The sequence below is a fragment of the Hyperoodon ampullatus genome, assembly GCF_949752795.1.
Source record: "Hyperoodon ampullatus genome assembly, chromosome: 2".
Classification (NCBI taxonomy): domain Eukaryota; kingdom Metazoa; phylum Chordata; class Mammalia; order Artiodactyla; family Ziphiidae; genus Hyperoodon; species Hyperoodon ampullatus.
In genome coordinates this window covers 165,724,699-165,849,279 of record NC_136915.1, presented here as the reverse complement: position 1 = coordinate 165,849,279, position 124,581 = coordinate 165,724,699, and the positions used below count along the sequence as shown (strand labels likewise).

Sequence of the window (124,581 nt, the reverse complement as noted above, 5' to 3'; positions counted from 1 at the left end):
ATATGTTTGGGGAATTTGCTTTGTCCTTAGGCATCTCGAAGCATAAATGATGGAATTTAAGGGAACATATTATGTACTTTGCAATACCATAGATAGTGAGGAACTAAGTCCTTATTCTCCAGGAGCTCATATTGAAGTTACGGAGCCTCTGCATAAACACATGGAAAAACCAACCAGCACTACGGGTCTCGATATGAGGGCTACTGAGAAGAAATCCTGTAACTCAGGTTCCAGCTGAAGTCACCTTTCTTAGAGAGTTAACTAAAATCAGCTCCAACGTCCCCCTAACAACCTGTGGCAAATCCAGAGTACCCTCTGCCCCTGTTCCCATCACCCATCTCTGTGAATTCTGTCTTGGATAGGGTGAAGGAGCTTATGGCCTGTGGTCACATCTGGCTCTGGATTCTTGCTTCCTCTGAACTCTATTGCACTGTGTCTTACATCTTATGGCTGTTTCCTTCTCTTTGTGCAATGCTGACCTGATGAAGGACCCAACTCCTCTCCTTTGATTTTTTTTCTTCCCTTCAGGCCAGTGAGGGAAAAAAAAAAATCCTTTTCAGGTTCTTTTCCGTTATAGGTTATTACAAGATATTGGGGTTTTGTTTGTTTGTTTGTTTTTTGGCCACACCGCGCGGCACACAGGATCTTAGTTCCCCGACCAGGGATTGAACCTGCACCCCCTGTATTGGAAGGGCAGAGTCTTAAACACCGGACCACCAGGAAAGTCCCTATTACAAGATATTGAATAAAGTTCCCTGTGCTGTACAGTAGGTCCTTGTTATTTATTTTATATATAGTAGTATGTATCTGTTAATCCCAAATTCTTAATTTATCCCTCCCCCACCCCGAAACTAATGTTTATTGAACCATCATTGTGTCCCTGGGACTAGTCAAAATTCTTTACATGTATCAACTCATTTAATCCTCACCATAATCATATTATTTCTCTTTTAGAGAGATGTAAAAGGAGGCAGGAAGGCGTTAAGTCAAAGGTCATTTGCAAGTAGCAGACACAAGCTTCAGACACAAGCAATCTGGCTCTGGACACACCCTCACACTTCTGGGGGCAACTCCTTGATCCCCCATCTCTCCTGTCCTCTTCCTTCTCCTTCTCTCCCTCCGACAACATTTGATTTCTATGGAGGTGAATGGAAAACACGTGGGCTCCTTCCATCACATTGTAGATCTGCGCTCCAGAATCTGCCTCAGGCAGGGCAGGAGAGGGGTAGAGGGTAGGGCTGTGACCTATTGGAATAGCTCTGGTTCATAGAAAGTGTAAAGGCCTGGTCATCTGATGGCAAAAGGGGAAGGGTGCTGTGAAAGTGTACCTTTATGCTTTCCTGGTGATGGGGGTCTTCTGTGGCTGGTGTGTGGGAGGCCTCTGGGAAGGGGTAGGGGCCAGAATGGGCTGTGGAATGGATTCCCTGGGTCTGCTATTGCTCTCAGGTGTCCTCAGAACCCTGCCACTCCCAGCTGTGAGATGATGGAGGGAGGAGGTGGGGGAATCACAGGAGGTTCTGTCTCTGAGGGTCTCTGCTCATTTCTTTCTGTGATGAAGGTCTCTTCCTATTTTAAAAATGGTAGGTAATAGGGCTTCCCTGGTGGCGCAGTGGTTGAGAGTCCGCCTGCCGATGCAGGGGACACGGGTTTGTGCCCCGGTCCGGGAGGATCCCACATGCCGCGGAGCGGCTGGGCCCGTGAGCCATGGCCGCTGGGCCTGCGCGTCAGGAGCCTGTGCTCCTCAACGGGAGAGGCCACAACAGTGAGAGGCCCACGTACCCCCCCCAAAAAAAAAAATGGTAGGCAATAAATTCCAGAGTGGCTGAAACAGAAAAAGAGAGAAAGAGACTTTATGAACGCACTTTCAAACCAAGCTCTCGGCCAGGAGACATGCAAACTCTTTCAATAACCTTACTCTGGACCTACTTAAATGGAAACAGCCTCCTGTATTTTAGCTGCTGTGTAATTGGAGTAAAAATGAAGGGGGAAATGTGTATGTACTTTTTTCCTTTCCTAGTTAGAGTAAGAAAGAGTTGTTCATTATTTCTTAATAGAATTTTTGCCTGGAAGAGAAGGGAAGACCCAAGAGTCCTTGTTGGCTCCTCCCCTTGTCTGGATGGGATTTAAACCCAGAGAGGGAAGCCGAGGAGAGGAGAGAACGAGGGACAGACAAGCACCAAGGTCTGCAGCCCCAGGGGCCTGGCTCCCGGGTGGCAGAATTGTTGGAAGTGGTGCCCAGCAGCCTCCGAGGTAAGAGCACCAATCTCTGAAGATTTTACCTGTGCGAGGGAGGATGGTGGCCAGGTGGGATGAAATTCACGTGCCTCAGTTCCTGAGCCTGAACATCCAGGCAGTGTAACTGGTCTCCTATCACCTCCATAAGGAGTGAAAACCAAATTACGAAATATTTCCCAGGACCTGAGTTATGTGTCCTTAGACAGTAGTATACTTGGTGCCACGCCTGGGCTAAGTACAATATTCTTCTTACCTGGCCAGATGCAGTCTGTGTTGTAGGAAAATTTCTACCTGGAGTAATAGATTTTTATGTTAAATGTTTCTTTTAAGTCTAGCGTGTTCTCATCTCTATTTTTTTTTGTTGTTGTTCGCTTCTTTACAATGTCAAAGATCTCTCTTTTTGTAATTTATCTGTTATAGCTCACTTTTTAAATCCTAAAATGGCACTTTTATTTCAGTTGTGATCAGGAAACTATTATAACTTTTCCTTTTTCTGGATTTTGTATATACCAATTAAGATGATGTTTGTGAATGTACTTGAAGAGCTTTGAAGTTTATTCAAATATTTAGTTTCATCAGTTTTGATTCTTATTTGTAAGAGGACAACTTCTCAACATTCTCATGCTATTACCCTCACAATACCACAAAGAAAACATTTTGAAACATTTCAAGAAACGATATGGTGGGCTAATTTTTGGAGGTCTTTTTATTTATTTATCTATTTATTTATTTTTATGTTTGAGAGAGAGCTGGGGGAAGGAGAGAGAAAGAATGAGTCAGAACAATCACTTAAAAGCACAAAACTGAGTTGCTTATATAAGCATTAAAAAAAGAACAAGTCCTAACATAAAAATGAGAAAGTGCCCACATCTGGACGTAGGTTAACCACAGTGCCCAAAGTCCATTGGTTCTTGGAGAAGCCAAAGTATCACTAAAGTATCAGGTGACACCTGCTCAGCCAGGACTATAGATTGGTAGCTGGCAGAACACAGGATCTTCATGGAAAAAAAATCAGTGATTTTTGGTCTTTGGGCATTTGTTGGAGACTCAGAGGTAAGGAGTTGGGAGAAGGGACTCAGGAAGGAATAGAGAGTACCAACATCAGTATCATTTTCCCAGGGAGGAGGGAAAAAAACCACCTGACATTCTTTTATGAAATTCTGAATCCTGCTATGTCCCCAAGTATGTGGGCTGCAACTGACTCCTAGAAGAGGGAAAATAGGACAGCATGACTTCAAATCATCTTGTGGCTTCTGTTTCCATTCTAGCCCTGCTCTGTGGTTTGAAATGAAGGGTAGACTGAGGTCTGTTCCTGAGAAGATGCCTGAGGAAATTGGGCCCAGACCCAGTGGAAACTCTTGTCCACCCAGTGCTCATTCCAGCGCCTTTGTTCTTATAGGGTCTGGAAACAGACATGAGATCATGGTTTAGGTTCTGCAGCAGCATCTGGAGCTGCCAGTCTGTGAGCTGATGATGCTAAGATCTCAGACCCAATCCCTGGATGGGCGGGGGCTTTGCCGGGTTTCACCGCAGTAGACTCACTGCTAATGCCACCCAGCCGCCATCTGAATATGTGCTGTTGGCTTCAGAGAGGCCCAGGGAGAGTGGGTGGAGCAGTGCAAGTCTCAGAAATTAACAAGGAAAAGCCTCTCCTCTTTGATAGAAGGCTGGAACTTTAAAGTTATTTCAATATGTGGAAAACCACACACTAAACTAAAGAAAGGAATTGCAACTTTTTCATCATGTGCCTCTCTTCATCATCAATAAGTTGAAGTAGAGTTTGTCATCAGATGCCCTAAGGGCCATGGGGGATAAGGCTAATTGTATATAAGGTAATACTTAGTCATTTTGGATACTGGGTATTTGGTTTGATGTTGTTTGAGGTCCCTGAATTCTTGCCCTTGTGTCCATTTTATCTCTTCCTCGTGCATGATCCTGTGCATTCCCATGAAAGCAAAGGGTCTTTTTGTGACCTTCCTGTGGGATAAATGAACACCTTTGCCTGATGTTCAGGAATAGCTTTTAAAAGTGCTTGGCACAGAGGTTGGCACATGATGAGTGCTTAGAAAATGGTAGCCACCATTCTCATCACCTATTTGAGCCTTTGCAAGGTGGATCAAGATTCAGCTGAGAGAACAAAACAATCACACAAGCCTGTGGCCACCTGTGAAAAAGTGATTGAGTGCTGAGGCTGAGTCGGCAAATGCCACCCTTTATCTTTTCTAGCCTATGGCATACGGCAGACTTGATGGAAAGAGTTCTTTTGGGAGAAGGGGTATTGCATGGCGGTGTGAGGTCTCCACAGAGGTTTCTTGGGCATTCATTGGGTGTATTCTACTGAACTAGAAGAGTGGCCGGGGTGGCGGCAGGGGGAGAAATGATGCCTGCAATATGACCATATTAAGCCTTATCACATGAAATCAATTTTTCATTCTCACCCACACCCAGCTGCCTCGTGTCCTATAGGGCAGGGGTCCCCAGCCCCCAGGCCGTGGACCGGTAGAGCCATCCCCCTCATCGCTCGCATTCCTGCCTGAACTCACCTCCTCCCCCCCCCACCCTCCCTGTCCATGGGAAAACTGTCTTCCACAAAACTGGTCCCTGGTGCCAAAAAGGTTGGGGACTGCTGTTATAGGGAATGCCTATGTAGAGAGTTCAATGTTGCAGAGACTAGAAATAAAAGTGTTGGGCTTCCCTGGTGGCGCAGTGGTTGAGAGTCCACCTGCCAATGCAGGGTACACGGGTTCATGCCCCAGTCTGGGAAGATCCCACATGCCGCGGAGCAGCTAGGCCCATGAGCCATGGCCGCTGAGCCTGCGTGCTCGGAGCCTGTGCTCCACAACGGGAGAGGCCACAACAGTGAGAGGCCCACGTACCGCAAAAAAAAAAAAAAAAAAAAAAGTGTTGTATATAATTGGTCTGTCTGGAGTTGGACCCAACAGAAACAGCACGGGTACCTTGTGCATCATATGTGCTTGCAAACTGAAGGAGAAGAGACACAGAGGTGAAACCCATTACCTAAGGTCTTCCAGTCCAGGTTGAGTTGAACCAGGGCAAGTTCTCAGTTGCACGAGAACTTGCTCTCCTAGACTGAGTATTTGGGTCAAAAGACCCTAGATTCACTCAGTGTCCAGGCTGTAGATCACTGGTAGAATACGCCCAAGGGAGTTTGGGGAAGGAGTAAATTTTCCAGGGGACTTTTGTGACATCAATGTATCCCTAGCTACCCACCTCCCTCACTTTTCCTTCATAGTTCAAGGATGTCCACCCTGTCATTTGGGGATAGAGTATCTTCTTTTTAAGTGATTCCACTAGAAACCCAAGATAATACAGTTTTTCTAAAACCCAAAGTAGTGCTCTTATTTGCTTGTGGTTAACTGTAAGGGCAAGATGAAGTCATAAGTGAACCAGAGAAAGCCCCAAATTTAAGTAGAAAGATCTATAATGGTGGCTAAATAATTGGCTGCCACTCTCTTTGGTGTAAGTAGTATATTTTATTCCTGCCCTTCTTTGGATTGAGGTGACACGAAGATCATCAGCCCTAAGATTGGAGAGGACCCTCTGGGATCAGAGTCCATCCTTCTCCTCTGGCCAAAGGCTTGGTTGGTAACTGACCCTACGGACAGAAGTCTTCATCTGCTTTGTGTTTCCTAGGAAGGGAATTTTCCAGCCTCTCATGAGAAGTGACTAGAATTTAACCTCTCTATGGGACAAACACTAATTTATCTTTCCAGGGGATCATGCTTTGTACTGCGCAGAGAAAAGTACAGACATAGGATTTAGTTACTGAGCAGCTAATGTTTACCTGAGCACTCAGTATGCCTTGGGTTTCCTTTATTTCCAGGAGAACCCCTCTCTTAAATATCCAGGAAGGAGGACATTTGGTCTCTTTTTCACATGTAGTAATCTTCTCATTGGATTTTTTTTCATTTGAGGCAGTACATATAGCAAAGAGATAAAGAACACAGATGTAGGGAATGGACTGACCTGGTGTTGATCCCAGCTTTGCTGCTTATTAGCTGTGTGTCCTTAGGCAACTTAACCTCTCTGAGCACCTATAACAAAGAATGACATCAATGGACTCCCAGGATTTTGAGGATTAAATGAGAATAATGTCTATAAACTGTCCGGCATAGTACTTGTCATCTAATAAAGACACATGCAGAAAACCCAGTGGCTATTATTATTTACACAAAATATTACTTAGGCCGGGACTGTGCTGTGAGGCTGTGAATATGGAGGGGATCAACACAGTCATGGCCACTGTCAGCCCTGAGCTTATAGGGACGTCTGGGCTAGGAACTCACACACAGATTTGGGAGCTGTCAGTGTTTGGCTGGAAGTTAAAGCCACAGGGGTAGATGTGGCCGCCAAGAGAGAATGAATAGGGCATAGATGTAGAGGCCGGTGACATCAGTGTGCCTTCAGGGCCGAACCAGGAGGGCCGTCCACCCTTTTCATGGTGCTTCCAGTTCATCGTCACCAGGACACACCTCAAAGAGCCTTTCTCGAAATAGCAATAGCAGGCAGCATTCGTCCTGAGTCTTAATGTGCCCCGGCTCCCATTTCCCACATCACCTACCACCTGTCCTGCAGTCAGAATTAAAGACACGTTCAGTCAATGAGACTGATTCTTTTTTTTGTATATATCTTTTTTTTACATCTTTATTGGAGTATAATTGCTTTACAATGGTGTGTTAGTTTCTGCTTTATAACAAAATGAATCAGTTATGCATATACATATGTTCCCATATCTCTTGATTCTTGTGGACGTCTGCTTTCCTGCGTGCACATTCCCAGGATGCAAATGCCCTTCAGTACATTCCTTTAGCAGTTACCTCTCTTTCCGTGGGAAACTATTCCTCAACAGAATAATCATCCCCATTCAGAAACTTATTATTCCGCACTTGTCTGAGGGACATTAGCTGCCCTCACCACCCCTCCCCATCCTTGCAGAGCTTGGTCTGTGGTCGCTGTGCACAGAAGAGTCGGGGAAGTCATCCCTTCCTTCTGCTTCTGCTGATCCCCCTGCCATGTGTCGAAGGGAGAGAGCCAGAAGGCTTCTCCTGCTGCTCATTACCCTTGACAGAAGTGCTAGTTGAGGGCTTCCCTGCTCTCATCTTCTTTCGAGCAATCACCCTGCCCAGGAAAATCTGAGCTCAATGTGTGGCAGCCGAGAGGCTGTAATTAACGAGAACATCTTGCTATAGCTCAGAAAGATGGGTGACAGCAAACGCTCCTACAAGGGCTTCTGGGGTTACTCCTATTCCAGGCTTCAAACACAAGCACTGTGAGACGGCTATGTGCAGCCCTGCTGTGGCTTGTGGCAAGAGTCCATGGCTTTTTTGCATGCGTTCAGAACTGCTGAAAACCATCTGCACTCCATTTATATCTTGGAGAATAGTGAGCCACAGGCTGGGGTTGAGGGGTTGGATGCTAACAGTGGACAGAGAGGTCTGAAGCCTGCCTTTTTAGCTCTATCGTTGCCTGGGAAGGGGGGTTTTGACAGTGCAAACTCGCGTGCAGCCCATCCATCGTAGGTGCTTTTCACATCCATCGGTGTGGTTATTGATGATGGCAGAGCGCTCAAGTGTCAACAGCTCAGTCAGTGGACACCATGTGTCTGGGCTCCAATCTGAGATTTGCACTCTCATTGCATAATCAGGGGCACATTGCTTGTTGCCTCTGAGCCTCAGTTTCCATCCTAGGGAGTAAGCAGAGAATGAGTGTGTGTGACTGACTTATCATCAGGCTGAACTTTTGAAGACAGCAATGGTGAAATATCATGATTTTTATCCTATACCTGCCTTCCAATCACTCTACTGGTGTTCTTCACCTCCCCATCCTCTGACAAAAGTCTCAAGCAGATTCCAGAGCTTTTCTGGTTCTTTTGGGGGTTGGAAGAGAGCCCTTTTGTGAAAGCCAGGTCCATTCCCCATATCAGAGCCTCGGTGTCCTATCCAGACCACGTCTTTTCTTTTCCCCCAGTTTAGGCCGATGCCGGAATCCACAGATGAGCGGGAGGGCAGGGGACCGCGGTTGGCCCGGTGTTTTCTTTCCTGCATCGCCCCAGTCCAACTGGCACGTTGCTGACTGAGGCAGGGAGGGATGTCAGAAGAGAAGGGAAAAGGTATCTTTATTTAGCGGGGGCTGGTGCAGTTCCCTCTGGTGATCCAAAGCCCTTGTTATGGCAGCTGCTCCCACTGCTGGCTCCACCTGCCCCCTCTTTTATTCAGACAGTCCGCATTCTACCTTCTGTCACCTCCTCTGGTAGTTTGCCCACTGGGGTGAGCTGTGGGGCTGCGCCGTAACTCTGGCCCCAGCGGCATTGTTTCTGTGACATGGACTTGACCTATGGCAGGACTTAGATATCCTTGTCTCCCCACACTCTGGGGTGCAAGCCCCTCCCTCTGTGGCCTCCCTCCATTGTCTGCTATGCAGCCTGTTCCAGGCAAAATCCCATCTCTGAATTCCTCCAGGCACAGGGCAGGCACTGGTCTCTTACCCTCCACCTCCTGTTTACCTCAACCTCCCAGCCCCAGAAAAACCTTCAGTAGAGCAGCTTTCTTTAAACTGTGTGGACACTTATTACCCACTGTCCAAATCACCTGACAACAAGAAAAGTCTCACTGACCATTCCATTACCTCTGCAAGGTGTTGCATCCAGTTTCTGGGATGTAGTAAGTGCTCAGAAAAGGTGAGCTATTACTATTATCAATAATACACGCTTCAGGTAATAGAAAGAGCCAAGGAGGAGCGTGGGGCAAAGGGATAACATGAAGAAGAACTTTCCTTTGGAGTCATTCTGTTTAGTTCGCAGTGGTGGCATGACCTTTGAGTACAACATACAGGACGTTTTTCCAAAGGAGGGGATTGCATAGAAATGGTATACATTGAACTCATTTGTTCTTTGTATCAGAATGTCAGTTGTATCGATGCAGAACAAGCACAGGCTTGCAACCAACTGCACTTAAATTAGAATCCTGACTGTGCCGTTTACTAGGTGAGCAACTCCTGGTAAGTGAGTTTACTTTCAACACCTGGTTCCTCACCCAGGGTAAGGAGAGTAGCACCAATCTTACATGAGGATTAAGTATGAGGATTAACGCACGTAGCCAGTGCCTGGCACGTAGCAGCAACCTGACAAATAACAGTTAATATTATTGTAATATTATTATTATTTCTTTACATAACAATTCTGCCAGGGTCCTTCAGCCTCTATTTCCTCCACTTTCTGATACTGAATAAATGATGACTATTAAGAATTAAAGATTTTACACAGTATTAGAATTTGGTTTCATAACTAGGAAGTTTTCTTCCTTTTCTGAAGTTATCTGCCCAGGTCAATTCTTTTGATGGTGTTTTGCTGACTTCAACTACGTATTTGGAGAAGAGGCAGCATCATAGGAGGGCATGTGGGGGACTTCTAGGAGCTAGCAATATTCTAGTTTTAAAAAAATTTTTAACTGAAGTGTAGTTGACTTACTACATTATATTAGTTTCAGGTGTACAACGTAGTCAAGCAGGCACTGTCATTCCCACTGTACGGCTGAGGAGACTAAAGCTTAGGATAAGGTAGCCTTCACAAGGCTAGACACCTAGGACCTGTCCGATTTGCCCTTTCAGTACGTCGCAGTTGCCTTGCACAATGGGGAAGGAGAGCCCAGGTTTGCATGGGACACCAGGAAAGGAGTAGGCTTCCTGACATCTTCAATCTCTGGTCCAAATGCTTACGAGTCTCGAGTTGGTCATAGAAGTCCATTGTCAAGAGGCAGCTCTGCAGATTGGTTTCTGGATGACAGCCTGACTGAGAGATGTCCTGGTGACTGAGTGCCTGTAAGTTAATGGGAGGCACAAACCCAGTTCCTGTGGTCTGCCCTGACTCGGCTTGTTAGTGGTCAAGAATGTGCCATCCCAGAGGGGGGCCGGGGGCACCAGGGGAGAGGGGTCCTCTTACACACTGATGGTGCTGGAGGCCCTCACCTCCTGCTGGCGGTAGAGGTGGCAGAACCTAACAGCCAGCTCTGGTCTGGGTGATCTGACTTACTAACCACCTGAGCGCTGGAGGAGTGGAGGTTGACTGAACCCCTCAGCACATGGGCCTCTGTGCTCCTGCCTTGGGGGGTCCCCGAGAGGAATTGGCCTTGGGTCCTATCCTTAAGAGGTTTACAGCCTCGCATGGACATGAGCTGCATACAAGAGTGATAACAACACAAGAATAACCGCCAAGAGATGCACAGAGGGACCAATACATTTTTCTGAATGCTTAGCAGAAGGAGAGCTAGTTTCCAGCTGGGGTGAGGCAGGGGGCGTGAGAGAAGGCTTAGTGCAGAAGGTATTTTTATTAGAAATTCTCTTCTTTTGCTGGCTTGTGGGCAGAGGTGGTGAGCAGCACACTGGCCCGGGGACTGAGTACAGGCTCTGCCCTTTCCTACCGTGGTACCCAGGTGAACATGCTCTATCCCTTGAGCCTTTGCCTCCTCATCTGTGTGAGGCAGTATGATGTTATCGTGACCAGAACAGACTCTGGAGCCAGATTTCCTGGGTTCAAATTCTGCCACTCTCGGCCATGTGCCTGCGGGCAAGTCATTTGGGGTAGCTGTGCCTCAGTTCCCTATCTCTAAAATGGGGGTAACAGTATATTCCATGAAGGGTTGTTGTGACGATTGAATGAACTTATAAATGTAGAACATTTAGAATAGTGCCTGGCACACAGCTTGTGCTCTATGTGCAGCTATGATTGTTGGTGTTGTTAGTGTGGGGGTGGTATTAGGGTCAATGTATAGATCAGGGATTAGGGCGAGAAAAGCCTGGCACACAGTATGCCCTGACCACAAGACGTTGTTCTTGTTATTACTGAAGTGCAGGTGAAATACTGGATTAGAAATGAAGAGGAGGGCCTCGAGGGAGTAGGAACAGTGTCAGCAAAGACAGGAGGCAAGAATGCGCGATGTGTGAAGAAAGAACAAAAACTAATCTAGTTCAGGTCCTCCATACAGGAGGAAATCTCTCTTCTGGTTTCTCAGCTTCCTGTGGACTCTTAGAATCCGTTACAAAGGCCAATTTCCATCAGCTAATCTCCATGGCTTGCTTTTGCATGTTTTTCTGGATGCAGGCCTCCTGGAGCATCTGCTCCCCGTCACTCCAAGGATGGGTCTCCAGGGGATGTTCTGCTTCCCCCTGGGGCTCCTGTTTGGCTCTGTGCTCTTGGTGGCCTCAGCCCCGGCCACTCTCGAGTCTTCTGTCTGCAGCGAGAAGGAGCAACAGGTCACTGTCAGCCACACCTACAAGATTGATGTGCCCAAGTCCGCCCTGGTCCAGGTGGAGGCTGACCCTCAGCCCCTCCGTGATGATGGAGCCTCACTCCTGGCCCCAGGGGAGGTTGAGGAACAGAACATCATCTTCAGGCACAACATCCGCCTGCAGACGCCCCAGAAGGACTGCGAGTTAGCAGGCAGCATCCAGGACCTCCTGGCTCGGGTGAAGAAGCTGGAAGAAGAGATGGCAGAGGTGAAGGAGTGGTGTAGTGCCCAGCGCTGCTGCCCGGAAGGTGCTGGTGAGCTCACCATCTGGTATCCATTCAACAAACACTGAATGAGCACCTTCATGTCTTCCGCCAGCCTCATGAGCACCCCGACTCTCACTCTGGGTTTTCTCTAGGGGGTGCCACCATTGGCGCTTAGCTTCCAGGGGTTATCTTCAAGCCTGAGCAGGGAGGGACCAGCAACTCTTAAAGAGAGTCTGGACTCTTGGGTCAGTGCTTCTGGATGAGAATGATTTTGGGTGCAGTTATACCTGGGGATCCAGTCTCTATTGTAAGGGAAAGCAACAGGTTAGAGAGGAAAGCTCAATGGCCTTGGAGCTAGACAGGATTGGGTACAAATCCCAGTTCAAGATTCCTGGCCATTAGCCAGAAAATTGTGAACTCTTTTATCAGTAATAAAGTACTACAATTTTTTTTTTTTTTTTTTTTTTTTTTTGTGGTACACGGGCCTCTCACTGTTGTGGCCTCTCCCGTTGCGGAGCACAGGCTCTGGACGCGCAGGCTCACGGGCCCAACCGCTCCACAGCATGTGGGATCTTCCCGGACCAGGGCACAAACCCGTGTCCGCTACATCGGCAGGCGGACTCTCAACCACTGCGCCACCGGGAAGCCCCTAGTACTACAATTTGATTTTACAAATAGTGAGTCCCCTCATCACCACATTTTTTTTTCAGCATAAACTGCCAGGCTGATCCAAATGATACTAACCAGTGATACTTTGGCATGTATTTTAATGTCTGAAGAAATTGCTACCGTTAAGAGCGCCTCTTATAAGTCAGACACAGAACTAGGCACAGAGGATGCTGTCATGAATAAAACAGCACGGAACTGCCCCTGAGAGACCTCGATGTCAAAAGTTTTTAGGAAGGAAAGAGGGTGTTCTGAGACAGGAGCTGGGGCTGGTGAAGAGACAGGGCTGACTGGCCCACCCTCCAACTGCCTCTTGCTGTCTGGGGTTAGAGAGGGGAGCCTGGTTAATCCTTCTCCCGTCTGCCACCCCCATAATGAGACTGGGCTATTTTATAGCTTCTGCAGGTCCACTTTTCCAGGCTTCAATTTGGGATCATTTCCCAAGGACCCAGCCTTGCTAGGTCCAGCTGCCTCCAACCAAGGCAAGCTCCCACCCAGCCTGGAGCTCTCCTGCCTGGCCCAGGAGCCCTGTCCCTTAGTGTAAGCTGGCCCTCTGACATCCAGGTTGGAGCATTTAAGGCGGCTTCACAGAAAGGTACTAAACAATTAGCACCATTCACAGGGGAGGGAACCAAGAGAAGTCAAAGGAGCGCTCGGGATGAAAAGGGAAAGGCAAATGTGGTCCCTGTGGCTATGCAGGCATAAAATATATCAGTAGATTGCGCAAGTCCTCCTCTGGCCCAGGTTGGAAAGGGCAGACTCCTTGTCTTCCCCATAGGCCCTACCCTCCTCCACAGAAAGAGCCGTGCAGGACCCTGAAATCACCACCCTGCTCTTAGGGTCCCCAGGGAAGGAAATTCCTCACTCACAAGCCCTCAAGTCTCAGCTGATTGTTTTCCTCTCTCGGGCAGGTCTGAGCCGCCACTGCAGCGGCCACGGGACCTTCTCCCCGGACACCTGCAAATGCCACTGCGAGCAGGGCTGGGAGGGCGCCGACTGCGAGCGGCCCACCTGCCCCGGCGCGTGCAGCGGCCACGGGCGCTGCATGGACGGCCGCTGCCTGTGCGAGCAGCCCTACGTGGGGGCCGACTGCGCCTACCCCGCCTGCGCGGAGAACTGCAGCGGGCACGGCGTGTGCGTGCGCGGCGTCTGCCAGTGCCACGAGGACTTCATGTCTGAGGACTGCAGCGAGCGGCGCTGCCCCGGCGACTGCAGCGGCCAAGGCTTCTGCGACGCAGGCGAGTGCTACTGCGAGGAGGGCTTCACCGGCCTCGACTGCGCCCAGGGTGAGAGCAGAGATGCGCCTTGGCCCGCCTCTCTTCTTAACTTGCCTCAGCGGTCCCCACGGCACCGTTTAACCATCAATTACATTTTGTCCTAAGAAGGGCACCCTCCCACCTTTCGCCTACATCAGAATCCCCTGGAGGGCCTGTTAAAACACAGATTCCTGGGCCCCTCCCGGAGGTTCTGGTTCAGCAGGTCTGAGGGACGGCCCGAGAACTTGTATTTCTAACAAGTTCCATGCTGATACTGCTGGTTTGAGGACCCTAGTCTTACCTGATGGTGTGTGCCTGTGTTAGGTGTTACTGAATGAAGTCTTATGGCCCCTGCTCGGGCCCTAGCCCTGCTGAGGCTCTCTGCCTGGTTAGGGGAGGGTTCTGGTTCCAGCAGCCAGTAACAAAACTTGAGCTGAAATCCACAAAGCACAAGCTGTATTCACTGGCCAAAGAATGGAGAAGTGGGAACTAAGTTCACAGATCAACTTCTCGCACACCTGGCAAGAGAGATTTAATCCTAATGAGTAAAGACAAAGGACGTAGGAGTGAGGCTAATGGTGGGGAGGCATATGCTTTAGTCTACCCGAGAAGGAGCAGTGCTTTTTCGAGGGAGTGGGGAGCCACTCTCTTTTCATCCTTTTTTTGATCCTTAAAGTCCCAGTCATGGCTGCTGGTAGGTGTGTCATTTAATATGCTAATGTAGTAAAATAAGCGTAGAGTGAAACTCAGGGTCTGTCAGAGGTCAGATTCACCATCTTGGTCCCAGCTACTTCCATCTTTTTTGTTTGTTTGTTTGTAGCTTCCTTTCTCATCCCTGGACCATTTAATTTAAAGGTTTATGTTAACTCCTGCTAAAGGTGGAGGTTGGAGGGCTTTGAACAAAGACTTGGAGCAGCTCTGGCAACATAGGGGGTCAATATTAACTCCTAACCAGAATAACTTTTGGGGGTCCACAATGGTGCCTTACACAGGCTCTGTATCCTCCACATCCACCGTCATAGTGTTAAGTATAAAGTAGATGCTCAATGAATACATATTGGCTATGGATTCCCACCCTTCTTTCCTCACCGTCTGCATGCTTGTTCCTGTTCTGTGTGCAGTGGTCACCCCCCAGGGTCTGCAGCTGCTCAAAAGCACAGAGGATTCCTTGCTGGTGAGCTGGGAGCCCTCCAGCCAGGTGGACCACTACCTCCTCAGCTACTACCCCCTGGGGAAGGAGCTCTCTATCAAGCAGATCCAAGTGCCCAAGGATCAGTACAGCTATGAGATCCTTGGCTTGCTGCCTGGAACCAAGTACATAGTCACCCTGCTCAACGTGAAGAAAGAGATTTCCAGCAGCCCACAGCATCTACTTGCCGCCACAGGTGAGGAAGCAGCCAGATGCCCCAGGTTTCCCAGTAGAGGCTCTGTTTTAAGCATTTTCTTCCATTGTCCCCACAAATACCCTTCTACCACCCCAGGCCATTGCCTTGATTTGGGGTTTGGAAAACATAGCTGCTGCAATCCTAGGTTCTGAAGAAAAGTCTCCATTCTTGTTCCTCTCTCTTTGCTCCATGATTATTGGGTCCTCCAAGCCAGTGATGGAGCCTGCTGGTTTGGGGCTCACAGCATCTTCTCCATCCCTGAGATTAGTGAGGTCTGATTGCCCTGCACCCACATACAAGCAGCTGTGGAGTACACCTGCATCCGCAGGCCCTCACTGAGCCACTGCGACCATTCAGCATGATCAAGCTGGTATGGATGGGGGTCTGCTGAAGTCACCTGTATCAATTAGATTCATCTCAGCAGAAAAGAGAGGGTACAAACAGGGTAGCTGAAGAAAGTTTAATGAAGAGGTTATTTATAGAGGTATAGGTAGGGTTTGGATGATGAAACACTCTAGGACTAGCATCAGTGGAGATCCACCCCAGTCTGAAGGGGCAGGGGATGGAAGTTGGTACTGGGACCCAGAAAGGGCTTTAGGAGAGGGCTGCCTGATGGTAGAGGGATGCAGGCAGTCTACTGTGTCCCCACCAGGAGGGAGTGAAGGAGATCAGTTGCCCTCTTCTGGTGACTCTCAATGGCTGAACATGACCAGAAACCAGAGGTCCAGGGAACCAGGCTAATGCATTTCATAGAGGTCATAATCTGGGATACAGAGCAGGAAGGAGGATGGATCTGGAGGGATGGAGTCTCCAGGGCACCACTAAATGCTATCAAAATGCTTGGAAGGACAAGCATCATTGCTTATTCTTTAGAAATTCTTATTTTCTCATGAAAGTACTTGAGGCAGCCTAGATCTTCAAGGGTTTGGAGAAACCTAGTTGTTTGAGTGATTCGGATTCATTCTTTTCTCAGCATACTTTATTGAACATTTACTATGTGCCAGGCACTGTCCTAGATGCTAATAAAAATGAGCTGCCTCCATCTTGCCCTAAACTCTTGAGGAAAATCCAGGGACGTCCAGGTGGATGGGCCTTTGACATTCAGTGTCTTTGGAGAATCATCAGACTGCCTGTCCTTTTTGGTGGCAAGGGTAGAATAGGGTAGGGATAGCTCAGTGTTGGAAAGAGCCACGAAGGACTTGTCATGCTTGGGAGGGCAATTTGTGATTGCCTTTGTCAACGCCCTCCAGCCAAAGACCCCTCAGGGCACCCCTGTAGTTGAACAAGTTGGGTTTATTGATGGTTGCAGCATCGGAGCACACACACCATGGGGGACCATGGGTGTCTCAGTAAGACAGTGTAAGAGGGGACTGGTGTAGGAGTTGGGCTTGTGTTAGGTGATTTGGGGGAAGAGTTAAGGAAGCAGGGATTTGCTTTGGATTGCATGCTGTCAGGAACTGGGGGTAATCCTTTGATTGGTATCTTAGTGAATCTTATGTAGAAAGAGGGCAGACTAGATGGAGGCGAAAGCTGTCATTGGTAAAAAAGGAACAGTCACTCCTACCAGTCAGGAGGGAGGATGTTTAGTCACTTTTGTGAACTGGACAATGTTTCGTTCATGTCTTGCCTGGGTGCAGATGTGATCTTGGAATCGTCTCGTTTGGTCTTAATTTGGCATGGCCACAGAGCACCTTGTCTGCTGTTGATGTCCTGTGGAATTGTTTATGTTCAACAGGAGAGCACCAAGGCCCACCTGTGAGAGCCAGGCCAGCTCCCAGCTGTCGGGCTCCTTTTCTCTTTCCCCATTTTTGTCTGTGGCTGCCTCTGCATTTAGGCAGGACGGTGCTCACAGCCTCTCAATGAAGAGCCGAGACACCTGCTCTGAAAGTCTTAGCAACCCCTCTAGGCTTCTTGCTCTAGGGACTTGTAAAATCCTGTGACTGTGAAGTCATCTTTCTAATCTGATTCAAGTGAAACCCATTCTGGTTTGCTCCTCCGGGGAGCCTCAGCCAGAGAGACACTTATCCCCATAATCATCTTGAACATTTTCATTAAGATCCTGCTTTTTCACTTGTGAGCCATGTAGGGCCCCTTCTGTAATCCTTGAGTCACTTTCATTACTCGTCTCTTGACCTGTTCCCTCTAGGAATTCCCATCTTTGAGGGAAGAACCTGGAGGCGGGCAGGTAGAAGCCAGAGCTTGGGCAGGAGTGCTTCAGAGGAAACGCTCCGTGAGCTTCTTTACCCATAACAGAGGGAATCAGAAACATTCAGAGCCATGGGACCTTGAGAGTGTAGAGTTCACCCCTTGACTGATGCACAAATTCTCTGTCCTACGTCCTTGACAAGGGGTCAGTCAGTCTGGTGGGAACACCTTCAGAACCAAGGCACTGGATGTGAGGAAGGGGCGAGGCTGAAAGTCTGGGGGCTTGTCTTTCCTGTTACAAACTTCAGGCCAGGTGACATCGGCCTGGGATATGGACATTGGAGCTCAAAGTGTTCCCAGACCCCTCTTCCAACACCACCCAACGGTTCTTCCCACAGAGCCACATCAGCGATCCATTCCTTTGTAATAAGCATTATATTTTCATCTTTTTCTGAGTGGAGGGGTGAACATTTAGCCATTAATACTTTACTATGGGAGTTCCCTGGTGGTCTAGTGGTTAGGATTGCAGAGGCCTGGGTTTGATCCCTGGGTTTGGCTCAGCGTGGCCAAAGTACAAATAAAATAAAATAAAACACTGCACTCTCTTAAAAAAATACTTTACTATGAATAAATGTGCTCAGTAACTCTCTTCCTTCACAGGATGGACCGGTGGGGCAGCTGAGGGCACCAGGTACCTGGTGGAAGTGTTAGAATTTGGTAGAAGGTGCAGGAAGAATGCTCAGAAGGACCAACTTAAAATTCTCCTACTTTATAGCTTTGCCTATGTTTAATCCTTATAGGAGAATTTGAGAGAAGGGGAAGGAACTGTCATTTGGGAGACTGAGGAGAGAGCTGGTTGTATGACCAGTGTTATACTCCAGAAAACTGGAAATGCATTTCCCAAACTCTACATGGAGGGGCCTTGAGCTTCTCATCCTGAGCTTGAGTCTCTGTGGGCAGGGGCTCTGCAGCTAAAGGGTGAGTGTTTAGTTCAGAGCTGTGTGAACCCTGGCTGAGTGGGTTGGCTGGCGGGCCTAGGAGGCGAGGTTCAGGGCTTGGCCACAGCAGCGTGGACAGGGCGGACTGCGTGGCATCTGATGGGGTGGGGGATGGGGGAGAGGCTTTTCCCGAAGGACGGTCTATCCTTCATGGACAATGTGAAAACCAACAGTTATTTGCTACTTTGGTCATTCTAGGACACCTTCTAAGGACTGTGTCCTGGGGCTGAAGCCTGCTCTCGGTGTGTCAGGAAAGGGAGCTGACCTGGTAGCCAGTGTCTTGTTACAGACCTGCGGGCCCCTGCTGTTCACTGCTTTCTCTTGCCCTCCCTGACCCATGCCCTAGATCTTGCTGTGCTTGGCACTGCCTGGGTGACGGATGAGACTGAGAACTCCCTCGATGTGGAGTGGGAGAACCCCCCGACCAAGGTGGACTACTACAAGCTGCAGTATGGCCCCCTGACAGGGCAAGAGGTGGCCGAGGTCACTGTGCCCAAGAGCAGTGATCCCAAGAGCCGATATGACATCACGGGTAAGAGCCAACACTGGGGATGTGAGATGTTTGCTGGTGGATGCTGAGGCGGGGACAGTGTGTGCAGAGGGGACCAGCATCTGTAGCACTCAGGTGTGCACAGAGGGTCCTGGGGCCTTGGGAATCACCTGAACCCTGACCCGGGAACTCCCAGAGGTGAGCTCACTCTGGGGGCCCGAGGTCTCTGCTCCAGCATTCCAGCACTGCCTCTGGAAGCTTGGAGCACCTGGATAACAGATTACACATCCAAAATGTTCTCCCAAGTCAGCTAACCCTCTGGAAGCCCCTGTCTGTGTCTCGGGGTGGATTTGGTGGGACACAGATATTCCTTTTGGAAGAACTGTGTGTGTGTGTGTATGTGTGTGTGTGTGTGTGTGTGTGTGTGAGAGAGAGAGAGAAATTGGTTGACTGAGGTTGGTTTGTCCAGTGCCATATGTGGAAGGCGTTGAGCTAGGCGGCCTGGGGTAGGGCGCTCCTATCCCAGGTGACGGAGCTAACTCTGGGAGAGCTGGAAATCAGACGGCTGCAAACAGAATGGGGCCATGTAGGTCTGGGTAATGTTTTGTGACACCTGAAGTTTGTACAGTTTTCAGTGTCCTCTTTAAGAAAAGTAATACACAAGCACGAATACCCAATTCAGCACATGGCCTTGGAAGGGGCTGGTGCAGGTGTGGGGCCCTGAGGCTTTTTAGCTCCACGGTGAGTCCTCCTCTGGGGCCTTGTCCTGCCATCTACTCCCTGCATTCTGTCTTGAGAGGTCATCTTGGGGTTCTCAATGTTTTGTGGGGTGGCAAATCGCGTGTGTGCCTCATACATGCTGCTGTTTGCCTGCAGTTCACCACCAGAGTCTGAATGTTTGTGTCTTGAGGAGCAATCATTCAAGTTGCCGCTACAGAGAAACAACAAACAAAGATAAAGAAAAGAGAAAAAGAAAGGGCAAATTAAAGCAAAGAAAATAAAGAGGGAAAAATTAAGCTAATCATTACAATGGGGAGGAAGGAAACTTTTGAGGGAAAAGGATTGCTGGGAGCAGAAAAACATTTGGGCTGTAAATACAATTGGGAAATAAGTTCTCAGTGGTCCAAGGAAGGAACTGGAACTCCATTAACTTCATCTCATCCACTCTGGCCCGCACTTCATGACCGATAAGCTCCGCAGTGATGCCTCGTATTCCACTGGTACTGCAGCTCTTGAGCTGCCTTATGTAGATGATAGTCTTGAGCAGAGAAGCTTAGCCCTCTCCACACCCTCACAGGAGAAATCCTGGGGAAAGCAGTGCTGGAGCTCGAGGGTTTGGAGCCTGTACTCACACCCAGCACTGGCTGCTTGTTTCTAGGTCTGCAGCCGGGGACAGAATATAAGATCAGAGTCGTCCCCATGAGGGGAGACCTCGAGGGCAAGCCGATTCTCCTGAATGGCAGGACAGGTAAGAACAGCGAGGAGGCACTATGAATGCATCTCATGTTTGTATTCTGATATGTTCTTGGCTGACTCCTCTTTGGATAAAAACTCTGGGATCTGTGTGTAGAGACAGCTTGTCTCTTTGTGTACTGACATCTTTTGGGGGGCAGGAGAGAGGAAGCAAACTTCTTCTATTTCAAATATGTTTTGCCATTGAAAATCTCCTCCAGGATCCTGGAGTCAAGGGGAAAGGCCATTTCCAACACCTTTCTGCTTATTTTAATAGCTTCAATCACTGGGTTATTTTTAAGGCATTTATTATCTTGGACCTAGGCACACAGCTCCACATTACTTAAGGCAGGTGATTTATAATTTTTTTCTTGTCATTCCTGTGGTGTTTTCATGACAAACACACTCAGGGAGTTTGCTTTAAAATGGCAGAAGATATTAAAGACTTTCACATGGGAGTAGCAATAGATTTAGCATCTGCAGATTGAGAAAATATACAATGACAAACGTTGCTATAAATCAGTAACATGCGACAGTAAGTTTGTAATTTATTAATCAGAAAAGAATTTGAAATCCTTGTAGTTATATATGCAAGATATCCTATGTAAGTTTTAGTTTTTAGGCAGTGCTTGAGCCTGTATTGAATTGTGAGCCTCCTGCGGTCACCCTGTGCTCCTGCCAAGTTGAGTCGGGAGGTGGTGATCTAGAGCCTACAGCCACCCGCTAGAGGCTGATCCTTGGAGCTGGCAAAGAAGGTATCTTTGAATTTTGAGACTTCCTTGAAAAGTTTCGTAGTTCTTTTCAGTTCAGTCCTGGCAGTAGCTGGTTAGGGTGGTGAGAATAAGGGTGAGATGGTGCAAGAATTGGATTCACTCTTTCAGCTGCCGAATAGGTTGCATGCATATCTGGAGTGTGAAAGAGTTATAGAGTTGGGCAATTATAAAAGATAAAATATACTTTAATTTTCAACCATACAGTATAGACTGTGCAGCCTGCCTGAATGGTGGACTAGTGAAACACGTTGGTGAATTAGAAAATGGCAAGTCCTTCCTTGCTTCTAGTGCCTTTCTCTTTATCTGTGAGTTAATTGAGAGCCTACCATGCACAAGGCATTATACCACTAAGCACTTCTCATAAATTATCTCATTTAGTTCTCATCATAATCCTGTGTGGTAGTTCCTATTATTATTTCCAAGTCACATATAAGACAACTGAGGCTTGGAGAAATTAAGCTCAAGGTCACCCAGCCAGGAAATGATAGGGCTGGGATTTGAACCCAGGATGTCCACTTTGGTGGACCCAAAACTAAAATGCGACCTACTTTTACTTCTCTGTCCATTATTTCTGGTTAATTTTCATACTGTTTACTCCCTAACTAAAAAAAAAAATTCTGTGAGTCCTCATTGTCTTTGGATAACATAGACTTCTTTTATCTTGGCCTCTGTGGGCCCCTCCAACCTGGGCCATTGTTCTCAAAACTTCCCAACAGGAAGCCTTCCTGCAGCTGGACTGTTCTTGGGGCTCCCTAACACAGAAGGCTTATCTCTACCTCGTGGGTTTGGTCGTGTTATTACCCCTGCCTAGAAAATTCTCCACTGTTATCTCTAGCTATCAATTAATTCAGTTCAACAAACATTAATTGCAGAGTACCATTGGGTCCTAGAGACACAAGCCCTTTAGATACTTCCAAAGATGATGAGCCCTGGTCCCTGCCCTTCAGGTGCTCACAGCAGTAATGTCACTCATCCTTCTGGGTCATCTCCAGTGTTGGCTGCTCCACTGAGGCCTTCTAGGACAATATTAAATGGCAGCCATCTTTGCCTTTGAATTTCTAGAGCATTTAATTACATATGGCCTTAAATTGCTAGTTAACTTTTCAAGCATATTATCCCAACTAGAAGTTGAGCATTCAAGAAATGTTTTTTTATTGTCAATACTATTCTAAAAGCAGGATGGGATATTTTATTGGATTGCAAATAAATTTGTGCTATGTGTCTTACCAACATGAAAATAAAAGACACAATAATTTCTAAGGTCAGGAAGCACTCTCAAACCTGGCTAGACAATTAATGTAAGGGGGAAAAAAAGAATCTCTCTTTTCTCCAGGTGCTTTGCATTCCATGAGATGGAAAAACACACTGGAATATAAGAATGGCATAAGCATGTGCAGGGAGGAAATGGCACAGTTCAGGTATTTTCCATTTAACGAGTCACTCAGTGGAACTAATACCATGAAAGTGAAAGGGTCGATTGCTCATCCTGTTAACATACTCAAAGTGCACTGAAAGGCACTTCTAGAAAGGCAAGGCTTTAGAAACAGATCAGTTTCCGGAGAAGCAAGCACGGGCCAGGCCAGTGTCTCCAGGGAGAAATGTCCCTGAACTCCTCCATCAGACTGTCACAGCCACTTCACATCAAATGACAAGAGAGGCAGGCCCCTAACTAAGAGGTGATGCTATCCCTTTATTCTTCATTTCTCCATCTGTAAAATGAAAGGTTGGACTAAATGCGTTTCAAGTCCCTTCTCTTATTTTTTTTATGATTGTGATTTTTTAATCATGTCTATAAGTCATGCCTTTCCATGGTGAGTCTAAAACAAAGGACCGCTTGCTTTGTTATAATCTCCCACACTCCCACGCACAGCAGAGCATAGAGCCTAGCATATTCACTTGTTAACAATTTTCTCAGAACTTTTCCCCTTAGACTATGTTATGAAATAGAAGTTTTGGCAACTCTTATTATCCTTTTTGCTTTTTATTGCTTCCCAAACACAATGCTTCATTTTGAAATGGCCCAGCCCGAAAACTTTCCTTCTCAAACTCCTTCATGTTTCAAGATGAGCTCCTGTCAACACTCAGAACTCCTGTCTCTCACAGCCTCCCCACACATACACCCAATAGCTGAAAAACAATGAGGATCTCTAGCATTTGTGTGTTCTAGGTACTGTGGGGCTTTATAAACATTATATTCGTTCCTTCTAAAAGCATTGTAAACATTATTATTCCCATTTCACAGGTGAGAAAATTGAAACCTACAAAGTTTAGGAGATTCAGAGTGAACTAGTGAATGGCATTTGAATTTAGGTTCGCTTTCCAGAAGCAAAGCTAGAAGATAGCAGGAAGGTGGGTTGATCTCTTTGCGTACATTCTCTACAAATGGTGCCTTTTGAATAATTTTATTGCCACAGTGAAAAGCAGTAGAGGAGACCTGAGAAAGCATAGCTACTATAGTCCAGAGGCACCTCTTCCGTGAACTCACCTTCAAACCAGTAACATAGGCCCCGTGCCCCATCTCTGCCTTCAAACCCATAATATCCTCATGGATTTCCGACCTTGGTTGTTCCGTTTTCCACTACGCCAACTGGGTGACTCACAAGTGGCGTTGTGAGTGGAGAAGGCTGTCCCTAATGCCTGTGGCCATGGGTTGGAGTGTGGACCCGTGCTGTTGGGTTTGCCAGCATAGACTGAGGACAGCCGTGCCCTACCCAATCCTGTGGTGAATCTTGTTATAAAGTGGAATAATCTTTCCTGATGTGTCTAGAGCTCTTAATAAGCCTTTTCTGTAACCTCAGTTTTGTAAATTAAATCTCTGACATGGGGCTTACCTTTATTCCAATACATGCACTCAAAAGTGAATCCTACCTATCAAGCCTCTTAAATCTTGTTTTAAATCTCCCTAACCTCAGTGGCCCTGAGAAGGGTCCCTCCAGGGCAGCTAATGTCCAGCAGGTGGGAAGTTGCAGCCTGAGGAGGAAGTTGGGGCCGGGGTGGCAGGGCCTGTCTCCCAGTTGAGGCTGCTGCTGGGACTCCTCTAGGATTTGGCCAGCTACCAAATGGGTATGAGGTATGCCCAGCCCCTGTCTCCCCGAGACAACAGCCTGGCACCATTTCCTCTTTCTAGTTGCCACTCCAAGTTCCAATTCACTAGTGCTTCTGGGTTTCAGGTTGCAAGAAATTTTCAGGTCATACTTTATCTATTTTATTTGTAGTTTAGTATTATCATTCTTAGTTGTAGTCGTAGTTCCATAAGAATAGGCCGATGGCAGTGCCGCTTAGCCTATAGTGGTATAAGGTGGAAATGTGTAGTCTTTGGTAGATAGGACTGGGTTCAAACCTTGGCTCTACCAGTTAATATGTCCAAAAGTAAACCCTTGGTCCCATTCCTCTCCCTAGCTTCTACTGCAAACCTTGCCCTCCCTCAGATCTCCCCAACTCTGTAAATGGTCACCACTTTCTGCAAATTGCTAAAGACCCAAACCAACAAGTCATTATAGCCCACATCAAATTCATGAGCAGATTCTGGCAGCTCTATCTTTGAAATCTCCCCAACCCACTTTCATCTGCCACAGTTGTCCACATTCCTGTCATCTCATACATAAACTGTTGTAGCAGCTTCCTAGGTGACCTCCACTCTTGACCTGCAATAGTCTACTCTCTGCAGCAGCCAGAGGGGTCCTTTTATAAAGCAAGTCAGATCATGTCATTCTCCTGTGAAAACCCCCCAGAAGCTTCTCATCTCATTCAGTGCAAAAGCCAAGTTGTTACAATGACTTTCAAAGGCATCTATTTGTCTCCTCACCCCATTGGCCTCACCTCCAGCCACTCGACCTCCTCACTTACTCTGTCCGGATGCACTGGCCTCCTGCTGTTCCCAAATACATGGAGCAGGGTCTTTGAACTTGCTGCTCCCCCTGCCTGGAATGAGGTTGCCCAGATTACACATGGCCCAATGCCTCATTTCATTTCAGTCTTTGCTCAGCTGTTACCTTCTCGCTGACCTTCCTTCTAAAATCATAAATATCTTTTGTTCCTCACTTTCTAATTCCTTTACCTTGCCCTACTGGGCTTCCCAATACTATCCCCACTTGTTTATTGTCTGGCTCTTCCAGGAGAATGTAAGCTCCCTGGTAGAGAGTCTTTATTCTCTTCATTGCTTATATTAGTTTCCTAGGGCTGCTATAACCGAGTACCAAAAACTGGGTGGCTTAAAACAGAAATTGAGTGTCTCACGGTTATAGAGGCTAGAAGTCTGAAATCAAGGTGTCAGCAGGGCCACGCTCTCTCTGACAGCTCAAGGCATTCCTTCTTTGTCTCTTCCAGCCTCTGGTGTTCATTGGCAATCCTTGTGTTCTTTGACTTATAGATGAAGCACTGCAATCACATGGCTGTCTTCTTCCTGCATGTCTTCATCTTGTCTTTCCTTGTATGTGTCTGTCTCTGTGTCCAAATTTCCCCCTTTTATAAGCACAGCAGTCATATTGGATCAGGCCCACCCTAATGACCTCATTTTAACTTGATTATCTCTAGAAAGACCCTATTTCTAAATGAGGTCACATGTTGATGTACTTCGGTTTAGCACTTAGATATACCTTTGCAAAGGGCGGGGGACACAACTCATAACACTGCTGAGTCCCCAGCTCCAAGTAGGCACTCAGTGATTGTTTAAAGAATGAATCAGGGACTACCACTTACTATCTGTGTGACCTTGGGCAAATTATCTAATCTCTCTGAGTCTTGCATATAATTAGTGATCTAAAAATGGTAACCGTTATTAATTTCCCAAATTAGTACATGGGGAATCTGATAAATGCCTCATGTTGTTGCTATGAAGTCTGCTAAAGTAATGTATGAAAAGCACCTGGCACTTAATATGTGGTCAGTAAATGGCAGTTGATTTATTAAATAAAATATGCACTGTCTCTGGTGATGGAATGTATTTCATTTCCCTGCACACAAATAAAACATGGCCACTGTGCTTAAGAAAGGTGCATTGTAGCTGATGTTAAAGAATGTACCTATGTAAAGTTGTAACATCTCTGCTGGAAAACTCTTGGCCAAGAGAACTACAACAAAATGGGGAAGAAGAAAAATGCTTAGGTTTCTGAGAGTAAGAGACTTTTTTGTGTGTCTTTAACTAAAAGGATCCTGATCTATTTGTAAGTAGGGTTCTCAGGGCAAGCATCTTTATTAGGGACCTTGATGGGTGCACTCAGATGCTTTGCAAATGATAAGAAGTTGGAAAGGAAAGTGGCCATGTTGGATGAAAGACTAAATTATAAATGGAATCCATAAGATAAAATATAACAAGAATAATTGGTGGATCCAGGACATGTATTATATGCAAAAAATGGGGGAGATGTAGCTTAATGTGAAGGTTCTTAACCTCTGAGGTACATCAGAATCACCTGTAGAGTTTTGCCTACTTGTTTTTAAAATAGAGATGTCAGGGCGTATTTCAGACATGCCGAAGTAGACCCTCTGGTGGTGGTACTTAGTAGGTGTCCAATGTTGGCAAAGGTTGAGAGCCCCGGGGGTAACTGGGACAAGTATGAAAAACTTAGGGATTTTTCTGAGACTGTGGGATGAGGCTACGTTATTGGGGGGTAAAGTGTCTGGGACATGGAGAGCATTTTGTTCTGGGTTGGTGCTTCTAGAATATAAAGTCTGCATGAGCAGGGATTTCTGACTATTTTGTTAATTGGTGATTCCTGAGTGCCATCACATGGCCATGGCATGGGATGGATGCTCAGTGAATTGTTGAATGAATGAACTAAGTTTTGGGAATTTTTCTCTGAAAAGGGAAAGACAAGAGCATGTTTAGATGAAAGTGCCAGGTCTAGAAACTCTAAGTTGGAAGTTGATAATATAAATTTATAATATAATATAGTATGATATGATATAATATAATTGTTTTTATAAGTTGGAAGTTGGGAAGTTGATAATATAAGTTTATAATATATAATATAATATAATTAATAGTTTTTAACTTATAAGTGCATAAATTAGCAAGGTGAAGCTGTTTGATTAAAGGAGAATTATGAAGGAAAATGAGAATTATTCTTGAATACTTGCTGGATGGTCTCCAGGAAGAGGAATTAGGTGTATTCTATATGCCCACCAAGGATAGACATACTCGAAGGAGTAATACGTTAAGTGGCCATACTTGGAGGAGTTTTCTCTAATGTGCTCAGTGATTATAAAATGAAAGTCCATCAGGAAGACCTTTCTCAGCTTAGGGTTCAAGCAGAGGTCAGTTGTCCACCTGTCACAGATGATGGAGAGGGCCTCTTGCATTGCATAGACTATGGAACCAGGTCACCCAGATGCACTCAATCTTGAAAGATTTGTGATCTTGACCAGCCAGATGCCTTCTCTACTTTTTCTTTCTCATGTATTTTTATGAAGAGATTGATAGTCCAACCAATTTGGTCACTGATCGAGTGACAGAAGACACAGCGATGGTTTCCTGGAACCCAGTCCGGGCTGTCATTGATAAGTATGTGGTGCGCTACATCTCCACTGACGGGGAGATGAAGGACACAGCTGTGCACCGGGAGCAGAGCAGCACTGTCCTGACGGGCCTGAAGCCGGGAGAGGTGTACAAAGTCTACGTGTGGGCTGAGAGGGGCAACCAGGAGAGCAAGAAGGCCGACACCAAGGCCCTCACAGGTAACAGAAGGATGGGAGTCTTCTCTCGTTCTTACTGTCTCCCATCTCTAAAGAAACAGGTTTCCTCATGGCAAGGAGAAGATTGATTTTTCAATCAGGAGGCTGATGCCCACCTAGCATCGACTTTTTTGTTTGCAGGCGTGGGGGTGGGGGTTGCAAAAGCAATCTCAAATTTCATAATTATGAATGTTTTCCTTTTTAACCTCCAGCAAAAGAGACCATCCTTTTTATTTGATACAGAAGGTCATACTTATTTGGGTTGGAATTCCATATGCAACTCCCTTAGAGTAGAGGGACACTTTCTAAGTTTCATTTTTTGGACGTTAAAGCTCAAAACATTTGGCTGACTGAATTTGAATGCTCACCTCAGTTTGCAGTGACTGTACAGGCATGTTGCATGTAATCTGGAGCTCTCTTTCAGACCATGGAAATGGTTTGCCTCCTGAGTCAACATTTACCAATGTACCAATTCTGACTTGAAGCTTTCAGAAACTGTGAGGGCTCCCTTACTCCATCCAGTTGTTCTGCTCGGCTGGGGCCTGCGGGTGTCCTGAGGCTACATGGGGGTGTATCCCAGACATTCCTTCTGCTTAAAACCTCCTCTGGTGCTGTCCCTGAGTTCAGAGAAGCCTAATCCTGGAGTCCACTTGAGGTTCCAAACACTTGACAGGAATCATAGAAAACAATTCACTTATTGATTGGCCTTTGTTGTGGACACTTAGTGTAGAGACTCTCAGAGAAGCTGATAATTGGTTAGGAATATGGTTTCAGAAACTTGACTGTCCAAGTTTTAATCTCAGCTCTACCATTTACTAGCTGAGTGATTTGGGGCAAGCTGCTTCACCTCTGTTCCTCAGATTCTTGTCTGTAAAATGGGGCATATGAATGTCTACATCACTGGGTTAGTGTGAGGGTTACATGAGTTAATTCATGTAAGTGCCTGACATAGAGAGTGCTACATAAATGATAGTCATGCTTATTTCTTAAAATGTGTCTTAATTTGTTTGGGCTGCTATAGCAAAATACTGTAGACTGGGTGGCTTAAATAACAGAAATTTATTTCCAGCAGTTCTGGAGCCTGGAAAGTCCCATGATCTGGGTGCCAGTTGGTTCATTTATTGGTGAGAGCTCTCTTCTTGGCTTACAGATGGCCACCTTCTTCCTTACATGGTGGAGAGAGAAAGTTCTGGTCTCCTCTTCTTCTTAGGAAGGCACTAATCCCATCGTGGGGGCCCCCATCCTCATGACCTCTTCTAAACCTAATTACCTCCCAAAGATTCCACCTCCAAATACCATCAAGTTGGAGGTTAGGGCTTCAACATATAAATTTTTGTGGGGGGACACCAACATTCAGTGTACAGAAATGTTAATCTGCATTTGGCCTTGAAGCACTTTGTGTTGCATAGCCTCCTGGGGCCAGATGGGCCTTGTCTCCTCCAGGGGAAGGAGAAGTTGACAGTAAGGATGGTGAGACCTAGTTTGTTTAAAGTCGAGGTCAGGAAACCTTCTGTAAAAGGCCAGATAGTAAATATTTTCAGCTTTGGGGACCATACAGTCTCTGTTGCAACCGCTCAATCTGCCATTGAAATGAGAAAACAGCCATAGACAGTATGGAAATGAACTAGCATGACTGTGTTCCAATAAAACTTGATTTATAAAAATAGGCAGTGGGTCAGATTTGGCCCATGAGCTCTAGATTACCAGTTCCTGGTTTATATTACACATGGCCCTCCATTCACTAGGATTTTGAGTGCTGTGAAAAGAAAGAGCATGTGGGTCAACCTTTTTAAGACAGTGGAAGTTGGAATGGAGAAGAGGCTTCCCCTTTCGCAGGTGGACATGGTGCAAGTAAAGCACCCCAGATCACGGGGAGCCACTGGGGTGTGGTATTTCTGGGGGTGTCAGGCACAGATGTAGGCTCTGGGGGTACAAAGGTAAAAGCACAGTTTGGGCTCATATGGCATTCACAATCCTGTGGGTAGAGGAGACAACTGAAAAAGACAAAGTGCAGTGAGTTATGTTCCAGAGCAAACAAATAACACTGGAAGTATGGGAACCTGAAAAAAAGTGGGGGTAGGAGGGGTCGTGGCAGCCTATAGGAATAGGTGACCCCTGAACGGAATCTAGAAGGATGTGCGGCTGTTAGCAGTGGGAGCAGCATATGCAGAGACCGAAGGTGTGGGAATATGACAGGTTGGTTTTCTGTCATGTCTTAATATGCACTTATGTTAATAATGTCATCTTTAGTGGTGTTTATGGTGGGTAGGTCTGTGAGAGGGTAGAGTAGGGAAAGATGAGGCTGGGGCGTTGAAGCCAGCATAGAATCCCAGGGTAATTTGTTTGTCCTTTCATGTCAGCTGTCTGTGTGTCTTTCATGTCAGGTGTCCTGTGCTCCTTCTAGCAGGGCCTGCCTTGGCTGTGTATCCCACTGAGCTGGCCTGGCCGAGCTGGCAAGTGATGGTGCACAGGTTTGAAATGCAGCTGCTATCACAGAAAGCTCAGTTTTTCAAGGAGGTGGTTTTTGAAACAAGATCATAAGGGCCTGCTAATCATTGCACCCAATTCCTTGTTTTTCTGACTTTTTAAGAGTTTATATTTTTGAGGATAAAGTGATATTTCATACCTCAAGTGACATTAGTAATAAAAAAGAGCTCATCTTTCAGCACTTACTGTGCAATATCTCATGTACTATTCACCATAACCCAGAAGTAGGTACTGATAGTTCCTTCTTTGTAGAGATGAGGAGACCAAGACTTAAGCTATACAGTTTGTCCAGAGTTAGTAACCAGGAAATAGTGTAGCCCACATTTCAACCCAGTTTAACTGCCTAGAAACCCAGACAGATTCTACAAGTAGGATTATTTTTATCAGCCTAGACCTCAAATACCTTCACTTTAAAAGTCTCCCATTTCTCTGGCCTCAGACATAATGTTTTATATGGAAAGAACTGACAGGTCCTACTTCTGGGATATTTTTCTTCCAAAAGAAAATATTAGAGCAGATGCACAGATTTATTGAAGTATAATTGCTTTCAGATACAAGGAGCCAGGAACTAAAAGAGTATATTATGTAAACCCAGGGTAAAGGAGAAATTTGTATATGAAGATGAATTCTTTTTATCCAAAGGCAACTTGTGGAAAAAGTTTATAGAGTTGAGACTGAATATTGGCTTCGTCTGAATGCAAATAGCTCATTCTTGGAAATTTCAGACCACTTGCTTAATTAAACCCTTAAGTTATCCAAACCATTGGCATATAACAGACTCTGAAATTTGTTGAGGTCATCATTTTGGTTGTTTGTGTGCTGGCCTTCCATGAATTACAGAGTTGGCAAATGATACACTCCTTCTTCTCTCTTAAAGAAATTGACAGCCCCCAAAACCTGGTGACCGATGGGGTGACAGAGAACACGGCCACAGTCTCCTGGGACCCAGTGCAGGCTGTGATTGACAGGTACCTGGTGCGCTACACCTCTGCTGACGGAGACTCTGGGGAGGTTCCGGTGGGGAAGGAGAAGAGCAGCGCCGTCCTGACGGGCCTGAGGCCGGGCGTGGAGTACACGGTGCACGTGTGGGCCCAGAAGGGGGACCAGGAGAGCAGGGAGGCCGAAACCAAGGCCCCGACAGGTAATGGAACATGCATCATCACTGTGTCACTGCTAAGCTGATGTCTGTCTAGGTTGGTTTTCCTTCTCTGACCTTGGCTGAAAGGGAGGCTCAAGGATGAGCAGGCTGGTATCCTTGCATAGTAAATTGTGTACCCCTTTCTTCCATTGAATGGCTTCTCTTAGAATGCATAGCTTGTCCTGTTTGGTTAAAGACCAAAGCTTGGTCTTTAAACATTGACATTATTGCTCATTGTCCTTTGTTCTCTGCCTGTGCACCTGCTTTGTTATTAATGCCTAAAGCCTTCCCCTTCATAAAGGATAAATATGAAGAAAGCACATGCTGAGGGATGGTTGCTCCAAAACCAAATTTTCTTCACTCCTCACTGGTTTAAATCCTTTCTGTGAAAGACCTACGATAACAAACCCAAAACAATTAAGAAAATGGTAATAGGAACATACATATCGATAACTACCTTAAATGTAAATGGATTAAATGCTCCAACCAAACGACATAGATGGGCTGGATGGATACAAAAACAAGACCCATATATATGCCGTCTACAAGAGACCCACTTCAGACCTAGGGACACATACAGACTGAAAGTGAGGGGATGGAAAAAGATATTCCATGCAAATGGAAATCAAGAGAAAGCTGGAGTAGCAATTCTCATATCAGACAAAATAGACTTTAAAATAAAGACTATTCCAAGAGACAAAGAAGGACACTACATAATGATCAAGGGATCAATCCAAGAAGATGATATAACAATTGTAAATGTTTATGCACCCAACATAGGAGCACCTCAACACATAAGGCAAATGCTAACAGCCATAAAAGGGGAAATCAACAGTAACACAATCAGTAGGGGACTTTAACATCCCACTTTCACCAATAAACAGATAATCCAAAATGAAAATAAATAAGGAAACACAAGCTTTAAATGATACATTAAACAAGATGGACTTAATTGATATTTATAGCACATTCCATCCAAAAACAACAGAATACACTTTCTTCTCAAGTGCTCATGGAACATTCTCCAGAATAGATCATATCTTGGGTCACAAATCAAGCCTTGGTAAATTTAAGAAAATTGAAATTGTATCAAGTATCTTTTCCGACCACAACACTATGAGACTAGATATCAATTACAGGAAAAGATCTGTAAAAAATACAAACACATGGAGGCTACACAATACACTACTTAATAACCAAGAGATCACTGAAGAAATCAAAGAGGAAATTAAAAAATACCTAGAAACAAATGACAATGAAAACACGGCAACCCAAAACCTATAGGATGCAGCAAAAGCAGTTCTAAGAGGGAAGTTTATAGCAATACAGTCCTACCTCAAGAAACAAGAAACATCTCAAATAAATATAACCTTACACCTAAAGCAATTAGAAAAAGAAGAAGAAAAAACCCCCAAAGTTAGTAGAAGCAAAGAAATCATAAAGATCAGATTGGAAAAAAAAGAAATGAAGGAAACAATAGCAAAGATGAATAAAACTAAAAGCTGGTTCTTTGAGAAGATAAACAAAATTGATAAATCATTAGCCAGGCTCGTCAAGAAAAAAAGGGAGAAGACTCAAATCAATAAAATTAGAAATGAAAAAGAAGTAACAACTGACACTGAAGAAATACAAAGGATCATGAGAGCTTACTACAAGCACCTAAATCTTACTAAAATGGACAACCTGGAAGAAATGGACAAATCCCTAGAAAAGCACAACCTTCCAAGACTGAACCAGGAAGAAATAGAAAATATAAACAGACCAATCACAAGCACTGAAATTGAAACTGTGATTAAAAATCTTCCAACAAACAAAAACCCAGGACCAGATGGCTTCACAGGTAAATTCTATCAAATATTTAGAGAAGAGCTAACACTTATCCTTCTCAAACTCTTCCAAGATATAGTAGAGGGAGGAACACTCCCAAACTCATTCTATGAGGCCACCACCACCCTGATACCAAAACCAGACAAAGATGTCACAAAGAAAGAAAACTACAGGCCAATATAATTGATGAACATAGATGCAAAAATCCTCAATAGAATACTAGCAAACAGAATCCAACAGCACATTAAAAGGATCATACACCATGATCAAGTGGGGTTTATCCCAGGAATGCAAGGATTCTTCAATATACGCAAATCAATCAATGTGATAAACCATATTAACAAATTGAAGGAGAAAAACCATATGATCATCTCAATAGATGCAGAAAAAGCTTTTGACAAAATTCAACACCCATTTATGATAAAAACCCTCCAGAAAGTAGGCATAGAGGGAACTTACCTCAGCAAAATAAAGGTCATATATGACAAACCCATAGCCAACATCATTTCAGTGGTGAAAAACTGAAACCATTTCCTCTAAGATCAGGAACAAGACAAGATTGTCCACTCTCACCACTAGTATTCAACATAGTTTTGGAAGTTTTAGCCACAGCAATCATAGAAGAAAAAGAAATAAAAGGAATCCAAATAGGAAAAGAAAAAGTAAAGCTGTCATTGTTTGCAGATGACATGATACTATACATAGAGAATCCTAAACATGCTACCAGAAAACTACTGGAGCTAATCAATGAATTTGGTAAAGTAGCAGGATACAAAATTAATGCACAGAAATCTCTTGCAGTCCTATACACATTCATCATTTTTCAATGATGAAAAATCTGAAAGAGAAATTAAGGAAACACTCGCATTTACCATTGCAACAAAAAGAATAAAATACCTAGGAATAAACCTACCTAAGGAGACAAAAGACCTGTGTGCAGAAAACTATAAGACACTGATGAAAGAAATTAAAGATGATACAAACAGATGGAGAGATATACCATGTCCTTGGATTGGAAGAATCAATTTTGTGAAAATGACTATACTACCCAAAGCAATCTAGAGATTCAATGCAATCCCTATCAAACTACCAATGGCATTTTTCACAGAACTAGAACAAAAAATTTCAAAATATATATGGAAACACAAAAGACCCTGAATAGCCAAAGCAATCTTGAGAACGAAAATCGGAGCTGGAGGAATCAGGCTCCCTGACTTCAGACTATACTACAAAGCTACAGTAATCAAGACAGTATGGTACTGGCACAAAAACAGAAATATAGATCAATGGAACAGGATAGAAAGCCCAGAGAAAAACCCACGTACATATGGTCACCTTATCTTTGATAAAGGAGGCAAGAATATACAATGGAGAAAAGACAGCCTCTTCAATAAGTGGTGCTGGGAAAACTGGACAGCTACATGGAAAAGAATGAAATTAGAACATTCCCCAATATCATACACAAAAATAAACTCAAAATGGATTAAAGACCTAAATGTAAGGGCAGACACTGTAAAACTCTTAGAGGAAAACAGGCAGAACACTCTATGACATAAATCACAGCAAGATCCTTTTTGACCTACCTCCTAGAGAAATGGAAATAAAAACAAAAACAAATGGGACCTAATGAAACTTCAAAGCTTTTGCAGAGCAAAAGACACCATAAGATGAAAAGACAACCCTCAGAATGGAAGAAAATATTTGCAAATGAAGCAGTGGACAAAGGATTAATCTCCAAAATATACAAGCAGCTCATGCAGCTCAAATCAAAAAACAAACAAACAAATTCAAAAATGGTCAGAAGACCTAAATAGACATTTCTCCATAGAAGATATACAGATTGCCAAAAAACACATGAAAAGATGCTGAACATCACTAATCATTAGAGAAATGCAAACCAACACTACAATGAGGTATCATCTCACACTGGTCAGAATGGCCATCATCAAAAATCTACAAACAATAAATGCTGGTGAGGGTGTGGAGAAAAGGGCACCTTCTTGCACAGTTGGTGGGAATGTAAATTGATACAGCCACTATGGAGAACAGTATAGAGGTTCCTTAAAAAACTAAAAATAGAACTACCATATGACCCAGCAATCCCACTACTAGGCATATACCCTGAGAAAACCATGATTCAAAAAGAATCATGTACCATAGTGTTCACTGCAGCTCTATTTACAATAGCCAAGACATGGAAGCAACCTAAGTGTCCATTGACAGATGAATGGATCAAGATGTGGCACATATATACAATGGAATATTACTCAGCCATAAAAATAAATGAAATTGAGTTATTTGTAGTGAGGTGGATGGATCTATAGACTGTCATACAGAATGAAGTAAGTCAGAAAGAGAAAAACAAATACCATATGCTAACACATATATATGGAATCTACAAAAAAAAAAAAGATTCTGAAGAACCTCGGGCCAGGACAGGAATAAAGGCGCAGATTTAGAGAATGGACTTGAGGACACGGGGAGAGAGAAGGGTAAACTGGGACGAAGTGAGAGAGTGACATTGATATATATATACACTACCAAATGTAAAATAGATAGCTAGTGGGAAGCAGCCACATAGCACAGAGAGATCAGCTCGGTGCTTTGTGTCCACCTAGAGGGATGGGAAAGGGAGGGTGGGAGGGAGATGCAAGAGGGAGGAGATATGGGGATATATGTATATGTATGGCTGATTCAGTTTGTTATACAGCAGAAACTAACACACCATTGCAAAGCAATTGTACTCCAATAAAGATGTTAAATAAATAAATAAAGCCTTTCTGTGGTGCTTATTTTTGTTTCTGTTCTTTAGATGAGTGTTTTACGTAGAAATAATAATGTTTTATTAGCTCAAACTAAGCAAATGTCTAGTCCCTTTTAGCATCCAATATGTATCATTTTAGTAATTAAGATGTCTACATCCATGTAATCGTACATACTTTATGTAACTTTAAACCTGCTCCTCTCCATCAGCTTGGGCCATTTGTGGGCTAACTGCCTGCTGTTGAAGGGGGCGTGCTCGGCTTCTCTTGTATTTCCAGTCCATTCTTTAAGCACTGTCCTTCCAGAGTGCTAACTCGAGTTCCTGACCCATTTATGTTTGGTACGTGGGAGGTAAGCGGTGTCGGGAGGAGGAGAGGTGAGGGATCTTGCTTGACAGTAATAGTCACAGCTGGCTTGGGTCTGTCATGGGGCCTAACAAGGGTTAAAACTAACTTTTCCTTCACGGAACACTTCCTTGTGTTCTTCAGAGATACCACATCTGTCCTCTTTCACTGTAGTGATTCTGTAGATACATGCATGTCTCCTACTGGTCTCCTACTCCCCTCTGCCCATACATCCGGGGGTGCCCTCCAGTGCCCTTCTCTGGTGAGGGGTGAGGTGACCCCACCTCACCCCTCTGGGTGATCCTCTTGGACAGTTCTAAAACAGTCCCAGGTGGGCTTTCCTTTCTTTGGCCCACATCTGGTCCATGGGGAACAGACATGCATCCTTTGTCCATGCAACCAGATGTATGGGTCTGTTGCAATGCTGCAGCCTCTTGTTGCTCTGCAGCAGCACAGCCAGCTATTTTCTCACCTCTCAGATATTTTAGGCACATGTCAGACACCAGCCCACGGTGTTCCCCAAGCTTTGGGCAGGGTTTCTCAACCTTGGCACTGTTGATAATTCTTTGTTGCAGGGGTCTGTCTTGTGCATTGTAAGATGTTTAGCAGCATCCCTGACCTCCACCCATTTGATGCCATGAGCCTCCCCATTCCACACTGAACTGAGAGAACCAAAAATATCTTCAGACATTGCTGATCACCCCTGGTTGAGAACTTTTGCTCTGGAGTATATATAAGCAGCTCTGTAAGGGATCCCATTGCAACTGCTTATTCGAGGCTTGGCTCTCACCCATGGGACTCACGGTGTAACTCTCTCCAAAGAAATCCACTCTTTTAAGTCCCACCTGTTTGTACTCTCCAGCCTCTTTCGTAGTCTGGAATTGGTTGGTCAATCAAAGGCCACAAAACTGTTGGTCCTGCCTTGGCTGTGGGCCCTCAGGTTGGAAAGTAAATACCAATTTTCTTGGGGGTCACAGCCTAAACCAAGATAAGAATAGTCCCACTTGAACATACCATTGCATATATGTGATAGGACCTTAGGGTAATGGCTTTTGCAATGAACTATAGGCATACCTCAGAGATGTTGTGAGTTCAGTTCCAGACGAACACAATAAAGTGAACATCACAATATAGAAAGTCACATGAATTTTTTGTTTCCCAGTACATATAAAAGTTGCATTTACATTGCACTGTATCTATTAAGTGTGCCATAGTGTTATGTCTAAAAAAGTATATAGCTTAATTTTAAAATATTTTATTGCTAAAAAATGTTAATCATTATGTAAACCTTCAGCAAATTGTAGTAACATCAAAGATCACTGATCACAGATTACCATAACAAATAAAATAATAATGAAAAAGTTTGAAATATGATGAGAATTACCAAAATGTGACACAGAGACACAAAGTGAGCAAACGCTATTGGCACATGCAGAATGGTGCCAGTAGACTTGCTGGATACAGGGTTGCCACAAACTCAATTTGTAAGAAGTGCAACATCTTTGATGCATAATAAAGAGAAGCACAATAAAATGAGGTATGCCTGTATGTGGAACAAAGAAACGCTATTATTTTCTTGGTGAATACATATTCAAACACCTTCCCTGTGTGTAGTATGGAGGAACATAATCCTGTACATTCATAAAATATCAACAAACTGATATCATTTAAAATAGCTTATGGTCATTGGACATCCACTCTGTGCCCGGAGCTGTCGTAAGGGGCATGTTATTAACTCACATAATACCCATCTCTACAGGGTATACAATATTATTATTTCCGCCTGCTTTTTTTCCTATAAGCACTGTGATATTTTAATATTTTCAAGGCCCCTTTCTTCTTATTTATTTGTTTATTTATCTTTGGCTGCATTGGGGCTTCATTGCTGCGCACGGGCTTTCTCTAGTTGCGGCGAGTGGAGGCTACCCTTTGTTGCGATGCGCAGGCTTCTCATTGCAGTGGCTTCTCTTGTAGCAGAGCACGGGCTCTAGGCACGCAGGCTTCAGTAGTTGTGGTATGCGGACTCAGTAGTTGTGGCGCCCAGGCTTAGTTGCTCTGCAGCATGTGGGATCTTCCCGGACCAGGGCTCGAACCCGTGTTCCCTGCATTGGCAGGTGGATTCTTAACCACTGCACCACCAGGGAAGCCCTCAAGGCCCCTTTCTACATGACATTTTTTGTCTCGGTTTTCAGAACTACTCAGAGAGATATGTACAATAACTATTAACAACTCAATGTTACGAATGCAGAGACGTGAAGTGCCTTACCCAAGTTCACAAAACAAGTTAGTAATTTATGAAATAAGATGCACGCATGGAACATTCGTTCTTGAAGGTACCTTGGAGTCCATCCAACCTGAAGTCCAGATTTACAGATCAAGAAACTGAAGCCCAGCCAGAGGCAGCAGAGTTGTCCAGGGCCACAGCTCTTCTGACTCTGGTCCTACTGCTCATTCTGCTGTCGTGTTCTGCCTCCTTGAAAACCCACAAGTCCAGATGTAGAAAGAGGTCTACACCCATGAAACAATTGAAAACTGACATGCGAGATAGGAAGATTCTAAGAAAAGGAAGCTGCCCCAGCCCAAACAGCATGGCCACAAGATCTCACTCTAGTAATAGTGTTTATTGATCCTCATTTTCCTTTCAGACATTGACAGCCCCAAAAACCTGGTGACCGACCAGGTGACAGAGAACACGGCCACCATCTCCTGGGACCCAGTGCAGGCCGTGATTGACAGGTACCTTGTGCGCTACACCTCTGCTGACGGAGACTCCGGGGAGGTTCCGGTGGGGAAGGAGAAGAGCAGCACCGTCCTGACGGGCCTGAGGCCGGGCGTGGAGTACACGGTGCACGTGTGGGCCCAGAAGGGGGACCGGGAGAGCAGGAAGGCTGAAACCACGGCCCCGACAGGTAACAGGAGAGAAGAGAAAAGCAAACTAGGGTTTTTACTGTGGGCTGATCTACTACTGTTGAATTATGGCACTGCTGCTTTTGTGGCCCATGACCTCAAGGACTGTAGACTATTTTAGGAGAGTTTGCTGTAAAAAAAACTCTGTTCACTAAAGAAAGAACAAAGCACAGTAATGGGCTCAGTACTGAGCAGTTCCATGAATGTCTTAAAACTATTTTCCAAAGCCTGTGTTTTTAATCAGTTATAGGAAATCATAGGGAATAAGGTAAAGCCAATATAAAATTCTTAAAAACACTGGGTTAAAGTACTTTCTTGTGGCAAGCTGTTTTAATTTTTACTTAATATATGGTGCTTAGTTTAAAGGAACAAGTGTTACCCTTGGCAGCTGGAGCTCTGTGTTCATTTCAACACGTAGCTAAATTTTTTTTTTTTTTTAATTGCGGTACGTGAGCCTCTCACTGTTTTGGCCTCTCCCGTTGCGGAGCACAGGCTCCGGACGTGCAGGCTCAGTGGCCATGGCTGACGGGCCCAGCCGCTCCGCGGCATGTGGGATCTTCCCTGACCGGGGCACGAACCCATGTCCTCTGCATTGGCAGGCGGACTCTCAACCACTGTGCCACCAGGGAAGCCCCATGTATCTAAATTTTAATGAACATTTATAAGTGCCAGGCCTGGGCTACAGCAGTGAACAAAATAAATATGCTTCCTACTCTCTTGAAGTCCAGTGGGAAAGACAATCAACAAGCAAACACATTTATAAGTATAAATTATAATAAGTTCTATGAACAAGATAAACATGGTGTAGGTGTAGAGAATAACAGGGCAAGGATGGAATGGGGGAGCAATAGTTAAGATACTCATTGACAGAAACACCCAAATAACAGTGGCTTAAATAAGAAAGAAGTTTATTTCTCTCTTGTGGAATGGTCAGAGTGTAAGGGACCAAGGCTGATAGGGTAGCTCCATGGTACAGGAGGCCTATGCTCCTTCTTTATTGTTGCTCAGCCATTCCTAGGGAGTTGCCTGTATCTACATAGTCATCACCTATCCTCACTCCAGCCAGTGGAAAGGGGTAATGGAAAGGGAAGAGCATGACTGCACTGCACACATCACTTCTCACATTCCACCGGCCAGATCCAAGACACAGTGCCAGACCTCAGTACAAGGCGGGCTGGGAAATGAAGTCTTTAGCTGGAGGGCCATGTGCCCAGCTTATAATTCTGTTTTACTATCCCACCCAACACAGTGGCCACTAGCTACATGTGGCTCTTTAAATTTTTTTTTTTTTTTTTTTTTGCGGTACGCAGGTATCTCACTGTTGTGGCCTCTCCCGTTGCGGAGCACAGGCTCCGGACACACAGGCTCAGCGGCCATGGCTCACGGGCCCAGCCGCTCCACGGCATGTGGGATCTTCTCGGACCGGGACACGAACCCGTGTCCCCTGCATCGGCAGGTGGACTCTCAACCACTGCGCCACCAGGGAAGCCCTAAATTTTAATTAATTAACAAAAATTTAAAAATTATTCCCTCAGTCATACTAGCCACATTTCCAATAGTCAGTAGCCACATGTGACTTATTGCTACTGTATTGGGCAATGCAGATTATGGACTATTCCCATCATTGCAGAGAGATCTGTTGGGCAGTGTGCTTGCAGAGGAAGGGGAGAATGTGTATTGGGGAAAACTAGCCATTTTGGGAAGAATATGTGTGATGGCCCTGAGCTGGAACAGCATGAGATGGTTGAAGAACTGAAAGGAGGCTGGTGTCGCTGGAGCATTGAGGATGGGAGAGAAAGTGACATGAGACGATGGGGGAAGGAGGAAGGGTCAGATCACAAAAGACCACACGGTGCTTCAAAGAGGGAGCGTGCTACACTTATTAGAAGAAGAGTGGCATGATGCGATATTCATTGTTAAACAGTTATTCACGCCAGAGTGAGGAGAATAAATGGAAGAGATGATAAGGGTAGAAGGGGGATGTTTAATAAAGTCGGGGGAGAGGTGGTGATGATTTGGACAAGTGTGATGGCAGTAGAGATGAGAAAAGGGGATATCTGGGCACATATTTTGGAGGCATAAATGACAGTATTTGTTGATGGATGAGGTGTGGGACAGGAAGAAAGTGAGGGACCAAGTATGACCTGTGTTTCTGACTTGAGTAACATGGAAGATTGGGGCATCATCTTCTGAGCAATAAATAGGTTTGAGGAGGAACGTTAAGACATTTAGATATTTGAGCTTGAGATACTCATGAGATTCCTTGGTTAATTGAGTGACTTATTTATTGATTCCACAAATATTTATTGAGTGTCTAATACATGCTAGGCACTGTGGTGGTTATGCTGTTGTAGATACAAGTCAAGGGCTCAGAGTTGATACATATTGGGGAGCTGTGAGCATCTGGCTGGTATTGAAAGCTGTGGACATGGGTGAGATCACCTGTAGAGGGAGAGGAAGAGAGGAAACCTTGGGCATTCCGACATTTTCAGGTTGCTGATGAAGGAGGCTGAAGAGGAGGAGTTAGGGGTTAGGAGAAGCCCAGGGGAGTGTGTAGTCATGAAAGCCAAGAGCCGTGAGTGTTTCAAGACAGAGGGAGTGGCTCAGCTCTGACAAATGCTGCTCAAACGTCGAGCAACGCAAGGATGGCAAGTGTCCATAGGATTTGGCAACGTGGAGTTGTTGGTGACCTAGACTAGCAGTTGTAGTGGTGTGCTGAAGAAAATGCCAAACTTCATCGAGCTGAGGAGTGAATGGGAGGAGAGGAGTGAAACTGAGATATGCAGACGGTTCTCCTGAGAAGCCTGTCAGTTATGGGGAGCAGGGGGATGAGAGGTCTAGAGCTTGTTTGTCTGGGAATAATGGTAGAGGAGGAGAGATTGACGCTGCAAGTGAGAGAGGGTAGATGAAAGGGAACAAAGTCCTTGAGAAGGTGGGAGGGCTCAAAATTCAGAGGAAACAGGTCTAGGTTTTAACACAAGAAAACAGTTGGATCTCAGAGTCTTTTCATTTCGCCGGGTCTCCCTTCTCCTCCCCTTTTATACAAGAGAAGAAGCTTGAAAGATGTAACTTCTCAACTCTCAAATTCTGTGAAACAAAGTAGCTAGATACCATGGAGATAACAAAAGAGGTTGTTTCAGTCGCCATTTGGGTGGCTTATCTTGTTGCTCAGGAGATTTTTATTTTCATGGGAACTAGAAGGACAGAAAATTTCCATGTTGACAAATGTGGAGAAGATCTAATTCCTTCCAGTTTTAATATCCAGTGGAGTATTTCCCTGGAAAATGTTTTCAATGGAATTATATTGTTAATAAAGATAACGATAATGATGATGAGGAGGTGGGATGTCCCTGCTTGGCTCTAAAATTCAGCCTTTCCTTTTTAAAAAGAAATTGACAGCCCCCAAAACCTGGTGACCGACCGGGTGACAGAGAACACGGCCACCATCTCCTGGGACCCGGTGCAGGCCGTGATTGACAGGTACCTGGTGCGCTACACCTCTGCTGACGGAGACTCCGGGGAGGTTCCGGTGGGGCAGGAGAAGAGCAGCGCCGTCCTGACGGGCCTGAGGCCGGGCGTGGAGTACACGGTGCATGTGTGGGCCCAGAAGGGGGACCGGGAGAGCAGGAAGGCCGACACCAAGGCCCCGACAGGTAATGGAGCATTGTTCTTTGAAAATGTAAGCCCTGTCACACTGTCTATGGCAGGTCACGTTTTGTTTTTCTGTTCTAAAACTGGCAGAATTGATGATTTATGGAAGAGCAGGATGGTAGACTCCTGTCAAACCACACACCAACCCTCACGCTGTTTTTACACATTATATCATAATGAAGAGCTCATATTTGGCCTCGCACTTTGATCTTGTGAAGGTAAATGGTGATTGGTTTTATCCACCGACTGTTCCTCCAATTGTATATTTCCTTTGTGATCAGTCATTAAATATTTCTTCTTGAAAGGGAAGAAATAAAAAGAAACCACATGTTAGGATCTGTGAGCTAAGTACTTTAGGCAAATGGCTTTTGCTGTAATCTCTTTGGAACAGGGAAGTGTTATTGCTTTCTTAGTGGATAAATCCTCTTTGAGGACTGTGTGCTCTGTTCTGAGGATCCTAAGCTTGCATTTTTATACAGTAACGGTTCATACTTTTTAAAGTTCTTTCATCTCTGTTTCCTCGTTTTTTAAGAACAGACTTATTGAGTTATAATTTACATACTATGAAATCTACCCTTTTAAAGTGTGTAATTCAGTGGTTTTTAGTATGTGCAGAGTAGTGCAACCATCACCACTGTCTAATTCAGAATATTTTCATCACCCCAGAAGCTAACACCATACCATTAGCAGTCTTTCCCACCCCTACTTCCCCCAGCCTTAGGAAACTACTACTTTCTATCTCTAGAGATTTCCTTATTCTGGACATTTCATATAAATAGATTCATATAGTATGTGGCCTTTTGTGACTGGCTGCATTCACTAAGCATAATATTTTCAAGGTTCATCCATGTTGTAGCTTGTGTCAATATTTCACTTTATTGCTGAATAATATTCCATTATATGGATATAATACATTTTGTGTATCCATTTGTCAGTTTATGAGCATTTGGGTTGTTTCCACTTTTTGGCTATTATAAATAATGATGCTATGAGTTTTTGTGTACAAATTTTTGTATGGACATATGTTTTCAGTTCTTTTGGCTATATACTTTGGAGTGGAATTCCTGGGTCATATGGTAATTCTATGTTTAACTTTTTGAGGAGCTGCCAAATTGTTTCCAGAGCGGTGGCACTATTTTACATTCCTACCAGCAAGGAATGAGAATTATATTCCTCATTTAGTTGGTGCTCAGAGGACTTTGTTGAGACGAGTAGAGCAAGAATCAATATGCCCATTTTACAGTTGAGAAACCTCAGATACAGAGAAGTGAATGATTTCTACAATTCACAAAGTTAGCTGATGATTCATGGAGTCAGATTTGTGGAATATTCATGGAATATTATGGTACCTTAACATCTGTTTGGCAAGGCCCACATTTTACAAATGAGGAATGGAGACCCCGCCAGAGGCAGCAGTGCTGTCCAGGGCCACCGCTGGCTGATGGCAGAGCTGGGCCTAGTTCCCCGGCTCCAGCCCAAGGCTCCACCTGCTCCTCCACTCTGCCTCTCAGGCTGGGACTGGATTGTAGCTCCTGTGACTCTGATCTAGTTGCTCATTCTGCTGTCCTGTGCTGCCTCCTTGAGGATCCAAGAGCCCAGCTGTGGTGAGATCTACGTCCATGAAACAACTGAAAATCTACAAAGGAGATGGGAAAACCATTAGAATGGAGGCTACCTCACCCAAGAAACATCGTCTCACTCTTTGGTGCTTATTAATAGTGCACTTTTCCTTTCAGACATTGACAGCCCCAAAAACCTGGTGACCGACCAGGTGACAGAGAACACGGCCACCGTCTCCTGGGACCCAGTGCAGGCCGTGATTGACAGGTACCTGGTGCGCTACACCTCTGCTGACGGAGACTCCGGGGAGGTTCCGGTGGGGCAGGAGAAGAGCAGCGCCGTCCTGACGGGCCTGAGGCCGGGCGTGGAGTACACGGTGCACGTGTGGGCCCAGAAGGGGGACCGGGAGAGCAGGAAGGCCGACACCACGGCCCCGACAGGTAATAAGAAAAAGGTGGTCACTTAGTATTGAGTTTTGAGGGTGTGAATTTGGGTGTACATGGTACCAAAAGATGCGGCTTGAGTTGAGAGAGTTTGCAAAGAGAATCTTAAAGATCAAAAAAGACGGTGAGTTCTAGTGGTGATCTCAAGTGCTGCTCTTCCCTGACACTGACAGCTGCCAATGGAACCACTCAATCAAGCAGAAGACAGAAGTAAAGTTGTGCAGAGGCCGTGTTTTTAGCAGACCCAGCAAAGACACTGATAGGCTCTGGTCATTGCAATGCTCGTGATAATACTTTCAGAATGATTGCTTGGGAAGTAGCCCCTGATAAAGTGATAAGTTAGATACCCTGAAGTCATGGCAGATGTATTGTTTTGATGTGCCATAATGTTGCTAAGAAGACATTGTTCCTCCCACATTTTAGGGAGCTGAAAGCCAGGAAAGCATGTCAAGTTTATAATGAACAGTCCTTTGAGCTGGAGAACCAGGGGTTACTTTCTTCCTCGACTCCCACCGGGCCCTCTGGATGGGGATACCATTGCCTTGTGCCAGAAGGGCTCTAGGAGATAAAAATCGCAGTGATGGGGTGGTGTGTATCTCTTACATGGCTTCAAAGCCTAGGTTTTCCCAAACATTTTCTTAAAGAAATTGACAGCCCCCAAAACCTGGTGACCGACCGGGTGACAGAGAACACGGCCGCCGTCTCCTGGGACCCGGTGCAGGCCGTGATTGACAGGTACCTGGTGCGCTACACCTCTGCTGACGGAGACTCCGGGGAGGTTCCGGTGGGGAAGGAGAAGAACAGCGCCGTCCTGACGGGCCTGAGGCCGGGCGTGGAGTACACGGTGCACGTGTGGGCCCAGAAGGGGGACCGGGAGAGCAGGAAGGCCGACACCACGGCCCCGACAGGTAATGGAGCATATTTCTTCGGGAATGTAAGCCCTGTCCTGTTAAGCCTATGGCTGGTCATGTTTTGTTTTCCTGAACTCACACTGGCAGAGTTGATGATTTATTGAAGAGCATGATGGTGTTCCTTCATAATAGACTGCAAGCCATCTCTTATTTCCCTTTAACTCGTTTCTTTACAAGTCAGGTCCACCTGGCAGTCTCCAAGCTACAAGTCTGCCATGACTGCATGGTATGTCCAGCCACTGTTCCTCTGAGTGTGTGAATCTTTTGTTCAGTATTGAGGGTCTCCTATTGAGTTTGTGATTGGAAACAGGAAATGAATTGAAATGTCATTAATATTAATCATAATATGTTCAAAATTCAACTTCAAAAAAGTAGACTTTATATCCACCAGAGTGAGTAGTTGTATGTGGTTTACTTTACTGTAAATGAATCATATGATAATTCTAGTTTGGAGGATAAGGGTAATTTCTATGTTATGCTCTTTATTTTAATCGAAGTATAGTTGATTTACAATATTGTGTTATTTTCAGGTATAATTTCTAGGTTATATTCTCATTTTATTGTGAAAGAGATGTATGATTATATTTCTGTACCATGATTTAGCCAGCAAACCAGCATTACAAGTGAATCTGTGTATGCTAAAGGATATTAAAACTCGATTTTAATTTTGCTGATTTGTTTGACAACATATATTGAGCATTTTCCATGGGCCCTTTTCCTTACTGGGCAGTGGGAACCCTGAGGGAGTAGAATACAGCCCTCTTCCTCTGGGAGCTTACATTTGCATCTGGCTGGTAGAATCTTCTTGTATGAAATGGGAGGTCTTCATTGACATGATGCTAGAAACAAAATTATCAATATTAGCTGCTTGTGAGCAGAGACCATGTCTTCTTGAACTGGACCCTGCACCCTGCCTGGTCCCATGCCTTACATATAGTGGGTGTTTTGACATATGCTTATTAAACGAAAAAAGAAATTTGTTTTGCTAAATTCTTGGTAGAGGTAATAGTATAGATGCTTAGATTTTGGTCTACTGTGCCTTCTCTTTGAGGAGTCAAAGTCTTTCTGGGGACAGAAGACATATGTCCATGATGCAGTTAGAGCATGCAAGATGGAAAAACCACAAAACATGAAAGGCTGTCACCCCAAGAAGAATGGCTGTGAGCTTCCGCACTCTGTGGCCTATAAATAGTGCATATTGATCAACATTTTTCCTTTCAGACATTGACAGCCCCCAAAACCTGGTGACCGACCAGGTGACAGAGAACACGGCCACCGTCTCCTGGGACCCGGTGCAGGCCGTGATTGACAGGTACCTGGTGCGCTACACCTCTGCTGACGGAGACTCCAGGGAGGTTCCGGTGGGGAAGGAGAAGAGCAGCGCCGTCCTGACGGGCCTGAGGCCGGGCGTGGAGTACACGGTGCACGTGTGGGCCCAGAAGGGGGACCGGGAGAGCAGGAAGGCCGACACCACAGCCCCGACAGGTACTGTCAGGGACGACGGGGACATCAAACTCTTCACTCCTATCAGGAAACAGTCTTCCTCCACATCGGCTGGGGAGGGGAGCAGGGAACACAGTGTTTCACGTGTGGGCATTCTTCAAAGTGCTTCCCCTTTCACCTTTTTAAGGTAATGTATGTTGACAGGACAGTTCAGATGAAGATGAAAGGGTGTAGAGGAAGTGGTGTGAAAGTAAGACTGTGTGACTCTTCAAGATGGCTGTGCAAAAGGTAGCCTCCCTTCCTACCCCCTTCACCCAGCCCAGCTCCTAGGCTCTCTGCCCTGGCTATGAGAACCTGGCTGGGCCTCAGTTTAGGGAGGAGGGAGGCAAGGAGCCTCTTCGGCTTCCATGTCCGGACTGGGGGCAGTGGTGGAGCATCTTCATCCCCTTACTACAGTTGGCGACCAAAGGGGCCTGGGCTGCTTGTCTTTTCTGTGTGTGACGAGGCCCCTGGTGTCACCGAGCATCATGGCGATCAGGCCTCAGAGGAACCTGATGGGATCACTGAGCCCACCCTGACGTCCGTGGGCCTCTTTAGACAGTCTGGGCAGGGCCTGGGCCGTCCCCTGTGTGGCCGAGTATGCCATGCGTGGCCTCTGGCGTTAGAGGTGCCTTGATTCCTTTATTATTTTTGTTAGTTGCAATGAACAGAAGTTTTTAATCAAAAAAGTAATACATGCTTATAGTAAAATTTTTCAAACTAAACAAAGATATGTAGAAAGAAAAACTCTTTTCCACATCCCAGTGCTGATATCCAGTGCTGCTCTCCCGAGGCAACCAGCACTTTCCTCCTTCCTTCTCCCCTACCCCTCTCTCTCTGTCTTCTTTTTTTTTTTTTTTTTTTTTTGCGGTACGCGGGCCTCTCACCGTTGTGGCCTCTCCCATTGCGGAGCACAGGCTCCGGACGCGCAGGCTCAGCGGCCATGGCTCACAGGCCCAGCCGCTCCGCGGCATGTGGGATCTTCCCAGACCGGGGCACGAACCCATATCCCCTGCATCGGCAGGCGGACTCTCAACCACTGCGCCACCAGGGAAGCCCTCTCTCTGTCTTCTTGTCTCTTCTTCTTTCCTTTATTCCTTCCTTCCACTCTTCCTTCTTTATCTTCTCTTTGCTTCACTTTCCCCATTTTTAAAGACAAAAATATTTCCTCTTTCTACTTTGCAGAAATGTGGAAATAACTAAGATGACATCTGAAGTTCATAACCCAGGGATAGGTGGGCAGTCAAAGAGTTGGCAGAAACCAACTTGAGATATTTAAATAGTTAAGGTTTTGCTTTGATTTTGAAAGCAGGAAATTCAGTTTTTCCATGTGATGGATGGAAGAAAATCCATACCAGATATTATGTTTTAGAAAGTCACACTAAGCTGATGTTACAGAAACTCAAAATTTGTCAAAATATCCTAATTCAAAGCAATAGCTGCCTGATTTCTATTAAAATACTGCAATTCAGTTCTCAGCTGAAATGCTACTGGGTAGAAAATAGCTTGGAGACATCTTTTTTGGAAACTTCTAAATTAAAATCACCTCCTATGATAATGACTTTTCAAAATGGAAATTTCCATTCATATCTTGTTTGGTTAAAAAAATGAGTCATCTGACCAATTATTGTGGTGTTGACTAGAATTTTTGCTGAGATTTAGTTTTCCTGGTCTACAGTGTACACACGCACCCACACTTTCCCTCTGGTGTTTGAGTGGGAAAGTGCATAGGAGCCAGAAGAAATCTCTGGTTTTCCTACATCTCTACTACCCTTTCTTCCTTTCTCTCCTCCTTTATACAAGCACCTCCCCCGCTTCCCCATTCTGTACAGGGTATGCATATTAGACTGCATACTTAGTTATATAAGACATAGAACTTTATATTTCTTTTTTTTTTGGCTATGCCACCATGGGGCTTGTGGGATCTTAGTTCCCTGACCAGGGATCAAACCTGGGACCCCTGCTGAGGAAGCATGGAGTTCTAACCCCTGGACTGCCAGGGAATTCCCCAAACTTTATATTTCTATACCAACTTAATTTCCATCATAAGCTCCCATTCTGCTTGTTAGTTGGAAATCTCAGGAAATTTAGGATCATGCTCCTTCCCCAGGGCCGTATGTAAGGTCTTGGGTGGTTTTCCAAGGCCAGGGAGTGCCATCCAGTATTTCGGTCACCCTTCTGGGTAACTGTTTGCTGAGTGCCTCTGTGTGCAGGGACCTTCCAGATCTGCCTTCCCTCATCCTTCCTTGCCACTTTGGGAGCCCTGCCATCTCAGGGAATCTGTCTGCTGATCGAGATTGCTCATACCTACTGCTCTCTGGAGATCTGCTGGGGAAGTGGGAGCCCAGGTTCATTCCCTCTGGGACTCACCCAACTCCCTGTTCCTTAATCCTCTTGTCCTCGGTGGGTTTATACTTTTAGAGACACGGATCCTAAAGGCCTTGTGGCAAGGAAGAATGGAGCCTGCTACCTGCTTGATGGGAGGAAGAAAAATGGGAGAATATATAGGGAGAAAACATAAGCCAACACCTCAAAAATTACCTTTTCTCATTACCTTAGTAATAATAATTACTTGGTGTTTTATATACAGACATTGACCCTCCCCAAAACCTTCATCCGTCTGCTGTAACAGAGTCTGGTGGGGTATTGACCTGGACACGCCCCTCTGCTCAGATCAATGGCTATATTCTGACCTCCCAGTTCCCAGATGGCACTGTCAAGGTATGGATGCTCCTTGTCTTCTCTCTTCTGCCCCTGCCCAGCCTCCCTATGAAGCAACTCACTTGGGCCAACCAGCTTGATAGGTGGCCCCATGGCAACCTGCTGATGAACGTGTTGATCCTTATTGATCACCATCTATGTGCAAGGGACAATGCTAAACTGGGTCATTTGTGAACAATTTATGTGTGGTCTCATTTTTTTTTAAAATAAATAAATTTATTTATTTATTTATTTTATTTATTTATTTTTGGCTGCATTTGGTCTTCGTTGCTGCACATGGGCTTTCTCTAGTCGTGGCAAGTGGGGGCTACTCTTTGTTGCGGTGCACGGGCTTCTCATTGCAGTGTCTTCTCTTGTCGTGGAGCACGGGCTCTAGGTGCGCGGTCCTCAGTAGTTGTGACTCGCAGGCTCTAGAGCACAGGCTCAGTAGTTGTGGCTCATGGGCTTCGTTGCTCCACGGCATGTGGGAGCTTTGTGGACCAGAGCTCGAACCCACATTGGCAGGTGGATTCTTAACCACTGCGCCACCAGAGAAGTCCCGTGTGGTCTCATTTTATAGGACTAACCTTTGTGCCTGCTCCTTCCTAGCTGACCGTCACATATCTGCTGGCCACACAATCTGCTCCATGTTATTTGGTTTAATGTCTGGCTTCCCCAATAAATGTTAGCACCATGAGGACAGGGAATTTTTGTCGTTTAGACTATCCTTGTATCTGAAGTGCTTGGAACTTAGTACATGGTTGGTGTTCAATAAATATTTATTGAATGAATTGATTAACCCTTATTTCAAGAATTATACTTCCCATCTGGAATCTGAAGGCCAGCACATTTTCGTAACTTGTCCAAGTGGAAAGTTATTATTCTCTCTCCTTCACAAGGAAAAAAGAAGGGAGGAAGGAGAAAAGGAAGGGCCCCTTGATTTATTCATTATCTCAGTTAATGCTTATGACAGTCCTGCCAGGAAATTTCACCCTATGTTTACAGAGGGAGTAAGACAGTTTCAGAAGAAAGGTTATTGAAAAACCAACTATCTCCCTGCCTCACAGATAACCATAGCCTGCTTCACCTTCCCCATTAACTTCTCAGCCTGGAGTTGCCAGCCTGTTGCTTCCAGTGGTGGCTGAGGTTGGTGCCCTAGCATGTATTTGGGGGGCAGAAGTTGCCAGGACACCTAGTGGGTGCTCTCCCAGTGGCAGTGCCAGGTTCTGGTTCCCAGCTAGAGCACCCAGAAGTGCTGAATCTCCATGGCACAGCCCTTCAGAGAAGCAGCTAGAACCTACTTGGATTCTGGGTTGCCAGTGAGCCCTCAAAGAGACAAAACTCTACCCTCCCAGGGAGCTTCTGTCATTAGCACCAGGGAATGCTATTGACACCTAGGGTGCTGGGGGTGATAAATGAATGTCTACTGTCTCCTTTGTTTGGTAGGAGGTACAGCTTGGAAGAGAGGACCAGAGGTTTGAGTTGCAAGGCCTTGAGCAGGGTGTCACCCTCCCTGTCTCCTTGGTTGCCTTTAAGGGTGATCGCCGGAGCAGGAGTGTATCCACCACCCTTTCCACAGGTAACGTGAGCTCGTGCGCTCTGAATAAGAATGCAGTGGAGGACAAGCATTGGAGAGGCCAGAAGAGGTGTCCAAGGAAGAGCAAGTGGCTACAGGATTCTGGATTTCTCTAGACAGGGGGAAATGGAAGTGGGGTCATGAGTTCAAAAGAAATCCATCCCATGGTAGAGAGACGAAGGAGGGGAGTGAAATAGAGTGTTATTTGGAGAGAGGGGAGTTGGTCGGAGGAGGAGGAAATGATGTGAACTTGACCTTATTTCTGATACATTTGGAGGGTTTGATGAGAGCAGAATGAGCGAGAAAAAAAAGATGTGAGTGAAGAGTTGGAAGAAGCAAAGTAGTAGGAGGTCCCAAAATAATTTCTAAACATAATAATGTTAAAATAGGGGACAAGCCCCACTCCCCTCCTCCCTCACCCTTCTCCTAACGGCACTGTCCCTCTGCTTGGCTCCCAGTTGGTGCCCGTTTTCCACACCCTTCGGACTGCAGTCAAGTTCAGCAGAATAGCAACGTCGCCAGTGGTCTCTACACCATCTACCTGCACGGGGATGCCAGTCGGCCCCTGCAGGTGTACTGTGACATGGACACGGATGGAGGCGGCTGGATCGTGAGTCACACAGAGCCCTGGGCAGTGTCTTGTTTCTCGGGCCAGGAAGCTCTATTTCTTCTTCATACATGGGAGGGAGGAGCTTTGGTGGCTTGCTGCTGTTTTTAAAGAGATCCCACCCCACTGGAAGAATAGAGCCTGAAGTACTTCACTCCTGGGATAGAGCAGGCTTTGTAAACTAAGGCTGATGATTGGGAAGACTGTGGGTTTATCACTGTCTACTAATGCCCTTTACACATGTGTTAACCGACATTTTACTCTGTGCAAAGCACTCTCATAAACATGACCCTCACACATGAGCTATAGAGTAAGTGAGAGAGATTATTGTTCATATTTTATAGATAGGTAAATTAAAGCCCAAGAGGAGAAGTGCCTTGGCGAAGTCACATGAGTTAATAACAAAGTTGGGACCAGATTTTAGGACTCCAGCCTCTTGGGTCATTGGTCTTCCCAATGGGTCATCTCAGGCCATCCAAGATGGAAACGCATAGCCTCTTTGCGGGCTCAGTCCTCTGAATTGGAGCCATTGTCCAAGTTCTGTATCCTGGCTCCACAGTATGGAAGCAAGGCCTTTGGAACTTGGATACAAAAGGCTAAAACCTGAGAGAAGGAAACTTGGCAATGTTCTGACCGTCCCTCGTCTGTGTGGAGGTTTTACTCTCTGTGGGCCAGTGAACCACATGGTACCTTCTTTGATTGCATCTGCCTGATCCAATTTTATGATGAGCTGCTTTTGAGAGTTTCAATCTGATCTCTCCACCTCCCCCACCCCCTTCTTCCTGTACCCGAACAGAGAGAGGCTCTCACTGCTCCAAACCAGCCTGCAGTCTCACCCACTGTGCTTCCACTGCTCACTGTGGGGGGGAGAAAGCATGATCTCATAGAGCTCCAACTATGTTCATTTACACATTCGCTCAGGGGCCTGCAAAACCAAAGATGCTGGAACAGCCACCGATAAAATGATACCATCTAATAAGCAGCAAAGAAGAAAACTTATTATCCACACAGCTGCATCTGATGGCTGAAAGGCAGTAATGGGATTGGATGGGGGAAATTCCTGATTGATCTATAAAAATAATGGAACAGAATGTAACATGGGAGGCCTTCCACCTGACCAGACTCACAGGGCTGTACCTGCTGCTTCTCATCAGCACCATTGTAACTCTAAGCATTCTGTCCCTTCAGGCTTGAAGCCAGTTCCCTGCATTTGTGCCCATAGATGCCCATTGGCAGGATGTTTGTACTGTCCAGTGTGACCTTTTTGAAAGGCAGCCTCGCACAGGGCAGGAGATGTGTGTCTAGGGCAACCTTTCGAAAGAGACCTGCTCGTCTGTCTGCCTGGGAGTACCCATGATTTTTCCACAAATATTTATTCAGTGCCTACTATGTGTCAAGTGCTGTTTTACATACTCAAGAACCAGCAGTGAACCAAACAGACAGAAGTCCCTGACCTCAAGGATCTTGCCTTCTGCATCTTGCCCATGCAGGTGATCTTTACCAGAACACAGGCATCAGTTCCAGAAATAACAAACTCACTCTGGGTTCTAAACAATGCCAGACCCCCACCGCTCCCAAGTCTTGTTTTCTCACCCAGACTCCTGAAGATAATACATGAACTGAAATTCTATAGGGTTCTCCTCAAAGCTACCACACTCCAGAAAATATATGGAGTCCTGAAAACTTCTCTACCAAATCTTTTATCGATGGTTTCCATGTTTTTGGGGGTTCAGGAGTCTGCTGTCGTTGAAAGATGATCATCATATGAATACATTGCTCTTCTAAATTGAGCTTCTCAAATCCCTTTAAGGAGATTCTTCTCCATCCCAGGCAGCAGAAACCCAATTTGATTAACAGGCCAGAACTCTGCCATGAGGTAACTGAGGCTATGGGTGGGAGGCTGGAATGAAGACCATCAGGGAACACTTAAGTGTCTCAAATATTTCCATCTTTGTTTTCCATCTTGCAAGTCCTAAGGACTACATGAGAGGCTCTTTCCACAGGCATTTAAATGAGATTTTCATTTTTTCCTCTTGGTTTAGTCATTCAGGACTGTGAGTAAGTTCTAGAATGCAGTGAAGCTCTGTTGTGTAGAACCAGGCAGAAAGAGATTTTTTTCTCCTTTGAGACTTAACTTGCTAAGGGGCTTTTGTTACCCCAGATAGTTCATTATAAGGTATTTTCACCTCATAGAAGGGAATAGACTAGATTCTGATTGAGTCAGTTAAGGCTGACTGATCAAGATGTACAAATGATCAAATGGGTCAGTTCATTTGGAATCTGATGTCATAAAGTGCAAGCTAACATTTATTGAGATATAATAATCACTTATTATATCTGTATGTGCCAGACTCTGGCCTCTATACTTTATGATTTATCATGATTGATGACCTTGCTGAAGGCTTGATTTAAGAGAATGGCAAATAGGCTATTAACATCTTGATCTAATAGTTTAGAAAAGTGAGGCTTGTCAAGGTTAACTAACTTGCCCAAGGACACCGCTAGTAAGTATAGAGCTGGGTCTAAACAGTGATACCAAGAGCATCAGAACCATTTTTTTGGAGTTTCCCTAGCCAAGCTGAAGTATTAGTAAAACAAACAAAGAAAAAAACAAAGAAAAAAATGCTTGGGCAGTATGTTCATTGATCAGAGATAGAGACCAAATGCCTTTGTAAAGCCTATGTCCTAGGAGGACAGGATCAGATTTGAGCCTGACCTTATAGTATAACTAATTATATCAGTGGGAAAGGAATTTGATGCAAGGTGGGTGGAACCAAACATTGGTGCCCACATCTGCCCTAGGATTCCACTGTCGGTGATACAGGAGTAATCCCAGGTGCTAGGAAATTAACAGTTAGCCTCAAAATCTTACGACATGCTTTGTGAGCAACAGGGTCAGTAGAGCTGGTTTTTTTCAGACTTTCTCATGGAAAGATGAGAAGGCAGTGTTTTATCTTTGCATCAGCCACTGAATAGTTAGCTGTGTCACTCTGGCTGTTTGCTTTTCTGAACTTTCACATCTGTAAAATGGCATTGTGTATTCTTGCCCTGGAGTCAGCCCTTAACAAACGCTCAACAAGTGATTGTTACACAAGTGAATAAGTGAAAAAAGAAACGAAGGAAGCCAGTAAAGGAAGGGGACGTCTCTAAAAGACGGACACGTGAAAAGATGGGAAAACGAACAGCGGTGTTAGTGCAGTGGGTCGTTGTTCGCCAGGACGATCCCTAAGTTCTGCTCAGAGGCTCTGTATCCTTTTCACGTGTCCTGTCTCATGAGTCCTCCCAGCGCCTCTGAGGTAGACACCTCCTTCCCGCTTCTAACCTGTTGGACAGCAAGCTGACTGAGGCTCAGGAATAGAAATGATGGACTCGCCAACCCCCTGCCAGGACTCCCACCCATTGCCGTCTTCGTTCAGCGCCTCCTGGGCCAGCAGACAGGGATTGGCGCTTCAGGAGCTGGCGGTGAGCTCCCTCTCGGAGCTCTCGGCATTGCTGTGGGCAAGCTGCTCTCTCCTCCCTCCCCGTCTCTTCCCAGAGAAAAGGGTCAAGAATGCTCAAGTATCGGGAGGTTTACCTCATCAGATTCAAGATAAAGTGCTTGACTTCAAGGCACGTGGTGTGAAGCATGGTGGAAAGGGGGTGGGGATTGGATTTTGTGTTGGGCGTCTGCTTTTGAATGAACACGAAGGAAAGTAGGCGGAGAGGAAGATGCTGCTCCAGCCTTGGGGAGTTCCAGCCTCATTTGTGAAGTCAGCTAGGATGGTGTCTAGCGTGGCCCTCAAGGCCAGGAGGCATTAGCATACATGGGTGTGTTTAGCTTTTAGGTACTTTTCAGGTTTACTTCATAGAAAAGAATCCAATGTACCCTGACTGGAACTGCCTCCCTTCCTCAGATATAGGACGTTTTGAAAAGAAAGCAGCCTGTACTCTCATGAAACAGTCCCACCTCCGTTTCCACATTGTCCCTTCTCCCTCACTCTTCAGCCCGGTCCGGTTGGCCTTCTGCTCTTGTCGCTCACTAGCACAGCCTTTGCTCAAGTCACTGGCGATTCCGTGTCCCCAGGTTCTGTGGGCAGTTTGGACCTCATGCTCCCTGACTTCTCACCAGCATTTGACACTACTGGGCACACCTTTCTCCAGCGGCCTTTCTGATCCCACATTTTCTCAGTTGTCCTTCACATCACTAGTTGCTCCTCTTTTGCCTTAATGAACTTATCCTGCTGTGTGTGGCTCTTATATCTTGGGGTCTGCAAGGCTTCATTCTAGGCCACTTTCTCTTTTCAGTTCCTGTTTTCTACCTGGGTGGTCTCATCCTTTCAGTGGCTTCATCTTCCTCTCTGTGTCCCGGTGGCTTTCCATGTTAGTTAGGATAGAATGGGCTATGCTGCAGTAGCAAACCAACCCCAAATTTCAATTATGTAACCCATAAAAGGTTTTTTCTCATGTGTGCAAAGTCACTTCTCAGTGGTGACTCAGGAATTCAGGCCAATCACAGCTTGTGGTCCTGCCCTGTCATCATGTGGCCTTTACCGTGGCCCCGTGGCCCAGGGCAATGGAAGAGAGAGTGTGGAGACCCCCAGCCCATAAACTATGCTCCTGTTGACAGTCCTGTGGTTGGAACAAGTCCTATGGTTCCAGCTTAGCTGCAAGAAAGGCTGAAAAAGGAAGTCCCCCTGTGTTCAGGGGGTGAGGAGAGTGAAAGGGGACTTGCTGAGCACCCAGCACTGTCTCAGATACACAGATACACCTTCTGAGTCCAGCCTGGCTCTCTCCTGAGAACTCTAGCCCTTACATTCAGTGGTTCCTATGGCATTTTTGTTCACCAGGATACCTCAGAAGTCACTCACACTTACCGGGTCCCCAGATGAGCTCTGCTGCACTCACGGAAACTGTCCTCTCTCACAGCCCCTTTCCCAGCGATCGGCTGAGTGAATTGCCCTCAGCGCTGCGAGCCCAAACCACGAGAGGCAGTCTTGACATCCTCCTCTCCCTCAGCTCCACTTGCAGTCCATCGCCACATCTGTCAGTTTTACCTTGTGTCCCCTCTGCCCATCCTCAGGGCAGCCCCAGTCCGCTGTGCTGCCCTGTGTCACTCAGCCACGTCTGTTCAGGTATGTCAGAGGGAAACGTCCACCTCCCTCTTCAGGTCTTCCAGAGGCGGAACACCGGGCAGCTGGATTTCTTCAAGCGCTGGCGGACCTACGTGGAAGGCTTCGGGGACCCCATGAAGGAGTTCTGGCTTGGTAGGACCTTTGAGCATCCATAAAGGCTGAGGTGCAAAAGGGAGATTCCCCTCTGAGAAGCTGGTCAGGCAGCTTGAGAAAGCTCACCATGTACAGGAAGAGCTCCAAGCCACAGGGCCTCTCTGAGGAGCCTGCCGACCAGGGGACCAGGGCGTTGGTGTGGCCGTGTCACCGGGAAGGTTCTCATGTGCTCTGGGCGTGTGAGAGGGTGGGGCTGTCACAGGTGGGTGGGCTTTATGCTGCATCTAAGGCCCGCACAACCTGCCTGCAGCCTGAACTTTTCAGAAACTACAAGAGGAGAAAAATAATTGATTGATCGGGACTCTGGGCTCTCACTGGGAGGTCATACGAGTCCCTGAAATTCTGCTAGTCATGCCAGTCGTTACGGCATTGTTTTTTCCCTTTTACATCTGCTCTATTCTGGAGCAGATGTTTGTAGAGAATGAAGTAGCCAAAAGCATCAACTGGGAAATGAAGACTTAAAAACTCATAATCTGGATACTCAGCGTCTGATAGAGTAGATGATGTTTGTGGTTTGCTTGGTGCAAAAGTCCCTTCGGTGACCCCAGAGTCAGTAGGTGATCTCCTCTCCCACTTGGTGAGATAAGCGGATGATAAATAGAACATCTTCTGCTTGAGAGAGAAGGAGTCAGTGGGGGCAGATTCATCCCACGATTAACCCCTCTGCTCCCTGCCAGAGGATGTGGTTTCCACACTCAGAAGCATGACTGTGCCAAAGACATAATGGGATGAAAAATGAGCCCCCCAGAAGAGATGGTGTAGGGGAGGCCCCCATTAGCAGAGGAGGTAAAGGCTGAGGCAGCTTTGCGGGCTGAAAGTGTCCGATGCCACTGGTGGGTGCTCACACACCGGTTGATTGGTTACCGGAATTCCATTCCTGATTCTTAGGACTCGACAAGCTGCACAACCTCACCACAGGCACGCCCACCCACTATGAGGTGCGAGTGGACTTACAGACGGCCAACGAATCTGCCTATGCCATATATGACTCCTTCCGGGTAGCCTCCAGCAAGGAGCGGTACAGGCTGACAGTTGGGAAATACAGAGGCACAGCAGGTAAGACAAAACGTGTCCTTCCTGCTGGGGTCTCCTGCTCTGTGTGTCTGAGGATCGGTCGGCCACCTGCCATGGGTCTCGGGGGGATGGAATATTGTTCTGTGAAGGTGAATTGTCCTCACTGACAAGTGAGGCCCCGCTCCCTGAAGGGGATTAAACAGAATCATTGAAGCGGTCTTTGACTATCATAAAATTGGAACTTCTGTACATTACACACTGATCCCCCACCAGTAAAATTCCTCCTCTTATACTCCCCCAATTCGGGCTGTTGTACATTAGCTGATGAACCCACATTCTGAGAGATTTCATGGTGTCTGCCCACCACTCATTTGGCTTCAGTAGTGTGACTGCCATTCTTGCATAGCAGTGTGTGTGTATTATTTAAATTTTTTTTTTTCAGTATGCCTCTCACTGCCGTGGCCTCTCCCGTTGCAGAGCATAGGCTCCAGACGCACAGGCTCAGTGGCCATGGCTCACGGGCCCAGCCGCTCCACGGCATGTGGGATCTTCCCGGACCGGGGCATGAACCCGTGTCCCCTGCATCGGCAGGCGGACTCTCAACCACTGCCCCACCAGGGAAGCCCTTATTTAAGTATTTTGTGGCACTTTGCCATAAACAAAGACAGAAGAATGAAAGTGCTGATTCAAACAATAAGAAGTATAGGTCTCATTAACTCCACACAACTGTGACAACACAGAAATGAGCAGTTCAGCTGAAAGTAGGGGAATGTTAGCTGCTCATTGGATTTAAGCCAGTTGATGGTGTGTTCAGTTGTGAAGGAAAAGAACAAAATTAAGCAACGTGACAGAAATACTGGAATTATATCACTGAGTATTTTCTTTAAGAGGCAAGGCGTGGTTATTGTTTTACCTAGTATACTTTAAACCTGTGTTTATGGTCTTTAAACCCTAACAAGTAAGTCTGGTGTTTGACTTAGCATGTCTTTGACTTTGGCGGAACTATGTAGGAATGTGTTACCAGCCAAATCGACTGACTGTGTAAGACATGGTCTCTCCCCTTAGACGCACACGTAAATAGATAAATAATAATATAAGGCAACTTCTGCAAAGAGTCAAATAAGTGCTAAGGAGAATAAAGAGCTACAGGAGTGTGGAGAGGTGGGTACATTGAGGACTGAAGGGATTGCCAGAGGCTCTCTGCAGGACAGTGGGCTGGAGTTGGGTCTGAAAGGCTAAAACTTTCAGATAGGAGGAAAGGGGGTGGGGGGCTCTCCAGGCCTGGGGGAGTCCAGGGGTGAGCAAAGGCTGAGCAGACACAAGGAAATTGGGGTGTACCCTTGAAGCCTGCAGACGTTCTCAAAATTGTCTACTTGAGAACCCCCTGATGGTGGAGGACTGTGAACAGACACCCCTGAGTGTCCGGGGCCATGACTGGAAGTGGCCAACTACTGATACAAAATTTATTTCAGGTCTTGTCATTTAATTTTTTTAAAAAAATCACATGAATTTTACACTTGCTCTTGTTTCCCAGTGCTTAGTGTGGAGCCTGGCACAGAGTAGGTGAGTTTGAAAGATGATCCTGCTAGCACGACCTTTCTATATACTCTTATGGGTGTTTTATATTGTAAAGAATAGAATCTGAGGCCCAAAATAGCTTTCAGAGGGTCAGTGAAGAGGTGAGTTTGGTGACATGGTAACATGGGAGGAGACAAAGCGGGAGGGGTAGGAACCTACCAGAGTATGAGGAGTTTGGGCGACAGACGCGGGGTACGTTTCAAGGGTCCCGAGTAGGAGTTGGGGGTGGGAGGAAGTGTGCAAAGAATTGATTCAGGGAAAAACAGTATTTGGGAGAAAAGCCACTGCAGCTAGAAGAGTCTGCACTGCTTTGGGTGCCGTCCCTTCTTTCCATGCTGGTCCTGGTCTCCATAGGCTGGAAAAAGGCTGGTAACCGTTTTCCATTGTACAAAGTATAATATAAAACACGAAAGTCAGGCATAGAAAAAAGCCAGTTAAAATGCAATTGGGAAACACAGATGGACATTCGGATGATTATAAGCATATTAATCGAATGAGGGGGATTTAATTTAAAGATGCCCTCTTGTAGGACTAAGCACGCTGCCTACCCTCCCCTTCCCCGCCAGCTGCAGCTAAGATCAGATCGCATTGGCTCTCCCAGCCAGTAGGTGGAAGGGGTGTGAATGTTACAATCTCCCTTAGACTTGTCAGTGAAATAAAGTAATCAATCGTTGATATAAGAAAGAAATGGAAATTTTTATTCAAGCCAACCTGAGGATTTTAAGCAGGGAGGCAGTCTTTCAGAAAGCTCTGAGGACTTTTCTACCTGTTAGAGGTCAAAGCACAGTCATATAAGTTTTTGAGACAAAGGGTTATATGTCAAACGATGTATTGTTGACAGTTTACACAATCCAGATCTACATGTACAAAGTAGTGGGTCATGGGTCATGATGGCCCCTTGATGAGATTAAGAGGGAGCGTCACCTCCTAAGGAAGTCTGGTTAACGCAGATGCATGGTACACACTAAAGGGGAGGGAAGAGGCCCAAACGGGCAAAGAAAAATTTTATTTAAAAATTTTTCTTGTCTTGCCATAAAATATGAACTTTATTTCATCAGACCCCTCGGGCCTCCTCCTGCTCTGGTCTCAGTCCACATGGCAAATAATCTGGTCATCCCTTTTCTTCCCAATACCATTCAGTCTTGACCATCGTGATCAGTCAGCCTTCCTTTCTCAGGCTGAAGAATCCCAGTCTTCAGAGACTCCATTCATGGAACCTTCTGCAGACAAGATATGGGGTTGGGCTGTTTCCCTTTGGCACCTGTGCCCACATCTCTCCCTGAAACCCACTGCCCTCACGGGACTTATGCTGGGGACCTCACTCAGGACTGCCCTCCCAAGCTACCCAATCCCCTTCCCTCTGTTATTCAAATGTACCTTTTCTGAGGCCTGTCTTTTTTTTTAAAAAAAAAATTAAAGACTACCCCTCAAAGACAACCAATGCTCATTTTTGGATATAGTCTCTGTTGTTGATATTATGCTGCACTGCCCAGATCTATCTTTTTTTTTTTTTTATTAGTTTCTGCTTTATAACAAGGTGAATCAGTCATACATATACATCTGTTCCCACATCCCTTCCCTCTTGCGTCTCCCTCCCTCCCACCCTCCCCATCCCACCCCTCCAGGCGGTCACCAAGCACCCAGTAAATCAACTGATGCTAATGAGAAAATGAGTGAAAAGGAGTCAACATATTTGTGAATTACTGTGATTCTCCTCCCAGGGACTCTTATTTGCATTTTAACCGTGATTAGGGTATAATTCCCATTCTAAGGTTGTTGAGGCCAACAGTGCTGGTCAGTGGAGGATGTGTTTTTTAATAGGAAGCCTTGAGAGACTTTGAACTCGTGCAGCATTTAGACAACAGTCTAGTCTTCCCCTGGGTACTATCATTCTTATTTTTAAATTCGGAATTACAGCAGTGGGGTTAGTGGAGTTTTAGCTTTCCTTATATGTGCTGATTGGTCCCCGAGGAGGATTTGGAAAGTTAGGAAGCTTCTGGGTACTCATGTCCTAGATGATGAGGTACTGTTTAGAGGACATGGCATTCAGATAGAAAGTGAACATTCTGATATCTCCAGGCATGTGCCAGCTCTCCCCAGCTTTTAACCCTGTTATAGCTCTTTTTGGAACTAGAGGTGTACAGCTCTGGTGGGAAAGTGAGGTTTTAGACTCTTCCCCTACTTAGACTGTCCAGGTGGGCCCTCAACTTTTGCTTCCACTGAAGTCAAATCAAAAAGCCCATTATTCCTCCCCAAAGGAAACTCCAGCAAGGTAAGGCCATGTCAATTGACTTTCTGATTCTGAATCTTGGAGTGAGACAGGTAGGACAGTCTATGAACTCTACCTTCAAGAGGCTGCTATTCATCAATTTGGAGATTATAATGAAAACATAAATAGCTAGACATTTGGGGTGGTGCAGAAGGCCTTCTGTGGGCTCACCAATCATTTGCAGCTGATTTCAAGTCCCACTTGCCGGAGACTCAGAGCTGCTCAAGCAGGGATGGCCCACCCCTGGGGGCACTTAGAAATGTGCTGGTAGACTGAGGAACTCTACCAGCATTCAGTGGGCTGGGGCCAGGGATGCCAAATACCCACAGTGAAGGATTGTTCCACCCCAAATGCCAGTGCCTTCCTAGCTTTGAAGTGGATTTTTAAGTACTGGCAGTTAGAAAGAAAACATTGTTGAACACATGGACAAAAGAGAAAGCTAGCGATGGTACGAATCACTCTTTCATTGGCCAATTCCTGGTCCCAGGGTAGAAGATGTTTAAGATCCAGACATGTGGTCCTGTGTCTCTGTGTGACTTAAAGGGGAAATGATGTTAACAGCTTTTTCTGGTCTGAGATGGCTCAGCTGCCTGGGTCATCTTTCCTAGGACTAGAGGAGACTTGGTCCCAGAGTGATATTTTGATGAGATGGGTGCTGACCAGATCAGCAGCCCCGTCCTGGGCTTGCGTTTAGACCTCTTATGGGCCTGCCACCAACTTCTCCCACCCACCACCCAAGAAGAATGAGCTCCCTGAGCTCCCACCCAAAGCCATTAGACTAGAAGTGGGGCACGTTATCTCTCATCAGTGTTTTCTCCTAACACTCCAGCAGGTGGGAGGGAGTCTAACCACCATTGGCTTTTCTACTTTATGTTTCTTGAGGAGATAAGCTTAATAAATCAGAATACTGTCTTGGCCAGGGCCTGATGACCAAAGAAAAGTTAGTTTTTGATTTATGAGAACACTCACTATCTATACTCGGAAAATTAGTGTGGCTTCAGTTTCTAGAAGGTAGAAAAGCCACCTGCGGGGGAAAAAACTCTCACACTCAGGGCCACAACCTGCTTCACCTTTCTTTATCCCAATGCCCAAGGTTAGATAACCACAAAGAGATCTTTAAGACATAGCCTGTGCACAGATTCTTAGAAAACAGTTCTGGGAACTTTATGTGCAGGTCAGGTAATTGTTGCTAAGGGAACCATTGTGTGGTATTTGGAGCTGTAGGGAACTATTCTGCATGGAATCTGAGGAGAGGGGGAAATGTCTGTGAACAGATGTGACGATTTGCCCTTCTTTGATTGGAGAAAATGAATGAGGGCAGAGGTTTTGCTGTGTCTTAGGTGAGGCATGAAGGAGCCACTGTTGGATCTCCCAAATCAGAGGGTCAATCTGGGACCTTCCCTTTACACAGTGTGTTGTCAACTATCTATCTGTCCCCAGCCACCTGCAACTAAGTTCTTGAGAGCAAGGACCACTGTTTGTATTCCCAGAGCCTAGCATGGTGCTGGGCCATAGCAGGCATGCCTGATGTTTTCTGAATGAATGAATGAGGTTGCAGGACAAAAGTTCTCAATCTTTAGCTGGCATCAGAAGGGCTTGCTGTCATCTGAAGGGCTTGTTAAAGTACAGACTGCAGGGTATGACTGTGGAGTTTCTGGTTTTGTATGTCTGGGGTGGACCTGGGACTGTGCATTTCTAACAAGTTCCAGGTGCTGCAGCTGCTCACAGTCCAGGGTCCACTTTGAGAACCATTGCTGTAGATGGCCAGAGACAGCTCGTCCTTGTTAGGCATGATCAAAGCCTGCTGTTGAAATAAGGGAGCTTCCTGTGAATCGGTGTCTCAGAAGGAACTCTGGGCTTGGAATCTCAGGTCAGAGATTTGCGTCCTGGCTCTGCTGCTTGTAGACTGTGGGACCGTGACAAATTCCTAGAGTCTAACCTCTGTGAGTTTGTTTCCTTATGGGATTAAGAGCTGCCTGACCCACCCCTCAGGCTCGTTGTGGGCATCAATCAAATGAGAATGTATATGTGACTGTGGTGGGTAACTCAGAGATCAGATTAAATGCAAGTATTGTTATTGTAGGAACAGAACTTGATTAAGCTTGGGATTGATATGAGCCCTTATTGCATTTTATGAGATGAATTAAAAAGTAAACTTATAAAAGGATGACAAATGTGATGAGGAAATAGTAGAATACAAGTAAAATAATTAAGGCAGATTTCTAGATAGGATTAATGAAGCACTTAATTGTACCTATGTGCCCAGAAGGGCTCTAGAAGTTCAGGTGTGTGTGTGTGGAAGGATTAATAAGGAGAATCTTCCTCAGGAGTGGGGTTGAGCTGGGCTTTGAGGAATGGTGAGGATTTGGAGTAAGGAAGGGCAGAGAGAAACAGGTGAGCAGAGGCATGGACGATGGATGTGTCCACTTCACGCGTGGAGGGCGCCTGTGGGGATAGTGGGCTATGAGATTGTGCAAAGGGTACAGCCAAGTTACAGGCCTGAAAAGCCAGGAGGAGTAACTCACTCCATGTGGGAGGAAGTAGGCCTGAGATGATGAAAATGGACGCTTAAGCTTCGGAAGAGCTAGGAAAGCTGTTATGTTAACACAAGCCTGGAGAGAGATGAGAACAGCCCAGGGTGGCAGCCGTGGGTGCAGCAGGGGTATATAGGAGTGATCTGCAGAAGGAAGGGCTTGATAATGGGGTACACAGGATTGTCAAATGTGGCTTGGGGGTACCCAGTCTGGGTGACTGGGAGGATGCTCAAGCAGAGACAGGAGCACAGAAAGGGGGTTAGTTGTGTGAGGGTGGTCAGGTACTGTGGGAAGTGTCGAGGAGTTTGGTTTTGGGTGTTTGGATATTTTACTGTGAAGTCTCTAAATGAAAATGCTTTTAAAGCTATTGGAGAAACAGGCCTGAAGTTTGGGTGACCAGCCGGGAAAGAGAATCTGTTCATCTGTATCGTGTTCTCATCTTGGCGATTTTGAGAAAAGAGTGGCTCCTTGTGGCCTAACTGACTGCATCCCTGGCGTTTTCATGCCTGGAGGTTTTCCTGCCCCCAGTCCTCTTTCAGGCCAGAGTTTGATCACGCCCTCAGGGGTGAGACTTGGGCTCTCCCCTCTCATCTCTTCTCTCCTGCAGGGGACGCTCTTACTTACCACAATGGATGGAAGTTTACAACCTTTGACAGAGACAATGATATCGCCCTCAGCAACTGTGCCCTGACGCACCATGGCGGCTGGTGGTACAAGAACTGCCACTTGGCCAACCCTAATGGCAGATACGGGGAGACCAAGCATAGTGAGGTAGGTGACAGGTGAACATCTTTTTTGTCCCAGGCTTTTCCCATATTGTGTTCCTAGAGTGACACCCTCCAGACTGGTTTGGCTGACCCTCTCCTTCTGTTGCCAGCAGTCAGGGCAGTAAAGCTTCTTCTCCAGGCTCCATGGCCTTGAGGTCAAGGCCCACCCTGCCCATCTGCTGCAGCCCCTCCCCACTCTACATTCCCACCAATGCTGCACCCTTACTCAGTGCAGGGAGGTACTCAGGCTGCCCACTGCTTAACAGAGATGATATGGGTCCCACACCATGTCACTTTACGAGTTCACACATGGACAGTCTTGGTCCCCTCAAGCTGCTGTAACAAAATAGTATAGCTGGCATGGCTTAGACAACAGACATTTATTTCTCATGGTTCTGGAGGCTGGGAAGTCCAAGATCAAGTTCCCAGCAGATTCAGTTCCTGATGAGAGCTCTTTCTGGCTTGGGGATGGCCACCTTTTCACAGCATCCTCACATAGTGGGGGGAGAGAGAGAGAGAGCTCGGGTCTGTCCTTCTCTTCTTATAAGGGCACTGATCCCACCATGGTTGACCTACCCTCATGACGTCATCTAACCCTAATTACCTCCCAAAGGTGCCATCTCCAAATATTGTCATGTTGTGGGGTCAGGGCTTCAACATATGCAATTTGGCGGGGGAGGGGCACAAACGTTTTATCCGTAACAGACACTTCAGAATTCTTTCTAGTCGTTCATCCAGTTAAACCAGAGCTATTTTTCTCAGTCCTTTGATCACGGGGAAAACAAAGTTTTCTGTCTTATGTCAGACCCACCCTTGGATCCACTTCAGCCAGAGCCACCCAAAGTCTGCCCAGAGCATTGTGCTGAACTGGTTTCTCCACTTCAGGAGTGTGCACACAGGGCCAGGAGTTGGCGAGGGCTCCTCACCCCTCCCTTGCTCTGCAACTTGCCAATCAGTGATTTCTTGAATCCTCTTGCCCCGTGGACATCGTCTTGGTTCCTCGCCAGCTTCCAGGCATCTCCTGCCTGCTCCCTCACAGCTTCTTAAAAATTGCATCTTTGTTCCTACTCATCATTAATCCATCCCCTCCATGAGCTCTCCCCTTCCTGGGTTTCTCATTTCCCATCCTGGATCTTGATCCTAGCCTTCAGGAAGCCACCTCTCCCCAGAACTCATACATATTGTACCAATATGACTGTAAGTATTAGTACGTCTAAAGTCCAGGTACATTTTGAGTCCTTTGGTGCTAACCGGGGAGCAGGGACTCCCAATTCTTATGTGATTTTTCAAAGGGAAGAAGAAATTTGTCCCCAGGGGAGCCGTGGAGGGTGTGCCCATGAATCATGGTGGCAGCGTGTGGGCTGACTCAGGGAAGCCTGTGATCAGAGATCAAATATTTGAAATGAGCAGCCAGCATGCCCTAAACCATCCCCATATTTGCTAATAAAAGACATTCATCTGGTTAATGTGCTTTTCACAGTCTGCAAGGCATTTAGCTTCTTGTTTATTATTTACCTCACAAATTAAAATATATAAAATTGGTCACTTGGGCTCTTTATTGGCCAGGTTGCAAGGTTATTAAGTGAATTAAATATTATTGTGCTCACCCGTCAAAAGTCGTAAAATGAAATTTAGTTTTCAGCAGGCTATTTATTACCCCAGAGCTAATATCTAAACAGTCTAAATTGAAAATGATTTTCCACAATTGGCCAATTAATATGTTTACTGTTGCCTTTAATTTTTTGTAAAGGAAAAGAGTGAGACAAAGATAATTTGATCATTGCCGACCAGGTTGACCCCGTGTTACCTTTGCTGCTGCTCTGGTCTCACCCGCCTCCTGGGCTCACAACCCCCCATCCTCCAACCACAGGGGGCTTCCAAATTGTCAGCCTGTCTAACCTCAGCTGCCCAGCAGAGGGAGCACGCTTCTAGATTCCTGTCTCACTGACTTTATAAATATCCCAGTCTCTCCCCTAAGCAGAGAGGGAGTAGTTTCCCTGGCAAAGAAACATTCTTTGGTACCATAATCCACCCCACCCTCTCCCAGGTGCCTCTTCTTGATGTTGGCTTATGTATTTGTTTTATTTATTTAGTTATTTAATTTATTTACTTATTTATTTAATGTAGGGGGTGAACTGGGAGCCATGGAAAGGACATGAATTCTCCATTCCTTTTGTGGAGTTGAAGATCCGCCCTCATGGCTACAGCGGGGAGCATGTCCTGGGCAGAAAGCAGCGAACACTGGGAGAAAATTCGAGAACATTCTGACGGCCCATTTGTGCACTTATCGCACAAGACGAGACCAGCCCGGGGTTGGGGCCTGTGTAAGCATGGGGTGGGGTGGGTACTGATGACTGGCTAATGGAAGTCTGAGGGGTGCTCATAGCCCCTGGCTTCTGAGATGGCTGGATAACCTGCAGGACAAAGCATGTCACCAAGCTTCCAACCATATAGCTCACTTCCTTGTCACCTGCATTTTGCCCACCTGTATCGTGGGCCTGAAACTCAACACAAAAATAGCTGCACAATATGTATGGGAGAGACAGCACTGGAACTGCAAGGTTTTCTGCTCTATCTTCAGTAACAAATATACGGGATTAGGGCAAAAAAAAAAGTGGGGGGGATAAAGAATCACCTAGTACTTCTTCAGTTGGAAATCTCTGGAAATTGGTATATATATATATTCAGGGCTCTGCTAATACAAATCTTCTGTCTAAAAAGAAACATCAAAGAGGGGTTTGACGACAAGGGGCTGAGGTAGCCTGAAACTTACCTTCCATTACCACTGGAAAATTGGTAAAATCTTTTTTGGGGAAAAAGGCATAAATCTTCCCCTTTTAAAAATAATTGCTGATGTTATGAGGAAAGATAAAGGAAAACAAAAGGGACCAAGAGGGATTTGAATTTTGCTGTGTTCTGACCAGTATCCGGCATGCTTTAAACCCCAACTTCCATGTCACTGCTATTTTTAAGTGCCCCCTTTCCAGCCATCTGCCTTATCACTCTTGTAGATCTGCATATGTTGTGAATAAATTCTCACTTATTTCAACTTTAAATAATTTGACTCTCTTGGTACTTGGTTCCCCCCAAAGACCCTTTCCTGTGACTCCCTTTCCTACTGTCAAGTCCTCAGCCTCCCTCCTCTCTCCCTCCTGCCCCTGCCCTCCCCCTCCCCCACCCCGCTCTGTCGGACCCCTGGGTTTCCTGAAAGCGCTCAGCACCAGAGGCTTATTGTTTGAGTGGACACTTGGCAAGGTCAGATCCTTTTGGCTTATTTTCCTATCACTGGGGAAGGTTTTTCTGTGGCAACGTCAGTGACCATGGAAGAAACTTAATTTCCTATTCGAGAAAAAAAATAAGTAAATAAACCACTTGATTAAACAACATTTGCCTTGTGTTGTTTTCCCCACATAAGTACACTTGAAATCTAAATTTAACCTAAGTGCAAGCAAGGGTACAATCTGTGCATTATAATGGAGTTTGGTTGGCCGTGGCCTCTGACTGGTGTGATGGCCAATAATGGTATTTGGAACCAGGAGAAGGGGGTGAGTGGGGAGGAAGACAAGTGCCCTAAAAGCTGCGGTCCTCCTTGAGGGTGCTGGAGTCGTCTATTGCCTCGGGTTCTCCAGGTTTTAACCTCTGTCCGAATGCCAAGCCATACTTCCAAAACAGTGTTTGTCAACCTTTAAAATTTTCAGCATCCCCTTGGCTCCCTATACACATGCACTGAATGATGCCCTGGTAACTTCTCGGTCTGATCAAGTGTGGTCTGGATGAAGTACAGTGTCAGTGTTGGGGCTAATACAGAGTGAAGTAAGTCAGAAAGAGAAAGTCAAATACCGTATGCTAACACATATATATGGAATTTAAGAAAAAAAAAATGTCATGAAGAACCTAGGGGTAAGACGGAATAAAGACACAGACCTACTAGAGAATGGACTTGAGGATATGGGGAGGGGGAAGGGTAAGCTGTGACAAAGCGAGAGAGTGGCATGGACATATATACACTACCAAACGTAACGTAGATAGCTAGTGGGAAGCAGCCACATAGCACAGGGAGATCAGCTCGGTGCTTTGTGACCGCCTGGAGGGGTGGGATAGGGAGGGTGGGAGGGAGGGAGACGCAAGAGGGAAGAGATATGGGGACATGTATATGTATAACTGATTCACTTTGTTATAAAGCAGAAACTAACACACCATTGTGAAGCAATTATACTCCAATAAAGCTGTAAAAAAAAACAAAAAAACCAAAACGTGCTTGCACCTCTCTCATAGATTCAAGGAGAATTTAACTGTCTGCCTGCTTATCAGGCAGTGTTCTGGGCACTGGGGAGCCAGCGGTGAGCTCACAGAGGTAAGCAAGCCAGACATGGTCCTTGCACTACTTTATTATGTGTGCTGTCATTCATCCACTCATTAACTCATTCATTCAACAAATATTAATTAAACCCTATTCTGTGTTGCGTTCTACTCTGAGCCCTGCTGCTATAGAAGTGAACCAAGCACAAGATTCCTGCCCTTGTGCTTATATTCTACTGGTGGAGACGGACAATAAAAAACAGATACACGTACAATTTCCAGAAGTGATGAGTGCCATGGAAGAAAATTATAGTAGGATTAAGAGATGGAGGGGGAGATGGGTGGCAGGAGTGGGGGACTCCACGGACCTCTCTGAGGAGTAGATATTTGCAGAGACTGGCCAGATGTCTTTAGTTTGATCCAGCTTCCTCAGGGCTGGAGGCTGAGCTAATTTCCTTGTCCGTTTTAAAGCTCCCTTTGCACAGCTTCTCAGTTCCGAGGCCTCTGGTCTCCTGTTTGCACACGGAGTTCTCACCTTGGTGGCTCAGGAGCCCTGTGCTCATCCCAGTGGGTGCAGTCTTTTTAGAAAAGAAAAGCCTCCTTTGCAAAGTGGATCAAACCCCGGAATGATTCAGAGCGGGGGTGGGGTCGGGTGCCTCGTGGGTGGTGCTTCCCAAATTTAACTGCGCTTGTCACGTGTGCCTGGTGGGGCAGGATTGCTGGGCTGCAGCCCTTCTGACTCAGCAGCTCTGGGCCAGGGCTGCTGTTGGATGGGTGACCGCTCTCTGAGTAGCTCTGGCGGCGCAGGGGGCACCCTCTGATGGCCTGTTTGCTCAGGAGGCATCTGTGATGGTGGCAGCAGCACAGCCCCGTCCGTGTTCACCAACCCTGGTGTTTTCCCACCGCTGGTCAAGAAGAGGGCTTGTGGGAAACTGGAGTTGTTTCTTGCATTCTTTTGCCTGTAGGGTCCTTGCTGCCCTAAAGGGACAGGACAGAGAAAACCTCAGTTGACCCTTCAAGGATTCCACTGGGGCAAAGAAGAAAGTGCAGGAGGTGGGAAGCTCATTTTCAAAGGATGTTTGTCTGACTGAGGAGAACATTCCAGACGTAAATCTCTGCACCTAACCCCATTTTAACATGACCAGCTCTGGCAACTCCTGCTCTGGTAGCTGAATATAGGCCCCAGAATAGATTTCTGGATAGACCTGCTTTTTCAAGGGTCAGACACATTTCTTAGAGCCAGGTTATGAGCCATCAGGGTTTGGAAGCTTAAGGGACAACTCCTACCGGGTAGGACAAACCAAAGAAAACAAAAGCTGTCACAGAAGGGACAGATGGCACAGCCAGGCACTGGGGTAAAGGCGAGGACAGAAGTATCACACGCAGTTGATAAAGTCTCCGAGCCATTGCCTGTTGCATGCAAGATACTAGCAAAGCCGGGGCTTCCCTGGTGGCGCAGTGGTTGAGAGTCCGCCTGCCGATGCAGGGGACACAGGTTCGTGCCCCGGTCCGGGAAGATCCCACATGCCGCGGAGCGGCTGGGCCCGTGAGCCACGGCCGCTGAGCCTGCGCGTCTGGAGCCTGTGCTCCGCAACGGGAGAGGCCACAGCGGTGAGAGGCCCGCGTGCCGCGAAAAAAAAAAAAAAAAAGATACTAGCAAAGCCTCGATGAGCAGAACACAGCCCCTGCTCGCAGTGTGGTGGGGATGGCCATGGGGACATACCACGACAGTGGGCACTGCCATGGGGAGAATGCTGTGAGCAGCGCGGGGTGCCGTAGAAAGCATTGTGGGCGTGGTGTCAGCATTGCGTCTGGAAGGGGGACTCTGAGTTTACCAGGGGAGAAACGAGAGGCCTGGGGGAGGCAGGGCGCCTTGGGAGGAGGACACTTGAGGGCAAGGATGAAAAAGGGGTGTGTGTGGCGTGTTTGAGGGAGGAAGACGGTTTCTAGGTGGGGTGAGGAGTGGCTGGTGGGGAGCCTTGCTGGAGAGATGGGCAGGGACTGGTCTCAGCCCCGCAAGCACTGTGGTCTCAGGTTGCACTGTTTAGCAAAATCAGCTGGAGCTGTTACCAGCCTGATCCTACTTCACCTCCAGAGACGCTGCTTCAGTGGGTCTCAGCTGAGTCCTGTGCCTTTGAGTTTTTTGTTTGTTTGTTTTTTTGCGGTACACGGGCCTCTCACTGCTGTGGCCTCTCCTGTTGCGGAGCACAGGCTCCGGACGCGCAGGCTCAGCGGCCGTGGCTCACGGGCCTAGCTGCTCCCGGCATGTGGGATCCTCCCGGACCGGGGCACGAACCCATGTCCCCTGCATCGGCAGGTGGACTCCCAACCACTGCGCCACCAGGGAAGCCCTGCCTCTGACTGTTTTAAGGCTCCAGGGGCTTCTAACGTGCAACTGGGGCTGAGAACCATGGCTGAGATGAAAAAGGGGGGCAGCGGAGAACACTCAGGGGTGTTTAAACCTTGGAGTGACACTTGTAGTGAGGCTTGTATTTTGGAAACATCAGTCTGGTGACAGCACAGAGAATGGGGGAGGCGTGGAGGGCAGTTGTGGGGAAAGAGTGGAGATTCACAGACAAGTTAAGGGTTATTGCAATAGACAATAGGTACTGACTTCCTCGGCCTGTGGCAGAAATTGTGAGAAAGGGAAAAAGAGCATAGATTAAATAATATTTTGGAGGAAGGATTAACAGGATTTGAGGGGGGTGGGTGGTAAAGGGAGGGGAGGGATCCTTTCATGCAGAGTTTAGATGTTCTTGACAGTAGCTTCCTCTGGGAAGAGGGTCCCAACTTTTATGTTTGTCACATGATGTCAAGAATTCTACTTTTGGGAGTTCCCTGGTGGTCCCGTGTTTAGACCTCTGCACTTTCACTGCTGAGGGCTTGGGTTCAATCCCTGGTCGACCCCCCACCCCCATCCCCCCACAAGCCTTGCGGCCAAAAAAGAAAAAAAAAGTATTTCTACTTTTTAACTTGGAATTCTCAGGGATTCAAGGATCCTTAAAGCTAGGAAATGCTGAAGGGAGAAAAAAAAATGACCCAAGGAACTGTGGTCAAAGGGATGACATGAAAGAAAAGGACCTGGTATATGGTGTGTGAAGAGAGGAAAAACAATTATAAATAATGAAATGCTCTCGGCGAAACGTAGTCATTTACTGGAGGAAGTCTTCCTCTGAAAGAATTTCCAAGTCGTTCCCTTAAGCCCTTCCCCAGGGCGGTGGAGAGGATCGGGGAAGGTGTTTTCTGTCAATAAAGAGCGCGGATCAATCAATAACGTTTGAGGGCAGCCTCCCAGCGCAGCGGGGCGCGCTGTACGCGGCCGGGCCAGCAGATGGCAGTGTGGTCCTACCGGGAGCCTCTAGCCTCAGCGCCACTTTCCTCTCCTCCAGAAAGGGAAGTTCTGGGGGTCTTCACGTTCCTTCCTTCCTGGGTAGAATGACCTGGAGAGTCAGCCTCTGGGGTACGACTGAGCATCCAGCCAGTGTTTGGTGGTTGCGCAGGCAGTGCTGCTGCACAAAACAGGTAACTGGGAAACACTTTGAAGAAACTGCCTCGTGAGACGGGGACTCTGTCCCCCGACCTGGTCCACTGGGCTGGTGGTCCGGCAAGGGGATGGGGGGGCACCCCTGGAAGGGGTTTTAGGCAGTTCCTAAAGTGCAGGTGAACCCACTTCCAAGGTCCTTCTGTTGGTTGGATGTTGCTACGGGGGAAATGGGTTGAGTTCCGACGCCAATGGTATATAAAGAAGTTAGGTTCTCAGGCTAGCCCAGAAAAGCCTGTTCATTCTATAATGCAGATAAATTGCAGTGCACTTATAATGACAGAAATAGAAAACAAAGGTATTGTAGTATTGCAATTTAAGTAAAAGAGCGGTGGAGTGAAACCGGTTCTTTATTTTGGCAAGTGAAGAAAATTAGGTTTGATTAGAGAAGGATAGGAGGCAAATGAGGCTGTGTGTTCTGGGCTGGTCTCAGCCTATCAATACCCAGTGTTTCGGTTGGACTGGCCCTTGCGTTCTTATTATAATTGTAAGATACCCTTCAGCAATAGCCGTCAGGAACCTTTGAAAAATAAAGGTTTATTACTTGCAAGACCTGGAAATTACACGGCACACAGGAGGCCCCATTGTGAGGTTGTGTGTGGGAGGGAGAGAGAGAGAAAATGAGCTCGAGAGAGAGCGCGCCTAGGGTTCTCCTTTTATTGGAGTCTGCAGTGGGGGCCTAGGATTTCGAGGGCTCACTCTTCACTGGTGAACTTAAAACATAGGAGTGTGAATTTCCAGTGCAGGAAAAGAAGAAAAAAAAGAGGCCCAAATGGTTAGTTATTGAAATCAACCAGGATCTCTAAAACAAAGGAGCCGCAGTGTAGGAGGTGGCCTGGGTCCTTGTCCAGCTGTGTGGCTGGCAGTGTGTTTATCCTGCATAGTGGTCTTTGAAGTGGGTGCCTCTTTGAAGTGGATGCCTCTGCAATCAAAGCTTAAGTCAGGCACTTGGATTACAAAAAAGAAAAAACAGAACTGTCAGGGCTCATGCTACACGGTGGAACATCTGAAGGAGACAGTTGGGTGTATGAAGGCTTGTGGGCAGAGCCCGTTACGGGATTCTATAAATTTCTGACCCAAAGGAGGTGCTTCTGCAAATTAACAGTCTCTGAGGAGGCCAGATCAACAGAATGGCCTGCATCATGATGCCCTGTGTGCACAAGGGGCACTAGGACAGGAGTCTGAAGACTTTGGTCTTCAGGTTTCCAGGTTTGCGTGAGTTGCTTACCTTTCTGGGCCTCACTTTCTTCCTTTTTTTTTTTTTTTTTTTTTTTGCCGTACATGGGCCTCTCACTGTTGTGGCCTCTCCTGTTGCGGAGCACAGGCTCCGGATGCGCAGGCTCAGCAGCCATGGCTCACGGGCCCAGCCGCTCCGTGGCATGCGGGATCTTCCCGGACCGGGGCATGAACCCGTGTCCCCTGCATCGGCAGGCGGACTCTCAACCACTGTGCCACCAGGGAAGCCCCTCACTTTCTTCCTTTATAAAATGGGGATGACGTTAGTCCCTGATTTACTCACTGTGTCAGTTGCTGCAAGAGTCAAATGAGGTATTGAAAGTGCCCCTAACTATGAGGTAGAAGCACTCTGGAATGGTAAGATAGAGGCCTTGCATCTTTAGTCTCCATAACTTCACTCAGAGCTTTTGGATTTTATTTTTTTCCTTGATAGAGGTGTATCCCTAGCTAGCTCTAAGGTGTATTTGCTATGAATAACCACCAATAGGATTATTATGGCTCACAGAAGGAAGAGAAAGAACAGAGTGAGAAAGAAAGGTTTGTAAAGGTAAAGGAGAATCTCTACATTTCGAAAGGGGTTTCCTTGAGGATGATATGAATTGAGGTGTTAGCAGTAAAAGACGAACAGATGAAGCATAGGGGTACACAAACCCTCCACGGCAGCATTTCCCAGACGGTGTTCCTTGGAACCCTTGCTCCTCCAGAGGTGCTAAAAGAAGAGGTTACATGGTCAAATAAGCTTGGGAAAGCTGAGTTTAGCGGAATTACACCATTTCCTTATTCCAGTACCCATTAGAACCTTTAATGTGATACCTGCATTGCACATTCCAAGGAGGAGTGGGAAAGTCACGGTATGCAGTGCTTTACAAACTTATTTGATGATAGAATGCTTTTGGTTTCTGAATATCTAGATAATATCAATATTTGTCAAGGTATGGTTCAGAGACCACTGTCATTTACCTAGAGTTTTTGTTAGAAGAGCAGCTTGTCTGGTCTCATCCAAGATGTAACAAATCCAGCAGAAGGGCAGAGGGGGACTGGGTCTCTGCACTTGTAAGAAACACCCAGTGATTCTCTTTCTTTTTCTCCCCTAATCAATGCATTTATTTAGCATATAGTATGCACCAGGCTCCACGTTAGGAACTGGAGATACAGTGCTGAATAAGACAGTTAGAATTCTGGCCTCATAATGGCTAATGCGGGTGAGAATGGGCTAGAGTGCTGGGAACACAGGAACATGGTTGCCATACAGTCTGATATTGTTGTGATGGGAAAACTTGTGTACTTAGGGAAGCTTTCCTAGGCAGTGATGTAAAATCTGGACTACTTCACCAGAAATATGTTTTAACAGCAACTAAGACTTAGGGTTATGAAAATCCCTTATGTAGCAAATGAGCGTGGCATCGTTGACCCTGACAGGTTTGTGACTATCACATAAAACCCAGTGAGTCTTTAGCACATTTAGTTTGAGGACCTGTGACATAGGATTGATGTTCTAAGGCAAACACTGTTGTAAGGTGAAAAAGATGTTGACTCAAACTCTCTCCTGATCTGGCCACCAGGAGGCACTGTCACCCTAGGGTGGCTTGAGGTGAGGCGGGATAGCTACTTAAGAAGTTCACCTGTCACATACTGTAAATTGGGAGCCCTTAATTCAAAGAGTATTAATAATAGTGTGGACAGTGCAGTGTGTGGTGAAATTAAGGAACGTATTACATCAGTGGGGATAGAAGATGTACATTATTTTCAGTCCCTATCTCATTTGGCCTGTCTGCACCATCTGACTCTACAGACTCTGGCTTTCTTCTTGAAAGTTTCTTCTCCTTTGACTTCGAGGACACAACTCTCTCATGATCTTCCTTCTGTCCTTAATAATAATGAACATTTACTGAGCACTTATAGTAAGCCAGGCCCTGTGCTAAATGCTTGTATGCATTATCTCATTTAATCCTCTCATCCCTGTGAGATAGGTACTGTCATTAATTCTACACGGAGATTAAGTCCTGGGCCTAAATTACACAACAGTGGGAGTTCGAGTTAGCCTCAGAGTCTGGACAACTGCAGTCCTAGCTTCCCACACTTACAGTGGTCCTCACCAGGCTGCACTTTCAGGTTGTATGCAGATGCAAATGGTTCCCTCCTTTCCCAGTTGCCTCCTCTGCAGCTCTCTTCTGGGGGACAGCTTCTGAGTGACGCCCCCCGTCTCCCCACAGCCTGCCCTGACTCCAGCTTTGAAACTTCCCTCTTTGGAAGCAGTGACCATACCGTATTATAATGGTCTCTTTGCTTGTCTGTTCCCACAGCCAGGCTGTGAGCCCCTCTAGATGACTTTATATTGCTGCCACCTGATGTGCTTGGCACATACTAGAATTAAAAATGTTAAAGGGGGGACTTTCCTGGTGGCGCAGTGGTTAAGAATCTGCCTGCCAATGCAGGGGACATGGGTTTGATCCCTGGTCCGGGAAGATCCCACATGCCGCGGAGCAACTAAGCCCGTGTGCCACAACTACTGAGCCTGTGCTCTAGAGCCCACGAGCCACAACGTCTGAGCCCACGAGCCACAACTACTGAGCCCATGAGCCACAACTACTGAAGCCCGTGTGCCTAGAGCCCGTGCTCTGCAACAAGAGAATCCACCTCAGTGAGAAGCCCACACACCACGACGAAGAGAAGCCCCCACTCTCTGCAACTAGAGAAAGCCCAAGCGCAGCAGTGAAGACCCAACGCAGTCAAAAATAAATAAATAAATTTATAAAAAAGAATGTTAATGGAATAAATAGCCTCAAGAGGGAGTTAGATACCTGCACGCATGGCTGTTCCTGAATGAAGTATCACAGGTATTTGAAAACATCCCTTTGAACCTATGGCAGAGACTGCAAACTGTGTTAAAGGGACTCTTCAATCTTGTAATCCTGTGACTTTGAATCTGAGAATAATACTAAGGGCAAAGGGCAAGAGGTCAGTGCCGAGTGTTCTGGTGAGTTGAGAATGCTCATAGCATCGTCCAGATTTACATTCACACCCCCAAGGTCAGGGCTGAGCCTGGGCAGGTGGAGCTGATGGCATTGAGCTCTGGCATCCGCTCAGGTGTGCAGCAGCTGCCTCTGCCCCAGATGCTGTCTGGGCAACGTTCCTTTCTCTAGGGTGGAAAGTTTTAGAAGTCCTGGAGGAAGGATCAGAGAGCTGAGTGAAGGGTCTCTGTCCTCAGTTGGTGATGGGATGTGTGGTGATGGGGCAGGGAGCCCAGGGATCAAGTACAGGTACAGGAATAATCAGCCTGCCTCAGAAGAGATGAGGCTCGGGGCTGCCTAGGTGCTTGAAGTGCAGTAAACATGGTACTTTGCAAGCGTGTTTGACCCCTCCCCCCCACAAGCTTCTTGGCCCATGTTCTCCAAGATGGTAGCCACCAACCGTGTGTGGTTGTTGAGCAAGTGAAATGTGGCTGGTGTAACTCAGCTACTGGACTTTTAACTTTATTTCATTTTAATTAATTTAAATAGCCATATATCGCTAATGGTACCCTATTGGACAGGGTAGGAAGATTCCCATCATTCCTAGTTCTTTCTATTGGACAGCACTGCTCTAGAGAGTTTCTGCGTTGATGACAGCTTAGCATCATCAAGGGGGGAATCAGGAGCATCTAACTCATTACATTTCTTAACCAATGCAAAGCTATGGCCGACTTGAAAAAGATATATATTTATACATTCGTACACGTGTGTGTCTGTCTGTCTCTATTTCTGTATCGTCCACCTACTCTCCTCTATTTATCTGTCTGTCTCCCTTGCAGCTACTATAGAAGCTTTTGGTCTCTCCCCGTTCCAGCACCGTATTTAACTCAGAAGTCTGTTTTTACTTAGTCTTTGCTATTTCCCCCTTTTTCCTTTAAGAGGACATTGATTGACCTCATTGATGGGAACGTTCTCTAAGTGTTGCCAAGGAACATCAGTGTGTTTTTCTGCAGCTGGCATCTCTGAGGGTGCCTAGTCTTCGAGGTGTCCGCTCTGCAGGTAGTGGTGCGAGAGTTCATCCCTGGTCCTTGGACCTCTGACTCTGCCGGGGAAGGCAGTGCCTGGGGATGGCTGGGTGTTTGGTGTCCCAGAGCATTCTGAGTGATGTCTGGGAGACGGTAATCTCCAATGTCAAGAAAATAACTATCTGATTCCATAAGTAAGGAGGCCAGGCATGGCTTTTCATTTTCAAAGTATTTTATTTAAATAAGTTCTTCTCTTGGTGTGTTTGAATTTTCCAGAAAAAAAAATACTGACAAATACTATACAACTTGGACCATTTGTATTCTTCCTGAAGAGGTAACTGCCCTTTTTTCTACATCTTCCCCTCCCCCCAAGAAACCCAAAGTGAATCCATTAAGCAGTGGGAGAAAGACCTCTTCTGACCATTCAGAAGTCCTGGGCCTGGGGGCTCCTCCCCCAGCCTGGGCTGGTTTAGGAGGCCTCTTCTTTACCATCCTTTTTGCCCTCTGTTAGCTTAATCTCCCCAAGATGGGCCAAGCAGGCTCCAGTCCTGAGGCACCCCTGGCTGCCAGTGGCAGTTCTGAGACAGAGGCTGGGAGGAAGGAGTAAAGATGGAGAGGGATAGAGGAATGGAGCTGGGGTGGTGCCCAGAGAGGAGGGGAATAAGAGAAGAAAACAGGGGAGAGAGAAAGATGAGAATGAAGTGGGAAGAAAAGGTAGTGGACTCCAATTATTGCTTTGAGCTCCTTTCACGCGCCCACCTATTCAACAAACATTTGCGGACGTATCACACTCCGGGACTATTCTGGGTACTCCAGTGAAGGTTTTCGGGGAGGTTGGGTGGGAAAAAGATAAGCCTCTTTCAGGGTTTGGGTCTCCAAACCTGGGTACAGAAGCAACTGAGAAGTGTGTTTCTGGGTGTTTCATACCTGGACGTAGAGCAGGTCCATTCTGTGAGGAGACAGTGGGGCACTGCCCCTGGAGACAGAGGCCTTGTCACGGCAATGACGACCGACTGCTCTCTTAATTCAAACTAGCAGCCGGTTGTCAAGGCAACCATGGCACTTGTGCAGTCCCTGATCCCGGAGATCCTCTCTCCTAGATTATATCTGACACCAGTCTCGGCCATCAGCTTCCACGTCTCCCCCAAGTCATCCATTTCAGGGGGGCTGAGAGTTGGAGACTGAAAGAGCAACTCACCCTGCTGGGCAGCGGGGTATGTGGGGAGTCACACGCGTGTCGTGTGGGGAGAAGACAGGTCATCCTGGGATGTGAAGGGGACAGCCAGATGCTCCACGACAAGTCTCCATATGACAAGGGGACAGCGCATCAGAGGGTGCTTCTTTCTCTGGTCAAAGAGGTTTATGCATAAGGAGCCTGAGTGCCCAGGGTATCTAAGGCCACTTAGGGTGAGAGGGTGAACATGACTGGTTTTAAAATATAAGCAGGCCTGAATTATGCTTCACAGGGTCATCTGTCAGAAGACCTTGGTGCAGCAGTCGCTACCAGACACCTCCCCTCCATAGGACTAGACCTGGACTTTACCTGGAGGGCAGTTGAGTACCAGCTAGCCCAAGTGAACAAATAGAATACATTTTTCCATGAACACAATCTTTCAGAGTTTAGCTTTTGCTTCTATAAATATCATAGTTTAGCTACATTGTTAATTAAATTGCAATTTCACCACCATTTAGAAGAGCTTCCATGGGAAAATATTTTAAGAGAGCTACCCAGCAGATTTGCAAATGAACTTTTAGAGCCCAACCTGCTCCCAAGTTGGAAATTATCCATCTTTGTGATATGGTCACAATACAATCAAAATACCAACCAGTTCACCCTATGAGTGGATTAATTCGCCCCCCCCCCAACCTCAGCCTGGTGGGAAGACACTCTCCTCAACTCACCGCGGACCTAGCTTACGTGTCCTCATGGCTCTCAGCGCACGCTTGTCAACCTGACCCTTGGTCCTGCATGCACCCTCCTCCTGCAGAATTCAATACCCAACTTCCATCTGTTGCAGCAATTAGTGGGCTCACTTAGAAGAGAAGGTCACTTGGGGGAATTGGAGAGGTGTTACAAGTTTATCCTTAATATAATCACATATCCGACAGCATCCACAGACAGTTGTGAGTACCGACTGTGTGCAAGGCACTTGCCTGAGCTTCAAAATAAATATTGATCAACCTCTGTATAGCTTCGTCCTACTTTCATTTAAACTCTAACTTCTGCATCCCATCTGCAACATACCATACATCCATGACAGCCTTATGAAATTGTTTCCAGTGTGCCTTCTGTGAGACTGTACCTGTGATTGTCTTAATTCCTTCCCTGCTGAAAACCTTTGGTTTCATAGGGGATCACTAGCTCAGGGGTAGCATCCGCTTCCCATCTGTGAAACATACATTGCACAGGTACACAACGGTAGTCCACTGAAGTGGATGGCGTACACCCAGTCTCCATAGCCTTCTAGCGGTTGCTACCAGGAGCCGTTTGTCCTCGCTTGGAGAAGGGAGCCTTGCTGAGTGGTTCTGAGGGTAGCATCTCAGAGAGGTCTTGGACTACATTAAACACCCATCCATGGTGTTGAGGACCTTGTCATGATGTGCAAGACAATAGCTTTTGATGAATTTTGATCCATCACACTTTAAACTTTTCCTCCCAGGTGAGAGGTCAGAAGCACAGGAACTTGGTGTGCCTGTATCAATATACAGGAACGGGGACTGTACCAGGATGCTGGAATGTCCTAATGTGAAGATCCGCAGTAAAAGGCTATGTAGGGATGGGAACAGAAGAGCATACATCTCTAACCTGAGTGGTGTGTGGCACTGACAGTGCGTAGGCCTCTTGTCTAGTTATGTAATTGTGCATGTGTGCCTGGCTCTGCCAGGCTTTCCTATGAGATGTTTTTCCAAGAGCAGATAATGTACTGCCTTGTTTAGTGCCTTGTACAAAGTAGACATTCAGTGACCATTTGATGAACAGTATATACTTGTCCAGGTACCTGTTGCCTGAATTTGCATGTGTGTGTGTGTGTGTGTGTGTGGTGTGCATTTGGGAGATATGTCAAGATGTATGGATAAATGTTCCTTGTGCTTTTGCATATGGAATGTGCCAGAGGTGGGTGGAAGGCATGCCTGAGTCTGTAGTAAAGAGCATTGCTACTGGACACATAGATGCTGAGACAGCACCCAAGACTTGTCGACGTGTTCCCCAGGAATGCCCTCCATGGGGATACTCAGTCTGAGGTTTGCTCCTTGGTTGAGTAGCTCCTCTGTGGATGTGAGTGCATCACTTCAGGGATTTCTCCTCCCTACCCTGTGTGTGGTTGGAAGGCAGCTGAGCCCCCAGGGGAGGACACTTCTGCCTCCTGTCTAACTAGACGGGCAGTGATGGCCTCTTTTCCATCTGGAGAAGCTTGGGCTGAGCGGAGATCCAGAGGTCTTCTTCAGCCTTCTTCTTCTTCTTCTTCTTCTTCTTCTTCCCCTTGTTTCGCTCTGGCTGTTGGCCACTTTTGCCTGCCCGGCTCCAGCAGCAATGGCAACAGATGAAGAGGAGGGTGATGATCACCAGTAGGGGCAGCCCCAGGAGGATGCCTAGACAGATGCTGTTGAAGAGGCCCTCTTGGTGTTTGGCCGAGATGGTGTCCCAGATGGTGCTAAAGAAGGCGCTGATTTTCTCCATGGTGCTTGGCTAGATGGGACCAGAGGAGCCTCTCAGCTCACCAGCAAGGCCTGGGCGTGACAGGTTGCAGAATTGCCCACTTGTAACTTATTCGTCTATCAGCTTTGGGTTTGGGCATGCCACGGATAGCACCTAAAGAGAGAAAAACAGATAATTTAAGAGATACGCAGTGGGAATGGTCTGTAATTTTTAATAACATCATTGATTTTAGGCTTAGGAAATGGGAGGAAATCAAAGGTTTCTGGAGTTCACTGAAATTGTATTGAGACTCTGTAAACAAGATAAACACATGGATTTAGTCAATGAAGTATTAACTCATTCTTTCTGTGTACAACTGTCTGGGGCTTAGGATATAAAAGTTAATAGCATATCAGACCTGGCACATAGTAAGTGCCCTGCAATTGTCAGATAAATAAATCAATGTGTGTATTCACAGTGTTCTGGTTAAGGGGTTGGCTCCCTGGACCCTCTACAGGAGCAGTTCTCCACTGCAGCTCACCTGATAGGTGTTGAATACATACTCCCCACAGGGCAGCTCCGTATCTGACCTTCTATGAACTTGCCATTTTCAACACTAATTAAAGCTTAAGCACAAGATAGAACGTCCAAGTCTTGCTGGCTGTCGTAGGGGACTTGGACCTCCCCAGGCTCGCAGGTCATCAGTCCTCATCCTGCCTCACTTCTGCCTTCCTTGCTGTCCCTTCATGCTCTCTTCCCTGCTCCGTGTCTCCCCCCTCCTTATACCCCACTCCTGTGCCTGGCAAGGACTTATCGTGCTTTGGGTGGGAAACCAGTTCTCTCTGTTTTACCTTCCTCTCCCTTATTACCCTTGTCTCTGCTTTCTGTCCCCCAGCCAAAGATTCCCAAGTCTCCTTCCCTGCCTGTTCCCTTTCTTTGCAGTGGAAAGAGTTTTGCAGGCTGATCAGTGATGGTGCTTGGAAACAGGGATGAGGTCCCTGGATGTCTCTCTACTCCTGTTCTGAGCTCAGCCTACAGCCCGGTCTGTTCTGGTTGCTGGTCCAGAGTGGCCCCTCTTCCTGTGGCACCTTCTCCAACTCTCTACCTATATCTCAGGCCTCAGCTCTCAAGTATAAGGTCTTAGAGGCACCTTCAGTTCTGGAATCCAGAGGTTCTCGGGTCTAAACAAGACTTGGAGGACAGGGATAATTCAAAGAAATTGAAGAGACCTCTTGGCCTAAGACATTGATCAGGAAAATAAAAAAGACATTTCCCAGGCTGTAGACCTTATAAATCATCCTGACCACTGCTCTCTGACTTAAAGATGCAGAATCTGAGGCCCATAGTGTTGAGGTGACATGTTTGAGGACACACAGAGCTGTGATGAACACCCAGACCTCTGAACAATGGGTCCAGCACTCTCCTAAGGTTGCTGGGCAAGCAGAAAAATTAAGGATGGTGACTTGATATTTGTATTTTATTTGATACTTTTCTAAGTCACCTTCATGTAAATTATCTTTTAAGTGAGCAATGGGATGGTGCATTGTGAATGGAGGGAAGCACTGGGGGACCTGGGTCCAGAATCATTTTGAAGTCTGGGCTTCATTGGGTTGTCCTGCACTGGAGCATAAATGTGTGTGTTACACACCTGGGTGGTGTGTTACACGTGGTGTCCTAGCGGTTGTCCTTGGGGGTCTAATTCCTTGGATAACACACTCTGTAAGTGTCCTACGTACCCAGTGCCCATGTATCCATCCAGGCACGCCCAGGATCTCCGTCCTGGTCTGCAGGCATGTGGACCTATCCCCTCATAACATTATTTATACAGTTTATGCAATTGTATAAATTGGTACCTGTGCCATTTGGCCCATGGAGCCTGACATCATGCTGTAAGCTGGCACTTATTATATGCCAGGCACTGTTCTAGGCACTTTGCACCTATCAACTCATTTAGTCTTCAGCACAACCTTATGAAAGAGGTACAGTTATTACCCCCATCCTACAGCTGAAGAGACGGAGGCACAGGTCACACAGTGAGGGAGTGGCAGAGCTGGCCTTATGGATTCTGGGAGGTTTGGCTCCTGATCCCCAAGGGGTGAGCCGTTCACAGGTGTTGCTCTGGGCCTCCTATTCTTTCGTGTGGAATTAACCCATTTTTGGCAAGTAGCCCAGAATTTATAGAATCTTACAATCCTTGGCTATCCCTCAGGTTGACTGAAACATTTATCCCCGTCTGTTGCAGAAGAAGACTACCAAGAGATTTATTTCCCATTGTCAGACACCTCACAAATGCATGAAGATACATACAGTAAAAATCCAGTCCCGCCCAAGGGAAGGTTTATAGAAAGCATATGGCACCTGAACTTAAATTCAACATGCAACAAAGGAGAGCATCCTGAGAAGTTACGTCTCCTTGCTGGAGGCTTTGCCTGAGCGCCTCTGAGTGTCTGGGAACATCTCACGCCATGGACCTGCCACACACCAGCAAACATACAGGCTTTTTATGGAGGAAAACCACCCTTGGTCTCCCTATAGCCCCTCAGAGGGGCCACTTCACTGCTTGCTCCTTCTCACACCACCTGCCTCTCCTCTGGGTTCTCCTTCTCCCTTTGCTATAACCTTTGCTTTGACCTCAGCCTTGTATGGCCCAGTATTCTTTGGCCCATCCAGAGGGATTTTTCTGCTCTGTTGTTAGGTGCTTTTCTCTAACCTGACCCTACATGTACACTTTCGGGGACCAGATGCTCCTTGCACTGCATTTCTGTGATTCAGTTAGACAGCAGCAAACAACACTTGCTGACACACTTTGCTGTGCCAGGGGTCGTGCTGGTCTCTGTGGGGAGCATATGTGAATCAGAGCCCACTCTTGGGTTCAGCCAGGGAGAGAGAAGAAGGACCTCAAGCCCTTGGAGAATATTAGGGCAGTTTCATAAAAGTAGAGCCACTTGAGAATGGAGCATCTTAAGAGATGAGTAAGATCTTGACAGAAAAGCGTGTGAAAAGGATGTTCAAAGATTCCAGGCCGTGAAACTTCTAGAACATCAGCAGGAGAACGAGAGGCCTTCTGGTGAGCCTGGAGCTCAGGGTGGGAGAGAGAAAGACTGTAGGCTGTGGCCAAGGTAGAGGGGGCCTTCATAGGGTGTGTTTATTTGGGGGGCTTTATAACAGGAGGATGTTGTGATCAGAGCTGCCCTTCCGGAAAAGATAACAGAATCTGAAAACCTCTGGTAGGTGTTTTAAGAGAAGATGTTTCATCCATTTAGCAAACATTTATTGAGCACCTAATATGTGCCACACACTGTGTTAGGTATTGAGGATTCAGGAATGAACGACAAAGATAAGCTTTCTGGTATCATGGAGCCTTGTACCTTCCAGGGGTCTTACTATCATGGAGGGATTGTGCCAAAAGGCAAATAGAAGAAGCAAATTCCAACTTAGGATGCTTAGTTGGATGAAGTAAAAGCATGCAGTTGAATTATGTCTTTATTTCAATGTTCCAGGCCCTCCCACCCATCCCAACCTTTGTCTCAAACTCATCCATCCCATGGCACCTAAAATAGCCTGTGAGTAAACAGATTTCTTTTCAAGCTAAAGCTAAGTCCATAATTCACTTCTGGATTCCTAAAGGTACTTATTTGAGTCTACTCTCCATACAGCCAAAGGGAGTATTCATTAACAGTTGGGAACCCTGTCTGGGGAAAGTTCAATTAAAAGGTATTCTTTATATTTTTTTAATCTAAGAATTCTCTTCTAGGCTCCCCCACGTTACTTGCTGAGCTCTGCTCATCTACAGGGTTTCATTAGTATTTATGAGCTTTGCATTATTAGCATTTCCAGGAAACAATCAAATATCTCCTCGGTGGTATGAATTACAAGTTAGAGCTTCTATGAACGTTTTTGCAAAAGGAGCCACACTTTGAGCCTTAGAAATGCTCTCGGGAGACCCCATCCTTTGGTTGGCTCTCAAGTATCACCCACACTGTTTGAAAAACAATTCATCTATTCTTGTAAAACCAACAACAGGTGCTAACCAACCTTGATTGTGGTTGTGGGGGTGGTTATGAGGAGGGAGAAGAGGGGAAAAGGTCCTTTCAGTTTCCTTGAAAGTGAGCAGTATTCACCTCTATATCCTTTGTAGTATCTAGCTGGGAGAGAGTCCTTCATCCATTCTTTCTTCCCACAAGCATCTGTCTGCCTGCATGTGAGATGTTGATGGAGAACACAGATCCTGGAGCCAGAAGACCTGGGTTTGAGGCCTGGGTCAACTCTTGTGACCTTGGCCAGTTACTGAACTTCAGCTACAAAATGAAGCTAATAAGCTTCCCTTGTAATGAGGTTGTGAAGATTAAGAGCTCAATATGATTAATGCATTTCGTAAACTGTACAATACTATAAAACATAATCTATAAAATAGCGAGTGATCTCCCCGTAACAGTGGACTAATTCTAGCCTTGAGCTCTTCTTCCCCATCCCTCACCTGTAGCCCAGTCTTCATGGCCAGAGAACCATGGACACACACACCCCCCGCCCCGCCATTCAAATGAAAAGGGCTTCACAGGTGACCTCCCTGCTTAGAACTGGTCTGCAGTTCTGTGGCTGTAATTCTAGACTCTGGCATCCAGCAACAGGAATGGAAAAGGGTTGCTTGGGGAACATCTGATGGTGTCTGGAGGACTGTTGAGCTCATAAAGTGAGACCTGGGGAGAGCACCTAGCCCTCTGCAGGCCCCAGCTTCCCTCCAGGCTTTGGAACCTCTAGAAGTGTACTGGGATGGCTCCTGCCACAGGGATGTCTGATCCATCCCTGAGAGCCAAGAGCTGCTCCAGAGTTGTGTCTAGGGCTGGCCCTCAGACTGCTGTTGCTTCTGGAGCTCCCCAAGAAGGGGGAAGGGCATTCGACTTTGCACCGGCCTCTTGTAATTTCTGTCTGTTAGGTGAAATAATACATGTAAAGCTGAAGAATAGTGTCTGTTGGATAGCAAATGCTTTCTAGAAATGTTAATGATAAGGATCTTGATGGCACCCAATTGAAATCCCTGAAACCTTCTCCAGAGTGATTTCCAAATGGTTTAAATCTCTGGCCTTCTTGTAGGGGGTGGGGTGAAGCAGGAGGGTCAGGTTTCTCTCAGAGCCTTAGAAGATTCCTCTGCTGCAGCTGCAGACTCCTGGGTATGTGGGCGGGGGCCACCTCATAATTGTAACTTGGGGGCAAAGACGTTCCCTTGGGCCTTTCCTCAAATGTTCCATTGAGCCCGTACCTTGTGTTGTGGTCATCACTGTGCTTGCTTTATCTCCTCACCCAGAGATCTCAGGTGACGGCAGGATGGCCTTCTGGCCAGGGAAGGGAGTCACCAAGTGTGTCACCAAGGGATTAAAGGATGCAGGTTCCCGAGTTACACTCCTGGAGACCCTGATTCAGTAGGTCTAGGGTACGCCCAGGAATTTATGTCTATAACAAACAACCCAAGTGTTCCTGGACAATTATCAGGTTCAAAAACTGCTGAATGAGCAGGTTGAGCTGATGACCCTTTTCTGTAAGCTCAGAAGCCATGTGCTGAGTGAGAGGATGGATGGATCATGGGCGAGGAGAGGTGGGAAAGAGGTTTATTTTCATACACAGCAGCACCAGGGCCTGCTGCAGGGAGCCTCCTTGGGTGTTACTTCTTGCTCTTGTGTAGTCAGGGCATCTGGGCCAGAGCTACTCTCGTGGAGGTCACAGTTCAATGCAATAAACATTCACGGGACACCCACTATGTGTCTGGCCCTGTGCATTCAGATCCTGAGCTCCTCCCTGTCTAGTAAGAAGCAGAGACAAAAATAGCAGAAGCAGGGCTTCCCTGGTGGCGCAGTGGTTGAGAGTCCGCCTGCCGATGCAGGGGGCGTGGGCTCGTGCCCTGGTCTGGGAAGATCCCACATGCCGCGGAGCGGCTGGGCCCGTGAGCCATGGCCGCTGAGCCTGCACGTCCGGAGCCTGTGCTCCGCAACGGGAGAGGCCACAACAGTGAGAGGCCCACGTAACGCAAAAAAAAAAAAAAAAAAATAGCAGAAGCACAGTGTGATCAAGGGTCCTGTGGTCAAACTCTGTGTAAAGGGCATGGGAGCGGCACAGGGGAAGGAATAAGCAAGCTGGCCTGGAGGGGATTAAGAGATGAAAAGGAAATGACAATCAGGACAGAGTCTGCTCAGTCATTCCTTCAGGGACTATGCGGCACCTGGTACATGCTGGGAACTGTGTTGGGTCCTGGGTATCCAGGAGCAGGCAGGCTCAATCCTTGTCCCTTTTTTGCTCAAAGTCTGGTGTGGGAAGCAAACACTCATCAAAGAACCCCGCAGACCGGTGTGTAAGTATATAGTTGCTATGAAGGAGAAGCCCGGGATGCTGTGAAAGTGAGTGATACCCATCAGGGAAGCCAGGGCAGGCTCTGGGTGGAGATGGCTTCACTAAGATCTGAATGACAGAAACAGCAAACATGTGGTCAGGGTGTCTGAAAACTCTCGAGGACATAGACTAAACTTATCTAAAGCACTTTCAAGTAACATGCGTGATGTGTTTTCTTTCAACTCTCCAATACCTTTTCAGATGAAGTGCCTCTAAATTTAAAGCAATGAGTTCAATTGTTAATACATGATAAATTGTCCCCCCCCACAAAGTCTGGAAACACAGGAAATAATGTGTTCATTGTGTTTCTTTCAGATGAACAATTGGACCTGTTGCTTCTCCTGCAAAGGACCTGAAAGGACAGCGTGGCTGGACGCAGCAGCAGTGAGTGGGGGTGACAGTGGGGTGACGTGAAGCCCTCGAGGCAGGTGGCCCTACACCTTCAGGGCCTGCTAAGCCATGTCAGTGGCTGGTGTGTACTGTAAGGGCCATGGGATTTCAAGCAAGGAGAGGACAGGATAGATCTGTGTTTCATAAAGAACACTGTCACTGGGGTGAGAGAGAACAGATTGGCAAGGGCAGGAGGGGGAGGAGACGACTGCAGTTGTTCAGGGAAAATGGCACTGGGACCAGGGTGAGGGTGGTGGCGTTGGGTGGGATCAGTGCCTGACTTGGGTGTTCTCCAGCGGATGTGGTGAGAGAACTGTCAGGCGGAGGGACGTGAGGACTGTCTCTGGGCTGGGCTCTGCTCTTCTTCTTCTAGCCCTAGTCTCCTCTCTGGTCTCCAACTCTGATATATTCCTAAAGTAGGAATCCCATCCAACAGGCTCTACCTGACTCTTGCCATCTCTCCTGAGGGTTTAAAACCTCTTTTTCAGCCCCAGGCCTCTCCACTCTGCCTGCCCAAACCTTGTCCCCGCTCCCAAAACCACACTGCAGTCCTTGCAAAATCCCTGTGGTTACAATGTCACACACTTCAGAAACCAAGGCTCTCTGGCAGCTAGAGCGTGGGTGGAACCTCAGTCAGCAGTTATTACCTCTGCTGCTCTGGATATATATTTTCTTGATGTTTCTCACCTTGCTTACCTGGCACGCTCAGATGCCCTCTAATAGATGTAAGTACTGTTTTGTACAAAAATTGTCAGATTACAGAAAATAATCTGCTAGTAGAATATTATGCTTATAACTTAAAACCTAACTTTAAAAGGCATGATGAAATAGATGTCTGTATTTCCCCCAATTTAATTAATTGCTTCAAGTAACTAGTCCAAATACAAAACTGGATCCTCTTTTTTTCCCCCCAGAGTATGCATACATGGCGTGGAACTAGATATTGAGGATTAGAAGAAAATAGATAGTATTTTCCCTCAGAATCAATGTTATAATTATGGTTGCAATTTTGAACAAAAGCACAAATAGGTCATCAGTACAGAAACGATTCAGGTACCATGGTTATTAAAAATAATAAAATGATGCTTTGTCATGTAGACGTTCTGAATTGGATGAATCCAGAGATGGGTCATCTGGTTGGGTTCCCTCACTTTATTGATAAGGAATCTGGGACCAAAAGAAGCTGTGACTTGCTGGAGGTCACACAGTTGACAACTGGTGGATTCAGGGCCAGAACCAATGTCTTCTGACTCCCAGCGCCCCTCCTGCCAGGTTTCCCCTACAGAAGTCTGTACAGGTAACTACTGAAGCAGCACTAGGCAAGATGCCCACCACGTCCTCATCCTGGGCTCAGGCTAGTCTATGCCTCTCAGCCCCCTGACACCTCTGAAGCTGTGTGACTGAGTTCTGGCCAAAGGAACATGGGCCTGGCTCCTGAAATCTCCCCCAAGGGCCTCCACATTCTCTCTCTGCTTGCTCACTGGCTGGCCAGATGCAAAGGGCCCAGGGGAGGACTCCAGGGCCCCTGGGACAGCAGAGATGGAAGATGTTCCTGAATGATTGCTAGCAGAGCACCTCGCTGACGGCAGTGAACAGTGGAATGAATGAGAAAGAAACCTTTGTTGGGGGAAGCCACTGAGATTTAAGGATTATTCGCTATAGCAATTAGCCCATCCTACCTCATACAAGTGACAAAAAGCTAACGTTGGCAATGATTATAACAAATATGTGATACATTTAACAACTCTGCTGTGGTGCAGCTTTGACCCAAGAGGGGTTTAGCTAAGTGCTTCAGAGTGCCGGTTCCGGGACCAAATATTCTGGGTTCGAATCCTGATGCTGCTACTCGCTAAGTCTATCACATTGGGCAGGTTACTTAGCCCAGGGGCTCACTTTCCTCATTCGTAAAATGGAGCTGATAATAGTAGGCTGTTGTGAAAACTAAATGAGTCAGTAGATGTAGAGCCTCTTGGAGCCACGCCTGGCCAGAGATGTGTGCCCTTATTATTTGACCCCAGAGGAATAGGCTGGCCAAAGAAACACCCTCGACTTCTTAGCTAATGATGATTTTGTTTGCCTTTTTAGAATTTGGGATGGTTCTGGAGTCATGACTGATTCTTTAGGTCTCCTTTAAAAGGCATTTTTTTTCTCCTTTCTCTATAGTTTTCCTGTAGTAAGGAGACTCTTACTACACTCATCATTCTTTTTCAAAGCAACCCTTTCAGAATTAAAACATGTACAGGCATCACTCAGAAGCAGCGCTATGAGCGTGTGGATACAGCCTTTTCACCCCCCGTGGATCTCACGTCACTGGGCAGAGTGGGACATGAGCCTGCATCCTTCCCCCACACCAAACTGTCTTTTTGTTCCTTCCCTCTCTCCCTTCTTTCCTTCTGCCAATGCACTGAATGAGCTCCTAGTATGTGTGTCAGTTCCTTCCCAGGCACTGCATATATTCATGAATGATGCAGATATGGTAAAGCTGCTTACTTTCCGCAGGGAGAAGGCAGATAGTAAACAGGTGCACAAACAAAGAAGCCAAGATACGCTGTTGGTGCTATAAAGCAAACAGTCGGCATGGCCTCTGAGGAGGTGACTTTGAACTGAGGTTGGAGGGATGACAAGGGTCCAGTTGTGCGCAGGTGGCAGGAACGGCAGGGCGAAGGCCCGCTGTGGGAAAGAGCTGGGCATAATCTAGGAGAGAGCTGGAGCCCGAGAGCGCCAGAGGTGAAGCAGGGTTCAAGCCAGGCAGCTCTGGTGGCATGAGTCTAGAGGGCCGAGGGTGGAGAAGCAGAGAAAGGACCCCGAGGAGCACAGGCACCCACCTCTTCACCCTCGTTGTTCTCGCATTTGTCCAAGCCCTCAGACTGCTCTCTAGCTTTCCTTCCTTCAGTTCATCTTCTAAAATCCAAATGGGGTCATGCTCCCCCTGCTCAGCCCGTCTTTGGCCCTCCGTCACTTGCATGCTCATCACAACTCCTTAGCAAGGGGGATAAATCGCTTGTGAGCTGTTGGTCTCTGCTCTCACCCTAGCCTCGTCTCCCACCCCCACCCTTGTTGCCACATTTCTTCAAATTCTCCCGAGCATCCTGCTCTCTCACACTGCCATTCTTTGGCACGTGCTGTTCCACCTGCCTGGAATGTCTTCTCACCTCTTCCCTTGGTCCATTCACGGGGAAACTCCTTGTCCTTCCAGCCTCCTCTGGGAGGTCTTCTGTGGCTGTCAGTCCTCTGCCTGCAGACCTCCCTGAATCCATTTCTTTCTCTTCTGAGCTCTCATGGAGCCAATAACCTACCATCACAGCCCTTGTTGACTACATTGTAATTATTTGTTTTCTTTGAAAAATTAAAAGAATACAGAAAAGCACAAAGAATCATATATATGTGTATATATATATGATATATTTATATGTTAAAATCCTAACCCCTATCTCAAAATATGACCTTAGTTGGACACAGCAGTTTTGCAGATGTAATTAGTTAAGATGAGGTCATACTGGAGTAAAGTGGGTCCATAATCCAATATGGCTGGTTTCCTTATGAAAAGGGGAAATCTGGACATAGAGGTAGACTTGCACAGAGGGAAAGCAATGAAGGGGCATTTAGAGAAGATGGCCATTGACAAGCCATCAAGGAGAGCGGCCTGGAACAGATCCTTCCTTCATGGCTTTCAGAAGGAAAGCTGTTGGTTCAGAAGGAACCAACCCTGTCAACACCTTGATTTCAGATTTCTAGCCTCCAGAGCTGTGAGGCAATACATTTCTGTTGTTTAAGCCACGCAGCCTGTGGTACTTTGTCACGGTAGCCCCAGGAGACTCATGTACCCCTCTTGCTTCACACCACTCCCACCCCTCAACTGGTCTCATCCCTTCTATCTCCAGAATATATCCCGCATCTATCCACTTCTGTCCATTTCATGGTTAGGTCACTATAACCCCTCACCTGGATTACTGCACAGCCTCCTAACCAGTCTCTCTGGTTCTACTCTTCCCTCTTTATAGCCTCTTCTCCCCACACGAGCCCCCCCACCCTTCCCCACCCCCATGGCTTCCCAATGCCTGGAAGGTATTGAATAAAAATACCCCACAAGTGCTTCCATCAGCTGGCTCTGCCTCCATCTCTAATCTCATCCTGTAACCCCTTCTCACTCGCTGTGCCCTGGACACACCTACTTCAGAGCTGTCCACCCCTCAGGACCTTGTTTGTCCCTCTGGTACATTTTCTCTCAGATCTTGGCCTGGCCGACTGCTTCCTAACATGCAGAGTTCCACACAAAGGCATTTCCACTCATTTGCAACCACAGATGTTACCTCAACACGAAGCCTTTATTGACCAAGTCATCTAAGAAGCTCAGCCCCCATCAACCTCTAGCACACCATCCTGTCTTATGGCCTTGGTAGTTCTTCCCATTCTAAAGTTTCGGAGTCACACGTGATGCTCTTGTCACTGTAGTGTATGCATTTATGGACTCTCTTCCTGCTCTGGAAAATAAGTTCAGTGAGAACTGGGCCCTTGCCTGTCTTATTCTGTGTAGATACTCAGAGTTGGGAATGTCCCTGAATGAATGAATGAAGTCATGCTGGTTAACCCAAGGGTCCTAAAAGAAAAGAGATCTTGAAAAAAAAAAAGTAAATTAGTCAACCGAGGTCATTGGAGAGAGAGCAGGGGCAATGAAAGGCATAGAAAAGAGGCCATCAGTCACATCTGTGGCCAGACTTTGATGACAATTATCCACCATTTAGCCCACCATCCAGACGGACCTTCCAGCCAAGTAACTCATTTAAGGAGGAAATAATGATCAAGAAACTCCCATATCACTGAAAGCAGAAGGGAGTGGGGAGTGTGCTTTATCAGCTCCTAAATAATCATCTACCTTCCTTTTGCTCAGTTACAGAGAGCTCATTGTGGCTGGGACTTTCTGATAACAAGGGATCCTTTCCTAATTACTATATGCTCTATTTCAGGTTCAGCAGAAAGAAAATTAAAAAGCTCCATTTCACTCCAGGTTCAAATGAGTCAATCTTTCAATCAATCAAGTATTAATTAAGCTATGCTAGGAAATACAGAGGAGGAAAACGACACCTTCTCTCTACTCAAAGATGATGTGGGGAAAATAATTAGAGAATAATTTAAGAACAATGAAAGGAGTTTAAAAGCGTTTTCATCCAGGCTTTCTTTGACTTTCCGTTATGGATGGCCTAAAACCTCTAGCCACTTTATTCTCCTTTACTCTTTCTCCCGCCCTCTTCCCTCTCTCTTCTCCATTCTCTTCCCTCATTACATTGTCTCCAAAGGGTCCATGTCATAGACTCTGACAATAATTAGTCGCTTTCAGCCACTCTTAGGATTAAACACTAAAACTCGTGTCTCTGCGATACTCTGAAAATTCCAGCTGTGCTAAATGTGATCGAATGCAATACCCCCAGCCTGTTAGCAAGTTACAGACTTCCTCATGTTTATGTCCCTAGATCATCATGTTAACTTCCTGATTTTTCTCCTAAACCTGAAAACATGCACCAAGAGTTTTCCCCTCCTTGGGGATATATGTATACATATAGCTGATTCACTTTGTTATAAAGCAGAAACTAACACACCATTGTAAAGCAATTATACTCCATTAAAGATGTTAAAAAAATGATATAGTAAGATGATAAAAAATAAAACATAAAGTTATCCCTCAAAAAAAAAAAAAGAATTTTGCCTCCTTCACTAGCACTGGCGTGGAGTCTGGGCAACATCCACTTAAGCACTTTGAGTTTAGTTTTCTCTTCTGTAAACAGAGATATGAGCACACTTCTCTGAGGGCGAGGTGTTTTTTCCACTGTGCTACATCCTTTTATTCTTTCTCCCCAGAACAGTGTCTGGCAGAAAGTGGGCTGGCAATAAGTATTTGTTGAATGGATGAATGAATGAATGAGTGCGTGAGTGAGTGAATGACGTGTGTAAAGACAATGTGTGTAAAGCGTGTAGGCTAAGTACACTTCACACAGTGGGGGCCTTAAAGTTGCCTTGAAAACCATATAGCACCCTATTTGTTATTATACTACTCATGTTGTGTGAAAGGCAAAAGCATCCATTCATTACAGAATTCATAAGCAGAGTCCGATCAACTTCTCTGTGCACCGGTGGGAGTGAGTCAGCCAATCCTAGGAATCAGGGCAGACCCATTTGCCTTCCCCCCGCGTTCTTGCTAATTTTATTTCCATTCATTCTCAGCTGCCGCCCCTTTCAGCCCTCCTGACCTCCAGGATCTAGTTTCTTAGGGATGCCTTGTTCTGTCCATCACTATCAACTTTCTCCTCTTCATTTCAGCTAGAATGCTCACTTGTTTTCCTTTGACTGGCCTCTTTTGACATAGATACCTCAGGAGGCCAAAGCCTCAAAAACAGAGGCTTGGCATAATGTCTTATCACCTTTCACAGGAACAGGGAATGATCTATTGAATCCAAAAGCCACCATTTGTTGTGTTCTTACTAAGTGTGCAACTCTGCATGTGTAATCAAGGCTCTACAGACATTGCCTGGGTCTTTTAATCCCCATTATACAGATGAGGAAACCGAGCCTATCAGAGACTAAGTAATTTGCCCAAGGCCATAGAGCTACTAAAGTGCAAAAGACCCTGCTGTAACTGCTATGCTCTAGAGCCGCCATTCTCCGGACGGACGCTGAGGACTTCTCTCTTCTAGGACGAAGGGGTATTCACCAATCAATCATCTGTCAAGCATTTGAAAGCCTGCCACGAGTGCCACACCCTATGGATATACTCTTGATGGACTAAAACACCTTCTGTGACCTCAAGGAGCTCACATTTTAATAGGACCAAAAATACAAGAAGAGAAGGGCAATATGTCACGTATGACAGTGGGTGCTGGGGACCCAAAGGCATAAAACTCCTTAGAGTACTCACTGACAGCCCGGGAGCTATATCCAACCCATAGGCGCTTCTATTTTACTTTTTTTTTTTTCCTCCTCTGATTTCATATAAAATTCTCAATCTTTAGCGAGTCCTAAAATTTGGTCATACTAACCTCCCACATAGCTATAATCTGCTGGAGCTTTAGAAGGACTGATGTTCCCCCAGCCTGTACCCCAGTCTCCACCCGGCCGGCTTCACCCAGTCCTGACACCTACCTGGTCCCTGGAGGCATATTAAGCCTGTAGCCCCTGGACCACACCCTCCCTCCAGAATAGGGACGACATTACCTATTCTTTGTGCTGTCATCCATGAAGGGGAGGACCACTCAGGGGGCTTGAAAAAGAGATGAGGACAAGAGACAAAAGGCAAGCCTTACTTTCCAGTTGTCACCTCCAGTTTAATGGATTGATCCTGGTCTCTGGCTAATTAGACAAATAATAAGGATGAGGGATATTTGCAAGAGGAATGAATACATATGATAATGTCCCAAGCAGAATACAAAAGGCTGGCAGAGGGGTGCAGTGGAATGAATATTAAGAGGACCCAGTTCTAGTCCGGGTTCAGTTGTCCTCCAAGCCTCTGACCTTGGGCAAATCAGTTAAGCTTCCTGAGCCCTTTTCTCATCTGAGAAGTGAGGCTATTAGCCATCTCAGATATCTCTCAAGATTGTTGTGAAGGACAGACAAGACCTGTGAGAAAACATTGAGAAGGGAAAATTGCAATCTAAATGCAAGCAGTGGCATATTAGGGGATTGTGTTAAAGCTGAATTACAGCTCAAATTAGAACCCTGACTTCTCTTACCGATGCAGCCCTCTGCCCTAAACCTTCTCCTCCCTCTGACCCACTGCCACCATCCCCACCTCCACCCGCCCCAGGTCCTTTATGAATCATAGTCATTAAGGACTATGTTTTCAATTTGGAAAGTTTGCGGGCACACACTCTGACACCACTCAGGCTTGTATTTGCCGTCTGTATATGTCCAGTCTGACCACATCCTGGTATTAGTGCTAATAAAACCTGTAGCCATGGTTACAGTGACATACCTGGGTTATACTGTTCTTATTTTCACTCTTCGAAACTATTTGGTAAAAGATTTTGGAGCCAGTTTTCGTAGGTGTGGTAAAGCACTGAGGCAAGTTTTACTTTTGGAAAGTGTGAGTTGAGGCTCTGAGGTCATCTTCAAGTTAGAAGCAGTCGGGGAGGGGTGGTACCTTCTCTGGTCCCCAAATAAAGGGCACAGTTTGTGGCTGACTCCAAGAACTGATGTTTAAGTCTTCCAATGTCATATCTGCTTAGAAGGAACGTGTGTTTTTTTAAAAAGCAAGAAGATGACCAAGCACTTGTGTGATTCAGGGTCTCCCACAGGTGGTAATTAAAAAATAGACTCAATTTAAAGGTGCATCATTCTCTTTAATATTAGAGAAGAGAACTGAGAACTTGGCAAACTTTGCAGTGATAACCGAATGACTGACTTATTTTCCTCGGTGGTGGCGGGGGAGAGGTTTATGGGCTGGAATAGTTGAAAACTAATGGGGTGGCAAAAATATACAATTATGCAACTCAAAAGCAATACAGATACGTTTTTATTTTCCCTTCCATTTCCTCCCTTCATTTAATGTTAACAAAAGCTCAGGGCAATTAAAAGCCGAAAGCTACCTTACTGCAATATTAAGACTTAAAAGGTAAAGGCCAAATCCTGGAGTGAGCAGAAATATTCTCATTCCAATCATAACTCACCCCTGCGGAATGCACAGTGTGGAATATTTCAGGTTCATCAGACTTCGGGTCACAGGCTCCGTCCAGAGGGCGGGTAGCACAGAGTTGATGCTGCTGGAGAATGAACCTTCACTTGCTGTGTGTAGGCGTTTACATCTGTATCCCTAACGTTGCATGTAGATTTTTTTTTTGTACAGTTTTGATAAATAACTGTTGGTGAATGCAGAGGACATATATGAGTGTGCTAAAATATTTATCGAGCCCCCACTCAGGCAAGTAGCACCCCCTTTTTTGCCTCAGTAACCTATTTCTTTGATACAGATGATATTTGCTCAGTCTCATCAAATGCAGCTTTAGGTGCTTCTGTGCAAATAGACTGTTACCTGTAAGACCCTGTTGTAGAGAAATTCTGCAACTGCCACTGGCTTCACCTCATCCCTGATGCCCTCAACTTGCTGCCTTTGCCCCCAAATATCTTATCTTCCTCTCCACCCCTGAAATGACCTTCCCAAAGGAGGTTGCAGGTATTGCCCATGAGTGATTTGGGAGTATGGATGGAAGAAACTGCTGGGGATTGTGGGCTAGGGGAGTTCCCCATAGATACCAAAGTGTACATGCACACACACACACACACACACTCACACTCACACGCTCACACACTCGCTCTTCCCTCAGCCCCATCCTGTCATTCCTCCCCATCTACCACCCCTGCTCCATTCTTGCCTGGAGGCCTCAGAGCTTTATGGAAGACTCTCTGGAAAGCACATGGGCCCACTGGGAGGTGGGGGGATGGTGGGAAAGGCCAGGGAATTCTGATCTTGTCTCCCAGCTCTCTACCTGTGGCCTCAGGCCTGGACTACCTGCAGGCTCTGTACCAGCCTTAAGTTTTATCTTTCCTTAGCAGCCCAGAATGTGTGTGTGTGTGTGTGTATGTACACACACACACACACACACACACACACACACACACATATTGTTATCAGACCAACCCTCAAAGTATCAGGGTCTTGAAGAAATAGGACATTGGATGGAAACACTTTGATAGAGCAAAACGGTCAGGATGTATGGTCCTGCCCCTGCTAGGTGGAAGGCAGGAGAGAGTCCTAGAGATGGGAGTTGGCTTGGAGCAGCCAGAGAAGGGGCTTGGAGTGCCCTGAGAGGGGTAGGCAGCTCTGCTTCTCAGTGGACAGCCTATGGGGCTCCAGGCCTCCAGTTCTGGCTTTGACATTTATCTGGTTTTATTTGTTTACACGCTTGTAGATTTTCATGAGCTGAATTCTTGGCTAAAATATAGCCTGGAGTGCAGGGGAAGTTCATAGTGGTGTGAGAAGCCAGTTCAAATTCTCACCCGTGACTTACTCAGTATGTGTCCTCGGGAAGGTCATTCAGTTGCTTTGGGCCTCAGCTTCTTCATCTCCAAAATGGGGGAAATCTGGGAAGAGACACAAGAAAATGACAGATAGCATTCTTGCCTCTACGGAAGGGCATCGGGGGCAGGGCTGGGAGGGGGTTGGCTTTCCTCTCAGTCCTTTGGTACAGCTCTGAAGGTCTGACTGTATGCAGGTACTTTCCAAAGTCAACAACCAACTGGAAGTGAGTACCTGCCTGGCAGGGAGGGTCCTTGTGTCAAAGCAACAGTGCATGTGAATGTGCTCCTAGGCTGTTAGGAGCTGTACAAAATTGAGAGTCATAATTGGTATTACCCCAGGTAGATGTAGGGACATGGCAACAAACAACACCCCTCAATTCTGCCAGGTAGTCACAGTGGCCTGGAATTCTTAGAAAATTGGCTTCCACGCTGGGAGGTCTTCCTACCTCCAACCCAGAATGGATGGATGGACCCCACCCTTACCCCACCCCAACCTTCGAGGCTCTTGCACCTGGCTTTGCAGCGGTTCTGGGCCACCTGGATCCTCCATGTGCCCAGATGACTCCAGATTTCCAAGGGTTAGCCCAGCATGTCAACCCTGCCAGGCAAGTTCTGATAAGCACATTCCATCCTTTGCCAGGAGGCAGTGGGGCCATGCTGCTTGGTGTGAACAGAGGGGGCAGAGCCTGCATGAGTGGCTGCCCTCTGATTGACCCCCGGGGGCAGGGGTGGGGACATTTGTATAGAACACGTGAGAGCCTCCCTTAGGTTGTTTACTGGGTCACTATAATAAGAGTAATGCTGCAAGCATACTGTTCTTTATACACGAAGAGGCTAATAGTACTAATAGCAATGATGTGCATCAATGAAATACACCATTCCAATTATTTTTCCGGTAGTTGCTTATGGATTTCATTTCAAGAAATGTTAGTTAATAACTATCTGCTGTGTGATCAACATGGTGCTGAGGGGAAAAAAGAAGTTTATGATCTGGTTCCCATCCTAGGAGAGTTTCTGAATGAAGCTTAGAACATGGTAAGTCCTGACAGGTGACAGTGCAGGTCCCCGAATCTCCAAGCCTCAGGTTCCCCATCTCAGATGGGAAGATAATAATTCCACTGACTCCACTCACCATCCAGTGTTGTGGTAAAAGTCAAATAATATATACATGAGATTCTTTATAGACTGATAATGCTCTTCACAGTTTAATTTTCAAAAATAATACAAGCGATTAAAGGCTAAGGTAAATATCAGGAAGTGCCAAAATCATGCACAGTCAGAAAGGAGAGGGATCGATGTTGGCTTAGGTTTTTTTTTTTAAAATTTATTTTTTATCTTTATTTTTGGCTGTGTTGGGTCTTCGTTGCTGTGTGCGGGCTTTCTCTAGTTGCGGTGAGCAGGGGCTACTCTTCGTTGCGGTGCGCGGGCTTCTCGTTGCAGTGGCTTCTCTTGTTGCGGAGCACGGGCTCTAGGCGCGCGGGCTTCAGTAGTTGTGGCTCGCGGGCTCTAGAACACAGGCTCAGTAGTTGTGGCACACGGGCTTGGTTGCTCTGCGGCATGTGGGATCTTCCTGGACCAGGGCTTGACCCCGTGTCCCCTGCTTGGCAGGCGGATTCTTAACCACTGCGCCACCAGGGAAGCCTGGCTTAGGTTTTAAGGGAGAGGCCGCCTGGAGGAGATGGAGGTTGGGTGCCCCCCCTCCGTGCTAGGTGTTATCACATGGAGGGTTGGACATTTGGGTGGGAGAAGGGAAGCTGGGCTGAGCTGGGTAGGATGGGAAAGCAAGAGTAGAGGTCCAGAGGCCAGCACATACGGAGTTTGGGACTGGGAAAGCAGTGAAAAAACCTCCTGAGGAAGAGTGGGAAATGAGGTGGTACCGGCAAGGCTGGTGAGATTTCAGGGGGCTGGGAAGACTCAACATAGGTTTGCTGTACAGTAATGGGCCCCAGGGAAGCCCTGAAAGTTGGTGAGCAGAAGACAAGTAGCAGCGTCAGTGTTTCAGAGGCTACATTCTCTTACCTGATCCCTCTTGTAATTCGAAGTATGCCTTGGCCAGAGCAGGATTAAGCCCCACCCTGGGCTCATGGGCAGTCTGCCCTAGCTAGCCAGGCTCAGTAATCACAAATATTACAATTAAAAAAAAACCCTTTTATTAATAGCGTACTTTCTCCCTTAGACAAAATCGGATTATGAACTGAAATAACATCACCAAACCAATCAGAAGGAAACTGCTATTTATCTCCTGATCCCTTGGGAAGGAAGGCAGACGGGGGTGGGGGGGAACCCTGATGCAATCACTTCTCCAGTCTGAATGGGCTTGCGTTTATTTATGATTGGGGAAAGTCCTAGCAAAGACCCTGCACTTAATAACTCGTTTTAATTTTTTAACAGCTTCTGCAAACATTTCTTCATTAAATCCACTGTAATGTGAGGAGGGAAGGGATTTCTTGCCCTATTTCACAGATGAATAAACTAAAGAACAGAAATGGGTGTTCAAAATTTGTTTAAAATTGCAAAGCTGGTCAGTGGCCAAGGGCAGACTGGGTTCTAGTTTTCCCATTTCCCAGAGTGATACTCTCCTTACTCCACTAACTCCTAAAAAGCAGCAAGAGAGGAGAAAACAATGGCAGCCAGTCACTTTTCCAGTTTACAAAGCCTTCCATTTCTCAGACTCCCTGAGATTTGTGGTCCCCCCTGCTTTAGGGCCTCATGGAAGCTTCTTTATCTGAAACCCCCAACTCTCTCCCAATCCCACCCCAACCAATACCCCCCAGTCTCCTGGTCTCTATGCATTTAGTCTCTGCTGAAATATCATCCCCCTTGGGAAACTTTCTGTGACTTCATTATGATTAGAGCCCCTGTCCTGTGCCCCATCACCGTCCCTATACTATTACCATAGCCCTCAACCCACTTTAGGTTCATTTTATTTAATCATCTTTCTTCCATTCTAGACAGAATCTATTCCCAGTAGGGCATCCAGGGACCTGTTTTGTTCTTGGAAAGTATTTGCTGAATTAATGAATGACCATATTTATAGACGAGGAAACTGAGGTTCACTGAAATTAAATGAGTTGCCCAAGGTCTCACAGCTGATCATGGAAGATGTGGCAGTTCTACCCCTAAATATCCAGTGCTCATTCCACTCTGCTACCCTGGTTTCTGGGTTCTCACCCAGCATTGTGGCCAGATAGAAGATACTCAGGAAAAGAAAAAATCTACCAATTGGAATTTCAGTATTCTGGGCTTGGAGAATTCATTCAGCTTGGGCTCAAAGTGTGCTCAGATGCCAGATATTCTGGGGCATTCCAGACTGCAAGCACAGTCCGCAGGCCTCTTTTGGTGACTGGCTACTTTTGAATCTCCAGTGAGGCTGTCAGTGCCAAGAAACAGAGATGACAGCAGTGAGACCTGACTTCCAAAGATCACTGGCCTCAAATGGATATGGGCCTTTGTCTCACAGGGTGCCATATTGAATATTATGATTATATCACTTGAAAGTGAGGTTATCGCCACGTTTTTGCAAAGCCCTGATTGGCTGTGTTCCTAACATATTTTGGTGTCATGAATTGATATCATTCCATTTGGTAATTTTCAGATGCCAAGCCGACTGAGTAGAGTACGTGTATGTAGCATTCAGCGTCTCACTGTCTCACTGTTATTACTGCAAAAAGCTCTCCCTGTTTTTTTTCCAGAGGGAGGAACTGTTTGCTGGCTTTTTTCTTCCTTCCCTGAACCTGGGTTGTTGACACAATTGAGTCCAAGGAGGCCAGGAACCGCCCTCTCCCCTCGCTGCAGCACAGCAGCGCACAATTCAATTCAGTGCATGTTAGTTGAGAACCTACTATGTGCACAAGAAACTTCTCTCTTTTCTAGGGCTCTCCCAGCTAATGCTGCCTAACAAGATGTAGAAACCTGCCAACTACCTGGGTAAGGGATTCCAAACTGAACTAAAGATGGAGACTGTGAAGTCAAGGAATTTATTTTTTGTTTGGGAAATGGATGAGCACAGGGGAACTATGAAGCATGACTAGTTAAGTGTCCCGGGGGAAATGCCAACAAATGGTTATGGGAGCAGCACAGAGGAAACTGTTAATTCCAATGAGGAATCTAGGCAAGGCTTCAAGGAGGGTGTGATTTGACTTGGCACCTGCAGGGAGAATGGAATGATTAAATGCAGTGAGGATGAGAACGAAGAGATTCCAAACTGCTCAAGAAAGCACAGCTAGCTCAGAGAAAGAATCCAATCAAGGTGGCCTAGGCACCGGGCCAAGATCTGGGGACTTTGAATCTCCCATTGTTACCATGGCAACAAGCAGCTCACTGCTGCTTGGCTCTCTCCCAGCCAGCTGCTCTAATCCATGGCATTCCAGTGGCCTGAGGAGAAGGGCTGCTCCTGGGAGACCTTCTCTCCCTCCTTACCTTCTTACTTATTATGACTTGAATGTTCAGGGACAGGGCAGGGGGTAACTGATGATACGCTGGGCCAAGGACCTTCAGGGGATGTTTTTCATGTTTAACCATGAAAGCAGATTATTGTGTAAGAAAATTTGAGTGGATAGTGAGTTTTCTCCCTCCTTCCCTCTCAACTCCAAACACGCTTTATTCCTTTGTATGTTCTTAAACTTGGTGATAATCCTGAATTCAAATCTGGGGCCACAAGGGTAACCAAAGCCGGTTCCAGTTGGCACAAGTTCAAAGGGATTCTCTCTCTCTCTCTCTCATACACACACACACACACACACACACACACACACACACACACACACACACACACACACACACACACACACACTTAGCCTACCCATGTAATAATACTGGTAACATTTAGCCCAAGGTTGGTAGAAACCAAATGAGATTTTTGTGCAAGAAGGGCAAACCTAGACCACAGGTTGCAAGCTGGAAGCCCCTGAGGTAGATGTGACCAGTGAAGAGAGGTTGTTTGAACCACAGCTTCCAGCACAGCCGGTCCTGCCCGTATTCCCGCACCGCCTGTGTTACTCTTTCAGGCGGATCAGCTTGGGTCAAAGGTTGCCCCTCCTGCATTCACTAGCTGTCTGACCTTGGAAAGTCCCTTTACCCCTCTGTGCCTCAGTTTCCTCAACTATAAAAGAAGAATCAGAAGAGATTCTGTGTCATTGAATTGTTATGGAAATCAGATGAGTTAAATCATCTGTATCATGTCATTTAAGCAGCACATGGCACAGAGTAAGTGTTCCATAAACGCTGGCTTTATCTGTCAGGCCTCATGGGTGTTGAGCTTGTGAGCCCTGCTACGATCCAGCGGTGGGGAGTTCAGGCATGCAGAAGGGACCACAGTGATTGATGACTGCTGTGTGTAGCATGGCAGAACGCTTTGGTTATCTCAGGCAGAGCCAGTGAGGAATGCTCTGGCCTGTAGAACTGCAGCAGAGATTGACCTGTGTACTGTACTGCCCCCACCAGGCAGGGTAAGAGAAAGGAAAATTGAGTGGCCTGGGGCTTTTTCTGCGGTCATGGGTTACACAGAGATCATCATGGTGGAACATTTCTGTCCCTCTCTCCTATATGACCTCCTTGACAATGGGTGAAAGATACTGTTGGATACTTGTGTTGTCTTACTATTGTATTCTTATGGTACAGATGCTGTTCATGTCTGCTTTCCCACTTGACTATAGACTGTTTGAGAGTTTTTTCCTCTAGGAATCCCCCATGCCTAGTTCATTGTTGGCACATAGTAGATGCTCAATAAATGCTTGTCCATTTGATTAGTGAACTGACTGAATGGTTATGGGATGGAAAAGACCCAGAGTTGAGAGTGCCTTTGTGAGGCTGTATTTTACCTCCTGCAGGCCAGGGTGCCCACATTTTCATTCCTGGGAGACTGAGCCCTCGTATCTCCACAAGCTTTGCATTGGCCTCTGCAGGACCAGGTCACGGGTGCTATAACAGGGTAGGGTTACAGCAGTGGATGGGGACCAGGACTGGGGCCTGTGCAGAACAAGAAGGCCTTGCTTTCACAGTTGGGGTAGGAACCCAAAGCAGCAGCTTATGGCTTAGGTAAGTTGGTCAGAGCCTGGGGAGCCAGCTGAGCAGGGATGAAGCAGGTGTCAGGGATGCTGAGAGTCACACTGTGCAGAGCCTGGGTGGTGAGTGAAGAGAGGGTGGCACCAGCAAGCAGAGATCCCAGGACAGCTCTAATCCCAGGGGGGAGGCTGTTTCTTCCACCTCTGGATGAGGGGGCAGGACTATGGCTAAGGGCTGGCAGGTTCCTAGGCATAGGAAGTAGGCCCCTGCAGGTGGGATCTGTGCCTGTTTTTGTTTTTTAAATTCCCCACGGCCTCCGGTATAGTGTCTGGCACACACAAAGACACTTAAGAAATATGTATGAAAAAAATGCAGCCAGAGCCACGCTGGGACAGCTCCTGCCTTCTAAAGCAAGGCCAGCAGGGCTCCTAAGAGGTTTTGCAGTTCTCCTTTTGTAGAGAGGTGCTGAACGTGAACCAGTCTCACTGAAAACCCCTGAGAAAGAGGAGTGAGAATTATCAACTGGGGAGAGTCTAGACCTTTCTGTGAGGCTACTGATTCTTGTCCCTGCTGGTGAGGTGAATTGCCCCAGATACCGGATAACCATGAGCTAAGAGTCTTGAAGTAACAACACAACCTTGAGATGAAATGGAGAACGTACAGTTTGGTAAAGTGGTTTAGCAGTGCATTCCACTTCTGCTTCAGGATCCCAGGCACCTCTGCAGACTCCTCCCCTGGGTGTGGGGAGATGTCTTCACAGCACCCCCCGTCTCCCCACCCTTCTTCCCACTCTTCTCTTGTCTTCTCATGTACGCGAGCCTTCAGATGTAGAGAGAACAACAGAAGCCCTTCTAGTTTCCTTCCCCTCATGCCTGGGCCACCGTTTTTTTGAGAAAGCATATGAGTTGCGTTCCAGGCATTGGAGTTCCGTAACAGTGTGACAGGGGCTGGAAGTTCCATCGGCAGAAGCACACGTGTTTATTAACCTGTGTTTAATGAGCAGCTATTGTGTGCCAGACACGGGGCTCTGGGAATGATGAGGTGGTGTTGCCAAAGGGAGGATGGGGGACAGTCAAACCGTGCCAAGGGGCACAAAGGCTCATTTATTTATAAATGAAATAACAACTTTGACTTAGATTTTGTCTCCTCTGGTAAGTCTGTCACCTAGAGCTGGGCTAAGTGCACTTCCTCCCTGTTTTGACACCTATCATAACATTGATGACACTGTATTATAATTGCCTCTTTATCCATCCACCAAAGTAGACTGTAAGCTCCCAAGATATTGAACAGCTTCTGATTCATCACTGGTGGCAGTTGCAGCATTTCTTTGTAGGAGAGGCTTACAGATAATACTCTGGAGCCAGAGGAAGAGAACTTTGCTCTTGGTAGAAACCTTAGTTTTCCTCTTCTGTAAAATAGGTATCATAGTTGAACTGTCATGAGGGTTAAGTGAGAAGTATGTGACTTTCTTAATGCAGTGCCCGGCACACATAAGGTCCTCCATAAATGTTGCTGGTGTTATCTGTTGCTTACTACTCAGCTACACTAAGAAGGATTTATAGTTTACCCAAATATTATCTATCTCAAGCATCCAAATAACTCTGCATCTCTAGGACCACAAGAAGCCAGGTTTAATATCTTTCCTTAAAGCATAAGATTAAAGGCAACAAATAAGGGACCAGGCGTGGGAAAGCATGCCACTTAATATGCACTTTATCCTCAAGAAAGGAAAGTGAATTTATAAATATGTTGATTAAAATGTGGGAGAAGAGAAAACAGTTTGGTCGTTCCTCAAAAAGTTAAACATAGAGTTACCCTATTATCCAGCAATTCCACTGCTGGGTATCTACCCAAAACAATTGAAAATAGGTACTCAAACAAATCCTTGTACCTGCATGCTCACAGCAGCACTATCCACAATAGCCGAAAGTTAGAAACAACCCAAGTGTCTATCAACAGATGAATAGGTAAACAAATGGTGGTACATACACACGATGGAATATTATTCAGCCATGAAAAAGCACGAAGCACCAATAAATGCTAAAACATGAATGAACCTTGAAAACATTATGCTAAATGAAAGAAGCCAGACACAAAAGGGCATACATTGTATGGTTCCATTTATAAGAAATATCAGAATAGATAAATCCATAAAGGCAGATTGGTAGTTGCCACAGGCTGGGCAGAGGGAGCAATAGGAGATAACTGCTTAATGGGCATGGGGGTTTATTTTGCAATGATGAAAGTATTTCAGAAGTAGATAGAGGTGGTGGCTCTACAGCATCATGAGTGTACTAAATGCCACTGAATTTTTCACAGTAAAATGGTTAATTTTATGTAACGTGAATTTCACCCCAATAAAAAAAGTGGGAGGAGATAACACAAAATTTCTTGAAAGCTGATTGATGGTTAAATGGAAAAGAATGGTGTAGTTTCCATTATTAATGGTTTGAGAAGTATAACATCACTGATTATCTTTTTAGTGTGTATATTCATTCACTCCAACACCAAATGTTGAATGACCACATACCTCAGTGGTTGAAGTATTCCTTATTGAAGGAATAATATTTTTTAAACCACTGAAGACTTATTCCTGGAAAATGTCAGTCAGGAGCATCAGACCTTCTTCCCTGTGTGTCACATGCTCTGTGACTGTATCCCTTCCTCTTGTCCCAGACAGGGAGGGGGAAATGCAGTATCTCTGTCTGGAAATGAGATATTCTTTCCACATCCAGCCGTGGAAACCTGTGCCTGCCATCCATTGAAAGCACAGGAAAAATCACCTCTTTCCTCAGAGGGGTCAATAATGTCTTCGTGCAAAACTACAAAGAACACAGTAGTTGGGAATCAGCAAGTGTCCTAAGGCACCCGGCGCATCTTTGCTTTTTTCCTGAACCAGAGAAGGCTTTGGGCCAAATATCCCACAGGGCAGGGTCTGAGTTTCTAATTTGGAAACCAGGAGAGCTCTGAGCAAGCAGGTCATGTCCGGGTGGTGTGCTGTGCCAATGTGCTCTCCTCTCCCAGGGGAGGTCTCATTATGGCATGGGGTGGGTCACCCACGTAATGAGTCTGGAGGTTTTAATCTAGGCCATGGCCAGGTTGCACTGGCAACTGCTACTCAGCCGACTGAGGAGCAGGGGGATGTTTCAGGTCAGGAATGGAAGGCGGAGTGAGGGAGGGGAGTGGGGGAGCCATCAGTCACTTACAAGAAAGGAGTTTGACAGATGGGGTAGGTCTGCAGGGCTGGCCCTGAGAGTGGTGTGTTCTCTTCCAGCCTTGCCGCTTCTCCCCAGCACGATGTTGAGTAAACCACTGTGATGTGCTCATAAAGCAACCTGGCGGGTGGCTGGGAGGCAGCAGTGGCTGTCATTTTTGTGTGCCCCAAATTCTTAACACCACTATTCAGCAAATAGCTATGGAGAGCCTAGAGTGCACACTACAGATTCATGGGGGCAAGAAAAGTTGGATGCACATTTGTTTGCTCCCGGTCCCCGATCACTGGGAAGGTCACTTTGACCCCAGCGTTAGTTCCTGGGTGATTTCGGGCCTGTGTGCCTGAGTGGCTCTCTGGAACGTCAGGCTACGGTGGGACTTTTACAGCAGAAGGGCTTTTGAAAGCGAGCACCTTGTCCCATTGGTGGAGCTGCATAGGAACCTAAGATTATAAACCTAGAAAGGACACAGCCTCAGGATCTTCCTTGGGTTGGGGTGGGAAAAGCAGGCTCTGGACTTGCATGCAGCTTTTCTCTTCTCTTATTTAAGGTGGCCGCGGTCACACCTCATTTAGGTTAAGACCCAGCGTGTGCACCGTCTGCCATTCTGTTCCCATTAACAGTAAAGCTAATTGAATGTCCCAGTTTCCCCTGCCTCCTTCTCCGTCCCCAACCCCCAGCCTCCATACACATCTCTAAACCTGTGTACCCCCAGCTTTTCCTTCTCAGGACAATTTGAAGACTAAAAGAACTATAACATACAACTATCCTTATTGCTATTACATTTTTCTCCCCCTTCTCTTCTGCCAGTTTTCTCTTATGACTTGCCTGGAAAACAAAAAGAAATTGCTGATGGGCTTTACTTAAGCCTGTGTGGCTTGAAATTAGGATTGTATCTGAGGAGAATAAAAGTCTACTGAAAAACATCCTCACATGAAGGAGTTATAGACAGTTAAGAGCAAGGGCAAGTCTGCAATGACTTACAAACACAATCTTCAATTTTGACCAAGAAACACGGCTATGATTTGGTTTTCCTTCATTTCTTAGCAACAAATTCCATGGAGCAGTTTGCTTACAGACGTGGGAGGAAGTCTCTTCCCAGGGCCAGGATTTGGTTCGGACACTGCCATAGCCCCTTGGGAGCTGCCCTAAGAAAGGAATCTTGTGTTTGTGTGAAGTTCGTTTTGAAACTCAGCTACCCTTGCCCAGTCTCCACTAAGGGGCCACTGACGTCCCCAGGTGGTGCTTTGTTCAGATGGCTCGGGCTGATGTGGGAGAAGTGTCAGAAACCTGAGCTGGTCGATGGCCCTGGGGATTGCCCATCCAAAAATTTGCTGTAGATTTTCCTTTTGCTGCTTGGAGAGGGAAAGTCTGTCTGTCACGGTTTTATCTCTTACTGTGCCTGTGATGAGTCTCACGAGCTCCTGTGATTCGCTTAGAGCCTTTCTCATCGAATGGTCAGTTGAATATCATATTTGATGTGTAATGCTGACCCACCCACTGGTCTGGAAACAGTCTTCATGATAAGTTTCATGAAACACTAAATAGGCTTTGGTTCATTAAGACACCCAATGCTGTTTTCCTTCTTGAGGGATCTCTGGGAATTCTTGAGAACAGTTTAAGGATTGACATCGAGGAAACAGAAGGGATGGGTGTGGTATGGAGATCGTTTTAAAGGAGGAGATCTGCCCACATCTCCTGAAGGTCTGCTCTGGGTTATCCCCAGAGACCACTCGGGGAAGATTCAGCCTTCAGGTAGAATCTTCTCACTTTTCCTCTCTGCCAGCACGTGAGTGCCTGCGTGTGTCCCTGTGTGTGAGGCACAGAAGGTCCAGGTGATAGAAAGTCCAGAGAGTGTTTGCTATTCCTGAACTTGGATTCTGGTCCCTCCATTAACCAGCTGTTGACCCGGGCACACACTTCCCTCCCTGAACCTTGGTTTGCTCATCTGTGGAGTGAGGGGGGAGGGGCTGGCTCATCTCTAAAGTGTCTTTCCATCTGAAGTCTCTGAGTCTGTGGTTATTTCCTTTTCTTCATTCAACAACCAGCTCCTACAGGGAGTCTGTTTACTTGAAAGTTTGGATGTTGGCATAAAACTTGAGCTTCACTGGATTGGAATATGTCAGGCTTCTCTGGCTGGGAGAAGACACAGAGACATCTAAGCCATCAAAAGATGCTCAGATTCAGGGCCACTACTGGTTCAACTAGCACACTGGTGAGGATTAGGAAAAAGTGTCCCCTCTGGGTGGACTTGGCTGCAAAGGGGGTGGGTCTGTGGCTTAGCAAGTGGAACCCTGACTGCTTTCAGCCTCATGAGCTCCCAGGAGCCCTTGTGCACCGTGCAACCTGCATACGCTTTAGGAGAGCATTTACTTCTTTGGTCTCTGACCATGTTAGATAAGGAGTAAAAAGAGAAGTGGCCAGAATAGATGCATGTCATTGCTCTGATGGAAGGAGACTTTTATAATTACTGCCTTAAAATATTTCATGCAGTTAAAAAGCTGCGAGTCTGGGCCTAAGACGCTGCCCAGATCCTGCACCTACACAGTCCATCTGATTTGGTAGCTTCAAGAGGAAAGACTAGTACTACTAATAAAAACCCCTTACATTTTTATAGAACCTTACAATTTATGTAGCACACTAAATGTACTTTCTTTTTCAATTTGATTCTGATTCTGACTATTGCCCTGGTGAGATATAATTATCTCTATTTTAAATATAAGGGAAATGAAGCTGAGAGATTCAAAGACTTGTTCAAGGGCAGCTAGTAAGTGGTCAAGGCAAGAATTGAACCCATGTCTGTCTAGTTCCAAGTTCAAGGTTTTTTTCTTCCACCCCAGGGCACATAAGATCCTGATCTGGGCATTGGCAGCCAGACCTAAAGGACCACTCTATAGCGGTTTAGAATTAGTCTGAGAAAGTTGTCCTTCTTGTTTTAATGAAGGTAGGACTCTCCCACACAGGTGCCATGACTAGATTTGGGGTATGAGTTCTGGAGGTGTCTCTGCAGATTTTACAATTCAACTAAAGTATTCATTTCTCACATGGGGGAGTGATTCTTGGGGGTTTACTTGTTCGGTTAAATGCATCTGTACCACCTGTGTGCCATTTTAGGGTTCTCGCTAACATTTTAGGTATCACCGTGCAAGGCATCTGGGGAAAACCTTGGGAGTCTAGAGAGAGTCATCTGGAAGTCACTGTGTGGTATGAAAATAATACCTGTAGGCCATTACTGACAAATCCAAGACTCTTCAGGGTCAAGTGGTCTCATTGACAGTGTAATCAGGCCTCTTTAGCTTCCTTCGACACTGCTTTTCTGTACAGCATCTGATATAGTTACGTTGGAGCAGCCTCCACCTCTCCTCAGGCTCCAGACCTGTGTGCCCACTGCCTCCCATATATCTCCACCTGGACATCCCCTGAGTACATCCAACTTAAATGTGTCTAAAGCGTTCATCGTTTTCTGCAAAAATCTGCTTCCCAAGCCCACTCCTCCCCTAGTACATGTGGTTTCCATTACAAGCATCACGGTGCATCTCCCCATCCCCAGCTCAACACCTTATAATCCTCTGTTCTGCTCATTCCTCCTTTGCCATGTTCACCTGGTCACCAGGTCCCTTTGACTCTACTTCCTAAACACCACTCAAGTCCATGCCCTTTTCTCAGTTCCCTCTGCCATTATCTTAGTTGACGTCTTCCTTATCTCTGTTCCTCATCTCTCCAAGTCAGCCTCCATCTGGCCATCAGTTCTCTCTCCAAACACAAATCTGACCATACTGTTGCCCTGTTTAAAAAATGACTTCCCACTGCTACAGGAAAGAGCTCACCATTCTTTGTACAGTAGTGTAATCCCCGTTACTTGCAATTCCCCCAACCTGCCATTGATTTTGCAGATACTCTTTCCTCTGTCTGGAATACACTTTTCCTGGGAATGCCTAATCATTTTCAAAACCTGCTCATCCATCATTTCTGCAGATAATTCCTGGGGGATTTATTCACTCCCTCCTTTGGATTGTTTTAGTGTCCCATAGCTATTGCTATGATGATGTGTATTATTCTGAACTGTAGTTTGTTTCTCTGTCTCATTTACCAGATTTCATGTCCTCAAATGCAGAAACTGTATCATGATAATTGGACTCCAAGGCCCCGGCATACTGCCTGGCACACAGTGGGTACAGTAACTGTTGAATGAATGGATGGGATGGATGTACATCTCTGTTTGATGAAATCAGTGACTCTGCTTGTTGAGTGTTCATTATTCTCTTGGGGTTGGTCTTCAGGGAAGAGGACAGAAAAGATCCTTTCTTTATTCCACAGGCTAAATACTAACAAAGTTTGAAGGCTGGAGGAACATCTGTTTTGCAATACATTTCTTTCCTAAAATTGTATCTGGGGTGGGGATGGGGAGCCAGAACTTCAGATGAAATGAAAAACTTGATCAGATATTTTAATACAGCTGCCTCCCCAGCCCAGCACAGGCGAAAGGTAGACACATCAGACCAGGAGGTTGCTGGTGACATCCTTGCTGAATTCTCTAGGCGGAACTTGCAAACCACCTGTACAGAGGTTAGGAACAACCTAGCGTCAGTGCTGTCTTCCAGTCCTGTACTGTATAACTCAAGGCTCTCCCGTTACCCAAGAGGACTTCAGAATGAGGGTCCCTTCAAATTAGCTGCAGGTTCTTATGAACTTCAGCCGAGTGAATGAAATGCAACAGCTTTGGAAGCAAAGTGCTTCTCAGATGCTCAAGTGTACCACCCTTCCTCATTCAACAGAATCTGTGGAGCAGTCCTGCAAGGCAGCTAGCATGTGGGCTGCCAGTGTTCTCTAAGAAATTAGGGCAGTGCCTGTCTGCTTCAGTTTCCCTTTCGGTTATAGGCAGGGCTGGCGTTCCCACTAGCTAATGTCCATAGTTTAACTCTACTATAATGTATTCCTGTGAAACTCTTCAAAATACTAGGGAAACAGGTCTCATTGTGTCCTCCATTTTACCTTCATGGGTGGGGTGAGGGACTGGGTGTGGGAGCGTTGAGAGAGGTAAAGAAGTTAGCAAGCGGTCTGTGTCAAGGCACATCCCCCCAGAGGCTCGGGGAAGAGCAGACAGGCTCCCATTCCAGCCCTGGCTCCAGGCCATGTTTTCGCGGTGGCCAGTTTCTTAGACCCCTTGAAAATTTGGCTTCACCTAGGATAATTTAGAAACCTCTGAGCCTGGGGTGATTTTTGGAGGGTCTCAGGTCTTGACTTTTTTGTTAGCAAACTGAATGTCCCTCTGTCCCTTTCAAGCCGCTCCTGCTGGCAGCTGTTGTCACCGGGAGTCGGAGAACTCCACCCCAAACCCCACTAGGAACCCATGTGGACTCAGCCCAGAAGCAGAAGTAAGGCTGCCAAGAATCCTCGCAAAGCGGGGGAACTCTGGAAGTGAAGTTGCGAAGGGGCAAGAGGCTGTCTGGAAACAATCCTTAAATTTCACTTATCTAGGGGGCTAGTCTCAATCTTCTAAAGAAAGGAGGGAGTGGGAAGCCCCCTTGCAAAAGGAGGGCAGCTCAAAAAGTGTTTTAAAACACACACACACAACAACCACAAAAAATCTTGAGACTCACCCTTGAGTCCACTGGAGGGCTTCCTGCAGGCGTGGTCGCTCGGGGGTCCGCCGGGTGCTGCCCGTGTACCAGCGATCGGGCGCAGGGGCGAGGTCCTGGTGTCTCGTTGGAAGCCCCTGCGGGTCCCGCGCGGGCCAGGCCCAGGTGGAGGGTCAGCGGGGGCCGCCCCGCGCTGCGCGTACCTGCCTCCGGCTGCGAGAAAGGCGCCCTCTGTGTTCCCTGCCGTCCCGCTGGCCGACGCCTCGCATTTTTGAGGTTTCACTCCAACTCCGTCCTGCCCCTGATGTCAGAGGCTCGACTTCCTGAATCAGACTCGCTCCTTCTCCCGCTCCCTGGGCTCGGCCCAAACTCGCCACCCTGGGGCCCGCGGAGGACGGGTGCCCTTGGACTTGGGCGCACACGGCCCAGACTCGCCCTCCCTCCCACCCTGACTTCCCGCCAGTTACCCCCTCCCTGCCCCGCCCTTAAGTGTCGGTGCCCTGTCGGTCCAGAACACGCCTCCTGCAGGACACAGCCGCTCAGGAGCCTGCGGAACCAGTCCCAGTCGCTTTCACGGAGGCACCAAAGTTCCCAGGGATCTGAGACCTAATTCGGGGAAAAGTGGGCTTAAGTGAAAATAGCCCAGCCCTTCCTAATGGAGCAGCCTTCTTGGAAAGGGGGTGGGAGGTGTTGGAGAGGGAGGCCATGGGGCAGATTGGGTGAAGGCTCCAGTGCCTTATCTGGACAAAGGACGTGATGGGCTCCCCTGGTCAGCACGGTGTGTTTGGTGGGGTGCACGCAATACCTTGGAAATGTCTCTGCACTGCTCACCAAAGGCCATAAGAAACAGTGTGCTCCAGCAGGAGCTGTCAGAAGCAGAGATGGAGGGGAAAACCGCCTTCACAAAGTTCTCAAAGGTGCTTCCCCTCTCATCCTTAGTTGCCCTCTATCCACTTTTCATTCAGAGCTGGTGGATCTGGAGTCCAGCACCTGGAAAGCTGGGAAATGAAAGAGCTGCACCAGCGTGGGATGGAGGACTCCACACACAAAGCTTCTGATTACCCATGGCAGGGAGCTCAGTGTCTCCCAGGTACTGTGTGTCGGGGGGGACGGGGAGGGTGGGTTGACGACAGAACCTGGCCCTGGAGTGTCTAGGGGCCTCCTCAGAGGTCCTTCCATGGCATGAACCTGAGATGCTGCCCTCTTGACTATTTTTGCCAGGTGCCCAGGTGCCAGGTGCTGAGCCGTGTCTTGCCCACCAGCTCCTGTGCTTGAGTGCTGGTGTCCTTTGGCCTCTGCGTGTGGGTGTTAAAATGACTAGTGCAGCCAACTGTTTCGACTGAGGAATAAGAGACCTGTTTCTGTTAGCGATGGAGAAACCAAATGGCTCTGAGTTGAAAGACCAAAGAGAAAACCCAGCCCTCCAGTCAGAAATGCCAAAGATGATTAAGGAAAGAGAGAAAAGAAAGTTTTCCTCCAATGGAAGGAAATTAGATGAGACCTTCTTCCCAGAAACCCAGGTGGAGAAAACTTAGTCTGGATTTGAACAAGACGGGGAAGGTGGGTCCCAGAAGCAGGTGGGCTAACAGGTGGTTAGGTAGGGCCAGCAGAGATTGGAAGATTGGGCTGAGGAGATTGCTTAGAAGTGTCCAGATGAGGGGCTTCCCTTAGCAGATGTGCTAACCAAGATGGGAGACGCTCAATCTGTAACCACATTTTGAGCTTACAACTGGCTACCTACATAGAGTTTGTTCCTCTGACACTCTCAGAGTTTAAAGCCAGAGTCTAACAGAGCCCTGAGCAAGGGATGGGGTAGGGGCAGGGGGCAAAGTGAGGCCTTGAATGCTGGCCTGAGGATTCGGGAGTGGAGATTTCCTTTCATGCTAAGGACACTTGGCACTGTGCCAGGAGCTTTGCCCGTAACATATCATTCAGCCTTTCACAACACAGTTATGAGACATAGTATCATCCTCGTTTTACAGATGAGGAAACCGAGGTTCAGAGTAGCTAAGTAACTTCCTCCCAGTCACATAACTCATAAATGGTGGAACCCAGATTTGAGTCTGTTTCCAACCCCTCAATCCATCCTTTTACTATAATATCATCAAGTAGAGGAGGAAGTCACCTTCTGTTAAGGAATTCCACATTTGAGCAAGGGTCATGTTCAGGCCTGGAATGAGGCCTGCTGAGGAGGGGTTACAGAAGATGCTTTCCTGGAAATCTAGAGCAACATTACAGGTTGGCTCTGGCCAACATGACAATTTTTAGGGTTGCTTTTAAGAGAGAACGGGAAGAAATTAAACAAGAGAAACTGAGGCAATTGATTTGAGCTTAGGGCTTGATGGACATGCCTATCAATGGTGGAAAGAAAATCTCGGGCCTATCCATAAGGTGGTATCTCTGTGATGTCTTAGTAAGTGAGGAAGGCCAACAGCTTCTGTGGCAGAGAAAGCAGTGGGCAAGATGGCGGATTCGCTTACATTGGTTTGCCAAGGCTGCCAAGTCTGTTGAGGGACTGGCATTACTAGGAAGATGCAATTATGGTAGAAGTAAAGGAGTGCGTGACTGGCCAGGATGTTCTCACTCTGGGCGGATGACGCATCCCTTACAAAAAAGCATGTTAGAGCACCCACCTACTATTTTATTCTCTTGGCAGTGAAATCCCAAGTCTGATGACCTCATGGATGGCCCCAGGCCACCATGGTGCTGTTACATTTTGCTTAATCCTCATTATTTTTCATATTTTTAGTAAAGATATTTGAGAGTGATCAAGAGGTTAGTGGACTCTAAATGGAGTGAAACAGAGCATTAACATCTAATTAAGAAAAAAAAAAGAAGCCCAAATAAGCAGATTTGTGAACTGAGACTGGAGATTTGAGTGACTTCCCCCTCCTAACTCTAGCACCTGCTAAGCTATGGTTTCGTATCAATATATTGGGGACAATAGGTGTCACTTGCCTCTCAGAGGGTTGTGAAAATCAAGGGGGTATTTAGCATAGAACCTTAGCCTGCTATGAAGGCCAGGACTGCCACACTAGCTTTTCTTTCTTGAAAGTGCCCTGTATCAGACAGGTTGATTTTCACTATTGGCCTTGTGCTGCCTGAAGACACTGTCCCATCAGTTTGCAAACCCTCTGAGTCCAGAAGCCATGTCGAATATAATGTGTGTGCACCAGGACAGTGCTGCGACCAAATGGGCCTGTTCTTCAGGGAGGGAAAATATTAAATTGAGAACATTATCTTACTCTCACCTTAACCGGTGGTATATTCTTGCCTGCAACACTTGGGCGAGGGTCTAAAAGTGTACACGGGTACTTCAGAAAGTACCTGAACAGCAGCCTGGATCCTTAAGGCACCCACTGGAAGTCAGAAGGGCTGTTGACAAGATGCAGGCTGTTAGGAGGAAATGGTCAGCTTATAAATGGTGTGGATGAGGTGAGCACAGACTTGTGCACCAGAGCCTGAAACGTAGCAGCACTGCGGAACCACGAGGGAGGCAAGTTCAGGAGAAGTCAGTGGACATACTACACTGTGCAGCAGGTAGTGAATTTATGGGATGGCTTATCTACCAGAGGTGGCACAAGCTGGCAACATAAATGGATTCCAGAGGGGTTTGGACAGACAGGTGAATGGCAGAGCCGTAAAGGAGTGCTGCAGGAAGCTGAGATGGACTCCATGTGGCTGGGAGTCAGGGTGGCCCAACGGGCCCTTTCACCACGTGTACATGGGGTCTTTGTGGACAAGAGTCCTGGCCTGGTTTTGAGCCAATGGGCATCCCTAATTCTACAGTCTCCACGGCCTTTGCCTCATGAAGGTAGCAAAACTTTGTTCTTTTTACCTTAGCCAAGTATTTTCTGCAGATGCTATCTTTTATTTTTAGTCTCATTCGTGTTCAGTTTTAGCAGGTTATCCAAAAAACAAGTGAGTTTTCCAGCTAAATTATAACTATTCTGAGAAAGCATTTCCTCTCCCCGCCTCCGCCCACCCTTCACTCCTGCCCACCCCTTACAGCCCTTTTAAAATGCATTGCTTTTTCATTTTGGCTTTGGATTTCTAAACAGATTTTGAGAGCCTGTTTTCCTACCAGTTATTATATTTATCTTTTGCAATTAGATCTCTGTTCCCTAAACTGTCTAATTCTGACATAAATTACTCTAATTATGAAAGCTCCTCTAAAAAGAGCAGTGACAATATACTTTTCTTGGGAGCTCTTTTCCATGCAGCATCCAAAATGTCTTCAATGCTGCATCCAAGATGCCAGGGAAAATATTACTTTTATAACTGTAGCTCCAAACCTTGACACTGGGGGAAGTTCAGGAAACTCTTCAGTGTCTCCCCACACACCTGTGCCCCTCTGCTCCACATGCTTTATGCTTCCTTGAGCGCTCCTGTAAGTTCTAGAGATGGAGCACCCCTTCCGGCAGTGGGGCTGGTGAGGGGTGGTGATAGCTCGAAAGGCCCTTTGTTTCTACCTCTGGGGCATGAAGTGGCTCCGTTTTCATTTTTTGTCTCCCAGCCTCCTGGGGCTGTGTCTCGAAAGCTATTTTTCCAGCACTGTCTCTGGAACTGGCAGCATTGCACGGATCGCTCTTTGTTGGGGTTCATCACTGGCTTAGCGCACATGTAGACAAAGGGCCTCAGGATTCCATTTTTCTGGCAGGGGTCTCAGGGTGGGAGGAGGGCTCCACAGAACTCTCATTTCGCCTCTCTTTTTGGCTCCCCTTGTCTCCTGCTCTCGGTTTACTGATCAGTTTATTGAGTGAGCCCATTGTGTGGGTTTCATATAGCATTTCCATGGCCTAGGTAAAACATTTCTTGTCACTTTGTCAGAGAGACCTCTGGAAAACCCCAGCTTGCCCTGCCCAAGCATATTCATTCTGGAAGAAGTTTCTGTGAAGACTGGAATTGTTTATTCCTCTTGCCCTGAGGGCCCACAAAGTAACTGTGCCTTTGAAATTTGCTTCCTTAACTAGTTCAGTGACTCAGAACACCAACCTTGCTGCAAACAACCTTCCTTTCCCTAGGCTGGCTCTTTCATAACAGGTAAAAGGAAGGGCTGACAAAACCATAAAATAATAGTTTAGCCTTCATTTACCAAGTTGCAGAAATACACTCACCCTCTCCCTCTGTTTTAACTGCGGCTGACTTATTGCTTCCTATGTGCCAGGCAGCTTATGCATTTTTAACACTATGAGTTACTATTATACTTACCTAAGAGATAAGGAGACAGGGATTTGGAAAATTTTTAATTTTGCCAAAGATCAGGTAAATGATGGAAGGCAGAAATCCCAATAAACAGAAACACATTCATTCAGCATATATATATATATATTCTAAATATTATGCAAAACATGAGATATATAAAAATGAATGAGACTCTAGTCTGGTGGAGCTTACACTAGAGTCAGGTTTCCACCTACAACTTTCTGAATTCAGAGCTCCACTGCTACCCACCTTAGTCAACAGGACAGGTTTGGGAAGCAGCCTCTGTGCCCATGGGACACAATCAAGTTCCCTGATTCTGGGATGATAAAGACAACAATAATAATACCTGAAGCTTGCACATAAATTACAGTTACAAAGACATTTCAAATGTATTATTTAATTTAACCCAACGTTTGTTGGGAGGGCAGAGTAGATGAGAGACTGGGGCTTGAAGAGGCTGGTAACCCACAGTAGTTGCATAACTGGGCTGGAACCAAGGTGTTCTGGCTCCTAGACCAGTGATCTCTGCATTGTTGTATGCAGGATGAATGATACCTTCCAGGAGGTGGTGGGGTATAGACCTATTGGCATCTGAAAGTATCCAGAAGCAAAGCTTAAACTGATGAACTCAAGCAGTATCTGGATGTCAACCTTGGATGGAATTCCTGCACTTGGAAAGGGATGGGCTGCAAAAGTGCTTCTCATACTTTTCCACCAGAGTATTCCCCCAAAGGAGGACATTTTTGCTTTAGGAAGACATTATTTAATATCTTGTGGCTTCATATACACTTGACTTACTTTTCCATATTCCTCCAGTGTTGTGGGCACCCTAGTTTGAGAGGCATAGGATCGGATGACATACAAAACTTATTAGAGCTGTGCTCTGATCATTTGAACTGTGCTCTAACCAACTGAGCTAATAAATACACCCAGTGGAATTTCATCCATCCATCTATCCACTAGCAAATATTCATGGAGAATCTACAATAGCCTCTGCCTTGCGCTAGATAGGCACTATGATATGGTCCTTAAGGAATTTACAGTCTGATGTGGAACTGACCACATCTCATGAGATGATTAACAGATAGTAGAAAACTGCTTATAATAAAGTGCTCAATTTTATACTTTGGATTTAAGGTCAGTAAGGGCTGGAGCACTCAAGGAAACATAGAGGTGGGTTGGCCAGAATCTAGTAGGTGCAGAAGAATTTAAAGACTGGGAAAGAGAGTGAAAGATTTCTAAATTGGGTACAACATGAATGAATAAACATGGTAGGACTTTTTTGTAAATAACATTAATTATTTTATTACCTTTCTTAATCTCTCTCTCTCTCTGTCTCACAGAAAACTGGGGAAAAACTCAAAAGTATGAAGGAGAAAAACAAAATATCATCCATAAACCTCATGACCAAATATAACCAATGTTACATTTTGATATGGGCTCTTCTAGTCTTTTAGAAGGAGGTTAGAATTTGTATGTCAGTAGTTGGAGTCACTGCAGGTTTTGAACAATGGACTGACCACTTTCAGAGTTAATCTGCTGGCCTTTTGTAGGATTTATTGGAGCGTGGAAAGGCTGGGAGACTGAACTTCAGCTGGGTAGGAGGCCACTACACACTCCAGCTCCTGCTTTTGAAACTAACTATTAATAACTAGTTGCCTTGGTCCGTGGAGAGCTCTCCATTACTGGAGCAATTTGAGCAGAGCCTGAGTGACCATCTGGCAGGGATACTGTAGAAGGGATTTTTATATGTGGTGAGAGGATTCAGTAGCCCATTTGATCCCTTCCAACCTTAAGATCCCAGGGCTTACATTGTTAGCTGTCAAAATTCACAGTCAAATAGATTATGATACTGTCTTTTTTCTTGTAATTTGCCAGCAATTGGTTTGCTCAGTAGTGTTATTGGGTAAAATGATAAATGTTATTGGGACTATTTTTGAGGTGCTGGGGTTAAGTTCTCGTATATTTTAGCCCTGCTATGTCCTCTTACCATGTTATTATTTGAGAACTACCCTTTCATACGGAGTGTTCGAGGAGAAACTCTTGCCCTACCCAATCTCTACCTGCCTGGGTGCTAGCTGAGACACCATCTCCTCGGAAAAGATCTTGACTCTCCAGGACTGCGGTAGAAGCCAGTCCTCTGTGTTCCCACAGGACTCTGCGCTTACCCGTCATAGAGCCTGCCCCACAGTGATGACATTGCCTGTTTATTTCTTCCCCACACTGGACTGCAGGCGACGGTACAGTGGGGTGCTCGGTACACATTTGCCAGTGAATGAAGACCATAAGGCCACATCCAGGAAGTTGTAGAGACTCTCTCCCAGCATGGAAGAGCATGGTACCCTTGCTTGGGCACTTATTTCCTTGTAAGTGCACAAAGCATTGGGTTCTTTCCTTCCTCAGTACTGCTTTGGGGTCTGCAATTCTGTCTGCTCAGAAGGACTGAAAATATAGTTGCGACCATGCATGAAAAGGGCCACAAGAGGGGAAAAGAATGTAATTAAAGATGCCATGGGGTTGGGGTATGGCACAGCCAAAGGTATTTGCATGGCTAAAGAGGTACTCCTGAAATCAGATCAGGTGCATACGTTTCCTAAAGCCACTGTGACATGTATAAGGAAAGGTCCCTCCTCTGTGGTGGCCTTGGAACTCCCTTCTCATAATGTCCAATCCTGTTTCAGGCAAACAGAAAGGAGGAACCACAGCTCCTGTTTCTCCCCACCTCCAACATTAGGGTTGTCCTTTCTCAAGATTTTGATATTGAGTGCTATCAGCAAGGGCTGAGCAGGAGAAAAATGCTGCAGGCTTTTTGGGAATTCTGGACCCCAGCCAGGTTTAAGCCTGGAAGATGCTGGATCTGAGTTTCTGCGAGATTCACACGGGTTCTCGCTAGAGCCTAAGTTAAGAGTTGATAGGTCTCTGCTCACAAGCTTGTCTTCCACTCCTCTGATGGAGTCACTACAACACGGTTTTCAGTCGCTCTAAAAACCATTTGGGCAAAAGATGATTTATTTCTATATATGGCCAGAGGAGAGCCCAGTCACCGGCTGGCTTCCTGGTTTTTGCTCTGCAGTTTTTCCAGACCTGCAGACTCCACAGACTTCCAGGCTGGACGTGGGTTTCTGTGACCTGTGTGTAATTAGGTTCAGCAATGGAAAATTTGGCTCCCAGTGTGACTGTCCCTAGTTGTCCTCGTCTCCCACCCCCTCCCCGCTTGCCTCTCCTCCCTCAGAATGCTGCAGCTAAAAAGCAAATAATGAAGCTCTCACAGCTGCAGCCCTGCTAAAAATAGAAAGTTTGTTTATTTTTATGTTCATGAAGCCCTTTTCCTGCTGTTGCTGTTGTTATGAGCCTAAGTCCCAGGCAGGAATGGGAAGGACTCTGTGTGCTGGGCACTGGCCAAAGGAATTCTGTCCCATGTTGGGGGCTCAAACTGAAGCCTGTTCAGGGCCAGAGGATTTGGTGATCTGTTTTCTTTTTCGAGCCTCTCCTAGCTGACACCTGTTGCCCAGAATTTGGGGTGTGGGTGTCTTGGTTTTTTGACGATCTGCATGATTGTACTTCCCTTTCAGAGACAGCCTCCCCTTTTGTTACGATCTGCTCGTTGGAGAGTTGTGGGCAGAGGAAAGGACACTGGACTAAGAAGCAAGAAACCTGGGTTTTCTTTCTTGCTCTGTGGCCTTGAGCAAGTCGCAAACTCTCTGACCCTTGGTTTCCTCATCTATAAAACAGGGGTAATGATATATGCCCAGAGCTCAAGTATAATAATAGATATAAAACTACTTTGGAAAATTCAAGATATCTGCAAATGGATTGTTTTCCACTTTCTGAACAAACCCAGGTTTCTCAAGTGTGTCCAAAGGATAGATATTCCCTTTGTGTTGAAGGGCTTTTGAGTCCCCTGTCCCAAAAGGAGGAGTGGAAGGGGAACAAGAGAATAGTACCCGAGGAGGTATGTTTTTTATCATATTTCCTTTGAGATCTGTAAAAAAACATACGCATGTTGAAATACCTGAGAGGTAATGCGGCTAGAACAAAGAATTCTGGATTAGTATTTGGGAAATTGAGGAAGGAGATTCTTCAACATTCTGTTAACTTGCTGTGGACATTGGAGCAATGATTATACTGTTATGTGCTTTATCTCCCTTCTCATAAGGTAGAACCGTTATTAATAGCTGACCTTCCCAGCTGGAAGGGACCTCCACTTGCTCAGACATCTAGATCACTTGGTTTATACCACACATATAGGGCTTGTCACATGTTTCACAGACAGCATCCTGGACTGTCACCATTGACACTTTCTTTTCTAAGATACTAACAGCTGAGGCAGAGCTATGTTGGATACGCCTTTGACTCACCTCCGACCACTATGACTGTTGTGTTTGCTTGTTTTCTATGGAGAGCCCTGGCATACTCAGGATTCGTCCTGGGGCCTGGGTCACATCAGGTACCTGTATCCTACAGGCTTCTCTTTGTAAGCAACAAAATAACAGCTTTGGCTAGTTGAAGCAGAAAAGGAATTTATTTAAATTAAATTTTAATTAATTAAGTTTTACAATTAAATTTTAATTAAAAAATAAAGACACTGTGACTTGGATGGATCACTTTAAAAAAATCACTGAATGTAGCATTTCTTTAAGTTATGGATATAGACAACAAATCAGATACCTGCGACCTTCTCACCTTTAAAAGTCATAGAGGGTCTTCCCTGGTGGCACAGTGGTTAAGAATCCGCCTGCCAATGCAGGGGACACGGGTTCGAGCCCTGGGCCGGGAAGATCCCACATGCTGCAGAGCAACTAAGCCCGTGAGCCACAACAGCTGAGCCCATGTGCTACAACTACTGAAGCCTGTGCACCTAGAGCCCGTGCTCCGCACCAAGAGAAGCCACCACAATGAGAAGCCTGCATACTGCAACGAAGAGTAGCCCCCTCTCGCTGCAACTAGAGAAAGCCCATGCACAGCAACAAAGACCCAATGCAGCCAAAAATAAATAAGTAAATAAATAAATAAAAATATATATTAAAAAAAAAAAGTCATAGGTATTTTCAAGTCACATTTCAGTTGTTGCAGGCATTCCAAAATGCTACTTCTGGGCAACAGCAGTTACTAGACCTGCCACTAGATTTATTTAATGTACTAATAAAAAATCACACATATTATGCTATCATATATTTGTTTTAAAAATTTAACTATACTTTAATATAACTGGCTTTCTATGTATTTCATTTTGTGCATTTCAAAACGTTCCTTATATACTTCATAGGCTTCATCAGACCTCCAAAGGGCTCCATGGCACACAAAAGGTTAAGAACCCCTTAACCTAAAGTATATTAGCTAGCTCACAGCAGGCTCATCTACTTAATTTGCAGGGCCCAGTGCAAAATGAAAATGTGAGGCTTCTTGGTGTAAACTTTGAAGGATTGGAAGACGGGCAGGAGACCACTTAACTAAGCACAGGATCATGCTGAGCCTGGGGCCCTGTGTGACCACACAGGTTGCTGACCCGTGAAGTAGGCTCTGGTTTGTAGAATTCCCAGCAAGGTCAAAAGGCCAGGCTCTGGGGCTACTCGGCCAGGGGAAATATCCAAATTGTGCTGGAGAACTGGTCTGGTGAAGACCCAGGGCAGCTCCTGCTAAGCACAGACACTGCAGCTTGTACCCCTGCCACACTGACAGTAAGTGCTGGAAACCGCCCTGAATCTGCCACCACTGCTATGT

General features: G+C 46.4%; 2 protein-coding genes across 3 annotated transcripts; one reads left to right on the top strand and one right to left on the bottom strand.

The window, feature by feature from the left end:
• Nucleotides 1–11,385: 11,385 nt before the first annotated feature.
• On the top strand, nt 11,386–67,670 carry TNN (tenascin N; the record flags this gene model as incomplete). Of its 2 annotated transcripts, XM_079727261.1 has the most annotated exons (19): nt 11,386–11,791; nt 13,321–13,695; nt 14,787–15,050; nt 18,540–18,725; nt 20,062–20,151; nt 27,320–27,583; nt 30,945–31,208; nt 38,785–39,048; nt 42,436–42,699; nt 44,434–44,697; nt 45,345–45,608; nt 46,833–47,096; nt 49,684–49,814; nt 51,240–51,372; nt 51,828–51,979; nt 57,123–57,219; nt 58,129–58,296; nt 65,243–65,406; nt 67,530–67,670. In XM_079727261.1, 19 exons carry the CDS (start codon nt 11,386–11,388, stop codon nt 67,668–67,670), a joined length of 4,155 nt encoding a protein of 1,384 aa, XP_079583387.1. The 2 variants fall into 2 exon arrangements, with proteins under 2 accessions (XP_079583387.1, XP_079583388.1); XM_079727262.1 differs by lacking the exon at nt 46,833–47,096.
• A 13,950-nt stretch (nt 67,671–81,620) lies between these two features.
• On the bottom strand, nt 81,621–82,133 carry KIAA0040 (the record flags this gene model as incomplete). The annotated part of the gene is made up of 1 exon (XM_079728517.1): nt 81,621–82,133. The coding sequence occupies one exon, from the start codon at nt 82,131–82,133 to the stop codon at nt 81,828–81,830; it is 306 nt and encodes a 101-aa protein (XP_079584643.1). The 3' UTR covers nt 81,621–81,827.
• Nucleotides 82,134–124,581: the final 42,448 nt, after the last annotated feature.